Genomic DNA, 144,179 nt, shown 5'->3' with positions numbered 1-144,179 from the left:
ATCATTATTGAGGAGCATAAGTACTGTCTACTGCACTGAGAAATGACTTTGTGTTCCGTTCCTTGAATCCACCCCTGGACAGCTGATTTGCCCCAGCCCCGGGAAAATCCCAGCCATTACTCCGCCTGTCGCCTCGGCCCTGGACACCACCCAGGGTCCAGACACTAAATGAAGCTTCCAACCAGGTCATTTGGAAAGTTCTCAAGGGATCCTGAGAATTCCAGTTTCGTTAGAAAGGATTTTAGGACAATTCCAAGAGTACACCCCATCTGCTCCCCCCTCATTCCAACCATCCAGGGTTTTCCCTGGTGTAAGGGAAGAAAGAAAGACATGTTGCCTACTTGCAACGGCCTGAGAAAAATCAATCAAACCCACAGGAAAACTGAGGAGAGGAGCACCAAGACCAACCACTCACATGAGAGAGTTATGGCTGAGGAACAAAACTTGGGGGGGAATGAGAATTTCATGAACAGTTAGCACTCCAGGAACCTCTCCTTGTGGAAAATTCCCCAAAACAGCCCCCTGCAGGCCCCATCCTCCGGTCCATAACCAAGGCCAGACCCCTTTACCTTCCCCTGGGAAGCTGGTAGGGCCAGGGTGTGGACAAGAGCCCCGCAGAATCACGCTTGGTGCTCCATCTCTTTAAGTGCTAGCTGGACTGCAGGGCAACCACCCAAGCTTAAGCCCATCGCGATCCCAAAAGCTGCCGAGGGCTCCGAGGGGCAGCCCTTCCAGTGGCCTTCTCTGCTGCTTTGAGCCGCCCTCCTGCTCGGCCCATCCCAGCCTACCCCGATCTTTTCCAGTCCAACCTAGTGCAGCCTAGCCTGTCCAGCGAGCCAAGAACTGATCAGCCTCCAGAACCTTTTCCTCTCTTTGTCCAGCTACTAGGTCTCCGGCTGCACTCCGGGTTTGCGGTGAAAGGAGGAGGGGGTGTCAGAAGGGGAGGGATTGGGGGCAGTGGGAGAAGGGGGGAAGACCCACCAGTAACCTAGACTCAGCCTGCAGGAGCGAAGAGGGGATGGCCCCTGGGGGCAGGGAGGGAGTACAAAAACGAGGTAGGCAGGTCAACCTCTCACCCATATCATATCTCTGGCCTGCAGCATCCTCCCCCCTCATATCAGACAGATCACTGCTCTCCCCCACTTCAAAACCTTATTGAAGGCACATCTCTTCTAAGAAACCTTCCCGGACTAAGCCCTCCCCTCCTCTTCTCCCACTCCCTTCTGTGCCGCTCTTACTTGCTCCTTCATTCATCCTCCCTCCCATCCCCACAGCATATGTAAATATATCTGTATATATTTGTAATTTATTTATATTTATGTCTGTCTCCCCCTCTAGACTGTGAGCTCATTTTGGGCAGGAAAGTGTCTGTTATATTGTACTCTCCCAAGCACTTGGTACCATGCTTTGCACATAGTAAGCACTCAAATAAATATGACTGAATGAAAGAAACAACATCCTCCCTCCTCAAATCCAACAATTATTCTCCCAGGCCCCTGGGCCCCACAAAGCCTTACTGAAGGCCCATCTCCTCCAAGACACCTTGCCTAAGCCCCCTTTTCCTCTTCTCCCACTCCCTCTACATGCTCCCTTTATTCCACTCCCTCACCCCCAGCCCCATAACACATACATATCTGTCATTGATTTTTTTTATATTGTCTGTCTCCTCCTTTAGACTATAAGCTTTTATTGTGGGCAGGGATTGTATCTGTTTACTGTTACATTGTACTCTCTCAAGAGCTTCCTACAGTGCTCTGCACACAGTAAGTGCTCAAAAATTACAAATACAAAGAAAAGGACAGGGAGAGTGGGAGAGGCAGCCAGGGAAGAATGAGATTGGGGGAAGTCTAGTAGGAACCCTGGGCAGAGAAGCAGCGTGGCTCAGTGGAAAGAACCCGGGTTTAGGAGTCAGAAATCATGGGTTCTAATCCTGGCTCCACCACCTGTCAGCTGTGTGACTTTGGTCAAGTCACTTCACTGTGCCTCAATTACCTCATCTGTAAAATGGGGATTAAGACTGTGAGCCTCACATGGGACAACCTGATTACCCTGTATCTACCCCAGCACTTAGAACAGTGCTCGGCACATAGTACGCACTTAACAAATACCAACATTATTAAACAGGCTCCTCTGGATTTCATCAGGCTCCAGGGCCCAGGTCCCTTCCATCCTTGCTGTAGGCTCCAGAATCAGCTCTGAGCCCTTAGTGGTTTAGAAGCAGCATGGCCAAGTGAATAGAGCATGGTCCTGGGAGTCAGAAGGTCTTGGGTTCTAATCCCAGCTCCTCCACTTGTCTGCTGTGTGACCTTGGGCAAATTACTTCTCTTCTCTGGGCCTCGGTTACCTCATCTGTAAAATGTGGATTTAGTCTGTGAGCCCCAGGTGGGACAGGGACTATGACCGACCTGATTTGCTTGTATCCACCCTGGCACTTAGTACAGTGCCTGGCACATAGAAAGTGCTTAACAAATACCATAATTATTATTCTCTGTACCTCAGTTACCTCATCTGTAAAATGGGGATTAAGACTGTGAGGCCCATGTGGGACAGGGACTGTGTCCAACCTGGTTAGCTTGTATCTATCCCAGCGCTTAGAACAGTGCTTGGCACATAGTAAGCACTTAACAAGGACCATGATTATTATTACAGTGCTCTGCACCTAGGAAACATTCAATAAGTATGGTTAACTGGTTGACTCTACCCTTGGAAGATTTGCCCCCTCAAGGTTATCAATCAATCAGATTTATTGAACTTTTACTAGGTGCAGAACACTGCTCTGAGTGCTTGGGAAAGTGTAATACAATAGAGTCGGTAGACATGATCCCTGCCCATAAGGAACTTACAGTCTAGATGGAGAGACAGTCATGAATATAAATAAATTACAGATATGTACATAAGGGCTGTGGGGCTGAGGGTGGGGTGAATAAAGGATGTAAAATCAAGAGCAAGGGCGATACAGAAGGGAGTGAGAGAAGAAGAAATGAGGCCTTAGTTGGGGAAAACATCTGGAGATGTGCTTTCAATAAGGTACTGAAGGTGGGGAGAGTGTTTGAAGATGAAGGAGGATATAAGTTTACCAGGTCAGAGACAGTCTCTATCTCACGTAGGGTGTCAACAACCTCAATAGGACGGAGGACAGATATTCATCCCCATTTGGCAGTTGAGGAAATCGAGGTGCATAGCAGGTAAGTGGCAGAACCAGGATTAGAACCCAGGTCCTCTGGCTCCCAGGCCCCTGTTTTATTCACTACACTGCTGATCTCCTACTACAACGCAGCCTGCACACTTCATCCTCTAATGTGAACCTACTTACTGTCCCTTGATCTCGTCTACCTCGCTGCTGACCTCTTACCCATGTCCTCCCTCTTCATATCTGATGGACAATTACTTTCTCAGCCTTCAAAGCCTCACTGACAGCGCATCACTAAAAGGCCTTCCCTAAGCCCTTATTTCCTCTTCTTCTACTCCCTTCTGGGTCGCCCTGATTTGCACCCTTTATTTACGTCCCCCACAAGTACTCAAGTTCAATCGGTAAAGTATTTATTTATATTAATGTCTGTCTCCTCCTCCAGAATGTAAGCTCATTATGGGCGGGGCATGGGTCTACCAACTCTGCTATATTATTTTATTCTACTCGCCCAAGCGGTTAGTACAGTGCTCTGCACACAGTAAGCACTCAATACGATTGACTGATTGCGCTGCTCCTTCTTTATATACCACTCTTTACACCTCCAGAACCTTATTAAAATCCCATCTCAAAGAGGCCTTCCCTGAATAAGCCTCCATTTCCCTCTACTCCTCTCTCTTCCTTCTGCATTGCCTATGCATTTAAATCTGTACCCTTTAAGCACTTGGCATTTGTCATTTGTTAAGCGCTTACTATGTGCCGAGCACTGTTCTAAGCGCTGGGGTAGACACAGGGTAATCAAGTTGTCCCACGTGGGGCTCACAGTCTTAAATCCCCATTTTACAGATGAGGTAACTGAGGCACCAAGAAGTCAAGTGACTTGCCCAAAGTCACACAGCTGACGAGTGGCAGAGCCGGAATTCGAACCCATGACCTCTGACTCCCAAGCCCATGCTCTTTCTACTGAGCCACGCTGCTTCTCACCCCACCCTCAACACACCCAGGACTTATGAACATACCCATAATTTATTTAAATGTCTGTGTCCCCCTCTAGAGTATAAGCTCCTTGAAGATAGAAACTTATGTTATAGCTGAAGGCCGTGAACTACGTCCCTTCATTTCCTACACCCGTTGGAAGAGCATGCTGTCAGATCTTTTGGTCATCCCAGAGCTCATTTAAACCTCTGGATAATAAAGTAAAGTGGGGGAGGAGGTCAGAAAGAATAATTAAGCCCCACTTTTCCCCATCTCCTACTCTCTACTGTGTCACCTCAACTTGCTCCCTTAGCTTTTCCCTCCAGCCCCACAGCATTTATGTATTTAACTGTAATTTTATTTATTTGTATTGATGTCTGCCTTCCCGCCTCTAGATTGTAAGCTCATTGTGAGCAGGGATTGTCACTGTTTATTTTGCATTGTTCTTTCCCAGGCGCTTAGTACAGTGATCTACACATAAGTGCTTAATAAATACAAGTGAATGAATTATAAAGAAATAAAAACTAGAATTGGAAGCATGTGTCAGTAGTGATTTGTGACCATTTTTGACCAAGGTGAAAACCAATGTTTTGATTCATCTGTTTTGGGGCTTTCATCCTTCCTTGCTATAGTTATGTACTTGTAATCAGGGGTGGGGGTGAGAATACGGAATCTGCCCTTTATCTCCATCTAACTGGTGCGTTTTGTTTATGAAACTACTGTCAGTGAGAAAAATAAAGACAGCCTTCCTCTTGACCCACATTCCCAACATATGGTGTTTTGTTAGGTGCTTACTATGGGCCAGGCACTGTATTAAGCGCTGGGGCAGATACAAGGTTGTCAAGTTGGAAACAGTCCTTGTCCCGTATGGGGCACAAAGTCTCCATTTTACAGATGGGGTAACTGAGACAAAGGGAACTTAACTGACTTGCCCAAGGTAACCTGGCAGACAAGAGGTGGAGCTGGGATTAGAACCAGGTCCTTTTGACTCACAGGCCTGTGCTCTATCCACTAGATAATAATAATAGTATTTGTTAAGCGCTTCCTCTGTGCCAGACACTGTACTAAGCACTGGATGGATACAAGCAAATCAGGTTGGACACAGTCCCTGTCCCATGTGAGGCTCACAGTCTCAATGCCCATTTTACAGATGAGGTAACTGAGGCACAGAGAAATGACTTACCCAAGGTCATACAGCAGACAACTGGCAGAGCCAGATTTAGAATCCATGACCTCCTGTCTCCCAGGCCTGTCCTCTACCCACTACGTCATATTGCTTGCCCTGTGCGAGACTGGAGAGGATGGTATTTCCCAACAAAGGTCTGTTTCCATCAGGAAGCCAGCAGGTGCCCCGATTTTCCATGGAGTTATGGCACCCAGTCCCCAGTTCTCCCTCCCCGGGGGCTCTGCACAGACCCATCAGCTGGCAGAGTTGGACAGAACCAGAGATGGTGGTGTTGGGAGAGGGGGAGGGAGGGAGGGAAGCCCAGCAGTTCAGTGGGGGGCAGTGGGAGTGTCCGGTCCCTTGAGGGACTCCTAGGGGTCTTATGACAGACCATACCCCACCAATCTTTTATATATATAAATATATATTATATAGTCTTTGTTAATAGTTTACTCCATCAAGTACTCTTCTACACGCTGGGGTAGATACTAATTTTTCAGGTCGGACATAGTCCCTGTCCCCCACTGGGCTCATAGTGTAAGATCCACTGCCGAAAAAGAGCAGAATCCACCACATTTTGAACCCCTTGGATTAAAAAAGGAAAAAAGCTCCCTTCATCTGGACCAGCTGAAGAGCGGAAATGCTGGAAGTCCCATGAGGCAGCCAGCTTCGCCCGGGGGTCGACAAAGCGTTGGCAAAATCCAAGGTGTTGAATGGGGCAGCTCTCAGTAAATCTCTAGATCATCTCAGTGGAGGGGAAGGGAAGGGTAGAGCAGGGGGCTTCTCAGAACCCCCAAGGAGTGTGGGAAGGAGCCTCCCATCTGGCACTTCTGGCCCATTCTCCCAACCGACCGTGGGCTTATGGGCTGAAAAGGCAGAGTTGGCCACTCTCCCACCGCTGCCCCCCTCCTCTATCCTCCCTTCCTCCCCAACGGGCCTCCTGAGGGGCTGGGGGAAAGGGGCAGTGGGAGTCCGCCGCACACCACCAGCCTGCACAACAATCCAAGGAACTGGAAGCGGCCGGTCCGCGGACTGCTGGAGAGGAATTCGAGCCATTCCTGGAATTCCATCCCAAGACGGTTCTAGAAGAGAGGGAAGTGCGCCGCTTCGCTGCCTGTTCTCCTGGGCCTGAGATTTGACAGGAAATGAGTTTGAAGGGTTCAGAGGCGGGTCACGGACCTACACATTGCTGCCAGCTGCCCGGCCGACCCTCGGAGGGAGTTTTTAGAAACCCAACACGCCGGCCTGTTGTTCGGGCCTTTTCTCGCTCTCCCCGCTCGCTCCGAGTCACCCCCGGGCCCCAGGCTTCAGCGGTCCCTCAGCCGCCGGCCGGTGCACCGCATTCCTCTTCTCTGACACTTGGCTATGACCTAAGAGTGGAACCATGCACGCCACGTGGACAGCGGCCAGGGAAGATGGGCAGGACCGACAGGCAGGGCCAAGGGTGGCAGGCCATGGGGGAGTCCGAGCGGCCCGTCCACATTCCCCTCGGGCCAGGCACCGTCTTTCCCCCGACGAGGAGAGGCCCGCAATCTCGGAGCCACAAGGTCCAGCGGGTAGGCGGACCGCTCGGTTCCCCGGGGTTGGAAAGAATCTCCCCGGACACGCCACGGTTCCCAAATCTGCACCAGCTGGGCAGGGAGCTCCTGCCAGATAGAACACAAACTGGGCCCCGGGGGGACTTCCACTCCGCATTTCCTGGATGTGGAAAGCCAGAGACAGACTGGCCTCGTGCTCTCCCCCAGAGGGAGTCTCCAAGAAACGAGGCACGAGCCATCTGCCTTCCATCAGACCAGGGGCTCCATCGCCAAGTCTGCCCCTCCACCTCACGCCACGTGCCCGGCCCACACCCAGTCTCCCAGACCACACAGGGCCAAGGTCCTCTCAGTCTGCCATGCCCCTGGAGGTGGTCGCAGGGCTCACTAGGGTGCCGAACTCTGACCACCAGCTTCGGCCCCCTGAACTCTGAAACCCTCTTGGGGTGCAGCCAGGCCTCTGTTTCAAGAAGGAGGTCCCCCAGGGAGCTTAGCTGGCTTGAGTTCCCTTTCCCGATGAGCAGGTGGAAACAGGCTGGGGGAAGAGGCCGATACTTTAGTGCATTTGGGAAGTTGCTCCCCCTGGTCTTTCCTGTTTTACCGTGAAGCGAGTGTCCTTGTGGAAAGAGTACGGACCTGGGAGTGGGTCGAAGGACCTGGGGTCTGCCCCTGATTCTGCCACTTGCATGCTGTGTGACCCTGGCCAAGTCAGTTCACTGTTCTGGCCCTCAGATTCCTCATCTCTAAATTGGGAGGTTCAGTACCTGTTCTCCCTCCCCCTTGTACTGCGAGTCCCATGTGGACAGAAACTATATAATAATGCTGGTATTTGTTAAGCACTTACTATGTGCAAAGCACTGTTCTAAGTGCTGGGGGGGATACAAGGTGATCAGGTTGTCCCACGTGGGGCTCACAGTCTTCATCCCCATTTTACAGATGAAGTAACTGAGGCCCAGAGAAGTTAAGTGACTTGCCTAAAGTCACACAGTTGACAAGCGGCAGAGTTGGGATTAGAACCCATGACCTCTGACTCCCAAGCCTGTGCTCTTTCCACTGAGCCACGCTGCTGCTGCTTATTATTATTACAGTACTTGGCACTTAGTAAGGGCTTACAAATGCCAGTTATTTTTTTTAAAACTTCCTTGAGGGTGGGGTGAGCTGGGCTTTGAGGGGGATCCTTTCTCTGGGTCAACCCATTTCCCCAGCCAGCGATGCAGGGTATCAAGGCGAACCCCCAGCTACCACCATCGGAGGGCACTGGTGGGGTAGGGGGAAAAGGAGGCAGTAACCGTCTGGCAAATGTTCGTCTTCCTGAAACAACCAAGGGAAGAATGTGAGCTATGTTAATTAAGACTGCCTGGCTGTTTGGGGCTGGAGCTTGGAAGCAGCCTGAGAGCATGGCTGGAGGAGGGAGGGACTTGGGGGGTGGGTGGGGGCCTTCGGTTGCTGACAGGAGCCAGATCAAAGGGAGGCTTGGGACCTTGGAAGATGGATGGGGAGATGTGATAGGGGCCACGCCAGCAGAACAGGGGCACAGCCACTTCTGCGACCTTCCGTTTAAGTTCAGCTCGTTTTGAAAATACAAAGGCAGGGCCTAAAGCAGAAGTTGCTGAAAGCTAGACTTCATTTTCCTGCTCCACTCCCCAGTAGAGAGAAAACTAGCCTCCAAAGAGCCCACAGAAGCAGGTCAAACTGACGGGTTTGGCAGCCGAAGAGCAGAAAGGGGATTCAAGTGTCAAGCTAGGAGATGGTTTGGTTTCTCTCTCCTTCATTCTCCCATTTTCCTTTTTTTCTCATATCTGTCAAGCACTGACTATGTGCCAGGCACTGTTCTAAACACTGGGATAGATATGAGTTAATAAGGTTGGCCACAGTTCCTGTCCCCCGTGAGGCTCAGTCTCAATCTCCATTTTACACATGAGGAGACTGAGGCCCAGAGAAGTTAAGTCATCACACGGCATAATAATAATAAATTACAGTACATGTTAAGTGCTTACTATGTGCCAAGCACCGTTATAAGTGCTGGAGTAGATGCGAGTCGATCAGCAGACAAGTGGCAGAACCGGAACTGGAAACTGGATCCTTCTGACTCCCAGGCCAGTGACTCTATTCACTAGGCTATGCTGCATCCTTGTTCTCCTTCCCTCTTCTGGCCCATTAGAGAAAGAGGGGCTACAGAACTTCTCTCTGCCTGAAAAAAGTACAAAGATCAAAATGTCTGGGCCACACAGGTGTGGGCTACTGCACAGGGAAAAAAGATAGAGCAGGACATGCCAGTCTGCTCAAATGGCCACCTAATAATAATAGTAATGATGATGATGAAGTGTTTACTAGGGGTCAACCACTGGGGTAGATTCAAGATCATAGCTTGGACCCAGACATTGTCCCACATGGGGCTCCATAATCTAAGTTGGGAGAGCAACCATCTTATCACCATTTTACAGATGAAGGAACTGAGGCACAAGGAGGTGAAGTGACTTGCCCAAGGTCACCCAGCAGGCCAGTGGGATGAGAATCCCATGCCTACTGACTCCCAGCCCCAGAGGCTCTTTGTACTAGGCCACTATATTGGCAGCCCCATCTCATTATAAGTACCTTTCCAAAGACCCAATTCAGTGCTGATTCAGAAAGAACAGTATGCTTGGTAATAGAGCACAGGCCTTGGATTCAGAAGGACCTGGCTTCTAATCCTGGCTCTGCCACTTGTCCGCTGAGTGACCCTGGGGACGTCACTTCTCTGTGCCTCACTTCCCTCATCTGTCATAGAAGGATGAAGACTGTGAGCCCGTATGGGATAGAGACTGTGTCCAACCCAATTTGCTTATATCTATGCAAGAATCCCCCACCCTAGGACATCGCTGAATGTCTACAGGATGAAAGGCTACCCACCTCCCCAAACTCCATCTTCTACAGACAGGATCCTGAGCTCTCACCACACTTTGGGAGTTGACGGGTAGGAGCAGGCCTGGAGCAGTCCCCCGGGGTCTCTGTTCTGGACCCACCCTCGGATTGGCAGTTCTTTTTCTCCCTACGTCTCCCCCTCCTGGGTTTGATACAAGGAATCCCACAGCCTGTGAGGGGACCCTCAGAAAGAGGACAGTGACACCCTTTGACAGATGAACCTCATGACTGAAAGCTTCCTTATTTTTCAAGGAAGTCAGTCAGGGCAAACCGAACAAGGCCGAAACCCCGATTTCCTCTCCAGCGCTGAAGGGAGTGTCTTTTTTCTGCTGTTTCCCAGCAGTAGAGGCCACCTGCAGAGAGATGCCTTGGTGACCCCAGAGCCTGGTTCCCCAAGAGGAGGGGAGGAGATATTTACAGAGAGATTGGCTTCTGAGAACCCCACGTACACACAAGGCCTGTTCAGCTCCTCTGCCTCTTCCCTGAGAGCACAGAGAGTCAGTCATCATAAAACTTGTTTTATTTTGCTGTCTCCCCCTTTGAGACTCTGACCCCTTTATTGGGCAGGGATTTTCTCTATCTGTTGCCAAATTGTACATTCCAAGTGCTTAGTACAGTGCTCTGCACACAGTAAGCCCTCAGTAAATACGACTGAATGAATAAATGACTGAATAATAATGTTATTAAGCACTTAACTATGTGTCAAGCACTGTGCTAAGCACTAGGGTGGATACAAGCAAAATAGGGTTGGACACAGTCCCTGTCCCAAGTGGGGCTCACAGTTTCAATCTTCATTGTATAGATAAGGCAACTGAGGCAAAGAGAAGTGAAGCGACTTGCCCAAGGTCACACAGCAGACGTAGTGGAGCTGGGGTTAGAACCCATGACCTTCTGAGTCCCCGGCCCATCCTCTATCCACTATGCCATTCTGTACCACAAGGCCTGTGGGCCTGATCCAGGCCAGTGTCTCTGGACCTGAGCATGGCCTAGTGGAAAGAGGATAGGCTTGAGAGTCAGAGGACCTGAGTTCTAATCCCAGCTCTGCCACTTGGTCTGTGTAAGCTTGGACATGTCACTTGACTTTTCTAGGCCTCTTTTTCCTCATCTGTAAAATGGGGATTAAGTGTCTGTTCTCCTACTTTCTTAGTCTGTGAGTTCCATTTGTGCAGGGACTGGATCTCATCTGATTGTGCTTTAGCTACCTCAGGGCTCAGCACAATGCTTGGCCCAGAGTAGGTACTTTACAAATGTCACAGTCATTATTATTGTGATTATAAAATCTGGGGCCTTTACCCTTAGGTGACCCTGACAATGCTTTTCGGAGCCTCAAGTTAGGTCAGAGTCATGGACCTGCCTGCCAAGCTGCTTGTCTTGAACAGTGAGCATCCTATCACACACCTTTCTTTTGCTTCCCTCAGCCGCTTCTCTGCTCTTGGGGAGCAGCTGTGGCCCAGCTCAAGTGACACCCGTACACACTCCCCTTTGAGAACGAAGGCCAGACCACGCTAAATATTTCAGCCACGCTTGAGGCTTGGCAACTCAGCAGTCAAGCTGTCTCTGATCTTCCTGGGAGCCAAAATGGCCCCACTCACTAAACCGCCTTCTCAGGGCCTGCCTGGGGTGAAAGAACCCCCAGAGGATAATGGGAAGAAAAAAATCAGCGGCCAGAGGTCTCAACTGCTCCACGGGCCCACTCGAGGTCTAAGCGGAATGGGTTTCCACCTGGGTTTGTTTGACCTGTAGCAAGAATGAATTTTGCCCTTTTCTGAGGCTCAGCCCGTCTTCATTAACTCCTTGCAGCACAGCCCATGGCCTGGCCCAGGTCTCGAAGGGGGCGGGAGTTGGGGGAGGGCAGAGGGTCCTTGGGCCCAGAGCGGTCTCAAAGACAGGAACTTTCTGACAGGAGGCCAGGTCCAGGCTTTCCACATGGCACCACATCCTCATCAGCTCCCAAAATACCCTCTGCTGACGCTGCTGGGTTTTCCACTTGGCTGATCTGGCCTGTGCTTACTGACATTCTGTGTTTGACATTTGAAAACCATTTTAAGCATCCAAAGCATTTCGGTTTTAGCAAATTATCCAGGTGACGCCTCAGGGAGGTCCAGCAGCCCGGCCCATCTCATAAAGGAAGCGTGGCGGGGAAGGGGGTCAGAGGCTCGACCCAGACCACCCGGCGAGTCAGCTGGTCTCGGGAGCTTAGGGCGGAGCCGGGATCGGAAGTCAGAAATCGCTCCTTGCCAGCGGGGAGCTCAGCCCAACAGGCCGTGCTGCCTGTTTGGAGTTTCCCCTTGAAGAAAGGCAGAGAACTACAGGTCAGGGGTCAAGAGTAGGGGCCGGGGGGGGAGGTTTGCAGGGGCGGTGGTATGGAAGGAGCTCTAGGCCTAAGACCCCTCCGGGAAGCATCAAGGAATGGATTCTTAAACTCTGGCCAGGCAGAGCAGGCAGGCAGAATTAGATGGGACAGGGAGTCAGGAGACCTGAGTTCTAGTCCCAACTCCACCACTGATCCACTGGGAGCAGTGGTTGGAGCCAATCATTTCCCGCTGTCTGGGGTTAAGTCAATTCCTCTTAGGGGCTTTTCTCTAAACCAACACGGAGGTGATTGGTGATTAATATCCTAGACCTGGCTCCTCAAACTGCCAAAGGGGAAGTTGGACAAATGAGTGAAGGGCAAAGGCTTGAAAAATCCAAGGTCCCTGTTGGATTTCCCCTCCTCAACAAGAGCTCCTGCAGAAAGTAGCAGCAGGGTCAGGAAGGGAAATCAACGAGGAAAAATGAGAAATGGAGAATACTGGTACAGCATAGGAACTTGGCCAGTCTGACCTGGGTAATTTGGCTTGGACATATGCCAGGAAGCTGAGCCCGGAAACAGCTTGGCTTCCTTGCTGTACCATGAGAATGATTTCCAACAGAGCCCTTCGCTAAGGCCAGGAGTCTATATTTTGATAGCTGATCATGAAACTATCACTTTCTGCCATGCTTCGGCAGAATGAAACCCGGCCCTGAGGGATTCTGAGGCTGGCTTATCCGCGAGCTTCGCCAAATGAACTCAGGATGGTTTTCTCCACCTCCAGGAAATCAAACCAAAAAGCCACCAGTCACCCTGACTTCCCCTTTTCCCAGTACTGGGCCCACGTTGGCGCCCTGCACTAACCTCTGATCCCAGCTGGCCACCGGCCTGGCTCCTGCAGAACTCAACCTCCACCGGGAAAACGGGTCGGGAGGAGACAACCATTCTGCCTTTACTCGATGGGCTGGGGAAACCTGGGGAGGAGAGGAGAAGGGATATTAGGCGATCCTGTTCCATACTGCAATGCAATTAGGCCCAATTAGGACATTGGGTGGAGAAGAAGTGAAGTGCTAAAGGAGTTCTTCAGTCTTCCCCTCTAGACTGTAAGATCATTGTGAGCAGGGAAAGTGTCTACATGACAAGTAGTGTGACCTAGTGCAGCCTAATGGATAGAGCATGGGCCTGGGAATCAGGAGGACCTGGGTTCTAATCCCAGCTCTACCACTTCTCTGCTGTGTGACCTTGGGCAAGTTGCTTCACTTTTCTGGGCCTCGGTTACCTCGTATGTAAAATGGGGAATAAGACCGTCAGCCCCATGTGGAAGCTGGGGCTCCAACCTGAGTAGAAGAGTGCTTGACACACAGTTAGCGCTGAGCAAATACTATTATTATTATTATTATCAACTACCCCAAGCACTTAGTACAGTGCTCTGCACACAGTAAGAACTCAATAAATACCATTGATTGATTTTCTTTTCTCAGTCCTCCTTGCTCTCTGTCAAATTCAGAATCGGATTATTTAGTTTCTGAAAGCGTGGGGTGTTTTGCAACATCCTCAGGCAACAAAAAAGTCTCTAAATTCCTTGGGGCACTTGACACTCTCTGAAACACTTAGGGGCGTTCGCGATTTGGGTTGTTTATCGGAAGACAAAAACATTTAAGCTATTCCGTAAAAGTGAATGAGAGGAGCCGAGAGTCAACCCAATCAAATTGCAAGCGGTCCAGATGACCACAGTTCCCCAGGGCTCTTGGTTGCAAGACAGGATGCCCTTGGCCGGGGGAGCCGGTGTATAGAGAGAGCGGCCACCCCAGACCCAAGGAAGGGTGGGATTCCGGCCTCATCAGCAAGATCTCCAGCCCCTCCCAAGCCTAGCTACAGTCATCATCAACATCACTTGCCCTCCTTTCCCTTCCCCTCATGTGGACCAGGACAGAATTCCTCATCTGTAAAATGGGGACAAGAAACCTGCTCTCTCTCCCTCTTAGAATGGGAACCATATCAATCAATGGTATTTATTGAGCACTTTTTGTGTGCTGAGCACTGTACTAAGCACTTGGTAGAGTACAATAGAGTTGGTCAACACATGCCCTGCCCACAACCAGCTCATTGTCTAATGGATCCAGCATGGCGCAGTGGACAGAGCATGGGCCTGGGAGTCAGAAGGTCATGGGTTCTAATTCTAGCTCCTCCACTTGTCTGCTGTGTGACCTTGGGCAAGTCACTTCACTTATCTGTGCCTCAGTTACCTCATCTGTAAAATGGGAATTGAATGTGTGAACTTTATTTGGGAAAGGGATTGTGTCCAACTTAATTTGCTTGTATCCATCCCAGTGCTTAGTATAGTGCTTCACACATAGTAAGCGCTTAACAAATTTGCCAAAATAAAGAACCATATGTGGAACAGGGATTGCGTCTTATATAATTTTACCTAGTATTCACCCCAGCACTTAGCACAATGCTCTGTCTCTAAAAAGCACTTAATAAATACCATAATTATTATAACCTAAAGTGGAAGCCCTAAAAGAATGAAGCCCTCCCCACTTCAAGTATCTGTGGAACCTGTATCTTCTGGAACCAAGTATCTGCTCAGCCTTTCCAACATCTTTATTCCTCCTCCCCATCCAAGAATAATGTCTACTAACTCTGTCATTTTGCATTTAGTAAAGCACTCTGCACACAGTAGATGCTCAATAAATACTACTCATCAATTGTTTGTTTGATTTGTTCCCTCAGACTCATAGCCCTCACAGGAAAAGATCCTGGAGAGACAACTGGATCAAGGAGTAGGGGTGGGGAAGGGGGCTACTATCCCGTTGAACTCACATCCTCTACTGCCTCTATCCTGGTGGCCGGACCAAGGGGTTGTGGGAGATACCAGGCCACAAGCCAATGGATGAGAAGCTGTGGAGTGGGGGGAAGGTGGCTGGTGGGAGCCCCCATAGCTGCCACTGAGGTTCAGATTGAAGATTAAAGAATTAGAAACTGTACCGCAGAGCGCAGTTGGGCATATTTGAGAAGCAGCATAGCATAGTGAATAGGGCCTGGGACTCAGAAGGTCATGGGTTCTAATCCCGGCTCTGCCACCTGTCTGCTGTGCGACGTTGGGGAAGTCACTTGACTTTTCTAGGCCTGAGTTACCTCATCTGTAAAATGGCGTTTGAGACTATGAGCCCTATGTGGGACAAGGACTGGGTCCAACCCAATTTGCTTGCATTCACCCCAAAATTAAGTACAGTATCTGGCACAGAGTAAGCATTTAAATACCATAATTATTATATAAATACAGTACGGAGTAGTGGGGAGGGCTTGTGAGGTGAGAATGCTCAGAGAGGAGCCAGAAAAGCCTCTGGGAATGGGATAGGGATTTCTCATCAGTAGTGCTTAGCTATAATGTCAGGCTGGCTGAGGGTATGGAGAAAGTCACTGAAGAATGCAGATCATATGGCAGCATGTGGCTGTGGAGTGGGAGTGGGGCTGGATGGAGTGAGGAGGGGTATCTCAAATGCATGGATCACGTGCATTCCATGGAGTGGAACCAACCAGAACTAGAAGACCTGCCCCTCTGACAGGCCTGGTCTTAGGGGATGGGCTAGCTGTTCAGCCACCACTGTTTTTTGTTTGTTTTAATGCCATTTGTTAAATGCTTATTATTTGCTAGGTATTTGTTAAGCGCTGGGGTAGACACCAAGTTGGACATAGTCCATGTCCCACATGGGACTCCCAGTCTTAATCCCCATTTTCAGCTGAGATAACGGAGGCATGGAGAAGTGACTTGCCCAGCTCATTGAAGGCATGGAATGTCACTGTTGTTATATTGTACTTTGCCAAGCGCTTAGTACAGTGTTCTGCACACAGTAAGCGCTCAATAAATACGATTGAATGAAAGAGCAGACTAGAGGTGGAGCCGTGATCAGAGCGCAGGGGCTGTGCTGTGTGATCTGTCGTGTGATTTGGGGCAAGTCATTTACCATCTCTGTGCCTCAGTTCCTCATTTGTAAAATGGGATTCAATATCTGTTCTCTCTCCCACTTAGATCGTGAGCCCTTTGTGGGACAGAGACTGTCTATAACCTGATGATCTTGTGTCTAACCCAACACTTAGAACAGTGTTTGGCACATAATAAGGGCTTTACAAATATCAGAATTAACATCGACTCAACATAAACCTTCAGCACTTACGTGTAGATGCATATTCCATTACACATTCAATTATTTACTGTGATTTAACTAACTAAATATTTTTATGTCAGTCTCTCCTATTAGAGTGTAAGCTCCATATGGGCAAAGAATGTGCCTTGGGCTTCTGTGGTACTTTCCCAAGTGCTTAGTACCACGGGCCACATCCAGCAAGGAGCTCAATAAATGCTACTACTATGAAGGAGCAGAACTGTTGGAGCACCAGGAAATTAAACCACCGCTCCCTGTCTGGGTCTGAAATGTCAGCTTCCCCAAGGTGTCCACCCCTGCTATTGGGGCAAGTGACACCCCAAAAATAGCCGAAGTTCCCACAGGAGACAGGGAAGGAAAGAGAAGTGGAGGAAATAAGTTTCTTTTTTTAAAAAACACTGTGCCCTAGCTACAACCACAGAGTTGTTTAATCAATCAGTTAATGGTTTTTATTGAGTGCTTACTATGTACAGAACACTGTACTGAATGCTCGGGAAAGTAAAACACAATAGAGTTTGTAGATGCTATCCCTTTCCCACATGGAATTTATGGCCTAAAGGGGTAGACTGACATTAAAATAAATTATAGTTTGGCAAAATAACTGAGTATAAGGAGAGGTACATGAGTGCTGTGGGGTTGGGGTGAGTATCAAGGCGCTTAAGGGTTACACAGCCAAAGGCATCGTTGATGGTTAGGGAGGATTCTCAGAACAACCGTACTCCACTGCCTCCTATCTCCAGAAACCACTGGACAAACCTGATCCTGACCCCACCCACAGGCTTCCCAGTCAGACTTGGACCATAAAATGACCATTCTGGGACCTTTTTACTCAGGGAAAAAGCAGTGCAGAAAACTACGCTGGATCCAGGAATCATGAGCCTCTTGATGACAATCATACTCCCCACCCCATTCCCCCCTTTCTCTTCCTTGGCTGGATTTTTGAGTGCACTATAAATAGCATTGTAGACCCACCCTTGGCTTCACCCAATGGTTTCATTGGTCTTAGTGGGGAATTCAAACATACACATCTTGGGCTCGGCCTTCGGCTCTTTCTGGGGATTTTCCCATAAGGCGCCATAACAGCAATAAGATCAGGTCTCTGCACACAGAAGAAGCTCAATAACTATGATTGATTGACTGAGAGGACCTTTCTGAATCATTTAAGGGATCTCACACCCAACTCATTATGGGGGAAGTCTCCTGTACTTTCCAACAGAGAAGGAGCGTGGCCCAGTGGAAAGAGCCTGGGCTGGGGAGTCCTAATCCCAGCTCCACCACAAGTCTACCATTTGACCCCAGGCAAGTCACTTCACTTCTCTGGGCCTCAGTTACCTCATTTGTAGCATGGGGATTTAAGACAGTGAGCCCTACATGGGACATGGACTGTGTCCAACCTGATTAGCTTGTATCTACCCCAGCGCTTAGTTCAGTGTTTGGCACACAGTAAGCGCTCAACAAATAATACCATTTTACTGCAGCCATCTGAACCCTCTTTCTCCTCCAGTGGCCCTTAGGGTCCCATAATTCTCACCTATTTACTAAGGCTTATAGGAGGGTTCAGGAGTCCAGATCTTCCCCAGGCCATAAGCGCTTAGTACAGTGCTCTGCACACAGTAAGCACTCAATAAATACAATTGAATGAATGAATGACTCTCTCCACGAGACCCCATCCTTCAGTCATACAACCAGGGCCGAGAGGAGTATCAACATTACCCCACCTCCCCACTCCGAGTAGGGGAATTTGAGTCTCGAAGCAACATTAAAAAAAATTGTACATCTAGTCCAGTTCACCTTGGCTGGTCATCAAGAGTGATAGTGGAATCTGGCTCTACTCCAGGGCAATAGGAAGCCAGCCAACAGAAAGCAGGACAGACATGTTGGAAGGTTCTCTCAGGCACATGTCAGAGTGGAGAGAGGCATAGATGCAAACGCGTCCCTTTCTCTGTCTTCCCGGTTTCCTTGGGGCTAAGGAGAGGAGTGAACTGAGGGAGTAGAGTCAGAGGGAGGAGGAGCCTGGGAAGCCAGGTATCAGCTGCTGGGACAGAACTCCTAGAGCTCTTCCCTCAGGTCAGTCCCTCAGTTAAAGGCCTTCAAAGTCAGGCGACCAGTCAGTCGATCAATTGTATTTACTGAGGACTTTCTGTGTGCAGGACACTGTACTAAGTGTTTGGGAGAGTACAATATAACAGACACATTCCCTGCCTAAAATGAGCTTACAGCCTAGATTTGGGGGAGCTCAAATTGAGGTGCGGGAGGCAGGAGGCTGGAGAGCAGAGGAAAGAGAAGATTGGAGGAGAGTGAGGGGAGAGAAAAAGGCCAAAAGAGAAGAGGGTTAGAGAAAGGAGAGGACAAAGATAGGGAGAAGGGGCAGAGTGTTGGAAGGAGATTGGACTGTAAAGAAGAGGAATGGTGAGATCAAGGACAGGGAATCAATTAACCAATCAATGGTATTTACTGAACACTTACTGTGGGCAGAGCACTGTACAAAACACTTGGAAAAGTACAGCATAATAGAGCAGGTACCCGAAATTCCTCTCCACAAGGAGCTTACAGTCTACAGGTGGAGACAGACATTACAGACTCAGTGTGATGGACAAAGACACACAGATTCAGTCCCATCAACATACATATGGCGATTAAAATACCCCAAAACAAAAGGACCCTCGGCTTCCCAGGACACAGACATGATGGACTTCCCTGACTCCCGAGAATCGTGGCAGCTAGAACTGTGGCAGCTGGGACTCTCTCCTCCCAGGACCATGGCAGTGGGGGCTCCCACCATCCCAGGACCGCGCAGTGGGAGCTCCCACCATCCCAGGACCATGGAGGCCTGGGCTTCCACCCCACCCAGGACTGTGGTGGCCGTGGCTCCCTTCCCCCAGAATCATGACAGCTGTGGTTTCCTCCCCCCAATGCCTGGATGGCCATGGCTTCCTCCCCACCAGAACTGTGGTGGTCATGGCTTCCTCCCCCAGTGAGAGTGGCAGACATAGCTCCCACTCCCCCAGGACTGTGGCAGCCATGGCTCCTTCCCCCCAGGATCATGGTGGCCTGCACTTCTGGTGGAACACCACCGAAGGCAGCAATGGAGACATTTCCCTGCAGGGCTCCCACCCATGCAGGACTATTTCCAGAGGCCACCAGCATGACAGCCTCATCTCAGTGACCGCCTCTCCCTGCCCAGGAGGATCCCATTCTTGCCTCATTCTCCACTCCCATTTCCCTGCTGCTGTTCCTTTGGGACGGAGGCCATCCAGTCAAAAGCTGGATCCTAATAGATCCCACTGGAGGCTTTCTGGGTGACAGGGTGACACCTCACAATTTGTGTCTCCCCACTTAAAGCGGGATGCTTGAACACATTACCTGATCCTAATTCCACACCAACTCTAACTATGGGAGTCTCTCAAGACCCACTTCTGGGTCCCCTTCTATTCTCTTATCTACACCCACTCCCTTGGAGATCTCATTCGTCCCCATGGTTTCAACTCCCATCTCCATGCAGATGAATCCGAATCTACCTCTCCAGCCTTGATCTCTCTCCTTCTCTGGAGTCTCATATTTCCTCCTGCCTTCAGAACACCTCTACTTGGATGTCCCGCCAACACCTCAAACTTAACATGTCCAAAACAGAACTCTTCATCTTTTCACCCAAGCTCTGTCCTCCCCATGTCTTCTCCAACACTGTAGACAACACCAATATCCTCCCCGTCTCACAAAACTGTAACTTTGGCATTGTCCTCAACTCACCTCTCTTTAAACCCACATTTTCAATGTCACCAAACCCTGACAGTTCTAACCTCACAACATCTTTAAAATCTACCCTTTCTCTCCATCCAAACTGCTATTATGCTGATATACCTGATCCATTTCCTCGCTGAACTCCCTTCCTCCTGTCTCTCCCCACATAGGTCCATATTTCATATTGCTGCCCAGATCACTTTTCAAAAAAATATTCAGTCCATATTCCCTCTCTCCTCAAGAACCTCTGGTGGTTGCTCATCCACCTCAAACTGTGTGCTTACTTTGTGCAGGGCACTGTACTAAGTGCTTGGGAGAGTACAAAACAATAATAATCAGACATATTCCCTAAGTATAACGAGCTACCCCCTCATCAAACAGAAACTCCTCACCATTGGCTTTCAAGTCCTCAATCACCTTGCCCCACCTATCTTACTTTGCTGATTTCCTACTACAAGCCAACCCACACACGTTGTTTCTCCAATGCCAAGCTACTCACTGTACCTGATACCATCTATTTCGGCGATGACCCCTTGCTAACATCCTCTGTCATGGAACTCCCTCCCACTTTATATCTGACAAACCACCACTTTCCCCACCGTCCAAACCTTATTAAAATCACATCTCCTCCAAGAGGCCTTCCCCAGCTAAGCCCTCTTTCCCTGAGCTCCCTCTCCCTTCTGAATCATCTGTGTACCCTTTAAGTTATTTATATTCACCCCACCCTCAGTCCCTCAGCACTTATATGCATATCCACAATTTATTTTAATGTCTGTCTCCCCCTCTAGACTGTAAGTTCATTATGGGCTGGGAATGTGGCTGTTAATTCTATGTTATACTTTCCCAAGCACTCTGCACATAATGAGCGCTCAATAAATACCACTGATTGATTGAGAAGTGTGCTCGCTCTCTCTCCCTCTGTCCCTTGCTTTCTGAGGATGGGCAGTGGCAGAAGGCTGAGACCTCCTTCCAGGAAGCCCCCTCAGAACATGATACCTCAGTCCCAGCGTCATTCAGGTCGTGGCCCTGGGACAGGGGCCAAGTGCCGGGTTTTAGTGGCATAAACCTCCAAGTTTGCCTCCTCCCACTTCCTCCCCCTCATTTCTTGCTCCATGGCTGGTCGCTGTCTTCGAATATGCTGGAAATTATAACTATGCCGTGAATGTTCCAGCTAGCTGTTCGCTGGGAGCCCTCTGACCCCTCTCCACCTCCTCCTCCCCCTCCCCCACGCCCCACAGATGCACAGGACACTGGAATGCTCATCTAATGAGCTTGTCCACCGAGCCAAGATAAAACTAGACTAATAGCACCAGCCCAGCCCTGGCCTGGATGGACATTTCAGAAAAGCAATCCAATTACTAAGTTTAAGAATTTTTTTCCTCCTAAATGAAGAAACTCTGAGACTCTCTCTTCCTGGCATACTTGTACACACACACACACACACACAAAAGTTCTCTAGGTCAAGGAGATTTTTTTTTTGTCTCTATGGACTGTCTCTCTCTCAGCAATAGGGTGGCTATTGAGGTACTCAAGAGTGCTAAACACCCCCCAGCCGACTCCCCTGAACAGTATCGGACAGTGGGGCCAGTCCGTCTGATATAAACCAGATGCACGGCCACCCTTCCGAGAAGGGAAAAGGGGATCCTTCCTTACTGGGGCCTTCAGTAAAGTCAAAGGGTCTTTTCCAAAGGTGGGCTTCCTCTGGCCTAAGCAGGTGAACCTTCAGTCCACCCCTGGGTGACCGTCATTTGCCCCGTGGTCAGGGTCAACCAGACTGAAGCCAGGCCCCTGGGGCTGAATCGCTGCTTTCAGCAGAGACCCTTGGGGCCACTGACTCACCCTGTCAGCCCCAGACTGCCTGCACAGCCCCAGGCTGCTGGTCCTAGGCCAGCCCCAGGTTTGGGCTTTGGAACCTGAAAACATGTCCAGTGGCTTGGGAAGAGAATAACCAACCAGACGGTGTTTTCTCTGCACTCATGGAGGACAGGCAGCCTTCCGTGAACTTCTCCATAAGACCCAGAACACAAACAATCACGTCATGAGGGCCTGTGAGATCAGTTTCCACCAAGCCAAGGAGAGCAAATCTCGCTGGATGGGGCTGGGGATATGGGCCTGTCAGCATTCCCAGAAAGCTGAGTTCCAGGGGTGGGGAGGAGGCTGGGGAGAGGACAGGGCTGCTTTCACTTGTGTCAGGACTAACTTTTGGCATGGAAAATCAAGAAACATTTTTTTCCAGCTTGTTCCAGATGGAACACTGGGCATCAAGAAGATGCTTCAGGTTAGAGGTATTTTAACTGGTTTAAGCAAGAGAGTTTACATGCAACAAGAGGAGAGCACAGACCTGGGAATCAGTGGACCTGGGTGTAATCCTGGCTTGGCCCGTTGCCTGCTGTATGACCTTGAGCAAGTCACTTAAGCTCTCAGTGCCTCAGTTTCATTTGTTAAATGGGGATTCAATGTCTGATCTCCCTCCTACTTACATCATGAGCTCCATATGGGACAGAGACTGTGTCCAATCTGATTAGCTTGTATCCAAGGTCTTAGAAGAGTGTCCGGCATGTGAGTACATAATACTAATAATAACAACAACAAGGGTCTCAGGATCAAGCTTCTGGTGCTTCATCTACCCTGCATGACTTAGTGGAAAGAGCACGGGCTTGGGAGTCATAAGTCATGGGTTTTAATCCCAGCTCCACCACTTATCAGCTCTGTGACTTTGGGCAAGTCACTTATATTCTCTGTGCCTCATTTACCTCATCTGTAAAATGGGGATTAAGACAGTGACCGCCGCGTGAGACAACCCGATTTTCTTGTATCTACCCTAGAGCTTAGAACAGTGCTTGGCACATAGTAAGCACTTAAATACCATTATCATTATTATTATTACCACCCAGGGCCTTTTCCATGGGACAAAGCAGTAGGTTCTTCCCTGGGATCAATTAGTGGCCTCTCTTTATCCTTTGAGGTTCCTAACCAGGCAAAGTCAGTTCCAAAGATTAGCCCAGGCAGCTCTGGTTTCAAATGGGGCTGAAAGCTCACTTAATGATCACCCCGATAAAGAGCTTTATCCAGGGGGTTCCAAGGCTTCGCAGGCTGCTTCTTTCATTGAGCAAGCCTTTCAAGTCAAAGGAGCAGTCATTCTGATTTTGATGAAGGGAAAAAAGAAAATCTTACTTTTGTGGGTTCTGACCCACTACTCAACAGGATGGAGGCAGGGCTCTGTCTGACCTGATCATCTTGCATCCATCCCAGTTTATTTGTTTTATGGTACTTGTTGAGTGCTTACTATGTGTGAAACACTGAGTGCTTGGGTAGGTACAAGTCACTTAGGTCTGACAGTTCCTGTCCCTCACGGGTCTCCCAGCCTTAAGTGGGAGGAAGAACAGATATTGAATCCCCATTTTACAGTGGAGGAAACAGACATAGAGAACTTAAGTGACTTGCCCAAAGTAACACAGCTGGCAATTGGCAGTGCCCGAATTAGAACCCAGGTCCTATGACTTCCATAGCCATGCTTTATCCACTCGCCCATGCTGCTTCCAAGTGCTTAGCACGCACAAATGCTAAACAAAAACCAGGAGTATTGTCATTGGAACACATCCAGGGTCCTGCTTTTTGACAGAATGGCAAGGCAAGACTCCTTTGCTCAGATACCTAAAGCAGGCCAGCAAAATTGAGAGGAGTTGTGGGGCCCGTGGACTGTTTCGATCTACAGCTAACTCCAAGAAATTCCTAACGATTGGAGCTTGCAGGGAAAAAAGATCCCCTCGGAGCCAATGAGAGCTCAGGGAGGAAAGAGAGCCTCTCTGGGGTAATGAGGAGGGCTGAGGGAGGAAGGAAAGGCTCTCAGAACAAGTAAGAAGAGCTGAGGATGGATATAGAGCTTCTCAAAGCCAGTGAGGAAACCTGAGAGTGGAAACAGAGCCCCTCAGGGCCCATAAGGAGAAATGAAGGAGCTCTAGACTGTAAACTCATTAGTGGCAGGGAACGTGACTACTAGTTATGTTGTATTGAGCTCTCTCAAGCACTTAGTACAGTGATTTGCACATAGTAAGCATTCAATAAATAACATTGATTGACTGAATAACTGAAATAGAGCCTTTTGGAGCTAATGAGGAATGCTGAGGGAGGAAATATAAGAGCTACTGTTCCACAAAGGCCCCTTTCCTTCCTCTCCCCACTCTCAGATTTTTTAATCTACCTTTACAACATCCATAATATCTCCCTTTTCTTCTCCATCTAAACTGCTACCTCACTGATCCTATCACTTATCCTGGTTTGACTACTGCATCAGTCTTCTCACTGACCTCTCCGCTTCCTGTCTCTTCCCCCTCCAGTCCATATATTCTGCAGTTTGGATCATTTTTCTACAAACTGTGTAGTCCGCAACTCCTCACGCCTCAGTAACTTCCAGTGGTAGCCCATTCACCTCTGCCTCAAACAGAAACTCCTTACCATCAGCTTTAAAGCACTCAATCAACTTGCCTTCTATCTTTCCTTGCCAATTCCTACTACAACCCAGCCCACTCACTTCACTCCTTTAATGCCTACTCCTTGTCCCGCGATCTCATCTATCTCACCGCCAACCCCTCGCCCAAGTCCTACCTCTGGCCTGGAATTCCCTCTCCCTTCATATCTGACAGATCTCCATTCTCCCCACCTTCAAAGCGGAATTAAAATCACATCTCCTTCAAGAGGTCTTCCCCAACTAAACCCTCATTTTCCCTGCTCCTGCTTCTTTTTGCGTTGCCCTGATAGATTTGTACCCTTTATTCGCCTCATCATTAATCTCAAAGCACTTATTATGTACATACCTGTGTTTTATTTTAATGTCTGCCTCCCCCTATAAACTATAAGTTCCTTGTGGGCAAGGAACCTATCTACCACCTCTGTTTTTTAATTTTTTGGGGGGGTTTTTTTGATGGCGCTTATTATGAATCAGGCCCTGTACTTCGCACTGGAGTAGATACAGGCTAATTGGATTGGATAGAGTCCATGTTTCACACGGGGTACACAGTCTCAATCCCCATTTTACAGATGAGGTAAAGTGAGGTGTAGAGAAGTTAAGTGACTAGCCCCAGGTTACGCAGCAGACATGTGATAGAGCTAGGACTAGAACCCAGGTCCTCTGCCTCTCAGGTCTGTGCTCTTTCCATTAGGCCACTGTACTTGACTCAACAGAGTTGCTATGATTCTGTTTTACTTACTCTCCGAAGAACTTAGTACAGTGTTCTGCTCACAGTAAGCGCTCAATAAAGGCCACTGATTGACTGATTCTGCCCCCTTGTGTCCTCCTTATCTCCTGCCTGTAAATCTAACCATCGCACTACATACTAGAGCTCACTTCCTCTCCTCTGGGAAATTCTTCTCCCTCAACAGACTTCAAACAGAGTCCAGAGTCCTAGAGACATTCATTCAGGAATTACTGTTTGCAGATGACCACACCCTAGAGGCACACACCCAAGATGACTGTGCAAATGATTATAAACTGCCCTGCCAAATTAGCCAGCCTCTTCGGGCTGACAAACCTGAAGAAAATGGAGAAAATCTATCAGCGTGAACCAGGAAAGCCACACACCCAAAACTAAAATCCTAATTAGCACCACAGAGCAACGTTTTGTCACCGAATGCTATCACCTAAACAGCACGCTAATCAACAATAGAAATACTGTGATCTAATGTAAAGAGCCCAGGCCTGGGAGTTCTATTTCTGGCTCTGCCACTTGTCTGCTGAGTGACCTTGGGCAAGTCACTTTACTTCTCTGGGCCTCAGTTGCCTCATCTGTAAAATGGGGTTTAAGGCTGTGAGAAAAATATGGGACAGGGACTATGTCCAACCTGATTATCTTGTATCTAATCCAGAACTTAGTACAGTGCCTGGCACATAGTAAGTGCTTAACAAATGCCATAAAAAAAAAGAATCAACTAGACCAGTGCATCCTTTGGGAGCTCGTCAGAGTGTGATAGTCCTGGGGTATCAGACTCCAGAACAAACCAAAGGCCTACAGATCTGGAGTGCCGTCCAACCCTCTCAGTGGATGAAGGAATCAAACTCCCCATAGATGCTACAACCAACAATTTGAGCAATTCCACCAGCATTATTTATGGACCACACACAACAAATGGCAAGATAGGATCACAACAGTAAAATCTTAGAAGGAAGTCAGGCCCTTAGCATTGATGACATTTTTAATCAATCAATCATTGGTATGTACTGAGCATTAACTGGGTGAAAAGCACTGTACTGGGCCCTGTGAGAGCTTAGCAAAAAACTTCTGGGTTGGACCTGTGAGATTCATTCATTCAATCATTCCATCGTATTTACTGAGTACTTACTGTGTGCAGAGCACTGTACTAAGTATTTGGGAAAGTTCAGCATAACAATAAGCAGTGACATTCCCTGCCCACTATGAGCTTACAGTCTAGAGATGGGGAGACAGACATAAATACAAATAAATAAAATGACAGATATGTACATAAGTGCTTTGTGGCTAAGATGGGTCGAAGTGCAAAAGAAGCAGGTCAGGGTGACATAGAAGGGAGTGGGAGATGATGAAAAGTAGGGCTTAATCTGGGGAGGTCTCTTGGAGGAGATGTGCCTTCAATCAGCCTTTGAATGGGGTTCAGGGGAGAATAATTGCCAGTCAGATTTGAGCAAGGAGGGCATTCCAGATGACAGAAGAAAACTGAGAAAACTGAGATCAGGAAACAAAGCAAGGAAGCCATCAGAAACAATTTTAGGAAACAATAACTCAAAACCTCAGGCAACGCTGTACCTTGGCTGAAAGTTGGGAGCCAGTTGCTGTGGGCTGACACAGAGTAGCTCTGCCAGAGGAGAAGCTTTACAAGGTTGATGAAACAAGGAAGCAAATGCAAAAAATGATGCCAGGCACAGCAAGCAAAAAACATAGTAGCCCCAAAAGGTAGCCAGGACTGTGGGGGCCACATTGGTCTTTTCAGTCAAGGGGTGAATTTCATGGTCAGTGGTGTCATCTTTGATTATGAAAGATAACTAAAGGTGTGTGCTTAGATTGTTTCTCTCTCTTCAACACCCTGACTTCTGCTCTTTGCAACTCTTCTTCCTCCCCCACCCTCACTAAATTTGCCTTTGTGTCTTCATTTCCTGTCATCCTTTCCCCTCTCTGTTTCCAAACATCTCTGGTCCCCTGTCCCTATAGGGGACAATCCAGATCACCTAGGAGTAAGGAATCCTTGTGCCTTACAGCTTGGTATATTCAACCTGCCTGGCTCCTTAGTTCTCAGAGTGCAACAACCTGGCAGTAAGGATTGACAGCTCTGGTGTGTTTGGGGTTTTTTTTTCCCCTTTTTTTTCTTATTTTTTTCTTTCTTTCCCTCTCCCTCTCTCTCTAAAAAAATTCTGGTGATATCCTGCCATTTTTGCCCACCTCCATCCCAATTCTAGCTTCTAAAACTCTGGTCCCCTTTGCCAGGCAGCAGAACCAAGAGGTGAGTAGGAATGGGATAAGTTGCCACTAAAAGGCAGAGCACCACCATCTTAGTTCCAGAAGTATTCTTAGAGAAAAAAAAAAGCCACAGCTGCCCTAAATCAGTGAATGTTTAAATACCTCAGAGAAAAATGGAGTATCCCAAGGCACCAACTCAGAGTACTTGTGTGCAATGTCCAAATTGTATCAACCCATCAGCTTCCTCAAGCACTTATGCGCTTATTTATAGCCGTTCTCTGCACTTGGATTGTTCCGGTGAACAATTTATTTATTCTAATTCCATAGCTTTTAAATATGTCTGTCTCCCTTATAAGAATGAAAACTTCTTGGAGGCAGGAATCACATCTTGCTCTTTGTTGTGCTTTCCATTACTACCGTCACCATTCCTCCTCTTGCCAGAGCTTTCTGGCTCCACTTGGCAGTGTTCCAGACCTGGAGGTTAAACCAGGTGGTTTTTCAGATTTAGGATTATTTGGAGCTGGAGGGAAGGGGGAAAGCATGGCCCAAATTGAAACTGCAATAGATGTGAGCCCCATGTGGGACAGGGACTGTGTTCAACCTGATTATCGTGTATCTGCCCCTGTACCTGACACATAGTAAGGATTTAACAAGTGTAATAATAATAATAGATGTGGAACTAAAGGATGCTCAGTAAAGCAAAGTGGAAACAGCTCAGGACTGGAAGTCAGAGGACTTGGGTTCTGAACCGTGCTCTTGAGTGAGTTGCCTAACTTCTCTGTGCCTCAGAGTTCTCATATGCCAAATGGGACTTCAATTCCTTCCTCTCCATTAGACTATGAACCCCCATGTGGCACAGGGACTGTATTAGACCTAGATTATTTTGTATGTTCTCCAGCATAGCATTTGGCACGCAGTAAGTACATTTTTTTTTAATGGTATCTGTTAAGTGCTTACTATGTACCAGGCACTGTACTAAGTGCTGGGGTAAATACCAGCTAATCAGGTTGGACACAGTCCATGTCCCACACGGGGCTCACAGTCCTAGTCCCCATTTTACACATGAGGTAACTGAGGCCTAAAGAAATCAAGCGACCTGCCCCAGGTCACGGGGCAGACAAGAGGTGGATCCCCTTATAAGCGGGGAATGTGTCTGTTTATTGTTGTACTCTTCCAAGCGCTTAGTACAGTGTTCTGCACACAGTAAGCCCTCAATAAATAGAATTGACTGAATGAATGAATGAACCCATGTCCTGACTCCTAGGCCCGTACGTACTCTGTCCATTAGGCTATGCCATGTGGGATAGAGACTGCATCCGACCAGAATGCCACAAGTATTATCATCATTATTATTATTAGTCAACCCAAAGCAGGACATAATCAAGGCTGTTAGTGAACTATGCCCTGCTGGCCCTGGGATAATCCCAATCACCTAAATCAATCAATTAATGGTACTCATTGCGTTCTTATTGTGTGTAGAACACTGAACTAAGGGACTGGGAGAGTACTATTCAATAGAGTTGGTAGATACATTCCCTGCCCACAGTGAGATTAAAGTATGGAGGGAGAGACAGGCATTAATACACATAAAGTACGGATATGTACATAAGTGCTGTGGGCCTGAAAATGGGGTGGAATAGCAAGTGCCCAAAGGATACAGATCGAAGGGCAAAAGTGAGCAAACTGAGTTTGACAGTCAGTCAATTGTATTTACTGTGTGCTTACTGTGTGCAGAGCACTGTACTACCCGCTTGGTATAGTGCAATATAACAATAGACACATTCCCTGCTCACAGTGACCTTAGAGTTTAGAGGGGGAGACAGACATTAATATAAATAAATTTCAGAGATGCACATAAGCGTTGTGAGGCTGGGAGGGTGAAAGTGCAAAGGGAACAAGTCAGGGCGACATAGAAGAGAGTGGGAGAAGAGGAAAGGAGGGCTTAGTCAGGGAAGGCCTCCTGGAGGAGATGTGCCTTCAGTAAGGCTTTGAAGGTGGGGAGAGTAATTGTCTGTTGGCTATGAGGAAGGGGGGTGTTCCAGACTAGAGGCAAGATGTGGACAAGAGTCCATTCAGCCCTGTGGGGCCCCCCCATTCTCAGACTGTGAGCAGGAGGTGGTGAGGACTAAATTTGCAGGCCCTAAAATAATCCCCTTTAGGATGTACTTTCCCTTCCCTTCACTCCCTCCTCCAGTTCCTCACTGCTGGAACAGGGGCCACACTTCTCCATTCTTTGCTGAGGGAGTGTGGGGGGCGGATAATTGGTCCCAAGGGGTCTGCTCCAAATATTTAACATGACATCCAAACAATGCAACTCGACCAGGAGGGGAGAGTAGGCCGAGGAGAGAAGGGGGGTGGTGGTGAATTCTAATATCCCCTGAAGGCCCGGTTTACATTGTTATCTGGGCAATTAGGTCACTTTCTTGCAATTTGCTTACTGCTCCTTGAGGACAATTCCAGGGAGTTGAACTCGAGTATGAAATTGCAATCTCTTCAAAACATCCAGTGAAGCAATAGCAGAGAGAGAGAGAGAGAGAGAGAGAGAGAGAGCAAGCGGGGCCTTCTTTGGGGAGGGGCGGGTCTGCTGCTGGGTCCCAGGAACCCCCCTCACCCAATCCCCAGTTGGGGGACATTTACGATGGTTGGTCCAGTGAACCTCCAGATCCAAGACCACTCAGCTCAGGGAAAATGTTTGACCTAAATTGCAATTCCTGTATTTCCAGAAGATAAGGATGACAGCAAGTGTTGACATCTTAATGAGATCAGTGCGGTAGGCTCGGTGATGGGATGCTCAGGCTAAGGGGGAGGGAAAAAAAAACCTCCAAAAAACCCCAAAACCTATCATCCTGAGCTTTCTAGAAACTTGGGTTTTCCAGAGACATTTCTCTTCTTTCTGACCCACTCATTTACATCTGTATTCCTGGATAACCTCCTCCTCCCTCACCTGCCCACCCCTGACCCAAAATCCAACCACCCCCCTATAAAACACAGTCTTCACCCCTCCCTGTAGCGATCTGCTTAACTTCCTTCTCAGAGCTGACATTTTGGCCTCCTTCCTAAACCTCTCTTCATTCCCCGCTGCAGAATTCAAGCACTTCCTTCCTACCAGCCCCTCACTGCTGGACTCCAGTGCTAGAGAGGAAGTGGCTATTGTGTCAGCAGTCAGGATTGTCACACAAGGGATACTCAACCGAGGAAGATTTGCCAAGAAAGTCAGGCCCCTGCACCTTTCGAAGAGCACACAGGGAGTTGGAGGGGGGTGGCAGGAAAAGCAAGTGCCCGGAAGCTGGCCTTCTCTGTACCCTAAACCGGAGTCCTTAATCAAAGGATTAAGCTTCCCCCTGAGATAAGAATTCTGAAACAGAGAGGAAAAAATAAAGAAAAGTCAGAGAAGCGGACTCTTTTAGCTATTCTAGGAAATCCTGGCTCCCGGAAGGCAACAGGAAGCCAGGAGTGGCTTTTATATTTATTGAGCACTTACAGTGTGCAGAGCACTGTACTAAGCACTAGTGGAGTTTACAGTTTAGTCCTGAAAACCCACCTCTTTTTTTTTTGGTGTTATGGTATCCATTAAGCACTTTCTATGTGTCAAGCACTGTTCTAAGCTCTCTTCTAAGCACTCTTCTCCCTTCCTGGACTATGAGCCCTGTGAGAGACAGAAAGTGTGTCTGATCTGATTGTATTTTATCTACTCCATATCTAGTACAATACTTGGCACTTGATAAGCACTTAATAATAAAATTATTATTATTAAGGAAATCACCACGTCCCATGGCCCAAAAGCATTAGCCAAAGTAGCAACATTGACTTGTGTTCCAGGGCAAAATCAATCAATGGCATTTACTGAGTGCTTACTATGTGCAGAGCACTCTTCCAAGTGGTTGGGAGAGTACAATACAATAGTAGATAGATCTCACCAAATGCCCACTTCAACCTTCTGTTCGTCCCCAGAACTACCTTGGCGTTATCTTTGAGTCCTCTCTCTCGCTCATTCAACCCACATATTCAATCTGTCACCAAATTTTATTGGTCCTACCTTCACAACATTGCTAAAATCTGCTCTTTCCTCTCCACCCAAACTCCTACCACGTTAATACAATCTCTCATCCTAACCCACCTAGATCACTGCATCAGTCTCCTTGCTGACCTCCCAACCTCCTGTCTCTCCCCACTCCAGTCCATACTTCATTCTGCTGCCCAGATCATCTTTCTACCAAAACGATCAGGACATGTCACCCCTCCTCAAAAATCTCCAGTGGTTATCCATCCACCTCTGTATCAAACAAAAACTCCTCACCAATGACTTTAAAGCAGTCCATCACCTTGCCCCTTCCTATCTCACCTCGCTGCTCTCCTTCTACAACCCAGCCCACATAATTCACTCCTCTAGAGCTAACCTTCTCACTGCGGTTCAATCTCACCTGTCTCACCACCGACCCCTGGCCCACGAACTGCCTCTGGCCTGGAACACCCTCCCTCCTCAAATCTGACAGACAATTACTTTCCCCTTCTTCAAAGTCTTATTGAAGACATCTCCTCCAAGAGGCCTTTTCAGACTAAGCCCCAGTTTTCCTCATCTCCCACTCTCTTCTGTGTCACCCTGACTTGTTCCTTTTGCTCTTCCCCCACCCCTTCCCAGCTCCACAGCACTTATGTATAGATCTGTCATTTTATTTATTTGTATTGATGTCTGTCTCCCCTCCTCTAGACTGTGAGCTCATTGTGGGCAGGGATTGTCACCGTTTACTGTTATGCTGTACTTTCCCAAGCACTTAGTACATTGCTCTGCACACAGCACTTAATATATACAATTGAATGAATGAATAAATGAAAGGTCCTTGCGACTCCCCAGGGCCATGCTCTATCCATAAGACGATGCTGGTTGTAATATCAGCTCCACTATATGTCTGCTGTGTGACCTTGGCACATCACTTAAATTATTTGTGCTTGGGGATTCAATCAGCCACTACTTTCCTTTTAGACTGTGGACCCCTGTGGGACAGGGGCTGTTTCTGACATCTATCTACCCCAGCACTTAGTACTTAGTAACTGCTTACTGAATACCATTATTAGTAGTAGTAATAAGCAAGTAATAAGTAAGTAATATTACTTTAGGTTTGTTCTTCAACAGGAGAAGTTGGGTAAATTTGAGAAGGGAAAGGGCTAAACCAAAATAGTAGAGATCAGCAGGCTTTAAATCCAGGTTCGTTTGCCAGCAAGAATTAAAAGTAGCTCACAATCTCATCTTGGACTTGGGGACACCCACTCACCCATGTTTTTGTCCCTTCAAGCACTTCATATCCTTGGTCACCTCCAGCTGGCACCACCCCTTTTTGCATTTTTCAGAAAGATCTTGGGGCATTTGGATCTGCAACCAGCCCATCAACCCCTTCCCCTGCTAGTTTCTTGATAGCATACGGCCCCATGAAACAGCAGCTACGAGGCCAGAAGTTGAACTCATGAAGGGAAAGAGAGGTCACTCGAAGCTTCTGCAAATTCATTCATCTCTCAATGCTCTTCCCTGTGTTATAGTTGGAATGCCTCAAGGTCCAGGAATCATATATTTTCCTTCTTTTGCATGTTTCTCAAGGGCCTTTTAGAGTGCTCTGCATGTCCTATTTGTGCTCAACAAATTCTGCTGGTATTAATGCCAAGATCCAGAGGCTGGGGTGCCTACAGAAGATGTAAGGTGTAATGGTATTGCTGCATATTCGATCATTTTTTATGATATTTAAGCCCTGGCTATGTGCTAATCACTGTTCTAAGTGCTGAGGTAGACAGGTTGGATACAGTCCAGGTCCCACATGGGGCTCAAAGTCTGAATCTCCATTTTTCAGATGAGGTAACCAAGACCTAGAGAAATGATTTGCCCAAGGTCACACAAGATAAGTGGCGGAGCTGGGATTAGAACCCAGATCCTTCTGACTCCAAGGCCTATGCTCGATCCACTAGGCCACGCTGCTTCTTTTGAGATGCATCCTGATTTTCCAAAGCTTTACTGCCCAGCTCTCCTCTCAGACACATTCCAGATTTTACATCTAGTGTTTCCTGAAATAAACCCCTACAGTGTAGTTAATAATGATGGTATTTATTAAGCACTTACTATGAGCCAAGCACTCAACTAGATATAAGATCATCAGATCAACCCCAGTCCTTGTTTCACATGGTGCTCACAGTCTAAGCAAGGATAGGAACAGGTCTTTTATTCCCATTTTACAGATGAGGGAACAGAGTCATAGAGAAGTTAAGTGACTTGCCCAAGGTCACAAGTCAAGTAGGTGGATTTCTCAACCTCTCTGACCCTCTGGAGATCCCCAGGACTGGTTTCTAAGTTGTGTGTTGCATGATGGAAAGGGGTTGGGCCGTAGGAGCAGAAAATGATTGTGATACTTTCTCCTGCAATAGGTTATGCCACTCACCAGGAATTTTTAAGAATTCATAATACATATATATATATATGTAATTTGTTTATGTGTGTATATTAATGTCTGTCACCTCCTCTAATAACAGTAATGATGGTATTTGTTAAGCGCTTACTATGTGCCAGGCACTGTAGACTGTGAGCTCCCTGTGGGCAGGGAATGTCTCTGTTGTTGCATTGTTCTCTCCCAAGTGCTTAGTGTAGTGTTCTGTACACAGTAAGCGCTGGATAAATACCATTGAATGAATCAATACTAAATCTTAATTGAGTTGTTTGTTAAGTGCTTACTGTGTGAGAGAAGTAGCATGGGCTAGTAGAAAGAGCACATGACTGGGAGTCAGAGGACCTGGGTTCTAAGCCCACCTCCAACACAAACCTGCTGTGTGCCCTTGGACAAGTCACTTAACTTCTCTATGCCTCAGTTTCCTCATCTGCAAAATGGGGATTCAATACCTGTTCATCCTCCTACTTAAAATGAGCTCCATATGGGATCTGATGATCCTGTATCAACCCCAGCGCTTAGTACAGTAGTTGGCACATGGTGCTTAACTATCACAATAACAACATTATCATTACTATTATTATTACTCCAAACACAGTGATAAGTACTGGAGTAGACACAGGGTAATCAGATTGGTTAACAGTCCCTGTCCCATATGGGATTACAGTCTAAGGAGGAGGGAGAACAGATATTAAATCCTTATTTTACAGATGAAGAAACTGAGGCACTAAGAAGTTAAATGACTTGCCCAAGGTTACACAGGAGAGAAGTGACAGAGGGAGGATTAGAATCCAGGCCTCCTGACTCCCAGCCCTGGGCCCTATCCATTATGCCAAACTGCATCTACATTTCACAAACAACCTTTTTGCCTCTTTTCTCACTTGCCTAGTCACTTCCCCAGACCTCCAGAGGTTTTCCCCAACATGCAGCTGTCAAAGACTATCATTTAACTGCTTGAGATGTGATTTGTAGCACCATCAGGAAGCTTCTCCTGACAAGCAGCATGGCCTAGTGGAAAGAGCACGGGCCTGGGAATTAGGGGACCTCTGGCTCTGCCAAATTTTACCTTTGGCAACTGACAAGTTCTCTGTGCCTCGGTTTCTTCATCTGTAAAATGAGGGATTCAATACCTGTTATCCTCCTGCTTAGACTGTGTGCTCCATGTGGGAACAGGGACTGTATCTGACCTGAATATCTTGTGTCAACCCCAGCACTTAGCACTGTGCTTAACACATAGTAAGTACTCAAATACCATAATCTTCTCCTTTCACCCTCGGGAGGGGGTTTGGGGGGATGCTCAATAGCCTCATTGTGTAATCTCAAGCAACATCCTTTCATTCATTCAATTGTATTTATTGAGCACTTACTGTATGCAAAGCACTGTTTTAAGCACTTGGAAGAGTACAATATAACAGTAAACACATTCCCTGCCCACAACAAGCTTACAATCTAGAGGAGGAGATAGACACTAATAAAAAAAAAAGACAGATATGTACATAAATGCTGTGGGGCTGGCACGGGGTGATGAATCAAGGAAGAAAGTCAGGGAGATGCAGAGGTCTGAAAATCTCTCAATATCAAACCAGAATAAGGCTCAGTGCCCCTGGGAAGTCAGTCACGAACACCCAGGGATATTGCAAGACCAGTAGAGCTCCCACCTGCCAACCTGAGGCAAAGGGACATGCCAGCTGGCTTCACCCAGAGCTTGGCCCACCATCTCCACCCAGCGCCCCCCATCATCCAAACTGAGAGCTTCAAGTGTCCTCCCCTTCCCCCATCAAGGGTGCCAGGTCAGGTTTAGGGGAAGCCGGGCTTGGAAAAACCAGAGGACAGACTCAGCCTTCAGATAAGCCTTGGCTACCTTTAGCAGGGCCATAGCCTGGAAGCGGCTGATCATCCAGAACCAATACTAAAGGTCCTATTTTCACTGTCTCCTCAGTTGCCCTCAGCCTGGCCCTGTGGACTAGTATGAGGGACAGGCAAGTGGCCCCAGGTTGGCTCCACTGACTCGGGAGAAACTAGGAGGTCAAGCTTAAGTGTCTTCTTAACTTGAGAGGCTGCATTCCAAAGAGCCCCTTGGGTCTTCCCTCTCCCCCGCCTCCTGGGCGTCTGGCTTCCACTAAATATGTCAGCCAAATCAAGACTGGAGAGGGAAGTGCTCTAAATCGGAAACCCCCCAGATGCGTATTCAGGAGATTAGGAAAAAAAAAAAAGGTTAGGAGGAGGTGCGAAGGGGAAGAATTAAATGTTTAGCAACCACCTGAAATTAAAACACAGGGAAGAGAATTGGATAAAATTTTTTTCAATGAAAAAATGAAGCTGGATCCTGAACTCTCTCAAAGGGTCACTTTGGGATGCTTTCTAGCCGGGGTTGAGGGGTGGGGGGCGGACAGCTTGGCTGGGTGGCCATCCAGCTGTGAGGGAGTGTTCTATTCATCCGAACACAATTTGTCCAAGAAAGAACGTTCCAAGCCCTAATCAATTTAGATGAAAACTGACTGGCTGCTACTCAAGCAGGTCCATTATGGATTTCCACGGGGCCAAGCCCTCACGTCTCAAAGGCCAGTGAGCAAGATAATCTTAGCTTACCCTGGAATGTTCAGATTTACACAGTTAAGACACGGGGATCCAGGCATGAAGCCTTTTTAATTTTTTTAAATTCTCCCTCCTCCCCCCTCCACTTTTAAAACCAGAAAGACGTGAAAACTTAGGAGGATGCAATGCGCTGGAGCTGAGGTCCCTTTAAGAAAGTGTTTGCTCTCAGGGACTGGACAGAGGCCAGCTCAGAACCTACCCCACCAGGAACTATTTTAGACGTCTTCGGGGTTTCAAGCCAGAGGGATAAAGATAGGACTTAGGCTAAGGGCTAAAAATCTCCCAGTGAGGGGCCCTCCCTTCCACGCGCCTGTATTTTTCCATTCACGGAAAACAACACGGTGATCCAGGAGGGAATCGGTCCCTCCCACTGTGGGGGGCGTCTTTCATCAGGTCCTTCATCCACGGGGCCATCCCCTGCTGTACAGGTGCACACAGACAAGCCTGTCTGGGGAGGATGGGGGGTGGCCTCACCCACTGAAAGGCTGCAGACTCTCTCCAGCAGGGGGCAGAAGCACGTGCCTGCTTACACATTCCCTGCCTTTCTCTCTCCTCTCCCCTCCCCCTCTTCCCTCCCTCCTCTCCCCTCCTTCCCCTCTTCCCTCCCTCCTCTCCCCTCCTTCCCCTCTTCCCTCCCTCCTCTCCCCTCCTTCCCCTCTTCCCTCCCTCCTCTCCCCTCCTTCCCCTCTTCCCTCCCTCCTCTCCCCTCCTTCCCCTCTTCCCTCCCTCCTCTCCCCTTCTCCCCCTCCTCTCCCTCCCTTTCTCCCCCCATTCCCTTTCCCTGCCCTTCTCCCTCCATTCCCTCTCCCTTCCCCCTTCCCCCCTCCCTTTATCCCCTTCTCCCCCCTCCCTTTATCCCCTTCTCCCCCCTCCCTTTATCCCCTTCTCCCCCCTCCCTTTATCCCCTTCTCCCCCCTCCCTTTATCCCCTTCTCCCCCCTCCCATTTCCTCTCTCCTTCTCTCCCTTTCTCTTCCGCCTTTCTCCCCCAATCTCTCTCCTCATTTCCCCCCAAGTTCCCTTCCCATCTCTCTCCCCCCAAGAGGCTTCTCTGGAATGGCCACAGCTGCAAAGTTCCAGGATGGGCCAAGCCCCTAATCTCCCATTTCTACAGGGATGTCTCTGGGGCCCCAGATTCTCCCTCCCTGACATTCACACTCCCTCTCTTAGGCAATGTCCCTTCATATTTTCCAGCCCCCTCTGTCTGCACATCAGGTACCGGGGCCCCCGGCAGAGAGGGACTTTATTTATCGCACGGCAAATGCCCCTACCCGCCGCTAGGCTGTATGAAAGTTACAAGGGCTGAAGAATCCCTGGTTAATGCCAGAAATGCCAGTCCCACTCTGCACATTTATCTTTCTCCGAGGCTTCCCTTGTTTTGCTCATTACTTTCCTGGCTCCTCCAGACAATGTTTGCTCCTAATCTTTTCTCCCGCCCACCCCCCATCTCCCTTAATTCTATTTTTTTTATACGAATAAACTAAGCTGTTTTCTAAGGGTCACTCAGGGATAATCACATTTCCCAGAACCCCTGGCCTCTCCCATCCATTAGGGTAATTGGAAGTATATTTTTTTTTAGCACATTCCCCAAAAAGAACCATAAACAGCTTGTTAGGACAAATTGCCCCCCAATATCTTCTCTGGAAAAGCAAATGCAGTAAGATGTCCTCTCCTTAAAGAAAAAACAACGGTATTTGTTAAGCACTTACACTGTGCCAGGCACTGTACTAGGCGTTGGGGTAGGTACAAGATAATCAGGTTGGACACAGTCCCCGTCCCATATGGGGTTTACAGTTTTAATCCCCATTTTACAGATGAGATAACTGAGGCCCAGAGAAGTGAAGTGACTTGTCAAAGGTCACACAGCAGGCAAGTGGCAGAGCCAGGATTAGAATCCAGTTCTTCTGACTCCCAGTGCTCTATCCACTAGGCCATGCTACTTCTTGTGGAATTAGCAAACGTGCTACCAGAGGGGATTCGTTGGAAGTGGAAGCCTAAGGACATCATGAAAAGAGTGCTCAGAGTCAAATGGGGATCTCACGGAAGCTTTTTACCCATGACCCACTTAAACATGGTGCAGCCAGTTGGTCCCCATAATGTCCTGAGGGCGGGGGACTGAGAGTGCTGTCAATGTCCCAGTGAGGCAACTTGAACACGAAGCCAGGCTGTGGAAGCAGTGCTCTGCTCCTGGCTGCCACAACCCTGTGGGGGTGTTAGAAACTCCTTAGAAAACATATTAAGGGCTTAACAAATACCACAGTTATTATTATTATTATTGGGCCACAGCATTCTGCAGTAGCCCTGTGATAGATAGGCTCAGAACCCCTAGAATGAAAGCTGCACTGTTGCCTTATTTTAAAGCTGAAGAATAAACAGGCCACTTATGAAAAGTGAGTCAGACATTCTAAGGGGCCCATTCTGTCCCCTCGGTGAGAATAAGCACAAATGGGTGTTTGCAATGGGATCCACTGCAATCTCCCTCTGAACTTCATTAACAGTCAAAGTTCCAGATCCCACTATTTTGCTTAAGATCGAAAATGGGTATATTTTTCCCCCGCAACTCACAGCAATCGTATGACCGTCACAGGGAAACTGGCCCACAGGGGCCTCTCACAGCTCTCAAATCCACCCAAAACATCCTTCATCCACTTCAAAGCTAATGTTTTCCAGACCGGTTTATTCCATGGCTCTTCCCCGAGCAGTGGCCTAGCACGTGGAGTTCTCATGGCGAGACTTAGAGGATTTAGCCTAAGAAAACATTTACATGGGAAGACAAGCAGACGACTCACCCCGAACACATTCCCATCTCATCCAACAGAACTGAAATTTGCCTGGTCCCTCTCAGATCCTAATCTGGGCTTGTTTTAGAAGTGCCTGTTGTCAGCAGCAGAATGGCAAGCTTCCTCATTGTCTACCACCTGCATAAGCACTGATCAACCCCCCCAAATTGCATGATCCCAAGAATTGTGTCTATCACTTCTATTGTATTGTGCTCCCAAGTGCTTAATACAGTGCTCTGCATATAAGTGCTCAATAAATACCATTCACTGATTGTCCAGGCAGGGAAGCAGACCCTGTCAGGACTGGCCTTGGATTCCGAGGCAGGAGGCTTGGGTCCTGCTGTATTACCACAGCCCCCTCCCCCTAAATTTCCCCATATCATCTCTAGCCAAGCTTTGATGTCTCCATTAGCCAAACGGGAGTCCTCTTGCCACTAACCTTCTTGCAGAAGGCTTTTGGCTCCTCACAGACAAGCCCAGATAACCAGCATGGTCCTAATCTGAGATGAACTGTAACCCCACTTCCTCCCTCTCCGGCCAAGGGCAAGGACCAGAGAAGGCCAGCGACCCCATGTTCAGGCTGTGCTCTGAGCTTCCAACAGGGATCAGGTTATTGGGGATAATCCCTCTGAGGGCTAAACCCAGACTTCTCCCCTTGCAGACTGGCTTTCAGGAAGCCACTTGCTTTTCTGGACAGCAACAGACTGGGGAAAGTCAACAGTGTCAATTGTAGGAGTCACTAAGAAGTCAACCGCACTGCTCTTCCTGCAACGAAAATGACAATCTATGAACTCATTCCTAGAGCTCCGGTGACACAGTGAGCTCTCAGGGAATACAACACTGACTGATTGATTGACGTTGCTCCATCCGCTTGGGAGGTGCCCTGGGCCAGAGGGCAAGAGTGCAATATTGTCTAAATACCTGCCAGGGAGAAGCCTAAAATTCCTGGGGCCCCTTTGAGACTTAACACAAAGGACATGGATCAAATACCCATGATCCTGGAGGAATCAAAGGTATTTATTGAGCCCTTTCTGTATAAAGAACATTGTACAGCACATTGCCGTAATAATAATAATGATGATGTTGGTATGTCAAGCACTACTGTAAGCGTTGGGGTAGATACAAGCTCATCAGATCAGACATAGTCCCTGCCCCACATGGGACTCAGTCTTAATCTCCATTTTAGGGATGAGGTAACAGGCACAGAGAAGTTAAGTGACTTGCCCAAGGTCACACGGCAGACAAATGGCGGAGCTAGAACCCAGGTCCTTCTGACTCCCAGCCCCAGGTTCTATCCACTAGGCTGGGCTGCTTCCCCTATACTAAACTCCTGGCACATTCACTGCCCACAAAGAGTTTACAACTTAGATGGGGAGACAGACATTAAAAATCCGGATATAGGAAATGGGAGAGTAAGTATATAAGTGCTGTGGGAGTGGGGTAAATATCAAATGCTTGAAGGGAACACATCCATATGCTCAGGCGATGCAGAAAGGAGAGGGAATAGGGGGAATGAAGGCTTAGTCGGGGAAGGCCTCTTGGAGGAGATGGGATTTTAACAAAGCTTTGAAGGTGGAAAGAGTGACCGTGTCGTATACTATTAATAATGATGGCATTTGTTAAGTGCTTACTATGTGCAAAGCACTGTTCTAAGCTCTGGGGTAGTACAAGGTAATCAGGATGCCCCAAGTAGGGCTCAGAGACTTCATCCCCATTTTACAGATGAGGGAATTGAGGCCCAGAGAAGTTAAGTGACTAGCCCAAAATCACACAGCTGAAAAGTGGCAGAAATGGGATATGAAGGGGGAGGGAATTCCAGGCCAGGAGGAGGATGTGGGCATGGGGTCAATAGTAGGATAAACAAGATCAAGGTAGAATAATTTAGTACTAGAGGATCAAAGTGTGCAGCCTGGGCTGTAGTTGAAAAGCAGGGTGGTACAATGGGTAGAGCACAGGCCTAGAAGTCAAAAGGTCATGGATTCTAATTCCAGCTCCACCACTTGTCTGCTATGTGACCTTAGGCAAGTCACTTCACTGTGCCTCAGTTCCCTCATCTGTAAAATGGGGATCGAGACTGTGAGCCCCATGTGGGACAGGGACTGTGTCCAACCCGATTTGCTTATATCCACCTCAGCACTTAGTACACTGCCTGGCACAGATAAAGTGCTTAACAAATGCCATAATTATTATTATTAGTTGGGAATTAATGAAAGAAGGTAGGAAGGGGGAGAGCTAATTGAGCACCTTAAAGCCCGTGGTAAGGAGTTTGATGCGGAGGTGGATGGGCAACCATTAGAGGTTCTGAAAGGAGTGGGGAAAATTGAACTGAACACTTCTATAGAAAAACAATCCAGGCAGCAGATTGAAGTACGGACTGGAGTGGAGAGAGACAGGAGGCAGAGAGGTCAGCGAGGAGGCAATAGTCAAGGTGGGAAATGATAAGCGCTTGGATCAGCATGGTAGCATTTGGAAGGATTCTACAGATGTGGTGAAGGAAGAATTGACAGGATTTGATGACAGGTCACCGGTTAATCTGTTTCCCTCAGGAACCTTGGGGCTCCTGGCCAATATCGTTGAGACTACAATGCTGGGTCTGGCTGCCCTCTTACCCAGCTCTTGTTTCCCAAGATGTTGTTATTATTATTACTAATGCTACTACTACTAATAATGCTATTTAACCACTTACTATGTGCCAGGCACTGTACTAAGCACTGAGGTGGTACAAACAAATTGCATTAGTGAGACTCCCTGTCCTACAGTCTCAATCCCCATTTCACAGATGAGGTAACTGAGGCCCAGAGAAGTGAAGTGACTTGTCCAAGGTCACTGAGCAGCTATGTAGCACAGCAGGGATTAGAAGTTATGACCTTCTGACTCCTAGACCCGTGCTCTATCCATTACGCCATGTTGCTTCTCTGTGTTGGAGAGGAGGCTCTGCCAGTGAGGGGTTAGCTTCTGCACAATCCTAAACAGTCCAGATTTCACAAGACTCTCTGCACAGCTGCCTGACTGCCAGTAACAAAGGCCAAACAAAGGGTGAACATTGACAAGGGCTAGACTCTCAGATGGACCTGAGTTCTAATTCCGACTGTTACTTGTCTGCTGTGTGACCTAGGAAAGTCACTTCACTTTTCTATGCCTCAGTTCCCTCATCTGTAAAATAGGATTAAGACCATGAGCCCCATGTGGGATATGGACTGTGTCCAACCTGATTAATTTGTATCTACCCCAGCACTTAGTACAGTGCCTAGCACATAGTAAATGCTTAACAAATATCATTTTTTAAAAATCAACTGGTGGTTCTTATTGAACCCTTACTGTGTGCAGAGAACTGTACTAAATGCTTGGAGAGACAGTGTGGCCTAGTGGAAAGAGTACAGGCCCAGGAATTGGGGACCTGAATTCTAATCCCAGCTCAGCCACTTGCCTAATCTGGGACCCTGGGCAAACCCATTTCACATCTCTGTGTCTCTTCATTTCCTCATCTGCAAAACAGGGATTCAATACTTGTTCTCCCTCCCTCTTAAGACTGTGAGCTCCATGTAGGACAGGGCCTGTGTCCAACCTGATTATTTTGGTCCAAGTGCAGTTCTTGGCACTTTGTAGGAGCTTAAATTCCATCAAGATTATAATGATTATGATTGGAGGAATAACACAAAATAGACACAATCCCTGCTCTCAAGGTGTTTACAGTCTAACAGAATACCCTTCTTGGGCTTAACTCCACTTTCAGAGCAAGAATCAATGGCATTTATTGAGCACTGACTATATGCAGAGCAGTGTATTAAACGCTTGGGAAAGTACAATGCAACAGAATTAGCAGACATTCCCTGCCTATAACAAGCTTATCAAGGGCTCCATCAAGCAAAGGTCTTTTTTCCAACTGAGTGTGTATGCACCCATGTGCACTGGGTGTGTTCACATGTGTGCCAGGTGTGGAGTGATATGTGGGTGTACCCTGCAGGGCCCAAAACCATTGCTGGATAGAGCCCTCAATAACCTCGTTGTGGGCAGGGAACATGTCTGTAATTCTGTTGTATTCTCCCAAGCACTTAGCACAGTGCTCAGCACATAGAAAGCACTCAATAAAAAACATCGATTGATTGCTTGATTCCTGCTCTGAAAGAGGAATTCAGCTCAAGAAGGGCATTCTGCTAGATTGCAAGCATCTTGAGAGCTGGGATCATGTCTACCCATGACAAGGTAGGGAACACGCCTGTTAATTCTGTGGGTCCCTGCAGCTCCCAACAAGGAGGGCCGTGGCTCTAGGGAAGCAGTAATACCCAGGTACCCAGGGCCAGAGGCCACTCCTTTAAAAAAAAAATTAAACCCTATCGAGTGGAAAGAAGATAGGGTGAAATCTTAGCACTCTCTCTTCAAGGGAAAGAAAACTGCATTTGAATGTGGACACCAACTAAGACAGGGTGATAGGCTACTAGCCCTTCCCCCAGGAGAAGTGACCAGGCTTTGACAAGACAATGGCAGCTTTGGGTCAGAGCTGCCGCTCCCCCCTCCGGACCTCAGGGTCCTGAGGAGCTGAAGGTTGAAAAGAAAGAAGTTTTAACTTAGCCAAAAGCAGGTGCAGAAAAGTTCAGGGCTGCTGGGTAAAGTCCCAGCCTAAACCAAAGCAGGTACAGAAATACAAGAGCCTGGATCAACTTGACTCTTCTCCTCCTATTATCATTATCATTATTATGGTGCTTGTTAAGTGCTTGCTCTGTACTAAGCCCAGGGGTAGATACAAGATAACCAGGCTGGACACAGCTCATGGCCTAAGTAGGAAGGAGGAATTAATCACCAGGTTACAGAGGAGGAAACTAAGGCCCAGAAAAGGTAAGTGACTTGCCCAAGGTCACAGATCAGACAAACGGCAGAGCTGGGGTTAGAACACAGGTCCTCTGACTCCCAGACCCGTTGCTCTTTCTACTAGGCCATGTTGCTCCATAGGAAATGGTAATGCTACTCCCAACAGATGTCCACCCATGATCCACTTCTGCCTGAGGAAAGTCCAGAAAAAAGGATTGCCTGAGAAGGAGACCAAGTCCAAGTTACACAGTGCAACTAGGACCCACTCCTTCATCCTGATGATTTCAGCCTTCAGAACTTAGAGATGGTTCCCGGTTCCCCGAGCAGGGGGTGGTAGAGCTATTAAAAGCCACAGAGCGGAGGAGGAGTGTCCACCCCAACAGACTGCTGCCTGGAAGCAGCCGGATGGGATGCGCATTGCCTCTGGATCTGGGGTCCAACCAGAGCCTGGGCTCAAGAATTCCTGGATCGTTCTCTTGTTCTTCTCTGGAGATTAGTACGGGCTAATCCAGGCCTAGCCAAGGCAATTTGGCAGCTCCACAAAGGGTGAGATCACCAAGTTTGGACGGAGTTAGCCCATCTGAGGTGCCTGTTGCACTTCCCACTAGACTTGGCTGCAGAGGCCGTGAACTACACCAAGTTACACCAAGTCCTTCCAGCCCCTTTGCCTTCACACCCTTGGACTGGATCGCTGGGTGCAAGGCCTCAGTTCTTCCTGCAAGCTACTGGCCTGAACCCATTTTAATGTGTGGCTCCCCCTCTAGACTGTAAGCTCCTTGAGAGTAAGGATCTTGTCTGCCAATTCTATTGTCTTGTACTCTCCCAACAAAAATAATAATTCTGGTATTTATTAGGTGCTTACTATGTGCCAGGCACTAAACTAAGCATTGGGGTGGCCACAAGTAAATCAGGTTGGACAGTCCCCATCCCACATGGGGCTCACAGTATCCATCCCCCGTTTTACAGATGAGGGAACTGAGGCCCAGCAACGTGGCTCAGTGAAAAGAGCCCGGGCTTGGGAGTCAGAGGTCATGGGTTCGAATCCTGGCTCTGTCACTTGTCAGCTGTGTGACTGTGGGCAAGTCACAACTTCTCAGTGCCTTAATTACCTCATCTGTAAAATGGGGATTAACTGTAAGCCTCACATGGGACAACCTGATTACTCTGTATCTACCCCTGTGCTTAGAACAGTGCTTCACACATAGTAAGCACTTAAATACCAACATTATTTTGATTAGACTGTAAGCCTGTCATTGGGCAGGGATTGTCTCTATCTACTGATAAATTGTACATTCCAAGCGCTTAGTACAGTGCTCTGCACATAGTAAGCACTCAATAAATACTATTGAAGTGAAGTGACTTGCCTAAAGTCATATAGCAGACAAGTGGCAGAGCCAGGATGAGAACACATGACCTTCTGACTCCCAGGCCCGTGCTCTACTATGCTATGCTACTTCTCCCAAGCACTTAGGACAGATACACTTAGGACAGTGCTCTACACACAATAAGTGCTCAATAAATTCATTCATTTCAATCAAATTTATTGAGTGCTTCCTGTGTGCAGACCACTGTACTAAGCACTTGGAAAGTACAATTCAGCAATAGAGAGAGACAATCCCTGTCTACACTGGGCTTACAGTCTAGGCCGGGGGAAGAAATATCAAAACAAATTAACAGGCATCAATATAAATACAATCATAGATATGTACACAACAAAACAAGTTCCATCGACTGATTGCTTTAACTTCTAAGGCGCTCTCTCTGCAGCTCTCAGACTCCAAGCAGAGTCCTGATCTGAGCATACTGGGCATAACCATGGCTCTAGAGGTGGGAAGAGAAGGGTGATCAATGGTATTTAGTGAGCGCTTACTGTGTGCAGAGCACTATACTAAATATTTGGGACAGTACAACATAACAGAGTTGATAGACATGTCCCCTGCCCACTTCGTGCTTAGGGGACTGTAGGATGCAGGAAGTCACCAGATGGTCCTAGGATGAGTTGAAAAAAGTCAAGCACCAAAGCCCAGTTGATGCCATCTGTGGGCAGATCAGGATTCTTCCAACTCAAGACACGGTGGCATCTTCAAGGTTCCAGAGAGCAGAAGTCTGCTCTAGTTGCCTAGACTGTCAGAGAGGCAGCTTGGCCTAGTGGATAGAGCACAGGCCTGGGAGTCAAAAAACCCAGGTTCTAAACCTGACTCTGCCACTTGTCTGCTATGTGATCTTGGCAAGTCACTTCTCTGGGCCTCAGTCACCTCATCTGTAAAATGGGGATTAAGACTACGAGCCTCACATGGGACAGGGACTGTGACCAACCTGATAACACTGTATTCACCCCAGATTTTAGTAAGGTGCCTGGCATATAGTATGCACTTAATACACACCATAAAAAAAAAGGCTTCTGTCCAACCTCACTGCCTTATACCTACCTCAGTGCCTTGTACAGTGCTTGGCATATAGTAAGCGCTTACCAAATACCACAGTTCCTAAAGTTTCTATTTCATCCAAACTCTCATCCTCAGTCACATCCTAAACTTGGGATGAATGAGCAGCATCCTCTGGCGTGACTTCCTTGGTTCAATCCCTCTCTGAAAAGGGGGGCTCCGTATCCCTGAGGAAGAGAAGCTTCCTGAACTGGGAATCGAGCTTATTTATAGCCCCGATCACCTCGACTGGGACTCTCGTGTCCTAGCATCTGGGAAGTGCTGCAGCCTCTGCTCTTTATTAACTTCCCTGGATCCTGAGTAAGGCCCCCACTTCCAGTGATGTCATGGCACGGGGAGCTGTCCTGGACCAGCTCCCACCCACGGATTCTAAATTTGGAGCAGAGCAAATCTCCACAGATTCCTGAGCCACAGCTACGCTCAGGACGTGCCGCTGTGTTTCCGCACTGCCCGGCTACACCAAACAAGGTTGTTTTGCGCAGCGTGTATGTGTGTTTGTGTGTGTGTTTTCTCTCTTTCTTACAGGCATAATAAATGACTCAGATGCACATGTTGTCTATGTAAGCATCCTGGCCTGGCTTTGGCTTTATGGCACGGGAGCTGCCAAGACAAATAAAAATTGTTTTGAGTAAATATTACATTTCTAGAACATGAACAACTTTTCTCTCCAGCCAGTGCGTCGCTAGTGGAAATAAAGAGCAGCAGAAACTAAACTGTCCCTCTAAATGCAGACCGTCTGCAACAAGACCTGTTGTTACAACTTGTCTCTGCTGGAGGAGCTCGGCTAATTCCAAACAGGTCTCGACAGGGAGCTACTCGGGGCCTCCCGCAATCAGGCCTAAAGAAAAATGGCTTCCTCCCCTGTGTGGTTTGGCCCTCTTCATTGTCCTTCCCAGTTGGCACTTGGTCAATCAATCAATCTTGGTATTTACTGAGCAACTATAAGGACTTAGGAATACAATAGAATGAGTAGATGCAATCCCTGCCCTCAAGGAGCTTATTGTTTAAGTCAGCCTGAGGTAGTCCAGGACAAATCAGTTCTCGCTCTGAATGCCTGGGTCCCCTTCCCCTGGCCACCTCTGGGCCTCAACTGCTCTACCTGAAAAAATTGGAATTCCCCCCAGCCCCCAGGGAAGGCACAGTGCTGAAGCAATATTGATTAAAAAAACATTCAATGGAAGGAAAATAAAAAAATGCCTCACTGGCTGTGAACTCTGAAGATCCATCCCAGCCCCACCAAGGCACTCAGGGACAATGAGCTCCTTGCTGCCTGACCCTAGAAAAGAAAGCCAAGTGACTATTGTCATTCCCTCTTCAGGAGGAATGTGTGGCTTGACAGAATGGCCACCCTGAAGATGAGGAAGACTGGTTTCTCCATTTGGACTTAGCTGTGATGTCAAATTAAAATGAGCCCTGCCCTCTTCATGCTGATTTATTCAACAGAACCATGAAATCTAGTAAGTTTAATAGGCTACAGACGAGTAAGTCAGCCTGTCCCGCTGAAAAACAATTGTCTAATGGAGGCTGAGAGAAATGGTGGAAGGAGAGGAGAGGAGCAAGGTAGAGGTGACAGAAACCACCAATGGTATGTACTGAGGGTCTGCAACATGTGCTCGACAGGGACCGTGTCTAATTCCTAACTGTGTATTCTCTCTCAGCCCTTAGCACAGTGTTCTGCACACAATAAGTACTTAGAGAATACTATTACTACAATACAATAGAGTTGGTAGACATGTTTCCTTACCTTCAACGAGCTTACAATCTAGTGGGGACCATAGACATAGATAAATTACTGATAGGGGAAGGGCAGAGTATTAGAAGATGTACCTAAATGCTGTGGGGTGTGGAATGAGACTCTTTGGTGCTTAGCAGGGGCAGAACCAAGTGCGTAAGCAACACTAAAGGGAGGGTAAATAGGGTAGGGAAAAAAGAGGTTATTCAGAGAAAGCCTCTTGGAGGAGATATGATTTTAGTAGGGCTTTGAAGATGAAGAGAACTGTGGTCTGTGGAATCTGAAATGGGAGGGAGTTCCAAGCCAGGGAAAGGATAATAATTATGGTATTTATTAAGCACTTACTACGTACCAGGCACTGTACCTAACACTGGGGTGAATACTAGCAAATCGGGGTGGACACAATCCTGTCCCACGTGGGGTGGACACAATCCTGTCTCAGTCTCTATCCCCATTTTACAGATGAGGTAACTGAGGTCCAGAGAAGTGAAGTGACTTGATCAAGGTCACCCGGCAGATAGGTTGCAGAGCCGGTATTAGAACTCCTTGACCTGACTCCCAGGTCCGTGCTCTATCCCCTACGCCATTCTGCTTCTCTAAGACAGCAAGGGGTCTGCAGTGAGAGAGATGAGATTGAGGCACTAGTGAGCAGAAATGGAAGGGCCCAGTTCCATCCCAAAAATCTCCTGCCCCAGCTAGGTTCACTAACTTTGGAGGTGCAGCTTTGCATGTGCAGCTTTGGACAGTGTTTCCAAAGTCCTTCCCCTCCCCTTGCAAACTCTGCACAGAATTTTGTGTGTTTCCTTAGAATGAAAGAATTCTTGGAAGCCATAAAGCTTGGTTTTCAGCAAACTTCCCTCAACAATCCTAGATGCTTTACCAGTTGGGAGAGGAAAGGGAGGGAAAATAGAGAGAGAAAGAAATAGAAGGCAAGAGAAACCATAGCTAAGATACATACAGGTTTTTCAAACTTGGAGAGTTTTGGCTAGAAGAATGTGTCTGAGTCAGACTCTAATGAGGTATGTTAATTTAGGAGGCTCCATAAAAGAACCATGTGAAAGGTTAAGGCATGTTAATAGGGTGGAGTTAGGGGGACTTGGTGTACTAGCCCAGTACGTCTTTATCAGAACAATTTAAGTCACTTCTTAGCACTATGAGATGGAATTTAGCGAACAGATAACATTGCTCAAGTGTTGATGCTCTCCATAATAACAGCTAACGGCTCATCAGTAAATATTCTCCTCCAGGGACCCAAACTGACAGTCTCAAGCCTTCTCCAAACGGCTCTGGGTCCTTTCACACAATCCAGGCTGTAGCTGTTTTCCTTATGCCTGCCAGTGATTTTCTTCGGCCAGTAACCCAAGCAACTTGTGATCCTTCAGCGGACAATCTCTCTGCCTCTTCACTATAGTATTTAGGGGAATAGGGAAGCGTCTTAGAGCAGAATAACTCCTAGGGGGAGCACTAAGAGCCTGACCATTAGTTGAGTTTACCAAAGTGCTCAATAAATGCGACTGAACAAATGAATCAAAATATATGAAGTGAAACATCTAAAATATCAAGAGCTACCAACTCGGGAATCCCACTGAAGAACCCTTAACTTTGCCCCCTTGTTAGCCATCATGACACACACCATTTGCCTACTCCTTTACCAAAAAAATCAATGGTACCGAGTGCTCACTGTGTGCAGAGCACTGTATTAAGCCCTTGGGAGACTACCATACAAAAGAGTTTATAAACCTGTTCCCTGCCCACAACAAGCTTCCCATGGAGGGTCTTTTTATTTTCACAGTATTTGTTAAGCCCCAGAGTAGATAGAAGTTTATCAAATCCTATATGAGGTTCACAATCTCAGTTGCAGAGAGGATTTAATTCCCATTTTAGAGATGATCTGTGGCACAGAGTAAAGTGATTTGCCCAAGGTCACAAAGTAAACAATTGGCAGAGCTAGGATTAGAACCCAGATCCTCCTACTCTCATGCCCATGCTCTTTTCACTAGGCCACACTGCTTTTTTGCAAGAGAAGAGTGAAAAGTCCCTCAATACCCTCTGGGGAACAGATTTGATCAGATATCCCAAATCAGTTGGGAAGATGCAAAACTTCAGAATCTGCTCTGCCTCCTACTTTAGATTCCTTAGGATATGTTCATGCCCCAAAAATCTTAGCAAACAGTAGTCAGCTGAGATGCTTGTGCCTCTCAGGGAAAGGGAGGTGGAATCAAATCAATCATATTTACTGAGTGCGCAGTCCTGTACAAAGTTCTTAGGACATTATAATGTAGTATAATGTAACAAGAGTTGGTAGAAATATTCCCTTCCCACAAGGAGCATAATGGAAGGAGGAAGGAGTGATGGGGAAGACTGGGGAGAGGGAATGGTGGTCCTGAGCCCTAGACCCAGCAAGCCAACCTCTCAGCAGAACGTCAGCTGCCCAAACACAGTACTACCATTATGTGGTGGCCAGTACCCTGATGCCAAAGTCTGGGGGGGCAAAGACGTTACTGCCATCCCCGCTTCCACAATTTGGAGGTAGAAGCTTTCTGAGGCACATCTCCAAGAGGCCTTCCCTGACTAGGTTCTTCCCCTTGACGCTGTTTAGTGCCATTGTTCTTGTCTGTCCGTCTCCCCCGATTAGACTGTAAGCCCGTCAAACGGCAGGGACTGTCTCTATCTGTTGCCGACTTGTTCATCCCAAGTGCTTAGTACAGTGCTCTGCACATAGTAAGCGCTCAATAAATACTATTGAATGAATGAATGAATAGGTTCTCATTTCCTCTTTTCCCACTTCCTTCTGGGTCACCCTCAAACTTGAATTTGCACCCTCTCAGCCCCACAGCACTTACATACATAGCTGTATTTTTTAAAATATTAATGTCTGTCTCCCCCTTTAACTGGAAGCTGATTGTGGGCAGGCAACATGTATACTGCATTATAGTTTACTCTCCTAACTGCTTAGTACAGTGCTCCATAGTACACCCTCAAATACCATCCATTGACTGAAAAGGTAGTGGGGCTGCCAGCCAAGATCCTCCAGCACCCTGCGATTCAAGCACTCTTCCAGTATAATACAGATAGACATCCTTGCTTCTACTTTCATTAGGGAGGGATGGGAGGAAGCACTACTGAAAAACAGCTTCAAGTATAAAGTGTAATGGAAAGACTAAACTACAGAAGGGCTCCTTGAATCACATCCCTCATCGCACACTCCCCATTCTTACTCCTATTCTTTCCGACTCAAGATGAAGTATTGTTTCACTAATCAGATACGATAAGAGCCTCAGAAAAAACTTTCAAGCCTAAAATCCTGCCAGGGTTGGTTTGGAAGGGAGAAGTGGCCAGTGTCATGTGGTGCAAGTCTGTCATCTAGTGTCCATGAGGTGAAATATTTTTGTCCAAACTCAGGGAAAAATCAACAGGAATCATGACACCTATTTAAAGAGAACACAAAGGTGATTCAATCAATCGTATTTGTTGAGCGCCTACTGGGTTCAGAACACTATGCTAAGCGCTTGGTAAAGCCCACTATAATAAAGTTGATAGCCACATTCCCTGCCCACAACAAGCTCACAGTCGAGAGTCAGAGAGGAAGGTCTTTGCCCCCCAGACCTTGGCATCAGGGTACTGGCCACCATGATGTGGATGAGACCTTGCAGTTCCGTGCTTGGGCATCGAGGGAGCCCAGGGAGGAGTTTTCTTTTTATAATGGCATTTGTCAGGCACTTACCAAGCACTGGGGTAGATACGAGCTAATCAGGTTGGACACAGTTCATGTCCCACAAGGGGCTCACACTCAATCCCCATTTTACAGATGAGGGAACCGAGGCCCAGAGCAAATTAGTGACTTGTCCAAGATCACGCAGCAGACAAGTGGTGGAGCCGGAATTAGAATCGAGGTCCTGCCAACTCCCAGCCCCATGCTCGATCCACTAGGCCAGAGTTTAAGGTTTTACTCCAATGTCATGTAAAGGGGAACCCTCGGGTCTCAATCCAGCACCGGCACCAACTTCAGAGGAGCCAAAGGATTAGATGGGGGAAGGGGAAGTAGCTCGTTGTGGGCAGGGAACATGACTACCAACTCTGTAATATACTCTCCCTAGCACATAGTACAGTGCTCTGCACACAGTAAGTGCTCAATAAATACCACTGATTGATTGGTGATTCCAATAACTCCCTTGCTCCCTTCACTTCCCCCAAAGCCCCCTCATTCAAAGCTTTATAGAAGGTCCATCTCCTCCAAGAGATCTGCCCCTCCTCCCCTCCCCATTCCCCCTTCCCCTCCCCCAACACTTGTGCATATTTATATATATTTATTACTCTGTTTTATTAATGATGTGTCTATATCTACGATTCTATTTATCTTGATGGTATTGATGCCTGACTACTTGTTTTATTGGCTGTCTCCCCCATTTAGACTGTGAGCCCGTTGTTGGGCAGGGATTGTCGCTATCTGTTGCTGAATGTATATTCCAAGCACTTAGTCCAGTGCTCTGCACATAGTAAGCATTCACTAAATACAATTGAATGAATGAAGGAGGTGAGAGGAAAAGGGGGAAGGAGAAAGAGAGAGGAAAGGGGGGAAGCGAGGGAAGGAGGGAGAGGGGAAGGGAAAGGGAGAGTGAAGGAGGAAGGGAAGGGGGAAGGCAGGATGGGGAAAGAAAGGTGAGTAGGAGGGGGAAGGAGGAAGGAAGGAGAGAGAAAAGGAGATGGGAGGAAAGAGTGGGAAGGCAGGACAAGGAAAGGAAGGCAATTAGGAGGGGAGGAGGAAGGAAAGGGAGGAGGTGAACGAAACCCTGGGAAAAGTCAGACAGACTTCATTGTACCTTTAACTTGCCCAGCAGGTAGAAGGCAGCAAGGTAAAAACATCCCTGGGCTCCTCTTCCCAATGCTGAACTCCCTTCCTCCTTCAGGTCAGGTCAGGGGAAGAAGCGTCCATACTGCTTCCACGAGGTTCTACTTCCTTCCCCCGGGGCCACGGGAAGCCCCCTCCCACTTCCCCACCTGAGCAGGTTGAAGCTGCAATCAGGGCTCATCAAAATCAGCTGGGGAACAAACCGAGAAGCCTGCAGAGGCCCTTTCCCATCAGCAAGGGAGTCTCCCTTTCTGTTATATAGTGTTCTCCCAAGCTCTTAGAAAGTGCTCTGCACAAAGCAAGTGCTCGATAAATACCATTTATTGACTGAATGAAGGCCCCCTCCCAAGCTGAACTCCAATAACCCCTCTAGGAGTTCTCTCTATTGTCTCTATTTGTTGCTGAATTGTAATAATAAAGATAATTTTGGTATTTGTTAAGCACTCACTATGTGTCAGGCACTTGACTCAGCGCTGGGGTGGAATCAAGAGAAATGGGTTGGACACACAGTCCCTGTCCCACATAGGGCTTAGAGTCTTAATCACCAATTTAAAGATGAGGTAACTGAGGCTCAGAGAAGTGAAGTGACTTCCCCAAGGCCACACAGCAGACAAGTGGTGGAGCCAGGTACTTTCCAAGCACTTACTACAGTGTTCTGCAAACAGTAAGCACTCAATAAATATGATTGAATGAGTGAAATGAATGAGTCAGGTGACAAAAACAGCTTCACCCAAGACACTTCTGTTCAGAGCCACCATAAGCTTCAAGGGAGTGTTATTGTGCAGGGCAGTCACCCCTCTTCCATCCCTGGCAGTTTGGGGGCAGGGGAAAAGGAGGGTAGATCTCATCCTTCCAAGGAGCCAGGCGCCAGGAACAGCCTTCATTCCCGATGGAGGATGCTGAGAAGTTGTTCCACGTTAGAAACAAAGACTCAGAGTTATCAGTGCTGCTTCTTTCTAGCTTTGGGGCTTTGGAGGGTTTTATGGGGGGTATTTGTTCAGCACTCTACTGAGTGCTGAGATAGATTAAAGTTAAAAGGGTTGGACACAGTCTATGTCCCACATGGGGCTCAGGATATTAATACACATTTTACAGATGAGGGAACTAAGAGATGGAGAAGCTAAGTAAATTGCCCAAGATCTTACAGCAGACAAGTGGCAGAGCTGGGATTAGAACCCAGGTCTTCCTGGCTTCCTGGCCCATGCGTTATCCAATAGGCCACACTACTTAGTCCCCTATTCCTCTAGACTGTAAATTCGTTGTGGGCAGGGAATGTATCCACTAACTCTGTTGTGTGGAACTCTCCTAAGCACTCAGTACAGTCCTCTGTGCACCCTAAGTGTTCAATGAATATCATAGATGATGACCTGTTTAGCTTTTTACCACTGCACTTTAAAGCACTCGTATTAACGGTAATTTATTATTTTCTGAACATCTACATCCCCAGTTAGATTGTAAACCCCATGGAGGAAAAGGACAGTATCCTTTTGTATTCTTGGGCTGTCTGTTTGAGACACACCATGCAATACTCAACTATCCATTTGGTCTCTCCTCAACAGCATGGCCTAGTGGATAGAGCAGGGGCCTGGGAGTCAGAAGGACCTGGGTTCTAATCCCAGATCCCCGACTTGTCCGCTGTATGATCTTGGGCAGGTCCCTTCACTCTCTGTGCCTCAGTTGCCTAATCTGTAAAATGGGGATTAAGACCGTGAGCCCCATCTGAGACATGGACTGTGTCCAACGCGATTACGTTGTTTCTACCCCAGTGCTTAGTACAGTGCCTGGCACATAGTAAGCACTTAACAAATACCATGGGAAACCAAAATGAACAAGAAAAATAACAACAAAAAAACCCAAACCTCACAAGGGGGAAAAGAAAGCCCTCAGGTAGTTTAAGCCTCGCCTTTTATGTCACCACTAGAGGGGACCCTAATCCCATAGAAACTGTTTCTTCCCGCAAAGATTGCCCGGCGTTTAGTTCCTGAAAGGGCATTTTAAATAAAAACTAAACCAAGAAGGACCTCCCAGGCCCCAGCTCCAGATATTTATTATTATTTTTTTACATTCAGGTGTATTTAAGTGGAAGCAGGGCACATTTCCTCCAAGAGGCCTTCCCTGGCTGATTTCTAATCTTCTTACTTTATATCCGTTATATCTGAAAAATTCATTATAATAATTGTAGAAGTTAAGGGTTTACTATGTGTTAAGCACTGTACTAAGTGCAGGGGTAGATGCGAAGTAATCAGGTCAGACCATCCCTGTCTCACATGGGGCTCACAGTCTAAGAAAGAACACGCATTTAATCTCTATTGTTCAAATGAGAAAAGCGAGGTCCTGAGAAGTTACGTGGCTTGTCCAAGGTTTCATAGCAGGCAAGTGAGTGAGTCCGTTTAGAACCCAGGTGATGATGACAGTACTGCGCCAAAGGCTGTGTCCACATGAATGAAAGCCGGAGACCCCAAGTTAGGGTGGACATGGTGAATTCCTGCCATAGTTGACTAAGTGTATTGGTCATATGACCAGTCGGTCGGTCAGTCAGTCAGTGAGTCAGTCAGCTGTATTTATTGAGCACTTACTGTGTGCAGAGCACTGTACTGCTGACCACTGACCACAAGGAAAAAGGTTTGAACATACCTAATAATAATGTTGGTATTTGTTAAGCGCTTACTATGTGCCGAGCACTGTTCTAAGCGCTGGGGTAGACACAGGGGAATCAGGATGTCCCACGTGGGGCTCACAGTCTTAATCCCCATTTTACAGATGAGGTAACTGAGGCACAGAGAAGTTAAGTGACTTGCCCACAGTCACACAGCTGACAAGTGACAGAGCTGGGATTCGAACTCATGACCTCTGACTCCAAAGCCCGTGCTCTTTCCACTGAGCCACGCTGCTTCTCTGACCTACCAACCATGCATGCTGTTGTGGAACCAGCATTTGTCTGATCCACCTCCATATCATTCTTAATCAAAGATGTTGCGGAGACTAGATTGATTCTGTACCAAAGATTCAGAGAGGATGCTAGGGAGAGGTCTTTGGATCACAGTGGGGCACCAGACATGTTCTTGAGCAGGTCTCAATGCTTGGGCAGCATGGTGTAGTGGAAGCAGCATTGTTTAGTAGGTAAAGTGCAGTCCTGAAAGTCAGAAGGTCATGGGTTCTAATCCTAATTCCATCACTTGTCCGTGTGGCTTTGGACAAGTCACTTCAGTTCTCTGGGCCTCAGTTACCTCATCTATAAAATGGGGATTGAGACTGTGAGTACCATGTGGGACATGGACTGTGTCGTACCTGATTTGTTTGTATCCACCCCAGCACTTAGTACAGTGCCAGGCACACAGTAAGCATTTAATAAATACCACAATTATTATTATCATAACTGATCCACTCTCAAAGGGATCCTTCAAACTGGTGGAATTCAGCCCAGTCCAGACTTCCTAAATTATATAGGCCACCCCAATCTGGACTGGCCTTTAGGGATGAAGGACTTGGCCCAAAGTCATTCATTCATTCATTCATTCAATAGTATTTATTGAGCGCTTACTATGTGCAGAGCACTGTACTAAGCGCTTGGAATGAACAACTCAGCAACAGATAGAGACAGGCCCTGCTGTTTGACAGGCTTACAGTCTAATCGGGGGAGACAGACAGACAAGAACAGTGGCAATAAATAGAGTCGAGGGGAAGAACATCTCGTAAAAAAAATGGCAACTAAATAGAATCAAGGTGATGTACAAAATAAATAGGGTAATGAAAATATATACAGTTGAGCAGACGAGTACAGTGCTGAGGGGATGGGAAGGGAGAGGGGGAGGAGCAGAGGGAAATGGGGGGAAAAGAGGGTTAAGCTGTGGAGGGGGGGGGCGGTAGAGGGAGTAGAGGGAGAAGGAGAGCTCAGTCTGGGAAGGCCTCTTGGAGGAGGTGAGTTTTAAGTAGGGTTTTGAAGAGGGGAAGAGAATTAGTTTGGCGGAGGTGAGGAGGGAGGGCATTCCAGGACCGCGGGAGGACGTGGCCCAGGGGTCAACGGAATTTTCTTGTGACTCCGCAGACCCATTTGCACAGGGATCTGGGCAAGGATGTTGGCCTGGCAGAAAGCCATTAGGCTCCTAACTTCATTTAGAAGCAGTTTGGCGTAGAGCTCAGACCTGGGAGCCAGAATAACCTGGGTTCTAATCCTAGCTCTGCCACTTGTCTGCAGTGTGACCTTAGGCAAGTCACTTAACTTCTCTGTGCCTCAGTTACCTCCTCTGTAAAATGAGGAATAAGACTGTGAGCCCCATTTGCAACAGGAACTGCATCCCACCTGATAAGCTTGTATCTGCCCAAGCACTTAGAGCAGTACTTGGCACAAAGTTAGCACTTAAATACCATCATTCCTATTATTACTTGACAATATGTCTGGCAGGAATGTATGTACCCAGAGAAGACTCCCAAGTCCTTAGTACAGTGCTCTGATAAGCGCTCATAATATGACTGATTGATCAACATTGATTGATTGGAGGCAGGGTTATTAGTGGGGGAAGGGAGGACTAGGCTCAGGTTGGCTTCATAGGGCCAACAGGTCAGAAAGCCACCTGCGAAGGAATTTTCAGTCCTGACTGGAAACTCTGAAGTTCTGTGAGAGGACTAGTTTGAGCAAGTCTGGGTGTCTAGCTCAAACAGCTATGTAGGAGGGAAGGGAACTGCCCCCCTGGAGTGGACACAACTCACACATTCATCCTCCCCACTCCACAGCTTTCTCTCCCTTTCCTTCTTCCCCCTTCTCCACACTTAAATCTCTCTTCTGAAAGCATAAGATGAAGACAATCCCTCACTCCATCTTGAATTAACTCAATTTATTTTTAAAAATTCCTATTCTGAAAGAAAACTTGAAACTGTAAAATAGAGTTATAGTAAATCTAGACTGTAAACTTCTTGTGGACAGGGAACATGTCTACCAACTCTGTTATATTGTACTTTCCCGAACAGTGATCTGCACACAGTAAGTGCCCAATACGATTGATTGATTATGCCTGCACTGTATTTGCATATATTCAGGGAAAAAACACTTCCAAATCTTTCACTACTGGTGCATATTCATAATGCTATTTAATCATGTAATTATATTGTTTTTAATCGCTTGAAATATACATCACTGCTTTGATCAGTTTTGGGGGATCTTGGCAACACGTCAAATGCATTTCACATTGTTTTTCCTTCGTTGGGCTGATCAAAAGTGCTACTCACGGTACTGCGGTCAGGGGAGTCCTCAATTTACAGTTGTCCAAATTATGACAGATGCCATTTCCAACATTCATGAATTTACACCAGTTCGGCTTTTTGAGATCAGGTCTGACTTTAAGACAGAGGCTTATTAGGTAAATATTGCATAACATCACACCCCTTCTTTCCTCATCATTGCTTTCCTGCTTTCCCTCCTAACACAAGCCCTGTGGCCTCGGGTCCTCCTCCCTCCTCCTCCCCCCAAACCCCTCCCCCGACCACTTTCTGGGCCTCTATGAGCTTCTCCTTCTAGAGAAGCAGCACGGCCGAGTGGCAAGAGCACAAGCTTGGGAGTCAGAGGATGTGGGTTCTAATTGTGGCTCCACCACTTGCTTGCTGGGTGACCTGGGGCAAGTCACTTAACTTCTCTGTTCCTCATTTACCTCATCTGTAAAATGAGGAATAAGACTGTGAGCCCCATGTGGGAACAACCTGATTACCTTGTATCTATCCTGGTGCTTAGAACAGTGCTTGGCACATGGTAAGTGCTTAACAAATGCCATTATTATTATTTCAGGAGACCAGGGCTAGACCAGGATGGGATGGGGCAAGGAACCAGGGGTGGTAGCAGGAGCAGCAGCTAGTGGTCATATAATTATTATTACGTTCATTATTAAATGCATGTTATGTGCCAAACACAGTTACCTCATCTGCAAAATGGGGATTAAGATTGTGAATTCTATGTGGGACAGGAACCATGTCCAACCTTATTATCTTGAATAAACCTCAGCGCTTAGTACAGTGCCTAGCACATAGTAAGTGCTTAACAAATACCATTTTTTTAAAAAAAGTTCAGGAGTTAACCTGCTACACTTTGCTTTAAAAACCACCGAAGTAAGCAGAACAAGTTTCTATTCTGCAGCATCGTGCCAAGGCTAATCATGCTAAAACCCATTTAATAATCCTACTATTTATTAAGCAGTTACTACGGACTAACCACAGTGCTAAGAACTGGAGTTGATATGAGATAAATCGGACAGCAAACCTTTCCCACACAGGGCTCACAGTCTACAAGCATGGCGAACAGATATTTTATCCCCATTTTAAAGAGGAGGAAAACTGAGACAAAAAGAAGTTAAGAGTAACTTTCCCAAGGTCACCCAGCAAGCAAATAGTGGAGTCAGGACCAGGATCCAAAGCTCCCAACTCTCTTTCCACTTGGCCAAGCTACACATTTTACCTTATGTTCCCAAGAGCTTATATTAATCAATAGTTTTTGTGGAACACTTTTTGTGGATAGAACACTGGACTGAGTGCTTAGGAGAGTCCGAGAGGCAGAGATCGATTCCTCTACTGGAGTCAGACAACCCTCAAGCAGTAAGTACAATTGATGAAAATTAATTTTGGTGTTTGTTAAGCGCTATGAGCGAGGCACTGTGCTAAGCACTGGGGTGGATACAAGCAAATTGGGTTGAACATAGTTCCTGTCCTTCATAGCGCTCACAGTCTTAATCCCCATTTTACAGATTTGGTAACTGAGGCACAGAGAAGTGAAGTCACTTGCCCAAGGCCACACAGCAGACTAGGGGTGGAGCCGGGATTAGAACCCATGACCTTCTGACTCCCAGGCCCTTGCTCTTTCCACTATGCCATGATGTTTCCCAACTTATTTCTATTAATGTCTGTTTCCCCTGCAGGACTGTAAGCTCATTGTGGACAGGGAATGTGTTTTTTTATTTTTGTACTCTCCCAAACACTTAGTACAGTGTTCTGCACAAAGAATATGATTGAATGAATGAATGATGCTCATCTATCATGAATAACGAGGAAATAGAAAAAAATGATAAAATGTGTTTTCACCTTTGAAATGAATTCTATATTCATAAACATAGGCCTTCCTTGATTAAGTCCTCTTTTCCACATCTCACTCTCCTTTCTGCATCGTCTACTCACTTGGATCTGTGACCCCTGAACATTTGATATTTGCCCCAGCCTCAACCCTACAGCACTTATGTACGTAACGCTAAACTGTATGCTATAAATTACTTTTTTATTCATATTAATGATGTCTGTCTCCCCCTCTCTCAGGCCTGTCCATTCTATTCCTAGCTTGGCCAGTGGCTAGCGAGTGGAAGGCAATCTGCTACAAGTCAAAACTCACCTGTGCTGCGCAGCAGCAGCATGGGAGAGAGTCGAGGGCGGAGACTCGTTTACTGGGAGGAAGGAGGCGATGGTAAACCACTTCCATATTTTTACCAAGAAAACTCTATGGATCCACTACCAGAACAATTGCAGAAGGAAGTGGGGCAATCTCAGATAGTTGCATCAACGACATCACTATGGGTCGGACATGACTCGACAGCATAAGACAACAATATCTGTCTCCCCGTTTAGACTTTAGACATGAGCAGGCTACATGTCTGATAATTCTGTTGTGTTATACTCTCCCAAATCCTTAATACGACGTTGTGCACATAGTAAGCGTTCAATATATACCATTGATTGATCGATATCTGTGCATCGGATTGTAGAAGATGAGCCTGAGGGAAGTAGAGAGGAGAAGAACCTCCAGGGACCATTCAAGATCTTAAAATAAAACTCTGCAGAATTTTTCACCGGGAACATTGTAGTAGTTTTCAAAAAAAATAATCCTTCCTTTCTACACTTGGACCTGTGAACTCTGAGCATTTGCTATCTGTCCCACACCCAACCCCAGAGCACTTATCTACATATCTTTAAATTCTATATTCTAAATTACTCTAGACAGGGAAAATGTCTACCAACTCTGTTGTACTACTCTTCCAAGCGCTTATTACAGTGCTCTTATTTGCTCCTTCATTCATCCTCCCTCCCATAGCACATATGTATATATTTGTATCTATCTGTAATTTACTTATTTATTTATATTACTCTCTCTCCCCCTCTAGACTGAGAGCTCATTGTGGACACGAATTTATTTGTTACACTCTCCAAGCACTTAGCATAATGCTTTGCACACAGTAAGCACTCAATAAATACAATTGAATGAATGCTCTCCCAAGTGTTTAATACAGTGCTCTGCACAAAGTGTTCAATAAATACCACTGATCGATTCTTCACTGTGGGCAGGGAACTTAACTGCCAACTCTCTTGTATTGTACTCTCCCAAGTGATTAGTACAATGTTCTGCATCTAGTAAATGGCTCAATAAATACCGTCAATTAATTTGTCTCTTATGTACTTCATGTACACTTATGTACATCTTTGAAGAGTGGGAAAATATTTCACTTTAATGTCTGTCTCCCTCTAAACTGTAAGCTCATCATGGGTAGCAAACGTGTTTACTAATTCTGTTGTATTGTACTCTCCCAAGAGCTTAGTAAAGTGCTCTGCACACAGTAAGCACTCAGTAAATACAATTGATTGGATTGAGTCTCACGACATTTGGTGGGTTTTCCAAGATCGAAAAACAGATACCCCAGAGGATCAGCATCCCTCCAAAAACAATAACTATCCTTTCACCTTTGACATTTCACTCACAACGCACACCACCTGGAGCTTCCTTAAAAGTACTGAAGCACTCTTTCCCACGGAATAGTGGCTAGAGCACGGGCCTTGGAGTCAGAAGCTCAAGGATTCTAATCTCAGCTCCTACCACTTGTCTGCTGTGTGGCTATGGGCAAGTCGCTTCACTTCTCTGGGCCTCAGTTACCTCATTTGTAAAATGGGGATCAAGATTGTGAGCCCCGTGCAGGACAAGGACTGTGTCCAACCCAATTTGCTTGTATTCACCCCAGCGCTTAGTACAGTGCCTGGCTCACAGTAAGTGCTTAACAAATACCACAATTATTATTATTATTATTCTGAACTCCCAATTGGCAGTCTGAGCTTTTGGCATTTATGCAAAAAGCACCAGCCCTGCAACTACCAACAACTACTGTTTATCCTCTTGATTGTAAGCTCCTTGTGGGCAAGGAACTTTTCTGCTAGCTCTGTTGTACTGAACTCTCCCAAGCAAGTAGTACAAAGCTCTGCATTTAGTAGGCGCTCAATAAATATCATTGTTTGATTCTTCCTCCCCTAACACACCCAGCAGATAAAACCCACAAGCTTCTTCTGAGCTTTCTCCATGCGCTGTACAGTTCTGAGGAATGCCTTGTAGAGAACCGACTTGACTTCAGCTGGCGGCCCATTCAAAACCTTTCCTACAGAGCTACCCATTTTCCCTAACATTTGCATCCACAATCTGAAAGAAGGTAGAGCAGTTTCTGGTGTTCATCAGAAATAAAGAGGGAAATAAAGCATTAATTTTCTCAGAAGTAGGCCACCTAGGTTTTATGGCCTACTCTATCCTCAGGATTATTATTTATTTTTTTTTTAACTAAAGCAAGTTTGGGTTGCTTGTTTTTTCTGAAAGCAAAACATTATAGTGGAACAAAATCCAGGAATATAAAGTGTAGAGGGAACTAGATGAGAAGTAACCAAAGCTACTTCCCACCCCCGATTTATTTCATTTGGAACCTAACAATCTTCTTGCAATTGAGATGGCAACAGCATAGTGGAATGAGCATGAGCTTGGGAGTCAGAGGACCAGAGTTCTAATCCCACCTCTGCCACTTGCCTGCTGCATGGCCATGGGTAAGTCACCTAACTTCTCTGTGCCTCAGTTCTCTCATATGCAAAATGGTGATTCAATACCTGTTCTTCCTCCTACTTAGAATGTGAGACCCATAGAGGACCTGATTATCTTGTGTCTACCCCAGCGCTTATTACAGTCCTTGGCTTATAGTAAGCGCTTACCCAATACCACAATTAATTGAGATGGAAATTCAGATGTTTTTCCCTTAAAGAGTGATTCAAAGATTCACAACGATTTCTTCTTGCCCCAGCATTTGGTTTGGGGGACTTACTCACCAACCATTCATCTCCTATCCCCAACCCGCTCTTTCTCTCTCTTACAGTTTCCAAAAAGTACCAATCCATGACTTCAAAGGGAATTATTCACTGCCATTTAAAAATTGTTTTTATTAAGGTGAACCACTCTAAATCCCTATGGATTTTCTCTACTGCTCATATTTGTTTTGTTTCCTAAAAAAAAAAGTATAAAACATAAAAAAATTTTTAGGACATATAGCAAAAAGTTAAGCAAGTTGAGCATATTCATCTTACAGTTTTTAGGCAAGAAAAAAGTGTTTTAAGATGACAAAATACATTGTTATATCTCTTCTAATGTAAGCCTACAATACTTTTATTAAACATCTTTCACATCTTTCTCCTGTAAATACATGTATGCCTAGCCATTTTAAGATATGGCAGATAACCTTCAAACATTGCTGTTTTTTTCTCTATAGTAATTACAAATCTAAAATTGTGGCTCTGCCAGCATTTTGACAAGTTTATTACAAAATGAGAAAACTCAATATTAATATAGATACATAAAATTCCAACACCATTATACTGTCCATTTCAGAATTGCCCAGGATTCCCAAATATCCATCAAAATAAACCATTCCTACCACAGTGAGGGTTCGGGGTGGGGGTGGTTCCAATGGTAAAGCGCTTACTATGTGTCAAGCACTGTTCTAAGCACTGGAGTAGATACCAGTTCATACACAACAAGATCCCTGTCCCACATGGGGCTCACAGTCTAAACAGGCTGGAGAAACGGGAATTGAATCCCCAGTTTGCAGTGAGGAAATGAGGCCCAGAGAAGTTAAGTGAGTGGTGGAGCTGGGATTAGAACTCAGATCCTCAGCTCTCAGGCCAGAGCTTTATCTACTAGGCCACACTGCTTCTTGTGGATAAACATGATTTTAGTGGTCAGTAATACTAAACTATACATATAAGCAGGGGCCTGGTGCAAATATGACAACATTGGTTATATTTAATGAAAAATAACTTAACACCCTTCGTTGCACAACAATCCAATTAACACTATCAAATGTGATAGCCAAGTAGGGTGGAAGAAGCCCGCTGACACCACCATACAAAAGGGCAAGTCCCTGTGAAAAAAAGACAAGGGAACTAAGAACTTAGTTCAGGAACTCCAATTAACTGTGGAATGATGTAATCCTTAAGAGAAAGCAAGGGCATTGCTGCAAAGTAAAGAAAATCTAAACAGCTTGTGTTATCACTTCCCTAAAATGTAGAGATGAATATACCATCCCCGCAGAAGACATGTGTCTCACATACAGTGCCTTAGATTTCTTTGGAAAGTCTGCATTCTTCGAGGCGATGATTCAAATTAGCAGAGTCCCACGCTTGTCCCTAAACAACACTGAGGAAAATGTTTCTGTTCTCTCCTCCTCGTGGCTGTATCTGCCGCTTTGTTGGCGAACGGAGACTGAATGCACAGACTGGAAATGAGCTAATATAGTTGGCAATCAAACATAAAGTAGTACAAAAAAATGACCAGGATGACAGATGCACACTGGCTTTTTAAATTGTCAGGATTAGAATAAAAAGTAACTTCTGAAAATGAGAAAAAGCCCACTGTGGGCAGGGATTGTCCTCTTTATTGCTGTATTGTATTTTCCAAGTGCTTAGTACAGTGCTCTGCATGAAGTAAAAGCTCTCAATAAATACAATTGAATGAATGAAGTTCACAAAGAAATGTAGCAATGAACCTCACATTTCCACTGACTACCAAAACTTGCATGATTTCAAAAGTTCTTTGATTCTGCTGTTCACCTGTAAAAGACGTCAGTCTGACAAGACTGAAAGCTCATCGTCTAGATTGTAAGCTCACTGTGGGCAAGGGATTGTGCCTGCACATAGTAAGTGCTCAATTCATACAACGGACAAGAGGTGATATTTAAACTCTGTTATAATGTACTATCCCGATTGCTCAGTACCATGCTCTACACACATTAAGCACTCAATAAATACTATTGATTAACAGGAAAATGCCTCTGTTTTTATTGTAGTATCAATTTGAGGACACTCGAAGGCTGAATTCACATTGTTTTCTTCCTCGGATAAATTGAGGCAAGAGTGTTGGACAATAAAAATGATTCATGCAATGCTGATTACTTTTCCTTATCAATGACTAGGATTCAAGTCCTCGAATAATAATAATAATATTTATAGTATTTGTTATTAGCTTACTGTGTTCCAGGCACTGTACTAAACACTGGGGTGGATACAAGCAAATTGGGCTGGACACAGTCCCTGTCCCATGTGGGGCTCACAGTTTCAATCCCCATTTTACAGATGAGTTAACTGAGGCACAGAGAAGTAAACTGACTTACCCAAGATCACACAACAGACAAGTGGCAGGAGTCAGGATTAGAACTCATAACTTTCTGAACTGCAGTCCTAAAGCATTTCATAGGACGTCCACTTTCATCCTCAAACTAAAAAGGGGTTTAGGTTTTGTTCTTTTCCTAATTTTTAACCTAAATATTCTCCCTCACCTAGATTGCGAACCCCATGTGAGGAACTGAACTGCTTCTCTTGTGTTCACTCCAGCATTGCACGATGCCTGGCAAGAATAAGCACTTGATAAATACCATAAATCAAGGCACTTAAAACTTTTCTAATTGAGATCCATAGCCTTTATTACTTTTCACATACAATGTGCAAAGTTTTCAGCCCTGTTCTAGCCTTTTCCCATTCATTTCCACTGAATGCCATCTACACTCCTCCTCACAAAAGGTTTTTCCTCATTGCAGAAGTTAAGAATAAAAGCCCTGAAACAAAAGCTATTAGTTTTCTAACACTCCTTCCCACAAAAGTTTTTCCTCATTGTAGAAGGTAAGAATAAAAGCCTCGAGACAAAATAATAATAATAACAATAATAATAATTGTGGTATTTGTTAAGCACTTATGTGCCAAGCACTGTTCTAAGCACTGGGGCAGATACAAGCTAATCAGGATGGACATAGTCTCCGTCCTACATGGGGCTCACAATCTTAATCCCCATTTTACAGATGAGGGAACTGAGGCCCAGAGAAATGAAGTGTCTTGCCCAAGGTCAAACAGCAAATAAGTGGCTGATCCAGGATTAGAACCCACACCCTCTGACTTCCAGGCCCTTGCTCTTTCCACTATACTCTGCTGCTTCCAACTATTAGTTTTCTAACTCTAACTTCTATTAGTTTTCTGAGACAAAAGCTACTAGCTTTCTAACATATTAACCCATTTGGTGTCAATCACATTTTTATTGCTATTATGAATAAAATTGATGAATACTTTTCCAATTCATAAAAGGGTTATTTTAGAAGTTACAATTTTTTTGGGGGGTGGGGGAAACGAACAATAACACTCCAGTACTGGCCCTTATTAGAGAAAAATATAAATAGGAAGAGGGGCTTGTGTTATACATTGACCCAGTCTGTAGCACACAAAACAGGGAAACTACCTAAAAGGGGAAAGGCCAGTCTTTTTGTTTTATTTTATTTTTAGCATCAACCTTCATTAACACCAATTCTCAGGATCCCCGTGTCCACGCTACTCCTGTGACTCCGAATTAGACGGTGCTCTTTTCCCTTTCCAGTTCTTCTCTCTTTCTTCAAGTTCTGCTTGGGTAAAGGCCGCTGGTCCCCAGTTGGTGATTAAGTGAGGATTTTTTGAACCTGAAAGACAAGTGTCTTTTAGTAACCGGAATGTTATCTTCCTCCCTTTATGTTTAGGCCTTTTAAAAGGAAAGTATAAACCCGTATTACTGTTCTGTGACCAGCTTCACCCCCATTCTGTGAAATGAAGAAATATCAACCCCAAATGATTTTTCAATGAGTTGCCTGTCCTATTTTAGGAGGCTTGCCTGGCAAAGCCCTGAAGGTAAAAATCTCTCTAAGATAAATCCAAAATACTCTCACAGCAAGCTCATCTCGAGATGGTCTGACAACTTACTTTCCAGCATAACCCGCAAACATGTAGCAGACAAGAAGGAAAAAAAAATTAAACTGATCTGATCTGTAATCCATTCAACAAATTTATCCCCTAGGAACAATTCCTCTATTTAGGAATTATTCAAATAGCACAAACATTCCCAAATTGTTATAATAAAGCACCTACTATGTGTCAGGCACTCTACTAAGTGCTGGGGTAAATCCAAGGTAATCAGGTTGGACAAAGTCCCTTTCCCACATGGGACTCACAATCTTAATCCCCATTTTACAAATGACATAACTGAGGCACAGAGAAGTGAAGTGACTTGCCCAAGGTCACACAGCAGACAAGTGGGGAAGCAGCATAGTGTAGTGGATAGGGCATGGGCCTGGGAGTCAGAAGGTCATGGGTTCTAATCCTGGCTCTGCCATTTGTCTGCTTTGTGGTCTTGGACAAATCACTTCACTTCTCTGTGCCTTAGTTCCCTCACCTGTAAAATGGGGATTAAGACTCTTAGTTCCCTGTGGAACAAGGACTATATCCAACCTGAATTGCTTGTAAGCACCCCCGCACTCAGTATAGTGCTGGCACATAGTAAGTGCTTAACAAATACCACAATTATAATAATTATTATTATTAAGTGATGGAGCCAGAATTAGAACCCAGGTCCTTTTGACCTCCAGGCCCATGTCCTATCCACTAGGCCATGCTGTCCAACCTGGGGTACTCTGGAGACTGGAGAATCTCTCTGGGGAAGTTTGGGTCGACCTCCTCATCCCTTTCCCCCTTCCTTGTGACCCCCTCCTCCCTCCCCGCCAGTTTGGAAATTGGCTACCACACTCAAGCTATTTGGATGTAGAGGAGAAGGCTAGCGGGAAAATGGCTCTCCACCCTCATCTTCGCTTGACAGTTGACTGAGCTAGGCACTCGACTCCAGGAATAGGAAATTTTCCCCAGGACAGGGGTTGGCAGAAAGATTTGGTCTGGGAGGGGATGGGGAGAGGGTGAGTACGATTTCAGGGCAGAGAATACTCCTGGAGTTACCTGGTTCTATCAACCGAATTAATCCCTCATGTTGTGCCACTTTATCCTTCCAGCTCTTGGTCTTGCTTGCTGCCATCTCCAGCTTCTTTTTCACTCCCTGAAACAAAAACATATGTCATTCTCATTTGCATCTAATTGAGAGGCAATCAGATTTATCTGGAATCCAGGTTAATCAGTACACAGATTAGCTCAGATGACTAACCGTGATGGGTTTATGCTCATAAATCTATGTACGAAAGAGAAACTGAATGAGATCCTTGGAAAATGTCCTGGCCCTAACCCCCATCTTGCTGATGGAAAGGAAGTATAAATTCCCAGAAGACTTGGTTTACATTTTCCAACCATTAATAAATTTCAATGGGGTTTCCACAATCAGCTATTTCCACTTCTGAAAGTCCTTTGCTTCTCCCATTAACTCGGGACCCTGGGGATAGTGACATTTTGGTGTTTAGGTCCAAGGTAGTATTATTCATTGAAGAATCAATCATATTTACTGAGTACTTGTTTACGGAGCACTGTACTCAGCATTTACACTAAGAGAGAATTGCTAGACATGTTCCCTTCTCACAAGGAACTGGCAGTCTAGAAGGGGAGAAAGACATTAAAATAAACTATGAATATTATTACTATTGTATTTGTTAAGCGACTATGTGTCAAGCACTGTTCTAAGGGCTGAGGTAGATACAAGTTAATCAAGTTAGAAATAGGGAGAACAGTACATAAGTGCTGTGAGGTGAAGGTGAGGTGAATATCAAGGGCTTTAAGGGTATCATTCCAAGTGCAAGGGTAATGCAGAAGGAAGAGGGAGATGGGGAAAGAAGCTGCATGGCTCAGTGGAAAGAGCACGGGCTTTGGAGTCAGATGTCATGGGTTTGAATCCCAGTTCGGCCATTTGTCAGCTGTGTGACTTTGGGCAAGTCACTTAACTTCTTGGTGCCTCAGTTACCTCATCTGTAAAATGGGGATTAAGACTGTGAGCCCCACGTGGGACAACCTGATTCCCCTGTGTCTACCCCAGCGCTTAGAACAGTGCTCGGCACATAGTAAGTGCTTAACAAATACCAACATCATCATCAAAGAAGGGCTTAGTTGGGGAAGGCCTTTTTAGGAGATGTGCTTTTAATAAGGCTTTGAAGGTAGGGAGAGAGGTGGTCTGTTGGATGTGAAGGAGGAGGGAGTTCAAAGCCAGAGGGAGGATGTGGGCGAGGGGTCAGCGGTGAGAGAGATGAGATCAAAGTACAGTAAGTAGGTTGGCGTTAGAGAAATGAAGAAAGTGGGCTGGGTTGGAGTAGGAAATCAGGGAGGTAAGATAGGAGGATACAAGCTGATTGAGTGTTTCAAAGTTCACGGTAAAGAAAGTTCATGGTAAAGAGTTTCCGTTTGATGTGGTAGTGGATGGGCAGCTACTGGAGGTTATTGAGGAGTGGGGAGACACAGACAGACTCTTTTAAGAAAAATGATCCAGGCAGCAAAATTAAGTACGGACTAGAGGGGGAGAGTCAGGAGGTCAGCAAGGAGGCAAATCCTGCAGTAAGCAACAGAAGTTACCTGGTGAAGGGACAATATCAGTTTCTCTCACGAGCCTTTGCCCTGGTTTCCCAGTGACCTTGTTATTTAAGGCCTCTCTAGTTCTGCCAGCTCCAAAGAGAGATGGAGGTAAAACTCCAGATCGTAGAATCAAAGGCTTATATAAATGAAGTAGATCGATCCAGCTTTTATTTTTGGATTTTTCATCTCAAATGCACTCAATAAATACCACTGATTGATTTCTCAGCTAGGCATCTCTTCCCTTGTATTACAAATTATGTATTTATAGTCATGTCTGCCTCTCCCTCTAGACTGTAAGCTCACTGTGGCAGGAAACATTTCTACCAACTTGGTTGTACTGTACTCTCCCAAGTGCTTAGCAAAGTGCTCTGTACCTAATAAGTGCTGGGTAAATGGAGAATCAGAGTGGCTTAGTGGAAAAAGAACAGGCTTGGGAGTCAGAGGTCGCAGGTTCTAATCCCAGCTCCTCCACTTGTCAGCTGGGTGACTTTGGGTAAGTCTCTTCACTTCTCTGTGCCTCAGTTATCTCATCTGTAAAATGGGGATTAAGACTGTGAGCCCCTGATTACCTTGTATCTACCCCAGCACTTAGAACAGTGTTTGGCACATAGTAAGTGCTTAACTAATACCAGCATTATTATTATGATGATGACTGATGATGTTGAAAAGGACTCCCTGCAATTGAAGTCCATTCAAGACCAAAGACAGGTGAAAGGTGACCAGCGATTTGTAGGTGGGAGCTTACCTCGTACTGCTCGAGGGCCTGCTTCCTCTCCAGCTCCAGTCGTGCCAGTTGCTCCATTGCCTGCTGAAGAGCACATTCCTTAAGAACGCGCTGGTTCTCTAACTCCTGCTTCTCCGCTTCAGTGGTCTGAATAGCCTGCTGTTGCTCTAAATGCCACTTTTCCAGCTCTGCTCTCTTTGAAGACTCCTCTTCTAACAGCCTATGGAGATAGGAGATTTGGAATGAGCCTAGCAAAAATCCATCCAATGGCACCACCGAGGGAACAGGTCGGATAGCCCACTGCTATCACAAAGCACAGTGAAACAAACAGCCAGCTAGCTAGGATGAAAGGGAGGTCAGGGGGGAAGTTGTGAGAAGCTCTTCCAGCTGTGGGACTCTCGGGAGAGGTTTTCAGTTGGTGTGGACTTTGTTGAACATGCGGTCAGAATGCAGATAGACAATGCACAGGCAAAACGCAACTATCCCAGCCAAATGCCCACACAACTACAGCTCTGGTACTCAAAGACCAAACTGAGTGGGATTGGCACAGAAATGAAATCATCACAAGCAGGCAATTTGGAACCTGATATGCAAAGTCAGTGGTCACTGGCTGTTAGGACAATTATAAAATCTTTAAGTGTCCTAAAAGAAAAGAGAAAACAAATAACAGAGAGAGGAAATCACCATATAGATTGTGTCAGATCATCAGTTTCACAGCAGATTGCCAAAGATTCCTTTCCTAACGCCTAACTCATTTCTGTTATGCCTGACCCAGAATGCCAGAATGCCTTGGTCAGTATTTTCCCATACTCCACTTTTATCCTTCTTTTTTTTTAAATGGTATTTGTTAAATGCTTACTTTGTGCCAGCACTGTACTAAGTGCTGGGGTAAATATGAGATAACCTGACTGCCTCGTATCTTCCCCAGCACTTAGCACAATGCCTGACACAGCTTAAGTACCTGACGAGTACTTAAGAAAAAGAGGAAGAATCAGGTTGGACATAGTCCGTGTCCCCACATGGGATTCACAGTTTTAAACCATGTTTTCCAAAAACATGGAAAAGTCTTAAGACCAAGCCCTGCTCTGGAGGACACCCATCTGCTTTAAGGTAGAGAGGATGTTCTGGATATTCAATGCCAGTTTGTATATTTCATCCACCAGCCTTCTAAACTTGGAGGCATCCCCCTCACTCTTATTTACACACATTTAGGTGCACTTCTACACTTGTTCAGGTACTCTCTCGCTGTCTCCTGGGTGTGCCCTTACTCCCTCCCATGAGAACCTGGGGTGAAAATGGACCAAGGAATTGTACCTCAGATGAGGTATCTGAGGCACAGAAAAATTAGGTGATTTGCCCAAGGTCACACAGCAGGTAAGTGGCAGAGCTAGGATAAGAACACAGGACCTCTGATTCCCAGCCTCTGATCTTTCTACTACCACAATGCTGCTCATTATGCTTAATAATATTTCTGGTACAAACCTGAAATCGTTCCCTAAAAACAGGACACACTTTCAGGTTCAGGGGTGGATTTACTGTGCAGCACTCCATGCCCCAAATCTCCCCTTCTACACTGTGAGCTCGTTGTGGGCAGGACTATGTCTGTTGTTATACTGCACTCTCCCAAGCGCTTAGCATAGTGCTTTGCACATAGTAAGCACTCAATAAATACGATTGAATGAAAAAATGAAAGAAATGTAATTCTTAAACAGCTGCTACGAATCCCATTTTCCATATTAAACAGAGGGACAAATGAGATGGGATGTTAATCACCTATTGGGCCAGAGAGCCGTGCTTTGCACAGAGTAAGTCGCTCGATTACTACACCTGCAAGAGAGCAATCTAGGGTATTTTTTGAGCACTTACTATGTGCAGGGTGATGTATCAAGTGTTTGGGGAAAGTACAATTCATGATAATCGGCAAACAAGGTCCTTATCCACAGAGCTTGCAGCCTATAGGAACATCCTGCTATTTTTATTTCTTCATCTTCCATATGGCTTGTTGCAAATTACAGTACTGCTTGAAGAAGTCTCCCTTAAAATTCCAGCCCAGGAAGAGAGGGAAAATATTTCACCTTTAAAGTCAGTCTCCCCCTCTAGACTAGAAGCTCGCTGTGGGGAGGGAATGTGACCACCAACTCTATTGTATTGTACTCTCCCAAGGACTTAGTATAGTGCTTTGCACACAGTAAGCACTCAATAGATATCACTTAGTCACCCACAGAAATCTGATTTAAAATCTCCCAGTGTTCCAATGATGCATGAACATGTCCCAAACTAAAATGGTAGAAGTTTCCAGTATGGAGAACAGCAGCAACCCAACTGCCTTGGAGAATGATACCAAAATCACTAGTTTTATTGGCTAAAGTCACCTTGTGAGAAAGATCTCATGTGAACAAAACAACAGTTTCTGTAACTTTACCTGATTCTAAAACCTGAAAGAAACCTTTACTAGACTTTATGTCTCACTCAAGTGTTCTTCATCTCACTGGCTTGCTTTCTAAAAATCAATCCTTTGGAAACATTTTCCAAAAGATAAATTTTTTATTTGACTTTATGTGACTTTATTGCCCAGAAACATAACATTTATGTTATTTATCCTCTCTCTGTGGCACAAGTGAGTCCCATGTGCACAGTATCGGTAGGATGACTGATCCAGTTTGGGGACAAGGCACTATCTCACACTGCTTCTAAATTCTTAAGCTCTGAACTTCATCATCCTCAATGGTATTTGCTGGGTGCTTACTGTGTACAGAGCACTGTACCAAGCATTTGTGACACTACAATATATAGAGTTGGCAGACATATTCCCTGCCCTCAATGAGCTTATAGTCTAGAGTGGAAAACAGACTCTAAAATAAATAATTTGTAGTATACAATTTATAATTATGTACATAAATACAGTGGGGTTGAAGGTGGGGTGATTATCAAATGCCCAAAGGCCACAGATCCAAGTGCACAGATGCAGAACTTAGAATGCTCTGCTTTAACAGCATCTTTCCAACAAGGGGAGGTGGTTTTGTAAGTGAAAGTGGCAAAACCATTGCCGATGTCTTAAAGAACGCTACTCTGGTTCAAAATCAGGACAGAACTATTGTGCCTCGGAAACTGGATGGTGCAGGAAAGGGTAGAGATGGCCCATGGTGTAGTGGGTAGAGCACAGGCCTGGGAGTTAGGAGGTCATGGGCTCTAATCCCAGCTCCGCCACTTGTCTGCTTTGTGACTCTGGGCAAGTTACTTCATTTCTCTGGGCCTCAGTTACCTCATCTATACAATGGGGATTGAGACTGATAGCTCCACATGGAAAAGGGACTGTGTCTAATCTGATTTGCTGGTATCCAGTATAGTGCCTGGCATATAGTAAGCACTTAACAAATGCCATAATAATAATAATAGTTATTTTTATCCCATGAACAACAACGGAAAAGAAGAAGAAATGTGGGAAAGAACTGGGGCTTTCTACTCCAGGACAGGTTGTTGCAGGCCCGTAGGGGTAAGGCACAGAGGGAGGTGTGGCCTTTTCTCCCTGCTCTACCCAGTAACGAGCCTGGACCAATCAATAACTGCCACAGAGCCACCACAACACCTAAGGCAGATAAAAGGCGGCGCTTTGAATCACGAGCGGGGGAAGCAGTGTGTGCAGCAGGCTTGGGGGGTCAGTGGTCCAGTCCCTGTCACCAGGAACTTCTCCCAACCTTCTCCCGTGGGATCGGCAGAACGTGTTCCCCTGATCAGCAGACTGGTACTGGACTCTTGATGGAGTGGAGTGAGTGAGAGTACGTATGTGTTACTCCCTTGTATGTTGGTAACAACTACGTAAAAAAACTTTCCACAGTAACCTTGGTGGTTGGTGGTTTCATCTGACTCTCTACGCGTCACTGAGACTAGCCTGGCCCAGGAAAGTCCTGGTTGGTATGAGCCAGGGGCTCGTTACACTTGGCCCATAGTAAGGGCTTAACAAATGCCACAATTATTATGAATTCAGTAAACAATTATGTTGAGGAACTGAGCAAATCCTGAAAAGTCATCCAACAAAACACCAGATGCCATAGAGAGAGAAGGCCCCCAAAAAACTGTTCCCTGTCTCCTACGCACATCTGGTCTAGTTGCAGCACAGCTCCAAGCAACAGGGAAGAGAGAGAGAGAGAGAGACAGAGAGAGAGAAAGGGAGAGAGAGAAAGAGAGAGAGAGAGAGGAATTAAAAAAAGGAAGGAATTAAAGAAAAAAGGAAGGAAGGGAAAGGAAAGAAACGGAAAAAAGGGAAGAACGGAAAGAGAGGAAAGAATGGAAAGAGAAGAAAGAATGGAAAGAGAGCAAGAGAGAGACCTGAGAAACTGTCCCAGGATAATCCATAAATCAGAGTTAGATTAGATACAATCCAGGATGGGCAGGATGGTTCAGGCCCAACCTATAAACTCAATATGGACGGGGAATGTGACTACCAACTGCTATATTGTACTCTCCCAAGCTCGTTGTACTGTGCTCTGCTCACAGTAAGCGCTCAATAAATACCACTGATTGACTGATTGATTGACCTGGATCACAGGGTCCAATTAGAGCAGTGCTGAATCCCCCAAACCCACCCAGTTTCCTCGGAGTTGCCCAGATTAGGACGTCGACAGGAAACCACTCTGAACCATCATCGTTCAGCAAGAATTAGCCCAGTCACCTGAGGAGAAGGGATGAGGTGAAATCATACATGGCAATTCGCCTCAATTTCAGACTTCCCCTCTGGAAACTGACCACCGGCAAGTCACAAGTAGGAGAGCCCAAGGTCCCCAAAGGAGGCAGATACCTGGCTTGAAGCTTCCGCACGGTCTCTTCATCTTGCCGAGCCTGTCTCTCATCTTCCAGCGCCTCCTGTAGCTTTACGTACATTTCTTCAAGTTCACGAACTCTCTGCAAGTACTGTTCCAGTTCAGATGATTTCTGGGCAACCTGTTCCTCCATCTGAAGCCTAATCTGATGGGAGAGGAAGAGGGATTCTTACTGGAACAGTTAACTCAATCCCTAAAGGCAGCTCACTGATCTCTCCAGCCTTTCTTTCTCCCACAGAAGCACCAAGTCCTACAGATGACTACTGAACTCCTGTCTCCCATTAAAGAATACAAACAGAAAGGCTCGGAATTTAGGAAGTGAGTGAGCCAAATGGCAAAATGCAAACTTCTATTCCACATCCACCAGCATAAGCTTCATGAGGGTAGGGAACTTGTCACCTCTGTTAGTTGAAAGTGCATACATACCATTACCGCTACAGACTGAATCACAGATCAAAGACACAGGACACGATAAGCGCAAGTTATTTTCCACAGACGTGGTTTACTTACTAGTTTCTCTCTTTCCAGCTCCAGGCTAAATCTGTCCTGTAATTCAACTTGAGTCTGAAGACGCTTCTTCTCCTCCTCTGCAGCCCGAGTTGCTGCTTCTTCCAGTTTCTGTGCAATCAAAAACGACTTGTTTTTATCTTACAGGTGTTGGGATGACACAAAAACCCTCTTTTACCCTCTTTTCATAGAACAGTGGAAAAAAGGAGTCAACAAATATTAATAATAATAATAACGATGGTATTTAAGCGCTCACTATGTGCCAAGCACTGTTCTAAGCGCTAGGAATTGCTAGAAAATCTTAGATACCACACTTTTCCTTATTAATGGATCTCAGTAGATGCAGAAAATTCTATCTCAAAATGAACAATTCCATTTACTATACATCCTTCCTTTTTAGTGAGAGGCAGTGTGGAAACAGCCCAGTCCTGGGTGTCAGAAGACCTGGGTTTTAATCCTGGCTCAGTCATTTACGTACTGTGTGACCTTGGACTGGTCACTTCCCTGTGCCTCAATTACCTCATCTAAAAAATGGAGATGAAAGCTGAGAGCCCCAAATGGGACATGGACTGTGTGCAACCTGAGTGTCTTGTATCTATCCCAGCACTTAGTATAGTGCCTGGCAAAAAGTAAGCCAAGTAACAAATACCATTAAATGTGTGTGTGTGTGTATATATATATATATATATATATATATATATATATATATATATATATACTTTGAAAAAGAAAGGATGTCTATACGTCTTTTTTTTCATCTCAACAGGTAGCTTTCCCAACATTCATGTCCCCTCTCACTGTAGGCAAGGAACATGTCTCTTATATTGCACTTTCCCAGGTGCTTCATACATGGCTCCACATACAATAAGCACTCAATAAATTCAACTGATTGATGTATACACACTCCTTCCACAGACCATGAGGGGTCCAACTGATAGACATTAGTCAATGGAGTCCAATGTTCTTTTCAATAATTGGTATGTTCAGTATCTTGACTAAAAGAAAACACCTTTGTTTTCTTAACGAGCAGTGACTGAATTAGATCCAAAAATTTACCAGTCCACAAAAAAGACTAACCCAACAAGAGGTTTCCAGCTAGTAAATTAAAACAAACAGTCTTCTTTAGAGCTAGCTCAAGCAAAATTACCTTTCCCCTTGGGAGAGTGGGTAAGTAGCTATTTTTTTAATTGGGCAAAGAATTCCATTGACAAAACTGCAAAATATAGGGCACTTAGCGGCAACAGCACTTAAGGAAAATGCAAGAAGTACACCATGAAGTTCTCAAGGCAGTTCTGGCCCTGTAATGCTGAAATGCAGAAAAACACTGCATATGTATATCCGATAATAAATTACTCCTTTGACAGTAGTAATGCTACTTCAGGTTATTAGGCACATTCTGTGGTCCTGGTAATTACCACATGGCACTCTAGATGCTATCAAATGGGCTTATTTTTCATTTCAAAACAAGTACCCCAATCCAACTATATAAACTATCACGCAGAATTTCTGCCCAAGGTATAACAGTAAGCCTACTTTAACAGAAACTTTACTAATCTATGTGATTGATATGAATTTCTCTCATGGCATTACAGGTTCCTTCTGAATCAATCAATGGTATTTATTGACCACTTGTCGGGTGCAGAGCACTGTCCTAAATGCTTGGGAGAGTACACTATAACAGGGTTAGTTCTGAATGCTGTATTTCCTTTCCCTTGAGCCTAAACATACAAACGTAAACAGGCAAACACCTGTTCCACTCTGGGTTCAGACATACGCCTTTTGGTTCTTTTTGTTTTTTTGAAATGAAGCAAGCATCAAAGTGGAACCACAACAGTTAACAAGTAACCAGTCAGTGCACTGAAGCATGCATATTCCAGGGCCTGTTTCAGAAATTCACTTATGGTGGTATCACACACTGAGGAACAGAGCAGCAACTGCTCTGTAAGCAATTTTAAATATTTATCAGAATTCCAAAAGCTCACACAGGAGATATTTTCAGACATTTTCTCCTCTGCCACCTCTATGAACTAGGTCTCTCTTTACCAACCACAAAACATTTACCGGAGGTTAAAAATAGCCAAGAGAGAGGTTCCACAGAATACGACAGATTCGGGGCAGGGTGGTGATTTTTCAATTTAGGGTAACAATTTAGAAAGATTCAGCTCCAAAATGAAAGTGATACCTCTTACATTTTCCAACTCTCTGCAAACTAAGAATAAATATCCATTTTCCTCAAATGACCGTCAGTCCTTAAGGAGCAGGAGGCCCAACGGGCATCAATTAGGCAAAGTCACTTTATTCCTTCATCCGATAAATGCCTTGTTAGGGAGGAATTAGACTTCATAAAATATTTCCAATGTCCCTGAATGCAAGACCCAGAAATGCTACTGCTAAAAATAGGCTCAAACTACATCAAAGAAAACACTCTCTTGCTGTGGTCTCTGAACTGAAGGAAGAAGATATTTTAAGTACTCCTGAGCCACAAATACAGCTTATCCACTTATCTGAGGCAGAGGTGACAGCTGAAGAGGAGGAGTAGCTCATAAAGGCAGATAAAAAGAGCACTGCCAAAATTAATGAGCCTATTTAAATAAAACCTTGTCAACATGGAGTGGGCCACACCCAAAGAACACTTCCTACTTATCAATATTTACAGTGTTCTGATTGAGAAATTTTTGCTGGTCATTCTCTTGACAACTACGCCCTCAAACAAATTTTATGAGATCAAAACAAACTGAATGCAATCCCTGGCAGTCCTCTTAATTACACATGGACATTTATGAATTTTACAGCATTATCGAGCAGCGGGGCCTAATGGAAAGAAAACAGGCCTGGGAGTCAGAGGTCATGGGTTCTAATCCCACCTCTGCCCATTGGTTGCTGTGTGAATTTGGGCAAGTCATTTCACTTCTCTGTGCCTCAGTTTCCTCAAGTGTAAAATGGGATTTTTATACCTGTTCTCCCTCCTACTCAGACTGTGAGCTAGATATGGGATGGGGACTCTATCTGACCTGATTAACCTGAATCTACCCCAGTGCTTAGAACACTGTTTGTCACAGAGTAAGCATTTATATACGATAATAACAAAAGTAACAATTATATATTTTCTCAAAATTACTGTAATGGAATTTGTAAATGCACTGTTAGGTGTTTCATGCCAGTTGAGGAAAGAAAACATTAAAGGAATATCTGACAATCTACATAATTTCATAAGTCTTTATTCAGCTCCCTGAATCTCTACTGTTGGCAATTTCTCAAAAATAACTAAGATCCAGGGGCAATACTTCAATGGATAGCGTTTTCAAGAAGGAAGTTATGTCCATATCTCCACAGCTGGAGAAACTGAGATTGTCAGTCCTAACACTAGGGAATTTTCCTAGGTATGAAATCTCCACTGCTTCATTTCATCCCCCAAAAGTGAATGTGTGGGGTTGGGAGGTGTGAAACATGGTGGGGGGTGGCGGGGGGGGGGAGGGGTTGTGTGTGTGTATGCGCGCACGCGCACGTGCACTTTCTCTGTATTCTAACAAACTCCAGCATCCTTGGCCACTCCCCATCTAACATACACCCAGGGGGTCAACGGGATGTTTTTGCCACCCAAACCTTTATAAGTATCAAGTAATAAGAATAACAATACTAATAGTAATAATGGTTTTGTTAAGCACTTACTACGTGCTTAATAAATACTTAGGGAAGCAGCATGGCCTGGTAGATAGAGCATGGGCCTGGGAGTCAGAAGGACCTGGGTTCTGATCTCTAATCTGCCACTTGTCTGCTGTGTGACCTTGAGCAAGTCACTTCATTCTCTGTGCCTCTGTTACTGCATCTGTAAAATGGGGATCGAGACTGTGAGCCCCACGTAGGACAGGGACTGAGTCCAACCTGATTTGCTTGTATCCTTTCCAGAATTTAGTACAGTGCCCAGCCCATAGTAAGTGCTTAACAAATACCATAATAATAAGCACTTAGCAAATGCCATCCTCATCGTTATTACAGGCCAAACAGTCAATTGTACCTATTGAGCAACTTCTCTGTGCAGAACACAGAACTACGTGCTTAGGAGAATACAATAAAACAATATAAAAACACATTCTCTGTCCACGGCGAATTTACAATGCACTATTGAATTTACCCTAAGTGCTGGGAAAGATAATAAGGTAATCAAGTCAGAACCAGTCCCTGTCCAAAACAGGGCTCACAATCTAAAAAGGTACTGAATCCCAGAGGAAGGGAAGTGGTACTGAATCCCAAAGTCACACAGCAGGCAAGTGGCAGGGTTGGCATCAGAACCCAGGTCCCCTGGCTCCCAGGCCCAGGCTCTTTCCCCCAGGCCCCACTGCTAAGGGAGCTAGCAGCAGAAACAGCTCCTTGAGGGTACGGTGACGTGTGTCTTGCTTTAGTTGTTCACTTTGCCCTCAAATACCGCTAATAGACTAATTGACATCGCTTGCTTAATTAGAAGCACAACTCAAGAGAAAAGACTCTTACAAGATTGTTTCCTGGAACTGACACTGACTTAAGGCCAACATGATTTTCATAACGTAAGATGTGGGGAAGAAAAAAAAAAAATCAAGTGCAGGAACCCTCTCTCACCTTCCTCACAGTTTCTAGTTCCTGCTGTTTGTTCTCGTTGGCCACCTGAAGTGCTTTCATTTGCCGCTCCAACTCCTCCTGCTCAGCCAGAATCTTTTTGCGCAGCTCTTTCCGTCTCTGGCGGGCTTCTTTGTGAGGTGGCGGCTTCCCCAGTTTCAACAAATTGATCGTGGAATGGATGGCTGGAAAGGATTTAGTGGACAAAATGGAGTAAGAAAAATACTGTGGGGAACTGATGTTGTAACTGGGCATGACTGCATTCCTTGTTCAATTAAAGCTACTAGAGAGTTTAGTTAACTTATTTATTTTAACAGTATTTGTTCAGTACTTACTAGGTGCCAGGAACTGTCTTAAGAGCTGGGGTAGATACAAGCTAATCAGGTTGGACACAGTCCAGGTCCCATGTGAAGCTCAAAGTCTTAATCCCCATTTTGCAGATGAGGGAACTGAGGCAAGGAGGAAGTGAAAGTGACTCACTCAAGGTCACACGCAGACAAGTGGTGGATCTGGAATTAGAATCCAGGTCCTTTTGACTCTGTTCTAGCAACTCCGGGCTCAGATCTTTGCTTCTCATACCCTGTCCCTGCGCTTCCAGGTGAGCCAGTAAAACCCAAGTCAAAAATTCCTCACAACTGGCTTTAATGCACTCAATCACCTTAACCCCTCCTACCTCACCTTGCTCCTCTCCTACCCAGCCTGCACACTTTGCTCCTCTAATACTAACCTTCTCACTCTACCTCGATCTTGGATATCTCAGTAAATTATAGATATGTATATAAATGCTGTGAAGCTTGGAGCCGGGGGATGAATAAAGGGAACAAGTCAGGGCATCACAGAAGGGAGTGGGAGAAGAGGAAAGGAGAGCTTAATCAGGGAAGGCCTCTTGGAGGAGATGTGCCTTCAATGAGGCTTTGAAGGGGGAGAATATAACTGTCTGTCAGGTATGAGGAGGGAGGGTGTTCCAGGCCAGAGGCAGGATGTGGATGAGAGGTCGGTGGTGAGATAGACGAGATCGAGGCACAGTGAGAAGGTTAGCATTAGAGGAGCAAAGTGTGCAGACTGGGTTATAGTAGGAGAGTAGCAAAGTGAAGCAGGAGGGAGCAAAGTGATTGAGTGCTTTAAAGCCAATGGTGAGGAGCTTCTGTTTGACGTGGAGGTGGATGGGCAACTACTGGAATTTCTTGAGGAGTGGAGAAACATGGACTGAACATTTTTGAAAGAAATGGGCTGCAGAGTGAAGTATGAACTGGAGTGGGGAGAGACAGGAAGCTGGGAGGTCAGCGAGGAGGCTGATACAGTAATCAAGGCGGGATGGGATAAGTGATTAGATTAACATGGCATCAGTTTGGGTGGAGAGGAGAGGGCAGATTTTAGCAATGCAGTGAAGTTGGAATCAATAGGATTTAATGATGGATTGAATATGTGGATTGAATGAGAGAGAGAGGAGTCAAGGATAATGCCAAGGTTATGGGCTTGTGAGACAGGAAGAATGGTAGTGCCATCCACAGTGATGGGAAAGTCAGAGGGTGGACAGGATTTGGGTGGGAAGATAAGAAATCCTGTTTAGACATATTAAGTTTCAAAGAATATACTGTGTGCAGAGCACTGTACTGAATGTTTGAGAGAGTACAATATAACAGAGTTGGTAGACACATTCCCTGCCCACAAGGAGCTTACAGTCTAGAGGAGGACTCATCTCACAAGCCCACAACCTTGGTGTCATCCTTGACTGTGCTTTCTCATTCACCCCACATATCCAATCCGTCACCAATGCCTGCCGGTCTCACCCTCACAACATCGCCAAGATCCGCCCTTTCCTCTCCATCCAAACCTCTACCACGATAGTACTATCACTCATCCTGTCCCGACTGGATTACTGCATCAGCCTCCTTTCTGACCTCCCAACCTCCTGCCTCTCTCCACTTCAGTCCATACTTTTCTCTGCTGCCCAGAATATCTTTCTGCAGAAACGTTCAGGGCATGTCACCCCCCCTCCTCAAAAATCTCCAGTGGTTGCCTATCAACCTCGGTTTCAAACAAAAACCCCTCACTATAAGCTTCAAAGCTCTTCATCACCTTGCCCCTTCTTACCTCACCTCCCTTCTCTCCTTCTACATCCCAGCCTGCACACTCCGCTCCTCTGATGCTAACCTTCTCACTATGCCTCCATCTCGCCTGTTCTGCCTTCGACCCCTGGCCCACATCCTACCTCTGGCCTGGAATGCTCTTCCTCCTCAAATCTGCCAATCACTCTTTCCCTATTCAAAGCCCTACTGAAGGCTCACCTCCTCCAAGAGGCCTTCCCAGACTAAGCCCTCTTTTCCTCAGCTCACACTCCCTTTACTCGTCCCCCTCTCTCCCCACCCCATAGCACTTATATATATATAGAGAGAGAGAGTTATAATTCTATTTATTTATATTGATGCCTGTTTACTTGGTTTGATGTCTGTCTCCCCTCTTCTAGACTGTAAGCCCTGTGTGAGCAGGGATTGTCTCTCTCTGTTGCTGAATTGTACTTTCCAGTGCTTAGTACAGTGCTCTGCACACAGTAAATGCTCAATAAATATGACTGAATGAATAGGTGTTGATGTCTTCAAATGAACAACTCCCCAGCTCATTAATTCTCACTGAATGAGTGTGTCTGTTCTATTGTTCTATTGTGCTTTCCCAAGAACTTAGAACAGTGCTCTGTACTTTAGAAAAGCAGCATGGCATAGTGGATACAGCATGGGCCTGGAAGTCAGAATGATATGGGTTCTAATCCCAGCTCCTCCACTTGTCTGCTGTGTGACCTTGGGCAAGCCACTTTACTTCCCTGTGCCTTACTTACCTCATCTGTAAAATGGGGATTGGGACTGTGAGGCCCACAAGGGTCAGGGGCTGTGCACAACTCAATTTGCTTATATCCACCCCAGTGCTTAGTACAGTGCCTGGCACAAAACAAGTGCTTAACAAATGCAATCATTACTATTTTTATTATTATTATTATTCCACTGCTCTGCACTGCAATAAATACCCCTGCTCGATTGAATGACTGATGTCCAGGCAGTGGCTTACATGTTTAATACATGCTTAAATGTTTCTGACAAAACACTTGACAGCTCCTTACCTTGAATCCACTCCTGTTTCTTCTTCTTATCTGAGGCGCTGATCTCAAAGGTCTTATCTAAACATTTTATAAGAAAAAGGCACTTCTTCCCATCTCTGTCAGGTAAGGACTAAAAGGGAAAACAAAATGATTCGTACTTAGTAATTCTATAGTAATGACTAATGCAAGAGTGGCCAAGCCTCAGGAACTGAGGAGCTGCAAACCAAAACCATAATATGGCTGAGAGCTACAGATCACAAGTGTGCATGGGGGTGGGAGGGACAGAGCAGGCTTGTTGGGGGGAGTGCAGTTTGAGGGTGATCGTTCACACGGAAGCATCCAGGTGGGTTCAAGACCCATCGAAGCTCCCGTCGCCAGGGCTGGCTAGAACAAAAGTCGGGGGCTGGAAGGGTGGGAAGCAGTGTGGCCTAGTGGAAAGAGCACAGGCTGGGGAGTCAGAAGAACTGGGTTCTAATCCTGGTTCCTCCACTTGCCTGGGTGAACTAAGGCAAGTCACTTCACTTCTCTGTGCTTCAATTTTCTCAACTGTTAAATGGGGAATCAAAACTTGATATGGGTCCTGTCTCACACAGGGCTCGCAATCTATCTAACCCCCATTTTACAATTGAGAAAACTAAGGTCCAGAGAGGTTAAGTGATTTGTCCTAGGTCTCACAGCTGCCCAGTGGCAGAATTGAGACTAGAACTCATGACTCTCAGTGCTGGGCTCTTTCCCCTACGTCACACTAACTTTCAGCCATGTTAAGAAATATGCAACCTAGCTCCTCTCCACAAATTCCCCAGTGAATGAATACAAGCTAAATGTGTCTCTAGCAGACTAATTTGCAAATTAAGACTAATTACAGGAATGAGAAGCAGCCTGGTCTAATGTAAGGAGTATGGGCCTGGGCAATCTGGGTTCTAATCCCACACCAGCACTCTCCTGTTGCGGGACCTTGGATAAGTCCCTTCACTTCTCTGTGCCTCAGTTCCCTCATCTGCAAATTGGGGATTCGATAGCTTTTCTCCCTCTTATTTAGACTGTGAACCCCATGTGGGTCCTGATTATCTTGTATCTACCCCATCACTTAATACATACTACTAAGCTTGGCACATAGTAATCATTTAACAAATAGTACAATTATGATTAATTATTATGAGATGGGAATCATCTCGGCAAGTGGAACCAGCACCCTGGTTCAGTCAGAGAAGCAGCATGGCCTTGTGGATAGAGCCCGGGCCTGGGAATCAGAAGGAGCTGGGTTCTGATCCCAGCCCCACCACTAGTCTACTGTGTGACCTTTGGGCAAGTCACATCACTTCTGTGTGCCTCAGTGAACTCGTCTGTAAAATGGGGGTTAATGTGAACCCCTTTTGGGACAGGGAAATCAGGTTGGACATGATTAGCTTGTACCTACCCCAGTCCTTACTACAGTGTCTGGCACGTAATAAGTTCTTAAATACCATAAAAAATCACTCTCAGGGGATCCCTTGGGGAAAACAATACATTAAAAGAATAAAGACTCTTACCTCTACACAGCAGCTGTCGTCCAACAATATGTCTCCTTTCTTGTCTTTAAGATCTTCACTCACATAGTACGAAATAATGTTGGGTTTTAGCACAAACCAACGTTCAGTCCAGTTTTTCCTTCGGTGGCCTTTTTTCATCATGTAACCCTACAGGACATGAGGACTGAGGTAATTGTCTCCACAGAGTCTCTCTCTCCCTCTCTCACACACACATCTTTGTCTTTTAACAACTGGGGCTAACCCCTCCCTTGATATGCCAACTCTCTGATTACCTTATCATCTCTCCATTATGTTTATTCAACAGACAAACACACAGGTGGCCTCATTATTATTATGGTATTGATTAAATGCTTACTAAGCCAGTAAGCACAGTTGTAAGTGCTGGGTAGATAGAAATTAATCAGGCCAGAGATATTCCCTGTCCTACAAGGGGCTCACAGGCTAAGTAAGAGGAGATCGAGAGGCAGCTTGGCGTAGTGGATAGAGCACAGGCCTGGGAGTCAGAAGGTCATGGGTTCTGAACCTGGCTTGGCCACTTTTCTGCTGTGTGACCTTGAGCAAGTCACTTTACTTCTCTGGACCTCAGTTACCTCATTTGTAAAATGAGGATTGAGACTGTGAGCCCCACATGGGACAGGGACTGTGTCCAACGTGATTTCCTTGTATCCACTCCGGGGCTCAGTACAATGTCTGGCACATAATAATAATTTCGGCACTTAAATCCCAAAATTATTATTAATAGAACAGGTTCACTGAATCTCATTTCTCTGGTCAGAAAATATCACTAAAAATCAGAATCTTACCATAGACAAGAAGGGAGAGCTAAGCATGGGGAAAAGAACATGGAAATAAATTGCTTCCATCTTAGTACACAGTTTACCCCGAGAGGGAAGCTATGACTTTTGCAGGCTCCCAGGAAGACCTGACTAAATATTCCATCTTTCAAACACGGGATGATGTTTCCTTTTCTCCGTATTTCTTAAAAGCAACTGAGCACGCCCAGGGTAGAATTTCCTAGAAAGGTTCCTTGTTCAAAATCTAACACTGAAGTTTAATCTATTTTTGCACCCCAAATTAGTGGAGGCTACCCTGCAAGACCAATAGAGTAAGGTGTGCTGAAAACACAGCCACAAAACATTCCTTTGAAACTAACACTCAGTGATAACATATTCTGTAGCGTATTCTGGAGTGGCCAAAGTCTTTGGCAATTTGGAGATTGAATAAGTAAAGATTTAGTATAGAGATATATGTCTCTATATATACTGAATCTTTATAAACACACACACACACTCTATCTTACTTCCTTAACAGATTATTCATCACTTAAAGGGGAAAGGTGCCAGCTTATTCATCAGTTAAAGGGGAAAGGGGAAAGTTATAGCTATAACTCTAGCTATAAACAGTTCATACTGACAGAATCAATCAATTGGCAATGGTTTCAATCAATTAATGCATGATAAACTCAGTGAGATCCTTCTAGCTTCAGCAAAGACAAAGCAAGTGTTCTTAAGCTCAGCCAGGTCTCTGAGTACCTGTGTCTTTTCCTTCCTTCCTTCCTTCCTTCCTTCCTTCCTTCCTTCCTTCCTTCCTTCCTTCCTTCCTTCCTTCCTTCCTTCCTTCCTTCCTTCTTTCCTTTTCTCTCTCCCTCCCTCCAATTCTCCTCTCTCCCATCCCTCCCCTTCCCCTCTCCCCTGGTTCCTGACAAGACATGTCAAACTCTTTGCCCTCTACATTGTAAGTTCATCCTCTAGACTATAAATTCATTTTGGGCAGGGAATGTGTCTGTGTATTATATAATACTTTCCCAACTGCTTAGTTCAGTGCCCTGCACACAGTAAACACTCAATAAATAATAATAATAATGTTGGTATTTGTTAAGCACTTACTATGTGCAGAGCACTGTTCTAAGTGCTGGGGTAGACACAGGGTAATCGGGTTGTCCCACGTGAGGCTCACAGTTAATCCCCATTTTACAGATGAGGTAACTGAGGCACAGAGAAGTTAAGTGACTTGCCCAAAGTCACACAGCTGACAAGTGGCAGAGCCGGGATTCGAACCCATGACCTCTGACTCCCAAGCCCGGGCGCTTTCCGCTGAGCCACGCTGCTTCTGCTTTATTGCAATAAATACAATCAACTGAAATATGCATTCAACAAAGAATAACTATGGAAATGAGCAAAAAGACCCTTTGCACTGGTCTTTGGAAATATTTCTTGTTAAATGATTAAGTTCAACATACTTGGACAATCTTGGCTTCTTCAGAAGATTTCAATGGTTAAAGCAAGAGGCCTAAATTTGATCTATCTTTGGCCTTTTGCTGACTAGAATCAACATTCAACCTTTGGGGGATGTAAAACTGTGCGTAAAGGGAACAAATGTCTCTGTAAAACTACATCACTGGGTAAAATCAGATGGCTTGAAGACTACCATTTCAATAGTAACAAAGAAACGTTTTCACAACGGACATTTCTGAAGCATAAACTATGACTTCATAAAACAATTTGGCATGTCAGGAAAGTGAAATAAGAACCAGCATTTTGGTCTACTGGTTCTTAACTATGTAAACTGCCAATCTAGATTAAGCACTACAACTAGGATTTAAACGCAGTGCATCCCTAATCTCATAAAGGGCTAAAATGACTGATGAAATTAAAAGGCGCCTATTGTTACGTCCATGAAAACTACCTACTAGACTTAAGAAATATGAGTTCAGCTTCAACAATTGAACCTTTCTAGAGATCAAGCATGGTTTATAATTTGCAAAAAAAAAGAATAGGCAAAGCAACTTTGGCAATTAGAAATGTTTCAGAATTTTGGTGATTAACAGGACAAGGAAATTAAGGGTGTTATTTCAAGCCAAAATGGTAATGTCTACAAAGACAGAGGGGTAAAGGAGCAGACACTATCAGAGACAGTGTCCTAGGAACTGTCCCTTTCTGCCTCAATGAATATGATGATCATTCTCCCTAGCAGTAGTAGTCATACTACTAATAATAATCATGGTATTTTTAAGTGCTTACTGCACTAAGAGCTGGATGGATGGACACAGCCCCTGTCCCATATGGGGCTCACATCTTAAGGAGGGAGAACAAGTATTGAATCCCCTTTTCACAGATAAGGGAAAAAAGGCCCAGAGAAATTAATCTTAAGTGACTTGCCAGGTCACAAAGCTGGCAAGAAACAGAGTCAGGCTAAGTTCCAAGGTCCATCCCCTCCAACAACCAGAGAGTCTATTACATATGGAGAAGTAGTAATTATAATAATTGTGAAATTTGTTAAGCACTTACTATGTGCCAGGCACTACTCTAAGTGCTGGGGTAGTTTACAAAGTAATTGGGTTAGGCACAGTCCTTGTCCTATATAAGGCTCACAGTCTTACTCTCCATTTTAAAGATGAGGAACTGCGGCTCAGAGAAGTTAAGTGACTTGTTCCAGGTCATATAGCAGACATGTGGCAGATCCAGAATTAGAACTCAGGTCCTTCTGATTCACAGGCCCATTTTCTAACCACTACACCACACTGCTAGATAAATCTTAGACTGTGAGCGCCATGTGGGACAGGGACTGTGTACAACCTGATTAACTTGTATCTGCCCCAGCACTTAGTGCTTAACACATAGTAAGCACTTAAGAAGTACCATAATTATTAATTTTAGTGTTGGCACTTCTTTTTGGTGGGGAGCCATCCTAGCCAGGGGGGCTGACAGTCTGTGAAAAGGGCTCGTGGAAAGAAGAACAGGAACTTGGGGAGAGAAACCTGGAATGGGAGGGAAAGCAGCTTGACCTAGTGGATAGAGCATGTTCCTGGGAGTCAGAAGTACCTGGGTTCTAATCCCAGTTCTACCACGTCTGATGTTTGATCTTGGGCAAGTCACCTCCCTTCTCTGTGCCTCAGTTACCCCATCTGTAAAACGGGGATTCAGTTTGTGAGCCCCATGTGGAACAGAGACTATGCCCAACCTGATTAACTTGTATGTACACAGCACTTAGTACAGTCCCTGGCACATAGCAAGTGCTTACCAAATACCATAAAATAAAAAAAGAAAAGGGAAGTCCCAGAGTGGGGGAGGCTTGAGAAGTCAGAGGAGGGGAGAGGGGGAGAGGGAGAGAGGGAGATATGTGGCCAAAAATGAGAACTTCCTCTGGCGGAGCCACTACTTTTTGCCTTGTCTTAGACCCATCCAATTCCGGGTATGGATTTTTATTCATTCATTCATTCAACCGCATTTATTGAGTGCTTACGTGTGCAGACCACTGTACTAAGCACTTGGGAAATACAGTTCGGCTCCTTTAGCAGTAACCTTGCAAATCTTATTGTACACTCGAGAGGATTAAGAAGTATTTTGAAAATAGACTTTTGAGATGAAACTAGAAACAGTTTTTTTCAAAGAGAAAAATGTGGTATGCTCATGAATATTACTAACTTCTTTAAAAAAATTAAAAGATGGAATGGAAATTAGAAATTTTAAAAACAGTTTACATATAAACTTGGGGGCACTTATTGTTTGACTTCAGGTATCAGCACTCTCACTGAGGCACACTTTATTTTCATCCAGTTGAAAATGGCTGTGCTCAGGGAAGCAAAAGAAGCATTGCATGGAATCCTTACCTGTTTCAACACATCTAATATTAACTCGTTAAAAACTTCATTAATTGCCATTGACACAGTCTGTCGATCCATGCCTTTGCTAAATTGTCCATTTCCAATCAGTTCAATTAGTTCCCAGGCAGAAAGGCCGTCTCGATCGGAATCAAAGTTGACTTTGTAATGTTCAAATTGTTCTTGCTGCCAACCACCTCCCATAGCTTCAGTAAGTTTCTTAAGCAGGTATTCTATCTGCATGAAGACAAGACAGTACATTAATCAATCAGTAGGATTTACTGAACCTATACTATGTGTTGAGCCCTGTATTAAGCACTAAGGAAAGTAAAAAATAGTTGGCAGACCAAATCCCTGTCCTCAGAGAGCTTACATTCTAATGAAAAAATGGGGCAGGATATGCAGACATGATCCCTCCCTTCAAGGAGTTTACAATCTGGTGGATGTTATTTTACGGAGAAGTCCATATCACATTGCTTAAATCCCTTACGATTCACAGAGTATTTAGCACTAGGGTCTAAAAAAATAAATTTCTGAGAAATTATGAAGTAGGGCACTCAGGATATGCCAAAAATGCCCAAACCGCATCAATTAATCATTGGTATTACTGAGCCTTTACTGTGTCCAGAGCCCTGAAGTAAGAACTTCGGAGAGTACAATTCAATAGAGATGGTAGACATGTTCCCAGACTACAAAGAAGCTTACTGTCTACGGGGGGAGACAGACATTAAAATAAAATCTAAAATCTAAGTGCAGGGGTGATGCAGAAAGGAGAGGGAGTAAGCGACAGAGGGCTTAGTTGGGGAAGCCTCTTGGAGGAGATGCGACTTCGATACGGCTTTGAAGATGGGGAGAGTGATCATCTGTCAGATATAAAGGGGGGAAGGTGACCCAGGTCAGAGGCAGGACGTGGGCAACGGATCGGCAGTGAAATAGATGAGATCAAGGTACAGTGAGAAGATTAGTGTTAGTGGAGCAAAGTGAGCGGGTTGGGCTGTAGTAGGAAATCAGCAAGGTAAGATAGAAGGGTACAAGGAGATTGAGTGTTTTAAAGCCAATGGTAAAGCATTTCTTTTTGATGCGGAGGTGGATGGGCAACCACAGAATGTCCTTTAGAAGTGAGGAGTCATGGACTGAATGGATTTTTAGACAAATGCAGCTGTTACTGGAGTGAAGTAAGGACTGGAGTGGGGAGAGACACGAGGCAGGAAGGTCAGCGAGGGGGCTTATGTAGAGGGAAGTTGAGGCGGGACAGGACAAGTGCTTGGATCAGTGTAGAAGCAGTTTGGATGGAGAGGAATGAGGAAAGGGCAGATTTTACTGATGCTGTGAAGGTAGAACCCACAGGATTTGGTGACAAACTGAATATGTGGGTTGAATGAGGGAGATGAGTCAAGGATAATGCCCTGGTTCTGGCTTGTGAGACAGGGAGGACGTGGTGCTGTCAGGGTGGTGCTGTCTTCAGTGATGGAAAAGTAGGGGGACGGTATTAGTCGTGGAAAGGACAGATAAGAGGAAGATAACCTTTATGTGTCTAAGAATATTTAAAACAAACAGCAACAAAAAAAGCAGGTTTTAGATGATAGGTGAAAAGGGAAAGACCCACCCCACCACAGAAGCACATGGAGGGAGTGACATTGAAGCATCTGTAGAGGAAAAGAGAGTGACAGACAGCCATGGAATTGAAAGGAAAGGGAGAAGGGGTGTGAGATGTGAGGTATGTGGGTATGTGTGGGTGTGTGGGTGTGTGTGGGTGTGTAAGAGAGAGAGATATAGAGAGAGAGACAGAGAGACAGAGAGACAGAGACTGACTCACAGGGGAATTCCCAGATTTGGTGGGAGGGGGGAGAGAAAGCAGGTGCTGACAGAGCAATAGGCAGAGGTCAGTAGGGAAAGAGAAACAGGAGGAATTCCCAAACTGGGCAGGAGGGAAGGAAAGAGAGAGGGGGAGGGACAGGCTAGGAAGAAAAGGAGAGAGAGGGACTCTCCACCCAGGTGGTAGGGGAAGAAATCCAGGCCAGGCAGATGGAGGTGGGGACCTAAGGGAGAGCATTTGCCATGTCTGTATGGATCCTAATAATAACAATAAAATAATAATTAATAATTACAGTATTTGTCAAGCACTTACTATGTGCAAGGCACTTTACTAAGTGCTGGGGTGGATACAAGCAAATCGGGTTGTATACTGTCCCTGTCCCACGTGGGGCACCCAGTCTCAATCCCCATTTTACAGATAAAGTAACTGAGGCACCCAGAAGTGACTTGCCCAAGGTCACACAGCAGACATGTGGCTGAACCAGGATTAGAACCCACGACCTTCTGACTCCCAGCCCCCGTGCTCTATCCAGTACATCATGCTGCTTCTCTTATCATGTCTTCTCTCTGTAGGTGTCCTCTCACACTACTGTACTCTTACAAGAGCTCAAGGTAGTACTGTTGGCTGAAAGTTAATAGTCTGGCAAGGCTCTCAAATGTAGCATTATTCTACCAATACATAGAACCTATAATATATTACAATTTCACGTAAATACGTATTCCCCCTTAAAGAAAAATACAGACAACTAGACATCTCTAAGGTGAATCAGCCCAATGCAAGACTTCGAAAAACTCAACTATTTTTCCTACCAGCACTAACTTATTTATTCAGCCATCCATGTCTGGGGCAAATGTGTCCGCTTTTATCATTCATTAAAGGACAACTTTTTTGTATTAAAGTTGAACAGTGAAATAAATGTATAACAATTCAAAATAATAAATATATTAACAATGTAATGGTAATAAATAATAATCCCGGCTCTGCCACTTTGCTGTATGACTTTGAACAAGTCACTTCACTTCTCTGTGCCTCAGTTACCTCATTTGTAAAATGAGGATTAAGATTGTGAGCCCCATCTAGGGCATGAACTATATCAAATCTGATTAGCTTGCATCTACCCCAGAGTTTAGTACAGTTCCTGGCACATAGTAGGTGCTTAACAAATACCTTAAAAAAATTGAAGCTCTTTTGATTTTTTGGTCCAGAAGTAGTGAGGTGGGGGCTTACATACTCCACTCACAATTAAGAAATAACCAAGTATTGCTAGGTTCTTCTGAAGTCAAACATCATAAATGCTCAGGAATTTTTGTTGTTGTTGGTTGGGTGGTTTTTTTTGGAGGGTGTTTTTTTTCCCTCCCAGTTTCAGGAAGCAGCTTACTTCCTGATTCCAGGCAAGTTTCACCCATAACAACATAGAAGCTCCCAGGCCAATTTTACCCAGAAAAGTGACTAATCTTAGATACCTCTCCCTCAGAAATGGGAATCCTTAAAGAGGGAATCTTCATAGAAGGAAGTGATATTATTTGCTTTTACCTTAGTAAAGATTCAGGCTGTTCTACAGGTTCTAAAGTTTGGACCGAATTGCATCATTATGGGCTCAATTCTTCGAAAAAGCAGCTTTATTCAAGATATACATCCTCTTATGTTCTTCATTTATAAGGAAATGAACACTGATGTATCTCAGTAAGGGCCTAATTTCTGCAAATTTCATACATTTATCAGGAATGTCATCTGGGGTTGAGGAGAGAACAACCTTCATGGATCAGAGTGGTTGCTGAGGCAGTGTAGAATGCTAGACACCCTTTTGTCGACTGTCTACTTGGTTGCAACGCAATGATCACGTGACATACTACTGTGTGTGAGGGCTTCATAAGGACACACACGAAAAGGTCCCTCTGTAGAAGTGGGCAGAATTACATAACTGCTCATCCGTCAACAGCGGGACCCTCGGAAACACTCCACTGCTCCAGTCAGTTGGTCGTTATTTATTAAACACTTACTGTGTGCATAGCACTGTACTAAGCGCTTGGGAGAGTACATTATAACAATAAACAAACACATTCCCTGTGCACAATAGCTTGCTGGTTGGTCTCCTTCTCGATCTCCTCTTTCTCCTGGTCCCATTCCCGCTGCCCTGGAGAGGTTCCGGGTGGAAGAGGCCGCAAGAGACCCTCGAGGTAAGAGTAATAATAATGATGGCATTTGTTAAGCGCTTACTGTGTGCCAGGCACTGTACTAAGCGCTGGGGTGGACACAAGCAAATCAAGTTGGACAGTCCCTGTTCCATGTGAGGCTCATAGTCTCCATCTCCATTTTACAGATGAGGGAACTGAGGCATAGAGAAGTGAAGTGACTTGCCCAAGGTCACACAGCAGAGAAGTGGCAGAGCTGGATTTAGAACCCATGCCCTTCTGACTCCCAGGGCTGTGCTCTAAGCACTATACAATGCTGCTTCTCCATGGATGGAGCAGGGGCACATATGCCAACCATGGTTTAAAAATGCAAGGGGATGAGATCAGTTGTCATGAGGCTGAGGAAGGAGGTGTGCAGGGGAGAAAAGACACACACAAATTTAATTCCAGTCCCTAGGGGACCTAAAACATCATGAGTAGGCCCTGTATGGAATTCTTGTATCTATTCTCCCAGGTACATTTGTCTTGGGTGAAACCATTTTGCCTCAGAAACCAATCTGAAACCTAAAGCTCAAAAGCCCTGCAAAAGTCCAGGGCAAATACTTGATATGAGAAGTAGTGTGGATTAGTGGATAGAGCACAGGCCTGGAAGTCAGAAGGACCTGGGTTCTAATCCCAGCTCCGCCACATGTCTGCTGAGTGAACTTAAGCAAGTGACTTAACTTCTCTGTGCCTCAATTCCCTCATCTGTAAAATGGGGATTAAGAATGTGAGCCCCATGTGGGACAGGGAGTGTGTACAACCTGATTAACTTATATCTACCCTAATGCTTAGAACAGTGCTTGGCACATTGTAAGCATTTAACAAGTACCATAATTATCATTATTGTCATTATATGAAATTTTTCTCTCATTCCCTCTAATATCTTAAATAAAACTTTCCGTGTCTACCTTACTGGTAATAGAATATGTACTTAATTATTGGAATTCAAAACATTTTCTCCCTTCATATTTTCATATTATGTTCAATGAGAGGAATACTGGGAGTCCCAAATCCCTCGGGGACCCTTGTGGTCTTAAGGGAATCAAATCACCTTCCATCTGAAAACAAAAATCTAGCACTATCTCTCCCTTAAAAGCATGTCTCATTTTGATTGGCTAGTGTCTGATTGTGGCTAGGAACAAAAATGAAGGGGGGGAAATGATTGGAAAATGAAATCAATAATTATTAATTTGGACACAATGCATTGATCTCCTGCTGTACCCAGAGTACTTGGGAAAAGAAACTGAAGTATAAGCCATTATCCTTCCCTTAAAATAGTAGTAATTCTTATTATTAAGATATCTGCTACGCACTGTGTGTCAAGTACTGTTCTAATTTCTGGGGTAGACAAAATTTAGTTAGGTTGGACACAGTCCCTGTCCCATCTGGAGCTCACAGCACAAGGAGGGAGAACAAGCACTGAATTCCCATTTTACAAATGGGGAAACAGGCACAGAGAAGTTCAGTGACTTCCCCAAGATCACACTGCATACTGTAAGCTCAATGTGGGTGGGAAACCTGTCTACTGACTCTATTATACTGTACTCTCCCAAGTGCTTAGTACCATGCTCTGCACACAGTAGGCGCTAAATAAATAGCAGAGTTGGGGTTAGAACCCAGGTCCTCTGACTCCCAGCCCCATGTTCTTTCCACTAGGTCACGCTGCTCTTCAAGGAGCCTACAATCAATGGGAAAAAATCCTAAATTGTATTATGTTTGCTCTTGAGCCCAGTCAAGGAAGAAACCAATTTCCCCACTGAGTAACCAACTTCCCCCGGCCTACTGACAAACTCCTCTTCCTCTACCAAAATCCTACACGCCAAGACGCTCCCTGGTAACCTACGTCCATATCTGTAATTTATTTATGGAGATTAGTGTCTATCCCCCCTCTGGACTGCAAGCTCTTTATGAGCAGGGAATGTGTCTGTTCATTGTTATATTGTACTCTCCCAAGCACTTAGTACAGTGCTTTGCACTCAGTAAGTGCTCAATAAATAGCAATGAAAGAATGAACCTGGTCGTTTCTAGGGCACAGGGCAGAAGAATACCTTCCTCTTATGCACACATTTCCCCCGCCACTCTCTGGGAAATGATTTCACAGTCCATACTAAGTTTCCAGTGATTAATTTTCCCATTTAGGAATTACTGGAAATCCTGAAATGATCAAATTATTTTTCAACAAATGCTTAAGAAAACAGAAGAGAACAAATAAATCTATTATACTAAAATGCCCACACTGTTTCCTTAAAAGAAAATTCCAAAGGACTGTCTCACCAGCTAGGTTTTTTTAAGCTCTCTGGGTGTGTCTTTGCCAACCTGTCCCCTATCTATTCTTCTAACGGATTTCTTTGAATTAAATTAAACCATTTTTCAAGGCCTGTCTCACTTCCCATTTCCCCTTACACATGCACTCACAGTTACATCATATTGTTATTAATATAAGACAGTAATTGAAATGGCACAAATCTAAGAATTCTTCAGAGTTATTTTGATTTTTTTTTTCCTGAGGTCTTAACATACAAAAGCCAATGAAGAGTAACAGACTTAGGCCTGGTTAATCAATTCTCTTTTCTAGATAGCCAGACTTCCAACAATGACTTTATCAAGCCTCAATGGAAAGATTTAGAAACAAGGCATTGCTGCTTTTCCCTGAAAGTTTTTCAACATTCTCCTTCATCAGACTTAAAATCCCTAAGTCTCCTGAAAATGATCTCCACTGACTATTACTTCAAAATGATGCCCTCTGGACCCAATTATGAGAGTCATAATTAGGTCCTTTGTCCATATATGAAAATAGTAATGGGCCTAAGCCGAGAAAAACTTGCTATTTTCTTCTTTAAGAAAAAAAAAGACCGCGTTCAGAAATTTCATCATATTTTTATCTTAAAAGACCGAATTTACATGAAATTTAATTCTGTGTATTTTAGCACAAAGACATGGAATTCTTAGTACAAGCACATTGTTTAAGCCAGTGCCCATAAACAAAAACAAAGGAGCAAATAGTTTTGGGAAAGACTTGTAATAAGGAGCACTGATATTTTTTTCTACTCTCATTCCAGTTACAGACGTAGTATAAGACCTCAGTTAAACAATCTTGCTGTACTATGACTAGTTAAAAAAAAAAACAAAAAGCCACCACCTTTGGAAAACCTGCACCTCCAAAATATTATCACCCTCCTTTTGAGATCCCATTCTAATCTCCTACCCTTCCCCAAACAGATTATTCAAGAATGCTTTGGAGATTTCAGTATCGACCACGAGAACTTAGACAAAGGGCCTACTTGATAGAGCATGGGCCTGGGAGTCAGAAGGACTAGGGTTCTGATCCCAACTCCACCACTTGTCTGCTTCAGCAAGTCCCTTAACTTCTCTGGCTTTGGTTACCTCATCTGTAAAATGGGGATTAAGACTGTGGACAGGGATTGTGTCCAGCCCGATTAGCTTGTATCTATCAGCATTTAGTACAGTGCCTGGCACATAGAAGGTGCTTAACAAATACCACTTAAAAAAAAAAAAGAGCATGGCTCACTGGAATAAACCTGGGAGTGGGATTCAAGAAAGTGGAGCATCCACCTCATTCCCCTAACACTCTGCCTCTGTTTTCCCATTGATTCAATGAGAATCGAACCTTGACCTGTTTCACAAGGCTATATGAGATATAATCCACCAGGACTCTAAAAGTTCTTTGCAAATTCAGTATCAGATAACTGTAAAATAAGGATGAATAATATGGACCCAATTAACGTTCAATAATCAATTTGGACTCCTGAAAGGACTGGGTTTCTGACGTTCAAATGATTAAGACATAACTTGTTATAGTGTACTCCCCGTGTTCAGTACATTGCTCTGCAAGCAGTAAATGCTCAATAAATACAACTGATTAAGATTTTTTGCCAACCAGGGTGGTATCTGGAAGTTTTCATGGGCTTTGGACTGAACAGTTTCCCTGGTCTTTCTACAGAACAGCTGCTATGTAAGACGGCAGAAAGCAATGTTTTGCCAAGTGGTCCCTTGTCTTGCATGAAGGCTTTTGGGGCATGAGAGCTGAATTCATCTCAAAAATAGTAATTTAGGGAAGGAAAACGCCCCATCCCACCCTGTTTGCCAGACTTCAGAGGAATTTGGCTTCCCACAATAATGACAGTTTTAGATTGCACTAGGAATAGACTTTACATGAGGCAGATGTCGGCTAAGTTTTTCCTCTTCCAAACAAACTCTAGCCTGGAGAGTTTTTCCATACTGATCCTGAACAAAGAGGAATGCTTGGAGCCTAGGGATACTAGAGAAAAACCACCACAACAAAAATGATTTAATTCCCCCACCCCACCCCCGTAAAACCATGCCTTACCTCTTCTGGCACAATAATTAATGGGTATTTGTCCTCAGACAAAAAGTTGAAAATAACCCACACTTTGAAAGAATCTTCATCGCTGATGAGCAGTGGGCTTTTAGTAAGGTTTTTTTTGACACAAAGAGTCCAACACATCCTATTGAACTCAATCTTGTTGAAGTTTCCTTGAACCTGAAGGTGAAAAATAAATAAAAAAGATTAAACACTATGCCAGACCCAATTAGAACAAAATAACTTATGATACAGACACAACAGAAGGCAAAGCTTGCTGACTGGTCTTCTGTTTCAGTAAGATGATATGGGTGTCTTCATGAATGTTGCATTTAATCTAGTCCCAACTGTGTCACTTGCCTGTTGTGTGTCCCTGGACAAGTCACTTATATTAACTGTCCCTCTGTTTCCTCATTGGCAAAAACAGAAACTGTGTTCTATATGATTATTTTGTATCTTCCCTGGGCTCAACACTTATCATCAATGGTATTTACTAAGCACATGCGGTGTGCAGAGCACTTTTTTTTTATTGTTCCAGGCACTTATTATGTGCCAGGCAGTGTTCTAAGCACTGGAGTAGACACAAGGTAATAAGGATGGACACAGTCCTCATCCCACATGGGGCTTGCAGTCTTAATCCCCATTTTATAGATGAGGTAACTGGGGCATAGAGAAGTGAAATGACTTGCTCAAGGTTACACAGCAGACAAGTGGCAGACCAAGTATTAGAACCCAGATCCTTCTGACTCCCAGGCCCAAGCTCTAACCACTATACCACACTGTTTCTCCAGGCACTGTACTAAGTTCTTGGGGACAGTACAGGACAACTGAGTTGGTAGACACATTCTCTGCCCACAACAAGCTTCCAGTCTAGAGGCAATAGTAAGGGCTTAATAAATAGCATCATTTACATATACACACATCCTGTGAGGCTTGAATCTTCGATAGATTATTCTTAGATAAAATGCCCATCACATGATTAAATAGCTAAAACTTTTCCAAATTTGCCCATCGAGTTGCTTAGCTGGGTTCATGAAGTTAATTCAGTAACCACCTTATAAAATCCTTACCATATTCAAACAATCAATAACATTTATTGAGCGCTTTCTGTGTGCAAAGCACTGTACTAAACACTTGGGAGAGAATACAATAAAATTAGCAGACATATTCCCTGCCCATAAGGATCTTACTCATCATTCATTCATTCATTCATTCAATCGTATTTATTGAGCACCTTCTGTGTGCAGAGCACTGTACTAAGTGTTTGGGAGAAAATAATATAACAGACATATTCCCTGCCCAAAACAAGCTTACAGTCTAGAGGGAGAGACAGATATTAACATAGATAAATTACAGATATGTACAAAAGTGCTGTGGGGCTGGGAGTGGGGATGAATAATAATAATAATAAAAGAATAATAACTGTGGCATTTTTTATGTGCTTGCTATGTGCCAGGAACTCTACCAAGCACTGGGGCGGAAAGAATCTAATCAGGTTGGACACAGTCCCTGTCCCAAATTGGGTTCACAATCTTTGACCCATTTTACAGATGAGGGGATTGAGGAGCAGAGAAGTTAAGTGACTTGCCCATGATTAGACAGTAGACAAGTGGCAGAGCTGGGATTAGAACCCAGCTCCTTCTAACTCCCAGGCCCATCTTCTTTTCATGAGACCACGCTGAAAATCAGCATGATGCAGAAAGTAGTGGGAGAAGAGGAAAAGAGGGCTTAGTCAGGGAAGACCTCTTGGAAGAGATGGGCCTTCAATAAGGCTTTGAAGTGTCTGTCAGATATGAGGAGGGAGGGCATTCCGGGCCATAGGCAGGATATGGGCAAGAGGTCGGTGGCAAGGTAGACACGATGAAGGTACGGTGAGAAAGTTAGCATTAGCGGAGCAAAATGTGCAGTCTGGGTTGTACTAGGAGACTATCGAGGTGAGATAGGAGGGGGCAAGGTGATTGAGTGCTTTAAAGCCAATGGCAATTGATGTTTGATGAGAGGTGAATGGGCAACCACTGGAGTTTCTTGATAAGTTAGGAAACATGGTATGAATGTTTCTGTAGGAAAATGATCCGGGCAGCAGAGTGAACTACGGCCTGGAGTGGGGAGAGGCAAGAGGCAAGGAGGTCAGGAGGGAGGCTGATACAGTAATCACGGAGGGATAGGATAAGGGCTTGGATTAACATGGTAACAGTTTGGATGGAGAGCAAGGGGCGGATTTTAGCAATGTTAGCCAGGTTCAGATTTATGGTTGTTCAAACAGACGGTAAATTTTATTTATACTTCATACGGCACTTTCCTCCTGCCTCTTCTCCCTCTTCAATTGCCATTAAAAGCAAATAGTTGTGCCATTATCCAAGATCCCTTTAGTCCTATTTTTTTCCCTAACTCATCTGTTCCTTTACTCTTTGCAAGTTGTTTTCATAAACCAAGTCTTCCATCCACTACTTCCATTTATTTCTATCAATATGAATTTACACTGTCATTTGAAAATGGGCACATTTCATTCATTGTTTAAAAAAACTCTGAGGTTAACACATCATCATCAAATAAAGTGGTATTGGCATCATGTGAATAGCATTTTGTTAGACACCATACAAAGCACAGCCTCTGTTCCCCTCCTCTTCTCCCCCCAGCTTGTATCCTAAAATGAATTGGACGAGTCAAGAAACTAATCGTAATAATATAAAATATCTTGGAACCAGGAGATTTAATCGCATCTTCAGATATATTTTCCTTTAGGTACATATGGTATAAGAAGTTTCAAAACCTTTGAATACACAGCTGGTGCTTAATAAATATATGGATAATAATACATACCAGCAGCCAACAGCAGAACAACAAACTATTAACAATATTCAATTTAAATACACTGTTTCTCCCATTAGATCGTGATATTATATTTTATACCTGTCCTAACTGCCTACAGGAGATGCTCGATATTGTTGCTACTCCTCAGTCAACTAAAGATAAAGTATCAATTGATCGGTAATATTTATTGAGTCCCCACTATGTCCAGAGCACTATATTAAATGCTTTAGAAAATACACCAGAAGCAAAATACATGACTTCTGCCCTCTGAGAATCATGAGATTCTGCGGACCTATTAGTCTCTCTCCGACTGAGTCATTTTCGTTAAGTCTACCAAGGGAGAGAGTCCTAAATTATTTATAAAACAGTGGAGCAGGGGAAGAACAACGGCATTATAAATAGGGGATGAAGATGAGTGGATGATAAATATTTTAATATGCATAAATACATAGGTGCTAAGGGTATTGCCGGGTTGATGTGACCTGAGGTGGGAGAATGGGCTGAGGAAGCTTCCCGGAAGAAGGGGCATCATGGAAGGGATGTGAAGATGGTGACAGCTGAGGTCTAGTGAAATTGAAGAGGGGAGGGATTTTTAGAGCTACCATACTCCCCACTCCACCAAACAGATGTTCAAAACCTTGCAACTCCAGTCTACAAGCCCAGCTTTATTGAGAAACATTAGCTTCTCCGTGAACTTTCACCCAGCACAGACCTGTAAATTCCAGGCCCTTTTTTTACCGAAACAAAGCAGCACAGGTGTCAGCTCAGAAAAGATGGTATTAAACCTAACAGGAATAATGGACAAATGGTATCAATCTGTATTTGCAACACTGGGCAAATTAAGAGGTAGGTTTCTGACCTCAAAGTACCTTACCCTGTAAATCAATATTAAGCTGTACTAGCACCATGACCCAGACATAGTTCAGGAGTGAGCATGCACAATAGAGAGAACTGTAAAGGCAGAAAGGCCCAAAAGATCTATGACCTTAATTTACCTATACACCTATATCTCACACTACTCATGCACTTTCCAAAAATAGATAGAAGCCAAAGAACGCAGCTATAGTTTTCCTTAATTTCTCCTGCTGCCAAACCTCTGCTCCATGCCGGGTTCCACAGCTCAGAACACCATCATGGATGCCCTAGTTGAAAAGAGAAAGTTGTGGGTGCTGCCATCTTGGTCCAACTCTTTCTGAAGGTTGACTTTGGTGTATTTCTAAAGGGCAACAGACACAGAAAAGGATTTTTGCCCAGAGCACAGGGGAGTCAACTTCCTACTCTGAGAGCTATTCATTGACAGGTCTTGACGCCGCTGTCTTTAGTTTAGGGCCTCTTATGCAATCCATTTTACCACTGTTTTTATCTGTTACCCCCACTTAGATTCTGAGCCCTAGGGACAGAGGCTGTGTCTGATTTCTTAAAGTTGTAACCACCCCAACATTTATCACAGTGCTTGGCACATAGTATGCACTCAATACCCTAACTAAATAGTATTCCACCCTCCTCTCTTCCTCCTTATGTCCAGGGTCATTTCTCCCTGCTCATAAAGTCGCCACCTGAGGACTTCTCCAAATCTGAGAGCTGAAGAGACCGGAGTCAGATTACTTCCTCGGGATTGTCTCGCCACAGGTTCCTAACTGCCCAGACATGTATAACAAAACTAAACCTCTTTAATTTCAATTCGGTGACTCACAGCAATCTTCCCATCTTCTGTTCTGTCCCTTTTGTGTTCACAAGCTCCCAATTCCCCTTCCTGTATTTGTTTTAAATGCGGGGGGGGGAGTGGAAGAGGCGGGACACTGAAAGGTGGTGCTCAAAGCTGCCATTGTTCCAAAAAGCCAATGGACTGAAAGTCCACCTCTCCTACCCTTTATGTGTTTGACTTTCAATAAGCCCAGCCTTTAAAGAGTCGGTCAAACCTGATTGATTTCACAAATTTCAGAGCAGATGACACAAATCCTTGATGCAAATTTACACTGCCTCAAGAAACACTTTTCCACAGAGCTAAAAGAAAAACAACTTCCAAAGAGTGGCTAGCAGACACCACTTAGAGGTCTACAGACAACTGTGGGTCAGGAGAGAAGTTTGAGGATTTAATGGGGTTTTGTAAGTGTACTGTGGTTATTTTCTCCTTCTGAACACTTACCTACGCATTTAACTGACAGTGAAGAAATTCCGCTTGCATTCATTATAGAAAATGTTTCCTATCAAAGGAAGGGCTTTTGAGGGGAGGGGAACTACCAATACTTTCTTTCTCACTCTGATTTTTTCCCAGAAAAGCTACAAAACATATTTGCTCCATCCTCAGCCCCACAGCACTTATGTACATACCTTTAAAATTATATACCATAAATGATTTATTTATAGTATTCATTATTCAATCACATTTATTGAGGTATTTATTGTGAGCAAAGTACTGTACTAAGCATTTGGAGAGTACATTATAACAGTATACACCCCCCACCAGGAGCTTGTAAATAAATATATAAATAATAAATAAAATAAATAAATCTAGACTGTAAGAGTGTTTTGGGCAGGGAATGTGTCCATGTATTGCTGTATTTTACTGTCCCAAGCTTAGTGCAGTGTTCTGCCACAGTAAGTGCTCAGTAAATACGACTGACTGACTGACTAGTAATGTCTGTCTGCCCCCTAAGCTGTAAAGTTGGGGGCAAGAAACATGTCTGTCAACTCGAACTCTCACAAGTGCTTAATACAGTGCTTCGCACATAGTAAGTGCTTAATAAATGCCATGATGATGATGACGAAAACTAAAATATTCTTTCTTCCAAGCATATGTGTACACACACACGTGCTCTCTCTCTCCTCGGCATATATAGGAAATGTGCCATTGCTGTGTCAATGCAGAAGGAGCTAAGGTTTTTGTTTTTTAATGGCATTTGTTAAATGCTTACTATGCCAGGCACTGTACTAACCACTGCGGTAGATACAAGCTAATCATATTGTCCCACGTGGGGCTCACAGTCTTAATCCCCATTTTACAGATGATGTCAATGAGGCCCAGAGAAGTGAAGTGACTTGCTCAAGGTCCCATAGCAGACAAGTGGCAGAGCCGAGTTTAGAACCCACCTCTGACTCCCAGGCCCATGTTCTTTCTAGTCAGCCAAGCTGCTTCTTTTACTAGTGATATGCCTGCTGAACAGGACACTTGAGAAAAGGTCAGGGCAGCTGAGCTCCTTCCTTGATGTCACTCCAGAAATGGTGCCCCCAGCAAAAAGGTTAAGTAAATCAGTCAGTAAATCATATTTATTTGCTTTGTGGCAGAGCACTCTTATTAGGCGCTTAGGAGAGTACAAACACAACAATAAACAAGATCCAATCTCTGCTCACAACGATCTGATGAATTAGAGAACTCTCCTCCAAGAACTCAAAGCACTTGAGGGCTTATTGAAAAAAAAAAATTTTTAAGTGCTTACTATGTCCTACGCACTGTACTAAACACTTAAGTAGATACACAATAATCAGGTTGCAAACAGGCCCTGTCCCACACGGGACTCACCACCTAACTAGGGGAGAGAACAGGATTGAATCCCCATTTTACCGACGAGGAAACAGGCACCAGGAAAAAGTCACTTGTCCATGGTCACAGAGCAGGCCTGGGCTCTCTCCACCAGCCATGCTGCTTCCCTCACAACCAGAATAGTTTTCAATTCCACTTTACAAATGAGGAAACATGAGAGAGTGAGTCATGAGAAGGGGTAAAAAAAAAGGAGGAAAAAGAAAAGAGAGAGGAGAGAGAGAGAGAAAGAAAGAAGGAAAGAAAAGAAAAAGAAAGAGACCAACCCAGAAAAGAACAGATAGAAGCCCAGAAAAGAAAGAGGAGAGACCCACAGTCAGCAGTGTCTTCTCTAACTGTATCCTTTCCTGCTTCTTTACCCTCCCACTTCTCACTGAGAGCTCTACTCTCCAATCCACAATGCATAAAATGAAAAACTGGCATTTTGATGGGGAGTTCGTCACAACTCTCCCACTGATTATCATCATCAGTGGTATTTACTTAGCACTTACTGTGTATAGAGCACTCTACTAAGCCCTAGGGAGTGTACAATATTAGAGTTGGTAGACATGTTTCCCGCCCACAATGAGCTTAAAGAAAATAGTATTAATAATTGTGATATTTGTTAAGCACTTACTATGTACCAGGCACTTTACTAAACACTGAGATAGATACAAGCTAAACTGGTTGGACCCAATCCCTATCCCACATGGGGGCTCAGTCTTAAACCCCATTTTACCAAGGAGGTAACTGAGGTCCAGAGAAAGGAAGTGCTTGCCCAGAGTCACCCAGCGGACATATGGTGGAGTTGGGATTAGAACCCAGGTCCTTCTGACCCCCAGGCCCTTGCTCTATCCATCAGGCCACGCTGCTTCTGGTTTACAGTCTAGAGGACAGGCAGATTAGATGACAGTTTTGAGCATCCCCCTTCTTCTTCATTCCCACGAGTCTCCTGACTCAGACTGAAAAGGGCAGAAGGCTTGTGCGACAATAAGGAAGAACTGCCTGGCAACTGGACACCTCCCCTTCTCTTGCCCTTATCTGGTCATACGCACTTAGCAAAGCAAGCTAAGTGGAAAAAGCACGGGCCTGGGAGTCAGAGGTCATGGATTCTAATCCCGGCTCTGCCACTTGTCACTGTGTGACTTTGGGCATGTCACTTCACTTCTCGGTGCCTCAGTTACCTCATCTGTAAAATAGGGATGAAGACTGTGAGCCCCACTTAGGACAACCTGATGACCTTGTATTTCCCCAGGGCTTAGAACAGTGCTTTTCACATAGTAAGTGCTTAACAAATGCCATCATTATTATCATTACTGATACTAAGACAAAGTAAATGCTGGGTCTTATCACCCCCTACACCCCGCTTTTATATTTGTTTTAATAATATTTGTTAAGCACTTCTAGGTGTGTTCTAAGCCCTGGAGAAATACAAGATAATCGGGTTGGACACTGTCCCTGTCTCTCTTAGGGCTCACAGTATAAATCAGAAGGAGGAGCATTTAATCTCCATTTTCAGGTGAAGTAACAAGTCCAGTGAAGTGACTTGCCCAAGGTCACAGAGCAGGCAAGTGTGACTCTAGACTGTGAGCTCAATGTGGGCAGGTATGTGTCTGTTGTAGTATTGTACTTTCCCAAGCACTTAGTAGAGTGCTTTGCAAACAATAAATGCTCGATAAACAGGATTAAATGAATGAAAGCTGGCAGAGGAAGTTGGTAGAGCTGGGATTAGAACCCAAGTTCTGTGACTCCCAAGCCCAGGTTCTTTTCACTAGGTCACTCTCCTTCTCCGTTTGGAGAAAATCATCATGGTATTTGTTAAGCACTTTCTATGTTCCATGCAGCTTTCAAATATCTTTAAAAGTCTAAAAGTATCATTTTGTACCCCTAAAGCCTGCATATATGGATAAGTGCTTTGTTATTCCCCTCTAGGGTCGCATCAGGGAGTTTCCAGTTCTCTACCAGTCTCGACTATGGGAGGGGAGTCAAACAGAGGCATACGCATTCCATTCTTTGCTTGGCCAGTGGCTAGTGAGTGGAAGGCAATTTGCTAGAAGTCAAAACTCATCTGTGCTAGGCAGCGGCGGCATGAGAAAGAGTCGAGGGTGGAGACTTTTTATAAAAGTCTTTTATAAACTAAAATAAAGTTTAGTGCACGGAATGATGCAATGGTAAACTGCTTTCGTATTTTTACTAAGAAAACGATGGATACACTACCAGAACGATCGCAGATGGAGGTGGGGCGTTCTGGAAGAGATGTGTCCATGGCATCGCTATGGATTGGAGACGACTCAACGACATAAGACAAGTTCTGTTGTATCATATGTTCTTTTCTAAGTGATAATGCTACTAACATTATTCTTCATTTACAGTTGGGCCTCTCTTATCCATATCACAAACCAGCACTAATTCTTTTTCCTTTTGGATTTTTCTTATGAATTTTTTTTTAAAAATTTTCTTATGGTATTTGTTAAGTGCTTACTATGGGCCAGGTATCGCTGAACATAGGCTTTGAATCCCGGCGGTTTTACTCAGTACTTTCTTACTAAGAACTTAGTATTTAGGACAGGGGATTGACAAACCTCTATTTCAGGTGGGTAAATTAATGACCAGAAAGTTCTTCCTGTTTTATTGCATTTCCTCACTCTCCAAGAATAGTTTTTCTCTAAATTTAGTGATGTATTAGCTCATTTTAGGAGGATTTAAATACTGCTTCCCTCTCCAGTCCAAAGAAAACACTTCCTAAAGCAACTGGTTGTTAGTCACAGATTGAAAAACTTTCAAGATTTAACTCCAGTTGATGCTAAAGGGCATATTTCACAGCTCTTTAGCAGATAGGAAGATAGGATCATAACAAAACACTATGTAATGGATCAGATATTTTGTCAACTCTCAAACCAAAATAAATCACTGAAAGAGAACTGACAAGTTTAACCCAACAGGAATTCCAAAATAATTCAAATGCTTCAAGAATAAAAACAGATCCATGAGTTTTATTACAATTGGTAAAAAGATGTAGGAATTTAGATTAAAATTTAACCTAAAAAGCTGCTGTAATCAATCAATTGTATTTATTGAGCATTTACTATATGCAGAGCAATGTATTAAGAGCTTGGGCGAGTACAATATAATTCATTCATTCAATCATATTTATTGAGCACTTACTGTATGCAGAGCACTGTACTAAGCGCTTGGAAAGTACAATTCGGCAACAGATAGAAACAATCCCTACCCAACAACGGGCTCATAAGTTGCTAGATATGTTACCTAACCACAGAGAGCATAGTTTCTGATCAGGGCAAATTAAAACACTTATGAATTTGGAATCTCTAAGCTACTATAAAAGCATACCTGAAACTATTTGCTTTATTTATAAAACAATGTTTATACATGGTAATCATATGTAAGCTCGAAAAAGCCAAAACTATCCCTATTTGGAAAGCCTATTACTAGTCTGAAATGGAAGACAAATTTTTAGCTAATTTATATTTTAAGGAAAAAGAGAAACCTACTTCAATCAATCAATCATATTCATTGAGTGCTTACTGGGTGCATATTTTCAAGAACATAAGTCACATAATACCAACTTGCAAAATGCTACTAAAATTTTAAATTCAAATATTAGAGCAAAGAAGTTCTATTCAGTCACAGAAAACAAAGAAATGTACTGCATTAGTGATGTAACATTTAGTTCCTCCACTATTCAAAATGAAGTTTTAAAAGGCCAATGCAATCATCAAAATTTGAGGAAATAATACTCCAAAAGGAATTTGGAAAGTAATCATTTTGTGGGGAAAAAAAAATTGAAGTCTCTCTATAATGAAAAAATGCCCAGATAAAAACCAAATCAAAAAACAAGATTGGCAAAATCTTTTTTTCAGATTTTTCTTCCCTTTTCTAACAACAGAAAAAGAATGGGTTGAACATTTTCAACATCCAAGTACCAAACTCTTTTAACTACCTACCAAAATGGATGAGCATAATCTAAAGGTCCATATGTCATTTTCCATAATCTAATCGCTCACAAAAAAAGACATAAAAAAAACTTGCTTAACAATCATAATAATAATAATTGTGGGAAAGAGCACGGGCTTAGGAGTCAGAGGTCATGGGTTCTAATCCCAGCTCTGCCACTTGTGACTGTGGGCAAGTCACTTAACTTCTCTATGCTCCAGTTATCTCATCTGTAAAACGGGGATGACAACTGTGAGCCTCACAAGGGACAACCTGATCACCTTGTATGTGCCCCAGTGCTTAGAACAGTGCTCTGCACATAGTAAGCGCTTAACAAATACCAACATTATTATTAATTCCTGCTCCACCACCTGTCAGCTGTGTGACTTTGGGCAAGACATTTAACATCTCTTTGCCTCAGTTACCTCATCTGTAAAATGGGGATTAAGACTGTGAGCCTCACGTGGGACAACCTGATTATACTGTATCTAACCCGGCATCTAGAACAGTGCTCAGCACATAATAAGTGCTTAACAAATACCAACATAATTATTATTATTATTATTATTAAGCACTTACTATGTTCCAGGCACTGTACTAAGCCCTGGGGTGGATACAACCAAATTAGGTTAGACATGGACCCTGTCCCACAAGGAGCTCACAGTCTCAATCCCCATTTTACAGATGAAGGAATTTGGGTACAGAGGAATGAAGTGACTTGCTCAAGGTCACAAAGCAGACAAGTAAGTGGCAGTTGCTACTTGTTTCCTTCTATACGCTTTCATCTTGGCTTCTCCCCAGTTGTTACCCATTTCTACAATGAAGACCTTGATGCAAATTAATTTGCTCATTAGTTTATCAAATAACTAATCTGCATTTATAAGTGCTAAGCAAGATTTTTTTTAAATGTAGCACTTTTCCCATTAAGTGGGGAGAATTTTTAAAATAAAGCATTATAAAAAGAAATAGAGGAATCTGAATCAACGGTTAAATTATCATGCCCACAGAAAAAATAGCAACTTCTGAAATGGCCGTGGCTGTGAATACCCTAATTAAACCATGACCATTATCTTCCTTCTGCTTAAAACAAATTTAATGCAATAAATGTAAGACAATTTGGACTATTTTCTTGTACAACACACAAAAAAATGTTATTACATGAAACAATCCCTATGCTTCCATCTCATACTCATTCACCTGGTGGTATGCCACAAAATTACATTATATAGCTTTAGTCCTTTGGATTTGATGATACTAGGAATAATGAGAGGCTAGAACTCACTAAAAAAAAAAAACATGATCCTTTCCACACTGTGAGCACTTAAAAGCTAGGCCCCTGGATATGCTTGACACCATTAGGCATAATCTCCCGAAAATCTCCCTGCCCCTCTCCAGTCCCTTCTTCAACTCTCCCATCTTTTCCAGCAGTATCTCTAGAGGAAATCTCCTGCCTTCTCTCAAAATCCACTCCCTCCACTTGCACATCTGACCCCATTCTTTCAACTTCATCAAAAATATTTGTCCTCTCCCTTTTTCTCTCCCCAACTGTTCACTTTCCAATAGCTTCTTCCCCACTGCTTTTAAATAAGCCCATATCTCACCTATCCTAAAAAAAACCCTCCCTCGACTCCTTGGCTCCCTTCAGTTATTGCCCCATCTCCCTCCTGCTATTCCTCACCAAACTCCTTGAGCGAGCTGTCTCCAGCCACTGTCTCCAGTTCCTCTCCTCCAATTCTCTCCTTGACCCCCTCTGATCTGGATTCCATCCCCTTCACTCCACAGAAACCATCCTCTCAAAGGTCATCAATGACCTCCTTCTTGCCAAATCCAAAGGCCTCTACAGCATCCTAATCCTCCTCGACCTCTCAGCTGCCTTTGACACTGTCGACCACCCTCTCCTCCTGGAAACATTATCCAACCTTGGCTTCGCTGACAATGTCCTCTCCTGGTTCTCTTCCTATTTCTCTGGCCATTCATTCTCAGTCTCTTTCTTGGGCTCCTCCTCCCCTTCCTATCCCCTAACAGTGGGGGTTCCTCAAGGTTCACTTCTGGATCCCCTTCTATTCTCCATCTACACCCACTCCCTTGGAAAACTCAATCACTCACATGACTTCAACTACCACCTCTCTGCCAATACACTCAAATCTACATCTTCAGCCCTAATCTCTCTCCCTCTCTGCAGTCTCATATTTCCTCCTGCCTTCAAGATATCTCTACTTGGATATCCTCTCGTTCACTTGCAACTTAATTCAGCTAAAACTTGAACTTCTTATCTTCCCATCCAAACCCTGTCCTCCCACTCACTTTCCATCACTGTTGATGGCACCACCATCCTTCCTGCCTCATAAGCCCGTACCTTTGGCATTACCCTTGACTCCTCTCTCTTATTCAACTCATATAATCAAGCCATTAGTAAAATCCCATCAGTTCATACCTTCATAATATTGCTAAAATCCGCCCTTCCTCTCCATCCAAATTGCTACTACATTAATGCAAGCACTTACCTTATCCGCTTTGATTACTATATCAGCCTCCTTGCTGACCTCTCCTGCCTCCTCTCTCTCCACACTCCAGTCCATACTCCATTCTGCCGACTGGATCATTTTCCTTTCCAAAAACGTTCGGACCATGTTTCCCCTCCTCAGAAACTCCAGTAGCTGCCCACTCACCTCCATATCAAGCAAAAACTCCTCAGCATTGGCTTTAAAGCACTCAATCGCCTTGCTCCCTCCTACCTCACCTTCCTACTCTCCTACTACAACCCTGCCTGCATACTCCATTCCTCTAACACTAACCTTCTCACCGTACCTCGATCTCATCTATCTCGCCACCGAACTTGCGCCCATATCCTACCTCTGGCCTGGAACACCTTCCCTCCTCATATCAGACAGACAATTGTTTTCCTCCACTTCAAAGCCTTATTGAAGGCACATCTCCTCCAAGAAGCCTTCCCTGATTAAATCCTCCTCTCTTGTCCCACTCCCTTCTGCATTGCCCTGACTTGCTCCCTTAATTCATCCTTCCTCCTAACCTCACAACATATGTATATATCTGTAATTTATTTATTTATGTATATTAATGTCTGTCTCCCCCTCTAGACTGCGAGCTCATTGTGGGCAAGGAATGTATCTGTTTGTCGTATTGTACTCTCCCAAGTGCTTACTACAGTGCTTTACACACAGGAAGTGCTTATTAAATGACTGAATGAATGAATGAATGCTGACAGATTTGCCATTTGTGACACGCTGTCATCACTAACCTAAGATTGTGGACCCTCTGTGGGGACAAGGACCATATCCAATATGGTCAGCTTGCAATCAATAATTGTGGTATTTATTAAGTACTTACTATGAGTCAAGCATCATTCTGGGATAGATACAAGTTAATTACATTGGACAAAGTCCCTGTCCACAAGAGGCTCATAGTCCAACGAGGAGGGAGACAGGTATGACTTCCATTTTACAGTTGAAGAAACTGAGGCACAGAGAAGTTAAATGACTAGCCCAAGGTCACATAGACAGGTGACAAAGCCGGAATTAGAACCCAGGTCCCCTGAACCCCAGACCCAGGCTCTTCCCCTAAGGCTATGCTGCTTCCCCAAATTATTTTGTGCATTACACAGTATTTTGCACAGCATTCAGCACTTATATACATACCATCACTGCCTGCCACTTATGGAAGGTATGGCCCAAATTGCAAATCCTGGGTGAGAACCTCTTCCTCCGGTACCATATCTTTGGCCTCCTTAGGTCACCTGCACCCATACCTGTTGGTCAGTCAATCGTAATTACTTGAGCGCTTACTGTGTGGCCAAACACTACACTAAGCACTTGGGAGAATACAATGTAGAAAATATAACAGACACATTCCCCTACCCCACTAATGAGTTTTACAGTTTAAAGGGACTCCTAAATAACCAATAACTAATTATGGTCTTTAGTTAAGAACCTTACTATGTACCAGGCACTGTTCTAAGCACTTAGGGTAGGGACAAGATAATTGGGTTGGACGAAGTCCTTGTCCCACACAGGGCTCAAAGTTCTTAATCTCTATTTTACAAATGAAGAACTGAGACCGAAATAAATGACTTGCCCAAGATCACATAGCAGACAAATGGCAGAACAAGAATTAGGACCCATGACCTTCTGACTCCCAGGCCCATGCTCTATACACTAGCCATGCCCTGGACTGACCAAAACATCTCTTTACCCAGCCTGACCTGCAACTCTGCTGCCCACACCAAAAAATACCTGTGGGTCGGACCAGGTTTAGAAGAAGCAGTGTGGCTCAGTGGAAAGAGTACGGGCTTGGGAGTCAGAGGTTATGGGTTTGAATCCCAGCTCTGCCACTTGTCAGCTGTGTGACTGTGGGCAAGTCACTTCACTTCTCTGTACCTCAGTTACCTCATCTGTAAAATGGGGATGAAGGCTGTGAGCCTCACGAGGGACAACCTGATTACCCTGTATCTACCCCAGCACTTAGAACAGTGCTCTATACATAGTAAGCGCTTAACAAATACCAACACTATTATTATTAGAGGCATTTTTTTTCTGGACTTTAGTAGGAGGGGCTGGGGAAGGGGAGGTTCAAGATGGGTGGTCTAAGGATGCAGGGAGGTACAAGTATTGCTTATAATTCATGAGCAAATCTCTAATTCTGCAGCAGGTACTACCTGGGACCAAATTGGGGGGTGGCGGGGAAGGGATCTGGATGTGGCCTGAAGGGGAGAGACAAAGGGGAAAGAAGGGGAAAGCTGTGGGATAGCCTGAGGACCGGATGTGGAATAGTTCCACTCTTTAATTACCAGGGCCGGACACAACCTAGTGGATAGAGCACGGGCCTGGGAGTCAGAGACGTGGGTTCTAACCTCAGTTCCGCCACTTGTCTCCTGTGTGACCTTGGACATGTCCTTCACTTCTCTGGGCCTCAGTTTCCTCATCTGTAAAACAGGGCTTAAGAATGTGAGCCCCATGTGGGACAGGGACCGAGTCCAACCTGATTAACTTTTATGCATCCCTGCGCTTAGAGCTTAACAAATCCACTAAGCGCTTGAGAAAGTACAATAGAGCAGAGTTGGTAGACACATTCCTTGCCCTCAAACAGCTCTCTCTTCACTCAGGGGTTAGGCTGCTTTATGGTCAACCCACACTGTTGTGCTCAAGCATATCTAACCACGCACAGACACTAACCAAGCTTGGTCTGCAGCTGGTTACCAGAAGGCCCGGTCTGTTCAAGTCAGGTGGCAATGCACATACCCGTAATTTTATTTATTAATATATTTCTGTAATTTTATTTATTTGTATTGAAGTCTGTCTCCACTCCTCTAGACTGTTAGCTCGTTGTGGGCAAGGATGGTCATTCTTTATTGTTTTATTGTACTTTCCCAAGCACTTAGTACAGTGCTCTGCAAACAGTAAGCGCTTAATAAATATGATTGAATGAATGAACATGTCTCTACAACTGGGGCATCTCCTTCAGACCAGCACATTTTAATAGTTAACTTGTCAGAGAAACACATGCTTGGATATACAATTCGAGCCTAATATTCCCCAAAGATTCCAACCAAGGAGATCTGAAGCTCAAGAGAACTGACCCTGTCTTCTATTTTATTATTCTCTTTCAAGTGTCTACTTCACAGTACTCAGCACACACCTGGCACTTAATAAATACATTTAAATGAATGGACAAATAACTGCGTAACTTTCACATTTGGTGCTAAAGTCCTAAGAGAAAGAAAAACAAATTAGATGTCTGGCATTATGGAAATTATTTTCTTTTTTTATTAATTTGAACGAGGAGAGAATGCAGTGTTGTGTGCCTCCTTTTTATTCTCAAGCTCACCTAACCTGCAAGGGGCAAAAAACCTTCCTGAAAGAAAACTGAAATTTCAGAGAACCATTACTCACTTCCCTTCACAGTATTTCACAGATAAAATACTACTAAGGAAAGCATACTATAAAGAATTTTATTATCCTCAAAAAATAAATTTGCAAATGTATTTAGCACTTCAATTTTAAACAAGGACTCTGTAACCATGATATTTAGAACTTAGAATATTTTTGTGCCCTGATGTTAAAAGTCAAAAAAATTGAAGAACTTTAATTATGTTGTTTGAATAACTTCTACCTTCTGAGATTAATGCAATTTCTCCAGAGTTACTACATTGTGACAATTATTTTCATTCCCCCAGAAAAATCTAGCTCGGGCATTACTGAAATGTTTTCATTCTTTAAAGCTTGAAATGGCTTTCAGTTCTCTTCCTCTCTCATTCTAAAGCTATTGCCCAAAAGTTATTTTGGCTTAAGTTTAAAATCTCAAAGCTACCCACAGTAATCACCAAAGCGTAGTAAAATTCAGGTGCAGATTTGGCAATCACAACTTCTGTGTTCACAGTTTGAGTATAAGCCTTTTTCTTCTCAGAGTTGAAGAATTATGTACATATCCTTATATTTTATTTCCCCTATCTCTAATTGATTTTAATGTCACTCTACTCCTATAGAGTGTCTGCTTATTGTTATTTTGTACTCTCCCAAGTGCTTAGCACAGTGCTCTGCACACAATAAGCACCCAATAAATACAATTGAATGAATGAATGTAAGCACACTGTGGGCAAGGATCATGTCTACCACCGCTATTGTACTGTGCTTTATTGTACTGTACGGAGAAGCAGCATGGTCTAGTGGAAACAGAACGGATCTGGGGGTCAAAGGACCCGGGTTCTAATTCCACTCCACTGCCTATCTGCTGTGTGATCTTGGCCAAGTCACTTTGCTTCTCTGTGCCTCAGTTCCCTCATCTGCATAATGGTGTTTCAATCCCTATTCTCCCTCCTACTTAGATCGTGAGCCCTATGTGGGACCTAATTATCTTGTATCTACCCAGCACTTAGTACAGTGCTTTGCACATAGTAAGTGCTTAACAAATACAATTATTATTACTTTCCCAAGCTTAGTACAGTGCTCTGCAAACAGTAATAATGTTGGTATTTGTTAAGCGCTTACTATGTGCACAGCACTGTTCTAAGTGCTGGGGGAGATACAGGGTCATCAGGTTGTCCCACGAGAGGCTCACACTTAATCCCCATTTTACAGACGAAGTAACTGAGGCACAGAGAAGTTAAGTGACTTGCCCACAGTCACACAGCTGACAAGTGGCAGAGCTGGAATTCGAACTCATGACCTCTGACTCCCAAGCCCAGGCTCTTTCCACTAAGCCATGCTGCTTTTCATCAAATATCACTGGTGGATTGACTGGAAAAACGTTTATGGGGTTAATAAAATCACTTCTCCACACCTGAATAGCCCTAAATCAGGTGACATTTTCCTCATATACAAGTTTTATAAGTACAGAAATATTCTTTTTATACCAAAGGTTTTAAAACATAACAGTAATTCCTTGCTAGATTAGGGGAATGAGAAAGAAAAGAATTTAACACAGGAAAGAAAAAGAGCCCTGAAAACAGAATGTACTAGAAAGCTACTGCTGTCAAAAGGCCCTTCCCAACTAATTCCCAAGTGCTTAGTACAGTGCTTTGCACACAGTAAGCGCTCAATAAATGTGACCAAATGAATAATGAATTCCTACTTCAACAATCTTGCCAGCTCATCAGTCTTTCTTCCATCTATCCATTTACTCATTTTTTGGTTACTTTGTTTTTACTCAGTTGCATCAATGCTTTCATCTTGCTCCTACTCTATGTATATAATTTGTTTCTGCCCATCTTCCTCATTAATCAATCAATGGTATTTATTGAGTGCTCACTGTGCTGAGCACCATTCTAGGTGCTTAGAAGAATACAATACAGTGGGTAGACCTATTCCCTACCCACAGGGTGCCTACATTCTAGAGGGGCAGACCTTGGGCTGGCAGCAACTTGCAGATTACATTACATTCAGACCCTCAGAAGAATCGCAGAGGCTGAAAAAGTAATTCCTAATTCTACCCTGATCCAAATCGCAAAATGAGAACATGCTTGCTCTAGAAGAAGTGACTGAACTGCGAAGCCTCACCTAGAGAAAAGCCTTGAACTAACTGGCCATGGAAAATTGTTTTTTACATTGCCTTTCGTTCAAGGCAATGGGGATTCGATTCCTGTTCTCCCTCCTACTTAGATTGTGAGCCCCATCTGGGACCTGATAATCTTATACCTACCCCAGTGCTTAATACAGTGTTTGGCACATAGTAAGCGCTCAACAAAAACGATTATTATTATTACTATTATATCAGAGCATTTTCATGTATGTGCCATCCCCCATGTCCCCATGAGCTAGATGGAGGACGTCTCATTACTAACATTTTACAGATAGGGAAGCTGATGCACAAGAAAATTAAAAGACTTCAAGGTCACATCTAGCTAAGGCTAGAAACTACATCACCAATTTCTAAATAAATCTTCTTTCCACTATACTACATCTTTTAAAACAATCTAACCTTGAAGAGGGCAGTAGAGAGATTTCTTCACTTACCAGGAAGCGGGGGATGGGAAAGAAGGAAACCAAGGATGATTTTAGTTTATATAGTATAGTAAATGTTATAGTAAATGTCATCAGCAGCATCTCTCTTGAAATGAGTATGCTGAGTTCTTTACCATTAACATTAGTCAGTTCTCACTCACGAAGAAGTCATCCCTTTTTTCTTAAATGCACTTATTTTATTGCCATGGCTCAGTGGTTCTCTGTGTTCATGCTATGGTCACTCTGAGTGTCCTCAAAATCCCTGTCACCATTCCCCTGCTCCCCCGCTCCAAAAAGACTTACTCCAATCTGTCACCTTCAGGGGATTACAGTTCATTCCAGAGATTGGAAAGATTAATTTATTTTACTGTTTCCCCCTGTAGACTGTAGCCTCCTTGTGGGCAGGGATGATTCATTCAATCATATTTATTTATTGAGCGATTACTGTATGCAGAGCACTGTACTAAGTGCTTAGGAGAGTATGATACAACAGTAAATAGACACAGTCCCTGCTCACAGTAAGTTTACAGTCTGGAAGGGGGCATCTATCAAACTATACTTTCCTAAGCACTTAGTATAGGGCTCAGCACACAATAAGTGCTCAATAAATACCCAAACTCGGGTTCACCCCATTCATTTGGCTCTCAGTTTGCACCTGCGATCATCAAACAACTGCTCAGAATCTGCAACCCCAGACTTCATACACCTTCCAGATCTCACGGAAGGACTAAGCTTGTAGTTCAGAAACTCTAACAGTGTTAGGTGGACAGCCAAAAGATGATACCTCTGACCATTTAATACCAAAGCTAGAAGATATCTATCAACTTATAGTTAACAAATTATGAAAAACAAGTGCCCTGCTCCATAAAGGGGGTTCAATAAACGGGCCAGGTACATACACATTTTAAGGTATCAGAAAAGCCAAATTAAGAGCCAACAAAAATGTTTTAATTCCAACAAACAGTTCTATGACAATCTGCTGAAATTCACTACTGGCCTGACAAAGCCCTTTAAAAGCAACCCCCCACCCCACAATTTTTTTTGAGCCCGATAGCATTTTGACTACTAAATTACATGGATCTGACAGTCTTTTTTAGCTATTTCTCTAACTCTAATTCCCCAAAGCCGGACTCTCTGTAATTTTTGAATATTTCAGACCCCAAAATTTCATTTGTCCCCATTCCTGTTTTCTTTAAAACGTTTAGAAGTGGAATATTTTAAAAACAAATACATGCTGCTCAAGATGCTACTCAGCATCTATTCCGAAGAGATAACCTGTGTCCTCTAGGGACTTAGAACACAAAAGCCCAAATCGGTGTTTAGTTAGCAAAAATAGAATTTTAACAATTCAAACAACTGTATTTGGAGTTCATATCTTGTCTTTGATTCCTCTTCCCTCTGGGTATTTTTAGAGACTGCCCACCTGAACTTCCCAAGGAATTGTGGGGAAAACTCATTCCCAAGGAACTGTGGGGAATACTCATCTGGTGAGATACCTGTAATGGTGGAGAGGCAACAAATTAAGGAAATGGAGACATACCTTTTCCAAGATGAACTTGTTTAAGTATGGCATGTACCCCTGATTAGAGACAGGACCTTCGTCATCATCCCTGAAGTGCTCCTCCAGTGCCACAGGGTCATGTGGGACATTCAGTACGGTGCACAGATTGTGAGACAGAACCTAGGAGGCAGAACACAATGATTACTTTATTGGGTGACACGAAGATGATTTCTAACTGGCAGCGGCATCATTTAATCCTAATAACAGTAATTTTGCCCTACTTTCCTTCTATAATCTATGACCTCCTTCTCTTGTTTTATGCCGTCAAGTCATTTCTGACACAGAGTGACGCCATGAACACGTCTCTCCCAGAACACCCCTATTGCATCTGCAATGGTTCTGATAGTCGATCCATAGAGTTTTCTTGATAAAAAATACTGTTGCCATGCAGTAAACTTGAATCTCCGCCTTCGACTCTCTCCTGAGCCGCTATTGCTCAGCACAGGTGAGTTTTGACTTGCAGCAGATTACTCACTAACTACTGGCCAAGCTAGGAATGGAACAGATATGCCTCTGCTTGACTTTCCCTCCTGTAGTCGAGACTGGTAGAGTCCTGGTAACTCTCCAGGTGCGACCCTGAGAGGAGATGCCAATCCATACAATCTGCTCCCCTGACGCCAACCTATTTTCTCTCGAACTCATTTATCCCACCACTGATTTTTTCCTGGTGATGTGAAGGTGATTTCCTAGTGGCAGCATCATCATTCCATCCTATCAATGGTAATTTTACCCTTTTTCCCTTCTACAATCTATGACCTACTACTTGAACCCAACCCTCACACTCTGCTCTTCTGTCGCCAACCTACTGTCTCTCAAACTCATCTATCCCACTACTGACCCCTCACCCACATCCTCTCTCAGGCTTGGAATTCCCTCCCCGTTCACATTCAACAGTCCGTCAATCTCTCCATACACATATCCTCCAAGAGGTCTTCCATGATTAAGCCCTCATTTCCCCTAACCACCTTTCCATCTGTCAACTATACATTTGGCTGTATACTTTGATATCCTCCCAGCACTTATGAAAACACCCTTATAGTGTACTATTTCCCCTATCCATAATTTATTTGATCATCTGTCTCCCCCTGTAGACTGCAAGCTTCTTGTGGGCAGGGATCAGATCTAACATCTCTGTCATACTGTACTTTCCCAAGCACTAGTACAGTGCTCAGCACCCAATAAAAGCTCACAAAAGCAGCACGGCCTAGTGGAAAGAGCATAGGCTTGGGAACCAGAGGACATGGGTTCTAATCCCAGCTCTGCCAAATGCTGCTGTGTGACCTTGGTCAAGTCACTTAACTTCTCCATGCCTCAGTTCTCCTGTTCTCCCTCCTACTTAGACTGTGAGGCCCCATGGAGGACAGGGATTGTGTCCAACCTAATTCACTTGTACCTACTCCAGCACTTCGAACAGTGTTTGTGACACATAGTAGGCACTTAACAAAAAAAAATCATTAATTGATGGATGATCCACAAAGTCACTAAGTACATATTAATTTACAAGAACCCTCCAGTTCAACCCTTCTCCCAACTTTGGCTGGTCACAAGGGAGGCAGTATGGCCTATTGGCTAGAGCAGGGGCCTGGGAGTCAGGAGCACCTGGGTTCTAATTCCAGCTCCGCCATTTGTTTGCTGTGTAACCTTGGGCAGGTCACTTGACTTCTCTGTATCTCAATTACCTCATCTGTAAAATGGGGATTAAGACTGTGGGCCTCATGTGGGACAGGGACTGCATCCTACCCATTTAACTTGTACCTATCCCATATCTTAGAACAGTGCTTGACATATAGTAAGTGCTTAACAAATACCATTATTCTTACTTTAGGGGCCAGAACTAAGAAAGGAGAAATGGGAGAGGGGAAAAAAGGGAAAGACAATGAGTTCCATACGCCCATTTACTGACCTGCTGGAGATTTCTGGATGGACTAGTGGATAGAACATATTTTAATGAGGGAAATGTTTCCTTCAAACACAGAGTTTGGGGGCAAGGGAAATTAGGATCCAAAGCCACAAAGCAGAGAACAACCAAAGAACATTCATTCAGTCCTTCATATTTACTGAGTGCTTACTGTGTTCAATGCACTTGTACTAAGTGCTTAGGAGAGTACAGTACAACAATAAACAGACATATTTCCTGCCCATAACAAGCTTACAGTCTAGTGGGGGGAGACAACATCACTACAAATAAATAAGTGTTGTGGGGCTGGGACGGGGGAAGAATAAAGGGAGTAAGTCAGGGTGACGCAGAAGGCAGTGGGAGAAGAGGAAAGGAGGGGCCTAGTGTGGGAGGACCTCTTGGAGGAGGTGCGTCCTCAGTAAGGCTTTGGTTGGGGGCAGGGTAATTGTCTGTAGGATTCGAGGAGGGAGGGAGTTCCAGGCCAGAGGCAGGACGTGGGCGAGGGGGCTAGGGGTCGGTGGCCAGATAGGCGAGATGGAGGCCCAATGAGAAGGTTAGCACTAGAGGAGCGAAGTGTGCAGGCTGGGTTGTAGAAGAAGAGTGCCAAGGTGAGGTAGGAGGGCACAAACATAGGGATCTCAGGGAGAGAAGAAAGACTTGGGGCCTTGAGGAGCCCAGTTCAGCCAACTTCTCTCTGATTCCCTGCCAGATCACTGAGAGACTTGGCTTCTGCTACTCCTCCCCCAAAGTCTGCAAGACTTCAATCTCCAGTCTTTGGACAGGGATTAAGCACTGAAGAAGGTGAAACTTCTGCATGTGCCTGAGTTACTGATAAAAGACACCCTTATTATTAATGTTGTAGACTTCCAAAAGGGCTTGACGAGTTTCCACATCAAAGACGTTTTTAAGAACTGAGTTTTCAGGGGAGTGAAGGGAATGTTCTAAAATAGTCTGAAAACTAGTTAAAAGGTAAGAAACAAAAGGATAAGGAGGCAAGATCACTCTTCTGGATGGAGAATTTTCATAAATCATCTGGAGGAGGGAGTGTGCAGTGAAATCTCCAAGTTTGCGTGGGACATTAAAAAGTTGCTCACAGCGTGGCTCAGTGGAAAGAGCACGGGCTTGGGAGTCAGAGGTCATGGGTTCTAATACCGGCTCTGCCACTTGTCAGCTATGCGACTGTGGGCAAGTCACTTCACTTCTCTGTGCCTCAGGTACTTCATCTGTAAAATGGGGATTAAAACTGTGAGCCCCACGTGGGACAACCTGATCACCCTGTATCTACCCCAGCGCTTAGAATAGTGCTCTGCACATAGTAAGTGCTTAACAAATACCAACATTATTATTTAAAGATCCGCTGATGGAAACTCCGCAACCTCTTTTAGTATCTTTCTGAGGTTCTGTCACCGTGACAGTCAAAAGGTTCTTCCTTACATCCAATGAAAATCTTTTCTGCTTTAAGCAGCAGCATGGCCTAATGGATTAGAAGAGTGCTTGGTACATAGTAAGTGCTTAACAAATAAATACCATCACTATTATTATTATACAGCATGGGCCTAAGAGTCGGAAGGACCTATGTTCTAATCCCAGCTCTGCCGTGTCTCCATTGTGAGACCTTGGGCAAGTCACTTAACTTCTCTGTGCCTCAGTTTCCTCATCTGTAAAATGGAGGTTAAGACTGTGAGCCCCATATAATAATGTTGGTACTTGTTAAGCGCTTACTATGTGCAGAGCACTGTTCTAAGCGCTGGGGTAAACACAGGGGAAGCGGGTCATCCCACGTGGGGCTCACAGTCTTAATCCCCATTTTACAGATGAGGGAACTGAGGCACAGAGAAGTTAAGTGACTTGCCCACAGTCACACAGCTGACAAGTGGCAGAGCTGGGATGCGAACTCAGGAGCCCTGACTCCAAAGCCCGTGCTCTTTCCACTGCGCCACGCTGCCCATATGGGACATGGATCGTGTCCAACTTGATTAGCTTGTATCTGTAAAATGGGGATTAAGACTGTGAGCCTCATGTGGGACAACCTGATCACCCTGTATCTACCCCAGCGCTTAGAACAGTGCTCTGCACATAGTAAGCGCTTAACAAATGCCAACATTATTATTTAAAGATCTACTGATGGAAACTCCACAACCTCTTTTAGTACCCTTCTGACGTTCTGTCACCGTGACATTCAAAAGGTTCTTTCTTACATCCAATGAAAATCTTTTCTGCTTTAAGCAGCAGCATGGCCTAGTGGATTAGAACAGTGCTTGGCACAAAGTAAGTGCTTAACAAATACCATCATTATTATTATTATACAGTATGGGCCTGAGAGTTGGAAGGACCTGTGTTCTAATCACAGCTCTGCCGTGTCTCCATTGTGAGACCTTGGGCAAGTCACTTAACTTCTCTGTGTCTCAATTTCCTCATCTGTAAAATGGGGGTTAAGACTGTGAGCCCCATATGGGACATGGATCGTGTCCAACTTGATTAGCTTGTATCTGTAAAATGGGGATTAAGACTGTGAGCCTCATGTGGGACAACCCAATTACCCTGTATACCCCAGCGCTTAGAACAGTGCTCTGCACATAGTAAGCACTTAACAAATACCAACATTATTATTACTATTACCCCAGTGCTTATTATAGTGCCTGGCACATAGTAAGCACTTAACAAATACCATTAACAACAACAGCCAAAAAAGAAAAATTACAATCATTTGAAGGATTTGCCGTATTTCCCGAAGGAACTGATCTTAAAGCAATGCTTTGACTCCTTCCAAAACAAAGTGATGGGGCCAGCCAGTCAGTCAATCATATTTATCAGGCACTTACTGTGTGCAGAGCACTGTTCTAAGCACTTGGAGAGCACAATACAGAATATAACAAACACATTCTCTGCCCACATGAGCTTACAGTCTAGAAGGGGAGATGGACATTAATATAAATAAATAAATTACAATCAGTTTTCGAAATAGTAACAAAAAGGGCAGAGGAGGAAGGGATGGAATCTTGGCACCACTTAAAAAGCACGGAGAAAAAATGCTCATCAAAATCTAATTTCAATGTTTTGGTGGACTTTAAAAACAATCCACTATGATTAAAACTGCTTGAGGAAAATGTGTTTTTATAGACTTAAGCATAAAGGGCAATAGCTCATCCAGCAATTTAAAAGCATGTTATAACATCCAGCTGGGTTAAGTGCCAGTTGGCTTCTCTACAGCCAGGAACGTCTTTGTTTCACATTACATCCAAACAAGGAAATAAATCCATGAATTACCTCTCCATCACATGCAAGTCCTTGGACAGTTTAACCCGAAGTTAATTAGCTGCACTGCTTAAGGAATACCACCAGTCAAAGTCCACACCACCTCATGTTAACCTCTTAAATTCATTCACAAGAGACGGTCATTTCATATTCATATGAACATTTTCATATTCTCTTTTTGCACCTGTTTGTCTCACATCTTATTCAACGTAAGGATCTTTCTCTACACACGACAGGTTTTAAGGAAGTTATAAGCACAGTGATTATGTCTGCACTTTAACTCCCCCTCTAAAATGTAAGCTTGTTGTGGGCAAGGAATACGTCTGTTTTGTTGTTATATTGCACCCTCCCCCAAACATCCACAGCACTTATGTACATATTTTTAATTTCCTTATTTATATTAATGTCTGTCTCCTCCTCTAGACGGTAAGCTTGTTGTGGGCAGGGAATGTCTGTTGTTGTTTTGTACTCTCTCAAGTACTCAATACAGGGCTCGGCACACAGTAACTGTTCAACAAATACCACTAAGGGAATGAAGTGCTTAGAACAGAGCTCTGCCCATAGTAAGCATTCAAATTCAACTGACTGACACTAATGAAGACTGTCATCAAACCCTCACAAAGCATGCTGTGTTTCTCTAGCAAATAACCTCTCAGTTGCCACCAAAGGCAGACAAAAGCAGCATTGCAGAGCTGACAAGAAGCTTAGAACTCATGAAAGGAGCTAACCAAAAAGTAGAAGAAACTCTGGCCCGTAACCTAAATAAATACATTCTTCAGCAGTGGTAACAGTCAGAAAGATCTGGGATCTAAGCCCCACTCCACCACGTATCTGCTGTGGGTTCCTGGGCAAGTCATTTCACTGTGCCTCGGTTACCTCATCTGTACGATGGAGGTTAAGGCTGTGTGGAACATGGATTGTAACCAACCAGATTAGCTTGTATCTACTCCAGGGCTTAGTACGGTACCTGGCACTTAGTAAGCGTTTAACAAATACCGTTAAAAAAAAAAATAAGACCACCTTCTCCCTTAATGTTGGCACAAAACAGCTGCCTCGTAGGCGGAACACTGGCTCCAAACTCTTTCCAAGTTTGGCCTTTTGCAATAATTCTGGATGTTTTTCCAAGTTAAAACCTTCTAAATAACTGAGGCCCTCCCACATTGCATTTCTCTAAAAAAAGAATGGTGATTGAATATTTCGAATATAGAGCTATGGCTCTCTTTCTTAGAGTCTAGAGGGGAAAAATGTCCAAATCAGCACAAGTCGAATGGAAGAGGAACAAAAAAAAGTGCATCCTCATTCTCAAATACTGTAACATAACTACTTAAAGCAAAGCAACCCTTTGGGGAAAAACCTGCACTTAAGCATTTTGTGACTGTAATTATTAAAATGACAGAACTATGATCTTCTTCTTCTATACCACAACGTTAAACCTAAAATCTGTCTCCTTCACAGACTGTAAACTCCTTAAGGGCAGAGTTCTGTCCTTTATCAACTTTATTGTATTGTATACAATTAGTAAGGTGTTCTGCAAGGAGGAAGGGCTCGATAAAAACCACTGATTGAATTTTCTCACAGTAATTGCAACACCAGCCTCTATTTATTGACTATCAAAGCCTAATCTGGCGTAGGTGTTAACTACACCTACTTTTACAGAGGGGTTAGCAGAATACAAGAAATCAGTTCCTAAATGTAAGTGCTAGGTTGCAAACCTTTGATTTTCTTTAAAATGAACTACAATTAATTTTTCACTGGGGTGTTCAGATGTTTCTTGGGGGAAAAAAACTGACCTATCACTGATGACAAAATCACCCCCCTTAAAGTTCACTCTTCAAGTGCTGGCAGGATTACTAAACTCTTTTCTTCCCTTTTTTGGCAGAATGAACTATTTTTGCTTAGTTCACATCCATGCCAAAAATGTATCTTCCCAATTTACTTGAAGTTGCTTGCTCTAACTTCCGTAAGACCACCACTAACATTAAGGTAGGCTATAAATAAATGAGCCTTTACTAACACCCTAAAGAGTGTAACATTGCCAAACTTTTTGTTTGCTTTTTAATTTTTTCTGAGGGCCTTACTAGAGTTAATTTGGATTTAACCACAAACTGCCAAACGGATTTTTCCCATACAACCCTGCCCCACCCCCAAAACTCCCAAGAGTTTCTAAGTGACTTCACAAAACTTACAAAGACAATGCTTCAAATCAGTTAAAGAGACAGCATTTTAATGACTGCTTTGCTCAGTCAATCAATGGTATTTACTGAGCCCTTACTCGGAGCAGAGCACTAGGAAGAATACAATAGAGGAAGTAATAATAATAATTGTGGTATTTGTTAAGTGCTTACTATGTGCCAAGCACTGGGGTGGTTAGGAAAGAGCACGGGCTTTGGAGTCAGAGGTCATGGGTTCGAACCCCAGCTCTGCCACTTGTCAGCTGTGTGACTTTGGGCAAGTCACTTAACTTCTCGGTGCCTCAGTTCCCTCATCTGTAAAATGGGGATGAAGACTGGGAGCCCCACGTGGGACAACCTGATTCCCCTGTGTCTACCCCAGCGCTTAGAACAGTGCTCGGCACATAGTAAGAGCTTAACAAATACCAACATTATTATTATTATTATTATTATTATTACAAACAAATCGGGTTGGACACAGTCCCTATCCCATGCGGGACTCACAGTCTCAATCCCCATTTTACAGATGAGGTCCCTGAGGCAGACAGAAGTAAAGCGATTTGCCCAAGGCCACCCAGCAGACATGTGGCAGAGACGGGATTAGAACCCATGGCTTTCTGACTCTCAGGCCCGTGATCTATCAACTATGCCATGATCCCTGCCCACAAGGATCTTACCAACTAGTGGGGAAGACAGACTTTAAAATAAATTACAGTTAGGGGTAAGCAACAAAGTATGAGGATATGAACATGAATGCTGGTGGATGGGGTATCAAAATGTTTAGGGGACACCGACTTAAGGAATAAGTGATCCCAGCATTAGCATTAACAGTATTCATTGAGCTGTTTGTTGGTCTGCCCCTCAGGATATCTTGCTTTTTTGCCATAATAAAACCTGGCCAACACCATATAAAGGGAAAAACACGAGCCAAAACCACCAAGAGTTCACCGGAACTGCTCTATTTTTAAACGATAGAATGATTCAAAGAATCTTATCGATATTTGTATAACTCTGTTTCTCAATCAATGGATGGTGTTCGCTGAGTGCTTACAGTGTGCGGAGCACTATACTAAGGGAAGCAATCAAACTCTGGCTGCAGAGATTAATGAATTGTTCATGATTTGACAGGTGACCCTCTCTCCCCATTTGGAGAAACTTCTCTTAAATGTGAACCCAAATGATGGATTTCCCTCAGCATTAGATTAGCAATTCCTTGAGGGCAGGGATCATGCCTACCAACTCTACTGTACTGCACTCTCCAAAGCACTTTGAACAGTGCTCTGCACTCAATAAGAGCTTAATAAATGCCACTGATTGTACAGTTCCTCAAAACACAGTAACCAGAAGTCCCAATTTTACTATTATTAATAATAACAATAACTGTGGTATTTGTTAAGCACTTACTGTGTGCCAGGCACTGTACTAAGCACTGGGATAGATACAAGATAATTGGGTTGGACACCGTCCCTGCCCCACAAATGGCTCACAATCTTAATCCCCATTTTCCAGATGGGGTAACTGAGGCCCAGGGAAGGTAAATTACTTGCCCAAGGTCACAGAGCAGACATGTGGCAGAGCTGGGTTTAGAACCCAGGTCCTTCTGATGCTCAGCCCATGCTCTAGCTACTAAACCATACCGCTTCTCCAAAATGAGTCCTGATTTTTCAGCATCTCTCCTGCCCCCTGCTCTGAGCTTTTGGGTTGTTGGTTTTTTTGTAAAAAAAAAAAAAAAAAAAGCCAAAGTCTGTAAGCATCTCAGATGATGAGAGGGACAAACTAGGGAGTAAAACAATTGTTCATATCAACCCAGACCTCTTTTGCTACGTGGGGGACTGGAGAGGGGCATAGGGGAATGGAATGTAAGTGAAAGCAAGTCAAAGCAGCCCCAGATCAACTGGTTCATCCCTGGACATGCTTCTATTTCTGCCCAAACAGAAATGTGGGGCAAAATGAACCAGGGCCACCCAAAGCCACAACCCACACTTAAGTGGCAACACTGGCCTCACATGAACTGGCCCAGCTCAAGTCACTTGTCCATCACTCGGCTGCTGTGTGACGCTGGGGAAGTCAATTCACTTCTCAGTTACCTCATCTGTAAAATGGGGATTAAGACCGTGAGCCCCACGCGGGACATGGGCTATGTCCAACTTGAGCAACTTGCATCTACCCCAGCCCTTAGTATACTGCTTGATACTTAATAACCAATTAACAAATACCATAAAAAAAAAGGTCAGCTCCCAGGCCAGGGCTGCTAGAATAGTGGCAGAGAAAGTGCTGCCCCTCACTGCTTTATCTCTCCCCTCCTCCCTTTGCCAAGGGAGGCAGCATGGTCTAGTGGAAAGCGCATATGACAGTCAGGCGGCCTGGGTTCGAGTCCCAGTTCTTCCACCTGCCATCTGCGTGACTTTAAGCAAATCATAATTCATTCATCCGTTCAATCATATTTATTGAGCGCTTACTGTGTGCAGAGCACTGTACTAAGCGCTTGGGAGAATACAATATAACAATAAACCAATGTGGACTCCAGTTTCCTCACCTGTAAAATGGGGATAAAATGGATGGTGCAACCCATGTGGGACAGGGACTGTATCTGATCTGCTAATTTATAGCTACTCCAGTGCTTGGCACATTGTATTTGCTTAACAAAGGCCTTACCGTCCTTCTTCTCTTGCCTTTTTTTCAGTGGTATTTATCAAGCACTTACTGTGGGCAGAGCACTATACTAAGCACTTGGAAGAGTATAATAAGACAGAACCCAGATCTTCTGACTCCAGGCCTCTGTTCTTTCCACCAGGCCATGCTGCATCTCACTAGGTCATCTTGCTTCCTCTCTCTCTGACCCCCTTCCTCATAAGTTCTTTTCTCCCTAGCCCCTCTTCCAATCGAGTATTTACTGAGCAACTATCATAGGAAGAGCACTGTATTAAGAACTTGGGAGAAGGCAACAGATTCAGGAGATATGATGCCTGCCCACAAGTACCTTACAATCTACTGGGGGAGACAGACAAAATTTACAAATGTAAAAGTGCTGTAGTAGCAGAATATGTAAATCAAAATGTACAAAAGTACAAGAAAGGTTTTGAGTGCAGCCCCTTTTTCCTTCCTTCCCACCTCATTCTCTCCCTGCCCCATCTCACCTGCTCTGCACCCAGTAAATGCTCATAGATACCATTGATTAAGCAGTTATGCTCTTTAGTTAAAAGGCACTCTATAGAAATGCATCAATTCAGTACTACTATTATGTTCACATTTACTCCAAAATCTCACTTTAATATATTTTTTGAAGATTTGGAGGGAAAGGGTTTATTTCCATGTACTAGAGAGAAAAGGTAAGGTTCATAAAAATTAAAGCGGTCTGCCCCAAGTCAAACCCAAAGTGACTGGTAGAGTCAAAACTAAAATCCAGTTTCACCTTCCAATTCAGTGCTCAGTACACCAGAACAAGTTACTTTTATGCAAATCAGATGGACAGGATCATGTTTTTATTTAAGGCCTTTACTCATATATGAAAACTAAGACAAAAGGCTGACATTTCCATAAATACTTAAAATAGGTGGAAGAAGCAATAAATTTGTTAGACATCATCCTCAATTCAGGCCCCCATGAAGATTGTAACCAATATTTTACTTAAAAAAAATAAAAACGAAAATGTAGGTTTCTAAAAATGGAAAATATAAAAAAGTACAACCATATAAAAAATGAGGTAGTTTTCTTGATATGCATGAGTGCACACAATTCATACTGAAACCATAATTATACAAAGCAAAGCTATAATTTGTTTCTAAAAACGCCACTGTTTTGTTATATTTTTACTGAAATGGCACTTATGAAGTGCGTATAAGAGCAATCAAGTTTATATTAACTTTTAAAGTCACTCCCGGTAACTTTTTGTGCTTTAGCATATATTTGAATAACTCAGCAAAGCGAGTACAGGCAGTTTGAAAATACGGGTTCATTTTTTCTAAAATGAGGAAAAAATATTACAGAATTGTCCAACTCCAAAATTCCAAGTGTTGCTCATTCCCATTAGTGCCTTTATATTAATAATCTGAAGTCCAATAACAATGTTTCAAGAGGTGCTCTTAAAGCCATTTAGCACAGATGGTAATTTGGGAGATTATAGGAAAGCCAACAGGAGGTAATCATTTCTGGTAAATTTGAGGACAAAATTCTTAGCATATTATTTCCTAAAATCTAGAAATACAGGAATAAAAACCAAGCACTGAGGAGCTACCAATACCACAATTTTAGAATAATGTTTTGTCTAAATTTCCACTAAAATAGAGACTCAAAAGAGAGCCGGGTCCTTTTGTACCAGAGATAGCTACATTTACTTTTTTGAAAAGGAAAGGGAATAGAAGTAGTACAACTGAACTTTTGTCAGACTGCAAAAGGGCAGAAGCAATTACACATTGAACTTATTGGCAAGTAAGCAGATGTGAAATTGAAGGAATGCAAAGTGGCGCCAAAATAGAAAAACAGAAGAATATATTCACAGTACTACCCAATTCAGTTCTGCTTCCACCCAGTCCCCTTCTTTTTCTATAACAAAAACATAAAAAAACCTTTCATATCTAAATTTTAATTTCCCACATCTCATATCAAAGCAACTTTAATAGCTGGTCTAGAAAATGTCCAAAGTTCCTTTTGATTAAATACCTGGACTGTGAGACCCATGTGGGATGGGGACTGTATCCCGGCTCTGCCACTTGGCAGCTGTGTGACTGTGGGCAAGTCACTTCACTTCTCTGTGCCTCAGTTACCTCATCTGTAAAATGGGGATGAAGACTGTGAGCCTTACGGAGGACAACCTGATTACCCTGTATCTCCCCCAGCGCTTAGAACAGTGCTCTGCATATAGTAAGCGCTTAAATATCAACATTATTATTATTATTACCCAACTTAACTTGAATCTACCCCAGCGTTTAACCAGTGCTTGAAACTCAAATACAATAGACAAATATTGCTGTTGTGGTAATATTACCAAATCATTTCTCAATATGTCATCCAAAGTTCTATTCCTTTCACATATGTCTAGGGCAGTGATCTGTCATTAACTTTCATTGAATTCGTACTTTAAGCCACTGTGTCAACAATCTCATCTCAAATAGTGGAAAAAACCGTCAGAGCTCCTCAGGCCAGTGTATGTGCACGGGGGTGCTGGGGTGGGGAGAACAGAACATGGCACCAAAGATTCAGAAATAATTTATCAAATGCACAAGTTCTCATCTCCTCAAGGCAAATGCTACTGCACTGTTGCTCAAAATCAAGAAGTAACGTGGCCTGGTGGATAGAGCCCAGGCCTGCGAGTCAGAAAGTCCTGGGAACTAATCCCGGATCTACCGTTTGTCTCCTGTATGACCTTGGGCAAGTCATTTCACTTCTCTGTGCCTCAGTTCCCTCATCTATAAATGGGGGTTAAGACTGTAAGCCCCACGAGGGACCGGGACTGGGTCTATCCTGATTAGCTTGCATCTAACCCCAGTGTCTTAGTTCAATGCCTGGCACAGAGTAAGTGCTTAACAAACACCATTTTTTTAAAAACAGAGACTCAAGTCCAAGAACTGGCCCAGGCACCTGACCAACACAGGAAGTGAGTGAGCAGGAGGATTTCGATTAGAAATATGAATACAATGTTGTTACAAATAAAGCTCCTTTCCTTCCCAACATTTCCCCATGGATCTTTGCCAGAGAGGACATTAGCTACCAAATTTGAAGAGGCATTTTATTTTGTAACTAAAAAGAACGTTCACTCTGAAGACAAAGATCGTGCACTGTGTTGTCTAACAGGATACTTGTTCTGACATACTTACAAAAGCAAAGTGTAAAAGACCTCTTAAAAAATCAGCTTTGGGTGGGGTGAGGAGGCAGGGGTTCTTTCTATCTACCTCAACAGCAGTTGCAATTTAACACAATATCCTATTGCATTACACTTCCTGTACTGAACGGACAGGGTGTTTGCCGCAATGTCCAACTCCTGGAAAAGTGCTTAACCCCCTTGAATCCTATCACAGAATCATTTTTTCATTTCAGGAAGCACCAAATATTCCCCACAAAGGGAGACACTGACTCAGATGAGGCAATGCCTCATATGAAAGACCTTGGAAACCAAAATCCTGTATTCAGGTTAGCCGGATGCCCTTGTTCACAGAGCCTTCAGAAGGCTCCAGCACTTAAACAGTGCTGACACATAGTAAGCACTTAAACATCATTACTATTATTATTATGCAAACAACAATCTTTAAAATTTTATAAATTCCAGAGGCATTGGCAGTCAACAAAATGAACCTACACAGAAGTTTAATGGATGTGGAGTTTACAACTGTGGGATGTAATTAGGAATAATTTGTCCATGAAAAGATGCAAACTCAGTCCATGCTGAACATTTTCCCATACACACCTACTGCCAAGGAGTTCCTTGGACCTGCAACATTTTTCCATTCTCCATCCCTTCACTGCTAATTTTGTTGTACTGCACTTTCCCAAGTGCTTTGTACAGTGGTGTTCACATAGTAAGTGCTCAATCAATACCATTTATAGACTATCAGGTGGCATCTTTATTGATGCACTGTATTTTCCCAAGCGCTTAGTACAGTGCTCTGCACAGAGTAAACAATAAATATGATTGTTTGTTGGATTTAATACTAGTAACACATACTCAGTCTCTGTCCAAGCACACCTTACCACTTTCTAGCCAAGCAGGCAGTTCCTCCCCCTGGCCACAAGCCACCCGCCCTTATCACCCTAATTCCTCAGCCAGGAATCATCCCCGCCCCCGCTTGCCATTTTTCCCCAACTGTTCCTTAAAGCGCAGGAATGGCTGACAAAACCCCAAATAGAGATGGTTAAAAAATTGCAGTGACCATTATAAAAAGAGCTTCTCTAGTATCTACAGGAGATATGGGAATAAAACAGCATCCTTTGCTCATTTGTAGCAAGAGATTGTGGCAATCAGCTATCCGAAAAACCTCTAAAGCTATGGGGCAAACCATGCCACTTCCCTCCGGCAGTACCTCGTTCGGTCAGCATGAAAGGGAGGGCATGCATGCGTGCTGGTAAATGTAGACAACATCTGTGCCCTAAACCCAGTGCTAAATCCAACCTAAACCCAAATGGAAGCCCTAAGCACTTCTCTAAACCAGCTCCAAACAGGCAACAATTCAGATCACATAGGGTATCTACCCAGCCAATCACAGGCCTCCAATAAGGTTACATAGAGATGATTCCTCAATTATGGTCAGTTCTCCCATAACAGGGGAGGTTTGGGGGTTTTCTTTGTTTTTTAATGACATTTGTTATACGCTTACTGTGTACCAGGCACTATTCTAAGCACTGGGGAAGTTACAAGATAATGAATTTGGGCTTTACTACATGTTTAATAAAATGCTGTTTAGGGAATTAGGAAACATTCTTTTGACAATACACCTTTCTGGAGAGAATGTGATACCATGTCCAAAGAAACTTTTGTGCACATGAGTTTTCCTTAGCACGGGGGTCTTCATTCATTCAATAGTATTTATTGAGTGCTTACTGTATGCAGAGCACTGTACTAAGCGCTTGGACAGTACAATTCAGAAAAATCTACAAGAACATCACCCCGCATTACTGGAAAACTGACCCTAAGCATCTAAGAGCATGGCATCACAAAGCAAATTATGCAGTTTTCAACACAAGTGGACAAAGTTTTCATTTAGAAATGAAATCGGAAGGAAAGGAGGAGAGAGGAATGAAAGTGGAATGCAACGAGGCGGAGGTGGCGGGTAAAAGCATAAAGAGACCAATTTGAATTGAGAAAGTAATGAGGAAATGGAATCTCCCATTTCTTAGAACCTGCGGGAAGTTTTTGATTCTACTGAGAGAGGTGTTCTCAGTGCCACCCACGGTCTCTTAAACCTGTCAGTCGTGTTCCTACATGAGCAGGGAGTACAACGAGTGAGGTGGAGGCCAGGTGTGCATACAACTTAAAGTGGAGAAAAGTATTTTTGTTTTGGTTTTGGTTAATGCAGGGCCCATTTACAAAGAGACCTCAGCATAGTGCCAAGACTGGACCCAAGCACCTTACCTTGGGCAGGTGTACACCTTAATGGCTCCGGCGATTTTCACCACCCATGTTAGCCAGCTATTTTTTGGGCTTCCTCCTGTGCCTGCCCACTTCAAGGAAAGCGAGGTGTCAGTCAGAAACCTCACCACTCATGACATAATCCCAGCAAGCAGGCTTGAACTCAGATCTCCTGATTCCCAGAACTGAGCTCTTTCCACTGGACCAACAACCTGGGGTGACAGGAAAGCAAGATGGGCCAACTTTTCATCATGAATATGGAGGCCAAAGGTTTTAGTTATAAGCAAGCAAGACATAACTTTGGGAGTGACAGGTAGGTTTGCAGGATGGACCAGAAAGATACAATCAATCAATCGATGGTATTTATTGAGCATTTATTATGTACTGAGCATTGTTCTAAGTGCTTGGGAGAGTACAACTGAATATATTGATTATCAATCAGTAGTATTTGAGTGTTTACTCTGTGCAATCAATCTTTTCTTTTGAGTGCTTACTGTGTGCAGAGCACTGTACTAAGCGCTTGGGAGAATACACTATAACAGAGTTGGTAGACACTTTCCCTACACACAAGGATCTTGGAGTCTACAGGATCAGACTCTATAGGCTAGGACTAGACTTCCATCTAAAGCACGTTACTAGAGTGTACCTAGTAGAGAAGCAGCCTGGTGTAGTAGAGCATGGGCCTGGGAGTCAGAAGGTTATGGGTTCTAATCCAGGCTCTGCCACTTGTCTGCTGTGTGACCCTGGGCAAGTCACTTCACTTCTCTGTGCCTCAGTTCCCTCATCTGTAAAATGGGGATTAAGACTGTGAGCCTCGCGTGGGACGATCTGATTACCCTGGGGCTACCCCTGTGCTTAGAACAGTGCTCTGCACATAGTAAGCGCTTAACAAATACCAACATCATTATTATTATCATTATTATTATTATTCTCTGGGCCTCAGTTACCTCATCTGTAAAATGAGGATTGAGTTTGTGAGCCCCACATGAGACAAGGACTGTGTCTGGCCCCATTTACTTATATCCATCCCAGCGCTTGGCACAGTGCTTGGCACATGGTACGTGCTTTAAAAATACCATAATTATTAATTATTATTACTACAGGCTTGGAAGAATACAACAGAGTTCGTAGACTCTAAAAACTGCTCAAGGATCTTACAATCTAATGCCCCTTTTTATCCCCACTGGGAAACTACGCTCCCTTCAGTCGTGCATGGGAGCTCTCGGGTATCACTGGAAACCCGAAATGTCTCAGTCCAGCCCCATAGAGAAGCAGCGTGGCGCAGTGGAAAGAGCACGGGCTTTGGAGTCAGGGCTCATGAGTTCAAATCCCAGCTCTGCCACTTGTCAGCTGTGTGACTGTGGGCAAGTCATTTAACTTCTCTGTGCCTCAGTTCCCTCATCTGTAAAATGGGGATTAAGACTGTGAGCCCCACGTGGGACAACCTGATTCCCCTGTGTTTACCCCAGCGCTTAGAACAGTGCTCTGCACATAGTAAGCGCTTAACAAATACCAACATTATTATTATTATTATAAGTTGATGAGGGAAAAAAACAGTAGCTTCATCGCCAGAGCTGGAAATTCCCGGGAGTGGGCATCTAGGGATATATCTCATCTAGAACCTGAAAGTTGTCGAAATATGATTCTTAAAACTATTCCCCAAAGAAGTTAAATTCAAGAGGCTTTTTTTTCCACCTAATTTGGTGAAAAGACGTTTAAATTCAAAGCAATCTTAGGTCACTTTGGAGGGAAGGACACAACATTCAGACCAACGTGATGAGTATGAAGACTCACATGGCTGGACTCTATTATTTTCCATTCTTGAAACACCGCCAACTGCCAGATTCTCAAAACTGAGCTCCCCATTTCCCCCAGCCTGGGACTATTCTCTTTCCACTATTTCTTTATCTGCTCCTTTATACCTTGATTTAACTGCAAAGTCTTTTGGAGTCGCCACAAGGAGAAAAGGCTTTGCAAAATCCCTAACAAATAAGACAATGGGAGGAAGGAAAGCAAAAGAAAAATGCTTGCGACTCAAAGTCAGACACCAGAAGGCCAAATTCTACCCTCTAGTCACAATTTCCACCCAGGAAGTAGCAGCACAGCATCAGGAGGGAGAAGTAGAGGGCTGAAAGCATATTCCCGAAGTCTGCTCTTGATGGCGGGGGAATACCGTGTTTTGGGTGATGTTTTGGAAGTATTTCCCCCACCCATCCTAATGTATAACATTTGTCCGGGCAGCAGTATTAACAAGGATCTTTAGGGGCCCAACCCGGTAAAGAGGACTGGGCCCTCCCCCAGGAGAGTGGACAATAATTAGCGGCATTTACTGAGCGCTTGGTGTGTGCACAGCAACTGTAGTAAGCGCTTGGGTGAATACAACAGAGATAGTTAGCCACTTTTGCCTCTTCTCGACTCAAAGCAGGGTTACCAAAATCACCCCATTCTAGGCTCAAAGAGACGTTCCCCCCATTATGGGCTCAAAGAGAAGTCCCGAGGGAAAAATCAGTGGTTCAATTCAATCCTATTTATTGAGCGCTGTGTGCAGAGCACTGCACTAAGCGCTTGGGAAAGTACGATACAACAATAAGGAGAGACAATCCCTGCCCATAACGAGCTCACAGTCTAAAAGGGGGGGGGGAGACATCGAAACAAAGAAAGAGTCACCAAGATAAATAAAGAAACCAACGGATATTGGCGTAGTGGATAGAGCACAGGCCTGGGAGTCAGAAGGTTATGGGTTATAATCCCGACTCTGCCACTTGACCCAGGCAAGTCACTCTACTTCTTTGGGCCTCAGCTCCCTCATCTGGAAAATGGGGAGTGGGACGGTAAGCCCCACGGGGGACAGGGACAGGGTCCAACCCGATTAGCCTATATCCACCCCAGCGGTCAGAACAGTGCCTGGAACATAATAGGCGTTTAAGGAATATCACAATTATGGTTATAAGTGCTGGAGGGGGATGGGAGGGAGAGCAAAGGGGGCAAGTGGGGGCGACGCAGAAGGGAGTGGGAGAGGGGGAAAATGGGAGGGTTCGTCTGGGAAGGCTTCCTGGAGGTGGTGGGACGGGAGGGGGGCTTTGGAGGCGTCGTTTCCCCCCCACCCAGGGCACCGTGTCCCACCTTGAGCTGGGATTTGGACACCTTTCCGCTCCGGTCGAGGTCGAGCGCGGTGAAGGCGTGCCAGATGGCCTTGAGCAGCTCCTCCTTCAGGCTCCCCATGGCTCCGGGCCCTCGGCGCTGCGGCGGAGCCCGCCGACGCCCGACTTCGTCCAGCCGGTCGACGAGCCCACTCCGCCGACAACGCCCACCCGCCAGTCATCTGACCGACACGCCTCCGGGCCTAGGACACGCCCCCGGGCCAGCCCCTAGACCTAGGACAGTCCCCCCGGACACGCCTCCGGACCTAGACCTCTCCCCCGAACACGCCCCCAGGTCTAGGACACGCCCCTAATAATAATATTGGTATTTGTTAAGCGCTTACTATGTGCAGATCACTGTTCTAAGCAGTGGGGTAGATACAGGGTCATCAGGTTGTTCCACGTGAGGCTCACCGTCTTAACCCCCATTGTACAGATGAGGTCACTGAGGCACAGAAAAGTTAAGTGACTTTCTCACAGTCACTCAGCCGACACGTGGCAGAGGCGGAATTCGAATCCAGGACCTCTCAGCCCCAAGACCGTGTTCTTTCCACCGAGCTACGGGCCTATGACACTCCCCGGACACGCCCCCGGACCTAGACCGAGACCCCAGACACGCCTCCAGTCCTAGGACACAACCCCCGGACACGCCCCTAGTCCTAGGACAGTTCCCCCGGACACGCCTCCGGACCTAGAGCACGCCCACGGACACGCCCCCAGGCTTTAAGACACGGCCCCCGGACACACACCCTAGACCTATGACACCCCCCAGGACCAAGACCACGCCCCGGACACGCCCCCAGACCCTCCCAGGCTAGGCCACAGCCCCCGGGCCTAGGACAAACCCCCGGACACGCCCCCAGACAACCTCCCAGGCCTAGGACACAGCTCCCGGGACTAGGACTCGACCCCGGACACGTCCCCATCCCTAGGACACGCCCCGGGCCTAGATCACACTCCGGACTCGCCCCTAGGCCTAGGACAGTCCCCGGACACGCCCCCAGGCCTAGGACACAGCCCCCGGCCTAGACCACGCCCCCAGACATCTGACAATCCTCCGAACACTTTCGTTCAATAGTACTTATTGAGCGCTTACTATGTGCAGAGCACTGTACTAAACGCTTGGAATGTACAATTCGGCAGCAGATAGAGACAATCCCTGCCCATTGAACGGGTTTACAGTCTAATCGGGGGACACCTCCCCCACGACCCCGGGCAAGGCCCCATTCATTCATTCATTCATTCAATAGTATTTATTGAGCGCTTACTATGTGCAGAGCACTGTACTAAGCGCTTGGGATGAACAAGTCGGCAACAGATAGAGACAGTCCCTGCCGTTTGACGGGCTTACAGTCTAATCGGGGGAGACGGACAGACAAGAACAATGGCACTAAACAGCGTCAAGGGGAAGAACATCTCGTAAAAGCAATGGCAACTAAATAGAATCGAGGCGATGTACAATTCATTAACAAAATAAATAGGGTAACGAAAATATATACAGTCGAGCGGACGGGTACAGTGCTGTGGGGATGGGAAGGGAGAGGTGGAGGAGCAGAGGGAAAAGGGGAAAATGAGGCTTTAGCTGCGGAGAGGTAAAGGGGGATGGCAGAGGGAGTAGAGGGGGAAGAGGAGCTCAGTCTGGGAAGGCCTCTTGGAGGAGGTGATTTTTAAGTAAGGTTTTGAAGAGGGAAAGAGAATCAGTTTGGCGGAGGTGAGGAGGGAGGGCGTTCCAGGACCGCGGGAGGACGTGACCCAGGGGTCGACGGCGGGATAGGCGAGACCGAGGGACGGCGAGGAGGTGGGCGGCAGAGGAGCGGAGCGTGCGGGGTGGGCGGTAGAAAGAGAGAAGGGAGGAGAGGTAGGAAGGGGCAAGGTGATGGAGAGCCTCGAAGCCTAGAGTGAGGAGTTTTTGTTTGGAGCGGAGGTCGATAGGCAACCACTGGAGTTGTTTAAGAAGGGGAGTGACATGCCCAGATCGTTTCTGCAGGAAGATGAGCCGGGCAGCGGAGTGAAGAAGGCCCCAGACATAGGACAGGCCCCCAAGGACGCCCCTGGCCTAGGACACGCCCCCGGACACGCCCCAGCCCTAGAACATGCCCCTAGGCCTAGGCCTCTCCCCAGACACGCCCCAGGCCCAGGACACGCCCCAGGACACATCCCCATGCCTAGGAAGAAGCAGCGTGGCTCAGTGGAAAGAGCCTGGGGTTGGGAGTCAGAGGTCATGGGTTCGAATACCGCCTCTGCCACTTGTCAGCCGTGTGACTGTGGGCATGTTACTTCACTTCTCAGTGCCTCAGTTCCCTTGTCTGTAAAATGGGGATTAACTGTGAGCCTCAGGTGGGACAACCTGATGACCCTGTATCTAGAACAGTGCTCTGCACATAGTTAAACGCTTAACAAATACCAACATTATAATTAGGCCACGCCTCCAGACCTAGGACACACCCCCGTGTCTAGGCCCCGTGTCTAGGCCCCGTCCCTGCTCCAACACAGGGTCCCTCCCTGGCTAACCCCACACTTCCTCCTCCAAGAGGCATTCCCAGATTGAGCTTCCCCTTTTCCCTCTGCTCCCTCTCTGCTCCGCCTCCGCCCTCTGGTCCCTTCCCCCCCTTCACCTCCCCTCAGCTAAGCCCCCTTTCCCTCTGCTCCGCCCCCTCTCCCTTCCCCTCCTCTGAGCACTGTGCTCATTTGTATATATTTATTACACTAGTTATTTTGTTAATGAGGTGTACATCCCCTTGATTCTATTTATCCTGATTATGTTGTCTTGTTTTTGTCTGTCTGTCTCAGACTGTAAGCCCGTTACTGGGCAGGGATTGTCTCTGTTGCCGAATTGCACATTCCAAGCGCTTAGTACAGTGCTCTGCACATAGTAAGCGCTCAATAAATACTATTGAATGAATGAACATCCAATCCGTCCCCAAAACCTGCCGCCCTCAGCGTGGCTTAGTTGAAAGAGCCCGGGCTTGAGAGTCAGAGGTCATGGGGTCGAATCCCGCTTGTCAGCTGTGTGACCTTGGGCAAGTCACTTCACTTCTCTGGGCCTCAGTTACCTCATCTGGAAAATGGGGATGGAGACTGTGAGGCCTACATCGGACAACCTGATGACCTTATATCTCCCCCAGCGCTTAGAACAGTGCTTGGCACATAGTAAGTGCTTAACAAATACCATCATTATTATTATTATTCAGGCCCCGCCCCCTGCTCCCCAGATCATCCCCGCCCCTCAGAGAGCGGTGGCGCCCAAGGGACTGGGATCTGCCCCCTTCTCTAGGCCCTGGCCCCTCCCTCCCTGAATAAACCCATTCTAGACTGTAAACTCGTCGTCGTCAGGGATTGTCCCTCTTTTTTGCCGAATTGTACTTTCCGAGCGGTTAGTACAGTGTTCTGCACATAGTAAGCGCTCAATAAATGCGATTGAATGAATGAAAGTTCCCTGAACGCTGGATGAGGGAGTAGCCAACCCAGAATCCTTTGCCCAGCGACCAGAAGCAGATAATAATAATAATGTTGTATTTGTTAAGCGCTTACATGTGCCAAGCACTGTTCTAACCGCTGGGGGAGATACAAGATGATCAGGTTGTCCCACGTGGGGGTCACAGTCTTCATCCCCATTTTCCAGATGAGGGGACTGAGGCACAGAGAAGTGAAGTGACTGGTCAAAGTCACACAGCTGACAAGTGGCAGAGCCGGGATTAGAACCCACGACCTCTGACTCCCAAACCGGTGCTCTTTCCACTGAGGGACGCTGCTTGGGATGACTACCACATTCCTGGAACCGTGAGAAGGTGCCGCCAAGGCCAAGAAAAACCAAAAATTGCCACCCAACCGAAATTCCCTGGACCAGAGTGGAAAATCCCAACAAACTGCATTTGGCCTCCAAACTCACCACAGAATCAGTTACCTCTGGGCGGAAACTCTGGCCGCCCATGTGCAAATGCAGATGGAGACTGAAACCTGGTGTGAAGTGAAGCTTGAGACATTTGCATGACTAACACGGGAAATAAACCCACCATAATCGCGATTTCTATTTAAACCCTGAGAAATGCAGAAGTGTGTGGCAGCCCCTCTCTCCCCACCCCCACCCCGGGACATTCTAAATTGATGTGAATAAAAAAAAAATCAGTGTGAGTTCCACTGGACTTTTCGGAGGAAGCTGGAAGCTGGAGAAGGGAAGAGCCAATGGAGGGGCTCCAGGACTGTCTAAATCCTGGAGGAAATTCTAAGGAGATCCCCTCCCCTGACCTCCACAAAGGAGATCACAATCACTTTCATTTCAATCCATTAATTCCTCTTTGTTTAACAGAATAATAAAATTGCAATCAGCAGTTACCAACAGGAAATGTCCTCTGAAACTAATAAATCTAGGAGACCTAGGAGCCGGCACGTTCTTTTCTTATGACAAGCAGTGTGGTATAGTGGATAGAGTACAGGCCTGTGAGTCAGAAGGACCAAGGTTCTAATTCTGCCTGCACCACTTGTCTGCTGTGTGAACTTGGGAAAGTCCCTTTGCTTCTCTGAGCCTCAGTTCCCTCTTCCGTAACTTGGGGATGAAGACAGTGAGACCCACATGGGACAGGGACTCTATCCAACCCAATTTGCTTGTATCCATCCCAGCACTTAATAATAATAATAATGATGATGGTATTTGTTAAGCACTTCCTATGTGCCATGCACTGTTCTAAGCGCTGGGGTAGATACAAAGTAATCAGGTTGTCCCACGTGGGTCTCACAGTCATTAATCCCCATTTTACAGATGAGATAACTGAGCCCTAGAGAAGAGAAGGGACTTCCCCAAGGTCACCCAGCAGACATGTAGGGGAGCCAAGATTAGAACCCATGACCTTCTTACTCCCAGGCCTGGACTTTTTCCACTAAGCCATACTGCTTCTCTATGCTCAACAAATGTCATAGTTATTATTATTATTATTATTATTATTCAAGTTTCCATTGAAAGTAAAATTCAGAAGCACAGATTCCCTCAAGTCCCAGAGCAGCCTCACTTTGAAGAGAACTTAACCTTTCTCTTCACTGCATGGACTCAGATTCAGCTTCTCCTCCCTCCCCCTTCCTACTAAGCAGAGCCAGGGAAAGGGAAGCTTGGCAATAGCAAACCCTTAATATGAATCCATTGGCAGGCTCTGCCCCCATTGTGGACAGAGAGTTTGTTGGCTCAACTTTCCAGGGCTGGTTTGAATTCCTTCCGCCCTCTGTGAAGGGAAGAGGGAGGCCTTAGGAAAGGGAGATGGTGGAGGGCAGAGGAGGGGAAAAGAGGGGGAAGAGGAAGGAAGGGGAGGGTAATTGGCTCCAGGAAAACCACAATACCTTGCCTTTAAGCACTTAATACAGGGCATTGCACCCACTAAGCTCTCTAGAAATACTGCTACTACTAAAAAGTAGTGAAAATAATAATAAGTGACTTGCCCAAAGTCACACAACTGATAAGTGGCTTTGAAGGGATTAGAACCCATGACCGTTGACTCCCAAGCCCATGCTCTTTCCACTAAGCCACACTGCTTCTCTAATAGGGAATAGAGAAAATAGAGAAGCAGCATGGCCTAGTGGGTAGAGCACGGGTCTGGGAGTCAGAAGGTTGTGAGTTCTAATCCCACTCTGCCACTTGTCTGCTGTGTGACCTTGGGCAAATCATTTCACTTTTCCATGCCTCAATTACCTCATCTGTAAAATGGGGATTGAGACTGTAAGCCCCATGCGGGGCAGGGAATGTGTCCAACCCTATTTGTTTGTATCCACCTTAGCACTCAGTACAGTCCCTGGCAAATAGTAAGTGCTCTTTCTCATTCTCAAGCTCAAGCTCTCTCATTCACCCCACACATCCAATCCGTCACCAAGGCCTGCCGGTCTCACCTTTATAATATCACCAAGATCCGCCCTTTCCTCTCCACCCAAATGGCTATCTTACCGGTAGAGGTTCTCATAATATCCCGCTGGATTATTGTGTCAGCCTTCTCTCTGATCTCCCTTCCTCCTGTCTCTCCCCATTCCAGTCTATTCTTCATTCCGCTGCCCAGCTCATCTTCCTGCAGAAACGCTCTGGGCACGTCACTCCCCTTCTTAAAAGTCTCCAGTGGTTGCCTATCAACCTCCACACGAAACCAAAACTTCTCACTCTAGGCTTCAAGGCTCTCCATCACCTTGCCCCCTTCCACCTCTCCTCCCTTCTCTCTTTCTACTGCCCACCCCGTAGGCTCCGTTCCTCTGCCCCCCACCTCCTCTCCAGCCCCCATTCTCACCTATCCCACCATCGACCCCTGGCCCACATCCTCCCACTGTCCTGGAATGTCCTCCCTCCTCATCTCCACCAAACTAACTCTCTTCCCCTCTTTAAAGCCCTACTGAGAACTCACCTCCTCCAAGAGGCCTTCCCAGACTGAGCTTCTCCTTTTCCCTCTGGTCCCTCTGCTGCCTCTCTGCCCCCCCTTTCACCTCCCCTCAGCTAAGCCCCCTTTCCCCCCTTTCCCTCTGCACCTCCCCCTCTCCTTTCCCCTCTCCTCAGCACTGTGCTCATTTGCTCATTTGTATATATTTTGATTACCCTATTTATTTTGTTAATGAGATGTACATCCCCTTGACTCTATTTATTGCTATTGTTTTTGTCTGTCTGTCTCCCCCAGTTAGACTGTAAGCCCATCATTGAGCAGGGATTGTATCTGTCTGTTGCCGAATTGTACATTTCAAGCTCTTAGTACAGTGATCTGCACATAGTAAGCGCTCAATAAATACTATTGAATGAATGAATGAAGTGCTTAAACGAATAAGAACTTAAGTGACTTGTCCAAGGTCACACAACAGGCAAGTGGAAGAGCCAGGCCTTCTTACTCCTAGGACTGTGCCCTTTCTACTAGGCCATGCTGATTGCCATTTTTTAGCACTTAGTACAGCAGCCTTAATACAGTGCTCTGCACACAGTAATCAATCATTCAATCATATTTATTGAGTGCTTACTGCATTCAGAGTGCTTGGGAGAGTACACTATAAACAGAGTTTGTAGACACATCCCTTGCCCAAAAGGGGCTTATGGTTTAGTAAGCACTTAAATAATAATAATAACAGTATGTGCCAGGCACTGTACTAAGTGCTGGGGTGGATGCAAGCAAATCAGGTTGGACACAGTCCTTGTCCCACGCGGGGCTCACAGTCTCAATCCCCCTTCTACAGATGAGGTAACTGAGGCCCAGAGAAGTGAAATGACTTGCCTAAGGTCACATAGCAAAGTGGCAGGGCCTGGATTAGAACCTATGACCTTCTAACCTTTAGGTCCATGCTCTATCCACTACATTATGTTGCTTCTCATAACTTTTATCTTTTAGCTAAAAGACTTTAAGCTCCTTATGGGTAGAGACTAAGTCTATCAATTCCGTTGTAGCTCAGTACCATGCTCTGCACACAGAAAGTGCTCAATAAATTCCATCGCTTGATTTACTTCTCCAGGGCTCAATTTCCTCACTGGAAAACAGGGATTCATTAGAAGGGAAGGGCTGGGAGGCTGGTCTTGTGCCTTTACCTCTGAGGCTGATTTGGTGACATGGTCAGCCATTTAGTCAATTGCATTTATTGAGCGCTTACTGCATGCAGAACACTGTTTTAAGAGCTTGGGAGAG

At 44.9% G+C, this 144,179-nt stretch overlaps 1 protein-coding gene across 1 annotated transcript; it reads right to left on the bottom strand.

The window, feature by feature from the left end:
* Positions 1–66,272: 66,272 nt before the first annotated feature.
* On the bottom strand, positions 66,273–136,705 carry SWAP70 (switching B cell complex subunit SWAP70). Its single transcript, XM_001510062.5, has 12 exons — positions 136,541–136,705; positions 118,015–118,155; positions 97,746–97,919; positions 89,417–89,644; positions 84,808–84,954; positions 83,300–83,408; positions 80,191–80,372; positions 75,601–75,708; positions 75,069–75,235; positions 70,295–70,493; positions 68,002–68,098; positions 66,273–66,701 (listed from the first exon to the last, which is right to left on the bottom strand). The coding sequence occupies exons 1-12, from the start codon at positions 136,637–136,639 to the stop codon at positions 66,577–66,579; spliced, it is 1,776 nt and encodes a 591-aa protein (XP_001510112.1). The 5' UTR covers positions 136,640–136,705; the 3' UTR covers positions 66,273–66,576.
* Positions 136,706–144,179: the final 7,474 nt, after the last annotated feature.

The sequence above is a fragment of the Ornithorhynchus anatinus genome, chromosome 3, assembly GCF_004115215.2.
Source record: "Ornithorhynchus anatinus isolate Pmale09 chromosome 3, mOrnAna1.pri.v4, whole genome shotgun sequence".
NCBI lineage: Eukaryota > Metazoa > Chordata > Mammalia > Monotremata > Ornithorhynchidae > Ornithorhynchus > Ornithorhynchus anatinus.
Note: the sequence above shows the minus strand (reverse complement) of the source record. Positions and strands in the feature narration are given on the sequence as shown.

Bases quoted from the DNA above. Each gene is read 5' to 3' on its own strand.
- SWAP70 (XM_001510062.5), bottom strand. From the start codon at position 136,639: ATGGGGAGCCTGAAGGAGGAGCTGCTCAAGGCCATCTGGCACGCCTTC. The intron at 97,920-118,014 runs GTATGTCTCCAT...TTTCACCTTCAG, and splicing joins ACAAGTTCATCTTGGAAAAG to GTTCAAGGAAACTTCAACAA. The intron at 80,373-83,299 runs GTAAGGAGCTGT...AATCCTTTCCAG, and splicing joins GAAACAGGAGTGGATTCAAG to CCATCCATTCCACGATCAAT.